The sequence below is a fragment of the Rattus norvegicus genome, chromosome 13 (assembly GCF_036323735.1).
Source record: "Rattus norvegicus strain BN/NHsdMcwi chromosome 13, GRCr8, whole genome shotgun sequence".
NCBI lineage: Eukaryota > Metazoa > Chordata > Mammalia > Rodentia > Muridae > Rattus > Rattus norvegicus.
The window spans coordinates 53,942,133-54,062,305 of record NC_086031.1 but is presented as its reverse complement, the minus strand read 5'-3'; the positions used below and the strand labels follow the sequence as shown (position 1 = coordinate 54,062,305).

Below are 120,173 nucleotides of genomic sequence, written 5' to 3'. Positions count from 1 at the left end.
TGGATATCTCTCATAAATATTTTGATAGAAAAAAGTAATATTTATTCAGCAAATACTGAGTTTTTACTTTCCTGTTTTAAATATAGATAACCTTTTTTCATATACATGTACACATGTGTAAATATATAATAAATGTACACATTGTATACACATGTATATACATATATAATAGGTATATTTTATATATGTTTATAAACATATATATACACATATGTGTGTATATAATATGACAGTCTGAGAATGAAGAAGCAATTCACCATATTTCCTGTTTGACTAAGGTAACCAGTCAATATTTAAAAAACCTGTGTTACTGAATGTGATTAATATTCTGCTAGGTATTTAAGATATATTTAAAACAACACTGTTTTCAGTGTTCCTTGTTGTATTAATCAGGTTTTTCTATAGTAACAGAACATATGGAATGGATTTCATAAATATATGTATGATTTATTAGAATGACTTACAGGATGCATACCTGCTCAACTTACAATGACTTTAAAGAGCAGAAAGTTCATGAATTCAGTAGTTGCTCAGTTTGTAAGGCTGCATGACCCAGTTGGTTTTAGTGTACAGTGCAATCCCAAACCCCTTCCACTGGTGCTCTTACTAGGCTATTCATTGCTACCTATGAGGTTGGAGCCCAGGGTCAGTCCATGTATAGTCTTTGGGTAGTGGCTTAATCACTAGAAGCTCTGGTTGGTTGGCATTGTTGTTTATATGGGGTCTCGAGCCCCTTTAAGCTCTTCCAGTCCTTTCTCTGATTCCTTCAACAGGGGTCCCATTTTCAGTTCAGTGGTTTACTGCTGGCATTCACCTATGTATTTGCTGTATTCTGGCTGTGTCTCTCAGGAGAGATCTATATCTGGTTCCTGTCGGCCTGCACTTCTTTGCTCCATCCATCATATCTAGTTCGGTAGCTGTATATGTGTGGGCCACTTGTGGGGCAGGCTCTGAATGGGTGTTCCTTCTGCCTCTGTTCTAAACGTTGCCTCCCTATTCCCTGCCAACGGTATTCTTGTTCCCCTTTTAGAGAAGGAGCAAAGCATTCATATTTTGGTCATCCTTCTTGAGTTTCATGTGTTCTGTGCATCTAGGGTAATTCAAGCATTTGGGCTAATAGCCACTTATCAATGAGTGAGGTTATGTTTGTGTGCTTTTCTTCTCTTTGTTTTGTTGCCAAGACAATTAGTTCTTGCTTTTTGTAGGGTGTAGCTTGCCTCCTTATGTTGGGGTTTGCCATTTATTATCCTTTGTTGGGCTGGATTTTTAGAAACATATTGTGTAAATTTGGTTTTGTCATAGAATCTCTTGGTTTCTCTATCTATGTTAATTGAGAGTTTTGCAGGATACGATAACCTGGGCTGGCATTTGTGTTCCCTTAGGGTCTGTATGACATCTGTCCAGGATCTTCTGGCTTTTATAGTCTCTGGCGAAAAGTCTGGTGTGATTCTGATAGGTCTGCCTTTATATGTTACTTGACCTTTTTCCCTTTCTGCTTTTAATATTCTTTCTTTATTTTGCGCATTTGGTGTTCTGACTATTATATGACGGGAAGAGTTTCTTTTCTGGTCCAATCTATTTGGAGTTCTGTAGGCTTCTTGTATGTTTATGGACATCTCTTTCTTTAGGTTAGGGAAGTTTTCTTCCTTGATTTTGTTGAAGATATTTACTGGTCCTTTGAGCTGGGAGTCTTCACTCTCTATACCTATTATCCTTAGGTTTGATCTTCTCATTGAGTCCTGGATTTCCTGTATGTTTTGGACGAGTAGCTTTTTCTGTTTTACAGTATCTTTGACAGGTGTGTTGATGATATCTATGGAATCTTCTGCTCCTGAATTACTCTCTTCTATCTCTTTTGTTCTGTTGGTAATGCTTGTATCTATGGCTCCTTGTCTCTTCCTTTGGTTTTCTATATCCAGGGTTGCTTCCCTTTGTGCTTGCTTTATTGATTCTATTTCCCTTTTTAATTCTTTCACCTCTTTGATTGTGTGCTCCTGGAATTCTTTCAGGGATTTTTGTGATTCCTCTCTATAGACTTCTATTTGTTTATGTATGTTTTCCTCCATTTCTCTAAGGGAGTTCTTTATGTCTTTCTTGAAGTCCTTCATTATCATGATCAAATGTGATTTTGAATCTAGATCTTGCTTTTCTGGTGTGTTTGGATATTCAGTGTTTGCTTTGGTGGGAGAATTGTGCTCAGATGATGCCATGTAGTCTTGGTTTCTATTGCTTGGGTTCCTGTGCTTGCCTCTTGCCTTCAGGTTGTCTCTGGTGTTACCCTGTTCTGCTATTTCTGACAGTTGTTAGATTGTCCTATAGGCCTGGGTTTCATGAGTGCTGTAGACCTGTTTTCCTGTTTTCTTTCAGCCAGTTATGGGAACAGAGTGTTCTGCTTTCGGCCATGTAGTCTTTCCTATCTACTGGTCTTCAGCTGTTCCTGTGGGCGTGTGTCCTGAGTCCATTAGGCAGGTCACTTGGAGCAGAAAAGTTGGTCTTACCTTTGGTCCCATGGCTGAAGTGGATCCTGGGCAGCTATTTTTGAGCTCTCTGTGAGGGCGGCAACCAGGAGGGCCTGCACCGCCTTTTCCTGGTGTCCCTGTGCACCAGTGTCCCGGATGGCATTAGGTGCTTTCCTCTGGAGTCATAAATGTGGGTAGAGTATAGTCTCTTCTCGCTTCCCAGGAGTGTCTGCCCTTCTGAAGGTTTAGTTTTCCCTCCCACGGGATTTGGGTGCAGAGAACTGTTGACCAGGTCCCTTCTGCTCCATGCGGTGTCTGGACCACAGGGGACCTGCTGCTAGAGTGCCCCTATCTTCCAGTTCCCAGAGGCCCTATACAACTTCCACTTGGGTCAGGGATGTGGGCAGGGGTGGGCAGTATTGGTGGTCTCTCCCACTCTGTACTCTCAGGAGTGCCCACCTGTCTGGGCAGTCAGCTCTCTAAAGTTCTATTCTTTAATTCACCTGTAGGGGCCTGTGGCAGACTCCAAAGACCATTCCTATCTGCCATTGTCACTTCAAATACCATCTACTCTTCTGGATCATATGGTGCAAGTAGTAGATCACTCTTCATATCAGCCTAGAACTTTGAAAGAGATTTCTCCTCTTTTAGGTTGACCCAAAGTTAGCAGTCTCTTGGTATATACACCAGCGTAGAACACCTAAGTGGGGAATGTGATTCCTCTGGAATAAAAATAGTCCCACTAAACATTTTATTTTTGGTGGTGAGAGACATCATATACAATAAAAAAAATCCACACTCTATAATTTTCCTACTGTGATGAATAGTACTATTAAGTATCTAATATTCAGAATATCTGATATGAATTTGTTGTTTGATCACCAAAGGCAGCACAACATATGCTTCCCCTTAAGGAAGACCTAAGTCTGATCAAAACATAAGATTCGGTGTCTTATCAATGTTTACCTTCCCTTTTCATGCTGCGCCATGGTAGAATTTTGGTAAAGAAATGTGTTCTTCACTTGTAATGGATCTAACTTCATTAGGGAGGAAAGAACCACCTAGTTCAACCACCCAGAAAACCCCATCATGTTTACTATCTTGAAGGTGATGTGGAAACATCAAATAAATGTTAGGTATAATCCACCCCGAACCTCTGCGTGCCAATGCCCAGTCCATAACTGCCTGAATTCCTGGAGACCTACTGCTGTTCAGGACAAACAGAGGCTTGTAACCATCAGGAAACACCAGCTCTACCTGAATCCTAGAAGCCTGTCCCTATGCAGGACACCCAGCAGCTTTAAGTCACAAGGACCTACCATCTCTGCCTACATCCATGGAAATGTGCTACCATCAAGAACACCCAGTTCTCAAAACAATCATCCACCATGATCAAGTAGGCTTCATCCCAGGCATGCAGGGATGGTTTAATATACGGAAAACCATCAACGTGATCCATTATATAAACAAACTGAAAGAACAAAACCACATGATCATTTCACTAGATGCTGAGAAAGCATTTGACAAAATTCAACACCCCTTCATGATAAAAGTCCTGGAAAGAATAGGAATTCAAGGCCCATACCTAAACATAGTAAAAGCCATATATAGCAAACCAGTTGCTAACATAAAACTAAATCGAGAGAAACTTGAAGCAATCCCACTAAAATCAGGGACTAGACAAGGCTGCCCACTCTCTCCCTACTTATTCAATATAGTTCTTGAAGTTCTAGCCAGAGCAATCAGACAACAAAAGGAGATCAAGGGGATACAGATCGGAAAAGAAGAAGTCAAAATATCACTATTTGCAGATGATATGATAGTATATTTAAGTGATCCCAAAAGTTCCACCAGAGAACTACTAAAACTGATAAACAACTGCAGCAAATTGGCTGGGTATAAAATTAACTCAAATAAATCAGTAGCCTTCCTCTACACAAAAGAGAAACAGGCCAAGAAAGAAATTAGGGAAACGACACCCTTCGTAATAGACCCAAATAATATAAAGTACCTCTGTGTGACTTTAACTAAGCAAGTAAAAGATTCGTACAATAAGAACTTCAAGACTCTGAAGAAAGAAATTGAAGAAGTCCTCAGAAGATGGAAAGATCTCCCATGCTCATGGATTGGCAGGATTAATATAGTAAAAATGGCCATTTTACCAAAAGCGATCTACAGATTCAATGCAATCCCCATCAAAATACCAATCCAATTCTTCAAAGGGTTAGAAAGAACAATTTGCAAATTCATCTGGAATAACAAAAAACCCAGGATAGCTAAAACTATCCTCAAAATAAAAGGACTTCAGGGGGAATCACTATCCCTGAACTCAAGCAGTATTACAGAGCAATAGTGATAAAAACTGCATGGTATTGGTACAGAGACAGACAGATAGACCAATGGAACAGAATTGAAGACCCAGAAATGAACCCACACACCTATGGTCACTTGATTTTTGACAAAGGAGCCAAAACCATCCAATGGAAAAAAGATAGCATTTTCAGCAAATGGTGCTGGTTCAACCGGAGGTCAACATGTAGAAGAATGCAGATCGATCCATGCTTATCACCCTGTACAAAGCTTAAGTCCAAGTGGATCAAGGACCTCCACATCAAACCAGATACACTCAAACTAATAGAAGAAAAACTAGGGAAGCATCTGGAACACATGGTCACTGGAAAAAATTTCCTGAACAAAACACCAATGGCTTATGCTCTAAGATCAAGAATCGACAAATGGGATCTCATAAAACTGCAAAGCTTCTGTAAGGCAAAGGACACTGTGGTTAGGACAAAACAGCAACCAACAGATTGGGAAAAGATCTTTACCAATCCTACAACAGATAGAGGCCTTATATCCAAAATATAAAAAAAACTCAAGAAGTTAGACCGCAGGGAGACAAATAACCCTATTAAAAATGGGGTTCAGAGCTAAACAAAGAATTCACAACTGAGGAGTGCCAAATGGTTGAGAAACACCTAAAGAAATGTTCAACATCTTTAGTCATAAGGGAAATGCAAATCAAAACAACCCTGAGATTTCACCTCACACCAGTGAGAATGGCTAAGATCAAAAACTCAGGTGACAGCAAATGCTGGCGAGGATGCGGAGAAAGAGGAACACTCCTCCATTGTTGTTGGGATTGCAGACTGGTACAACCGTTCTGGAAATCAGTCTGGAGGTTCCTCAGAAAATTGGACATTGAACTGCCTGAGGATCCAGCTATACCTCTCTTGGGCATATACCCAAAAGATGCCCCAACATATAAAAAAGACACGTGCTCCACTATGTTCATAGCAGCCTTATTTATAATAGCCAGAAGCTGGAAAGAACCCAGATGCCCTTCAACAGAGGAATGGATACAGAAAATGTTGTACATCTACACAATGGAATATTACTCAGCTATTAAAAACAACGACTTTATGAAATTCGCAGGCAAATGGTTGGAACTGGAAAATATCATCCTGAGTGAGGTAACCCAATCACAGAAAAACACACATGGTATGCACTCATTGATAAGTGACTATTAGCCCAAATGCTTGAATTACCCTAGATGCCTAGAACAAATGAAACTCAAGACGGATGATCAAAATGTGAATGTTTCACTCCTTCTTTAAAAGGGGAACAAGAATACCCTTGGCAGGGAATGGAGAGGCAAAGATTAAAACAGACACAGAAGGAACACCCATTCAAAGCCTGCCCCACATGTGGCCCATACATATACAGCCATCCAATTAGACAAGATGGATGAAGCAAAGAAGTGCAGGCCGACAGGAGCCGGATGTAGATCTCTCCTGAGAGACACAGCCAGAATACAGCAAACACAGAGGTGAATGCCAGCAGCAAACCACTGAATTGAGAATAGGACCCCCGTTGAAGGAATCAGAGAAAGGACTGAAAGAGCTGAAGGGGCTTGAGACCCTATACACACAACAATGCCAAGCAACCAGAGCTTCCAGGGACTAAGCCACTACCTAAAGACTATACATGGACTGACCCTGGACTCTGACCTCATAGGTAGCAATGAATATCCTAGTAAGAGCACCAGTGGAAGGGGAAGCCCTGGGTCCTGCTAAGACTGAACCCCCAGTGAACTAGATTCTTGGGGGGAGGGCTGCAAGGGGGGGAGGATGGGGAGCGGAACACCCATAAAGAAGGGGAGGGGAGAGGGGGATGTTTGCCCGGAAACCGGGAAAGGGAATAAGACTCGAAATGTATATAAGAAATACTCCAGTTAGTAAAAAAAAAAAAAAGAACACCCAGTTCTAACTGTAATTCCAGTTGCCTGCTGATTTAGGGATTAGAAGCTCTACCTATAAACCCAGAGCCCTGATGTCATCAGGGATTACCAGTCATGCCAAAACTAGGGACGACCTGATGATGAAAGGCAAGTGTAAGAATACAATCAACAACATCCCAGACAACATAGCATCAACAGAACCCAGGAATCCAATAACAGCAAACCCTTAATATCCTACCATACCTGAGTCACAAGAAAATGACCTTAAATCTAATCTTATGATGACAATATAGGTCCTAAAGGAAGAAATGAACAGTCCTTTAAAGAAATGAAGGAAATACAAGTAAACATGGGAAAAAAATGAACAAAACTGTTCAAGACCTGAAAAGGGAAATTGAAGCAATAAAGAAAAGATAAACACAGGTAATCCTGGAGATGGAAAAACCTAGAAAATAGACCAGGAATGACATACAGAAGCATCACCATCAGAATACAACAGATAAAAGTAAGAATGTCAAGCATGGAAAAAATGATACAAGGAGATGATACATTAGTCAGAGAAAATGACCAGCTAAAACAATTCTAAGATTTAGATAATATTTTTTTTACAGAAGGTTTATTTCTTGTATGAAGCAGAATGCTAGATGCTGTTTTCACATTCAATTTGTTGTTAGCCTCTGTTTTTATTAATTAGATATTTTAGGTATTTACATTACAAATATTTCCCCTTTCCTAATATCCCCTGCTCCTTCCCCCCTCCCCTTGCTTCTATGAAGATTCTCCCACTCCCTCCCACCCACCTCAACACCCCACCATTCCCCTACACTGGGGAAGCCTTCACAAGATCAAGGGCTTCTCCTATTGATGCCAGACAATGATGTTACATATGCAGCTGGATCCATGATTTCTATGGGTACACTTTTGTCGGTGGTTTAATCTTCGAGATTCCTGGATGAATGGTTGGTTGAAACTGTTATTTTTTCCTGTGGGGTTGTAAACCCATTCAGCTCTTTCAGTCCTTTCTCTAGCTCTTCCATTCGTATCCCTATGCTCATTCCAATAGTTAGCTGCAAGCATTCCTATCTGTATCAGTAAGGCTCTGGCAGAGCCTCACAGGAGACATCCATACTAGGCTCCTGTCAACAAGCATTTCTTGGCATCAGCAATAGTAACTAGGTTTCGTAGCACCACACGGGATGGAACCCCAGGTGGAGTAGTCTATGAATGACCTTTCCTTCAGTTCCTACTCCACCATTTGTTCCTGTATTTCTTCCCTTTCATAATTTGTTCCCCCTTCTAAGAAGGACTGAAGCATCCACACACTGGTCATCTTTCTTCTTGAGCTTCATGTGGTTTGTGAATTGAATCTTGGGTATTCTGAGCATTTGGGTTAATATGCACTTATCAGTGAAAGCATACAGTGTGTATTTTTGTTGTTGTTGTTGTTGTTGTTGTTGTTGTTGTTGTTGTGTTACCAAACTCAGGATAATATTTTCTAGTTCTATCCATTTGCCTATGAATTTCATGAAGCCATTGTTTTTAATATCCATTGTATAAATGTACCACATTTTGTATCCATTCCTCTGTTGAAGGACATCTGGGTTCTTTCCAGTTACTGGCTATTATAAACAAGGCTGCTATGAACATAGTGGAGCACGTGTCCTTGTTATATGTTGGAGAATCATTTGGGTATATGCCCAGGACTGGAATAGCTGGGTCCTCAGGTAATACTATTTTCAATTTTCTGAGGAACCTCCAGACTGATTTTCACAGTGGTTTTACCAGCTTGCAATGCCACCTACAATGGAGGAGTGTTTCTTTCTTCACATCCTTGTCAGCATCTGTTGTCATTTGCATTTTAGATCTTAGCAATTCTGACTGTTATGAGGTGGAATCTCAGCATTGTTTTGATTTGCATTTTCCTGATAACTAAGGATGTTGAACATTACTTTATATACTTCTTAGCCATTCAATATTCCTCAGCTGAGAATGTTTTGTTTAACTCTGTATCACATTTCTTTTTTTCCCCATCTTTATTAAATTGGGGATTTCTTATTTACATTTCAAATATTCCTTTCCCCGGTTTCCAGGCCAACACCCCCCTAACTCCTCCCCTTCCCCTTCCATATGGGCATTGCCCTCCCTATCCTCTCCCCATTACTGCCCTCCCTGCAACAATCCCGTTCAATGGGGGTTCAGTGTTGTCAGCACCAAGGGCTTCCCATCCACTGTTGCCCTTATTAGACTATTCATTGCTACTTATGCAGTCGGAGCCCAGGGTCATTCCATGGCTAATGGCTTAGTTCCTGGAAGCTCTGGTTATTGGCATTGTTGTTCATGTGGGGTCCCAAGTTCCTTCAAGCTCTTTCAGTCCTTTCTCTGATTCCTTCAACGGGACTCCCATTCTCAGTTCAGTGGTTTGCTGCTGGCATTCACCTATGTATTTGCTGTATTATAGCAGTCTCTCAGGAGTGATCTACATTCGGTTCCTGTCAGCCTGCACTACTTTGCTTCATCCATCTTATCTAGTTTGGTGGCTGTATATGTATGGGCCACATGTGGGACAGACTCTGAATGGGTGTTCCTTCTGCCTCTGTTCTAAACTTTGGCTGGCTATTCCCTCCCAAGAGTATTCTTGTTCCCCTTTTAAAGAAGGAGTGAAGCATCCTCATTTTGATCATCCTTCTTGAGTTTCATATGGTCTGTGCATCTAGGGTAATTCAAACATTTGGGCTACTATCCACTTATCAATGAGTGCATACCATGTGTGATTTTCTATGATTGGGTTACCTCACTCAGGATGATATTTTCCAGTTCCATCCATTTGCCAATAAATTTCATAAAGTCGTTGTTTTTGATAGCTGAGTAGTATTCCATTGTGTAGATGTACCACATTTTTTTTTGTATCCATTCCTCTGTTGAAGGGCATCTGGTTCTTTCCAGCTTCTGGCTATTATAAATAAGGCTGCTATGAACATAGTGGAGCATGTGTCTTTGTCATATGTTGGGGTATCTTTTGGGTATATGCTCCATAGAGATGTATAGCTGGGTCCTCAGGTAATGCAATGTCCAATTTTCTGAGGAACCTCCAGACTGATTTCCAGAATTGCACCACATTTCTTTTTTTTTTTTTCTTTTCTTTTTTTCGGAGCTGGGGATCGAACCCAGGGCCTTGCGCTTGCTAGGCAAGTGCTCTACCACTGAGCCAAATCCCCAACCCCTTTGCACCACATTTCTTAATAGGGTTATTTGATTCTTTGGAATCTAATTTCTTGAGGTCTTTGAATATATTGGCTATTAACCCTCTTTCAGATGTAGGATTTGTAAAGATTTTTTTCCCAATCTGTTGGTTGCCATTTAGTCCTAATGACAGTGTTCTTTGACTTTCAGAAGCTTTGCGTTTTATGAGGTCCCTTTTGTGAATTCTTGATCTTAGAGCATAAATCATTGGTGTTTTGTTCAAGAAATTTTCCATTGTGCCTATTTGTTTGAGGCTTTCCCCCACTTTCTGCTCTATTAATTTGCTGTATCTGGTTTTATGTGGAGGTTTTATATTCACTTAGTTCTTGAGCTTTGTACAAGGAGAAAGGATCGATTTGAGTTCTTCTCTGTGCTGTCCAACAGTTGAACTAGCACGGCTTGCTGAAAATATTACCTTTTTTTCCATTGGGTGGTTTTACCTCTTTTGTCAAAGATCAAGTGACAATAAAGTTCATTTCTGGGTTTTTACTTCTATTTCATTGATCTATCTGTCTGTCTCTGTACCAATACCATGCAGTTTTTATCACTATTGCTCTGTAATACAGCTTGAGGCCAGGGATGGTGATTCCCAGAGAAGTTCTTTTTTTGTTGAGATTTTTTTTCCTTATCCTGAGATTTTTGTTATTCCAAATGAATTTGCAAATTGATCTCTCTAATTCTATGAAGAATTAAGTAGAAATTGTAATGCAGATTGCATTGAATCTGCAGATTAGTTTGGGCAAAATGGAAATTTTTACTATATTAATCCTGCCAATAGATGTGCATGGAAGATGGTTTCATTTACTGAGATCTTCTTAAATTTCTCTCTTCAGAGACTTGAAGTTCTTTTCATATATCTTTCACTTGTTTGGCTAGAGTTACACCAAATGTGAATAGTGTCATTTCTCAGCCTGGTTATCCTTTGAGTAGAGGAAGGCTACTGATTTGTTTGACTTATTTTATATTCATCCAACTTGCTGAAGTTGTTTATCAGGTTTAGGATTACTCTGTTGATATTTTTGTGGTCATGTAATTATACTATTCAATCATTTGCAAATAGTGACATTTAGACTTCTTCCATTCCAATTTGTATTCCTTTGACCTCTTTTTTTTTATTTAATTGCTCTAGCTAGGACTTCCTGGACTATATTGAACAGGTAGGGAGAGAGTGGGCAGCCTTGTCTAGTCTCTGATTTTAGTTTGTTCGTTTGGGAAATTTATAATTACTGTTTCTATTTCTTTTGGGGTTATGGGAGTGTTTAGATGGTTTTTCTAGTCCTGATTAAACTTTGGGACCTAGTATCGGTGTAGAAAAGTATACATTTCTTCCAGATTTTCCAGTTTTGTTAGTTATAGGCTTTTGTAGTAGGATATGATAATGCTTTGATTTTCCACATTTTCTGTTATGTCTCACTTTTCATTGCTGATTTTGTTAACTTGCATACCCTCTCTGTGCTCTCTGTATAGTCTGGTTAAGGGTTTATCTATCTCATTGATATTCTTAAAGAATCAGCTACCGGTTTTGTTGATTCTTTGTATAGTTCTTTTTGTTTCTACTTAGTTGATTTCATCTCTGAGTTTGATTAATTCCTGATTATATTCCTTTTGTGTGTATTTCCTTCTTTTTCTTCTTGAGCTTTCATTTGTGTTGCCAAGCTGTTAGTGTATGCTCTTTTCACTTTGTTTTATGGAGGCCCTCAGAAGTATGTATTTTCCTCTTTGCACTGCTTTTATTGTATATCATAAATTTGGGTGTGTTGTGCCTTCATTTTCTTTAAATTCTAAAGTATTTATTTTCTTTCTTTCCTTCTTTCTTGACCACGTTATCATTGATAAGAACATTATTCAGCTTCCATGTGTATGGGAGCTTTCTGTTGTTTTTGTTGTTATTGAATACCAGCCTTAATCCATCATAATCTGTGAAGATTCATGGGATTATTTCCATCTTCTTGCATCTTTTGATGCCAGTTTTTGACCCATTACATGGTCAATTTTTGAGAAGTTACCATGAGGTGCTGAGAAGTCATATTCTTTTGTTTTAGGATGAAATGTTCTGTAAATATCTGTTAAATCCATTTGGTTCATAATTTCTGTTAGTTTCCCTGTGTCTCTGTTTAGTTTCTGTTTCCATGATCTTTCCATTGAAGAGAGTGGGTGTTGAAGTCTCCTAATATTACTGTGTGAGGTGCAGTGTATGCTTTGAACATTACTAAAGTTTCTTGTATGAATGTGGGTGCCCTTGCATTAGGAGCATAGATATTCAGAATTGAGAGTTCATCTCAGTAGTATTTTCTTTGATGAGTATGAAGTGTTCTTCCTTATTTTTTGATAACTTTTGGCTAAAAGTCTACTTTATTTGATATTAGAATGGCTACTCCAGCTTGTTTCTTTGAACCATTAGCTTGGAAAATTTTTTAACTATTTTTTCCCCTGAGGTAGTGTCTGTTTTTTGTCAGAAACATGTTTACTGCATGCAGCAAAATGCTGCATCATATATATATATATAGCCTGTTAGTTTATGTCATTTTGTGGGGAACCTAGTCCATTGATGTTAAGAGATATTAAGGAAGAGTAATTGCTGTTTCCTGTTATTTTTTGTTGTTGGAATTGGAATTATGGTTGTGTGGTTATCTTATTTTGGTATTGTTGAATGAAATTACTTTCTTGCTTTTTGTATGGTGTAGTTTCCTTCTTTATATTGGAGTTTTCTATGTATTATCCTTTGCAAGGCTGGATTTGTGGGAAGATATGGTACAAATTTTGTTTTCTTGTGGAATATTTTGGTTTCTTCATCTATGGTAATGGAGAGTTTTGCTGGATATAGTAACCTGCAATGGCATTTGTGTTCACTTAGGGTCTATATGACATCTGTCCAGGATCTTCTAGCTTTATAGTCTCCGTTGAAAAGTTTGGTGTAATTCTGATAGGCCTGCTTTTATATGCTACTTGACCTTTTTTCTTATTTCTTTTAATATTCTTTCTTTGTTTTTGTGCATTTGCTGTTTTGGCTATTATGTGACAGGAGGAATTTCTTTTCTGGTCCAATCTATTTGAGTTCTTTGGGGGTCTGGTGTGTTCATTGGCAACTCTTTCTTTAGGTTAGGAAAGTTTTCTTCTATAATTTTGTTGAAGATATTTACTGACCCTTTAATTTGTGAATTTTTGCTCTCTTCTAGACCTATCATTCTTTGACTTGGTCTTTTCATTGTGTCCAGGATTTCCTGGATGCTTTGGGCTAGAGACTTTTTGCATTTTATATTTTATTTGAAGGTTGTGTTAATGTTTTCAATGGCATCTTCTTCCCCTGAGATTCTCTCTTGTATCTCTTGTATTCTGTTGGTGATGCTGTGACACCCGATCTCTTTCCTAGGATTGCTATCTCCAGGGTTGTCTCCCTTTGTGCTTTCTTTATTGTTTCTATTTCTATTTTAGATTCTAGATGATTTCATTCAATTCCTTCACCTGTTTGGTTGTGTTTTCCTGTAACTCTTTAAGGTATTTTTATGTATCCTATTTAAAGGCTTTTACTTGTTTATCTGTCTTTTTGTGTATTTCTTTAACAGAATTATTTATGTCCTTCTCAAAGTCCCCTATCATCATTGTAAGATTTGATTTTAAATCCAAATCCTGCTTTGCTTGTGTGTTGAGGTATCCAGTATTTCATGTGGTGGGAGAACTGGGTCCCGATGATGCCACGTTTCTTGGTTTCTGTTGCTTAGGTTCTTATGCTTGCCTCTTTCCATCTTGTTATCTGATGTTATTTCATCTTCCTATCTCTAACTGGAGCTTGCCCCTTCTCTGTGTTTGTGAATTTGTGATCTTTGGAGTGAGAGCACTCCTGGGAGACTAGCTCTCTCCAGGCTGGCTTTGTGATCAGAAGGCTGTAGGACTGCCTTAGATCTTCATGCATATGGAGACCAGAAGGCTCCTGTTTCAGGAGGCTCAGCAGTTCCTGTGCCCTGTGTACTCCTGGTGGATCCCTCTTTGGACAGTTAGTGGAGCAAAAGTGGTGTATTACCTGTTGCCTTAGGAATGAGAGTCCTCCTGGGAGACCAGCTCTTTCAGGGCAGATTTTGGGTCTGGAGGGCTATGGCCTTTGATCTGGGTGCAGATGTAGACTGGAAGAAGCTGCCTCCCTTTTACTGGGTAACTGAGGCTTTTGGTATTGAGCAAGAGTAATAACTAGTTATTGTTATTTCCTGCTATTTTCATGTTGGTGGTGTTAGTGTTTGTATACCTGTGTATGTGTTGTATGTGTGTTTGTATTTGTGTTTGTGTGTGTGTGTGTGTGTGTGTGTGTGCGCGCGCGTGTGTGTGTGTGTGTGTATGCTTTGATTATTTTTGCTGAAATGGAATTTTAACATCCTCTGTTTTCTTTGATGCAATTATCCTTCTTGGCTTGGAATTTTCCTTCTAGTATTGTCCTCAGTGCTGGAAATATTAGGAGATATTGTTGGAATTTGAATTTGTATTGAAATAACTGGTTTTCAACATCTATGGTTATGGAGAGTTTGCGGGATACAGTAGTCTATGATGGCACTTGTGGTTTCTTTTTAGAAGATTGCAAGATATCTGTACAAGCTCTTCTAGCTCTTAGAGTCTCTGTTGAGAAATCCTGTGTAATTCTGGAAGTTCTGCCTTTATATGTTGCCTGCCCCCTTTTCACTTGTAGATCTTAAAAGTCTTTCTTTCTTCTGTAGATTTTGTGCTTTGATTTTTATATCTTCAGGAAATTTTCTTTTCTGGTCCAGTCTAATTGATGTTCAATAAGCTTGTTGTATGTTTATAAGCATCTCTTTCTTCGGGTTTTGAAAGTTTTGTCCTAAGATTTTGATGAAGATATTTTCTAGGCCTTAGATCTGGGATGCTTCACCTTCTTCTATTCCTATTATTCTTAGGTTAGGTCTTTTGTTGATATCTCTGGGCTGGAAAACAGTTTTCCAAGTAAACAGACCCAAGAAGCAAGCTGCAGTATCCATTCTATTTTCTAATAAAATAAACTTTCAACCAAAATTAATCAGAAATGATAGAGTTTCTCAGAAAACTGGGAATAGTTCTACCTCAAGAACAAGCTATACCACTCCTGGGCATATACTCAAAAAATGCTCCAACATCACACAAAGACACTTGCTCAACTACATTCATAGCAGTTTTATTAATAATAGCCAGAAACAAGAAACAGCCTAAATGTCCCTAACTGAAGAATGGATAAAGAATAAGTGGCACACCTACACAATGGAACACTATTGAGGTATGAAAAACAACGACATCATAAATTGTGCTATTTGTGATCATTTTGTTCCCAAAATCATCTAGGAATTTGCACATACAGATGCTGTGGGTCTCTTCACACAAATAAATAAATAAATGACCAGAGACCAATGACTGATCAGAGAGAGAGAGGAAGGTCTTTATACTTCCTGGCAAAGGCACTAACAGGAGGAGGTTTTAGAATCTCCATGACAGGAAAGTAGAAAGATTACGCTTGAGAGATGGGTAAGCGAGAAAGCACAACCATGTGAAGGAACCTGGAGAGCGTAGCTAGAGAGGGATGCCCAAGTGGGTCCAGGTGACCAAGTTAGAATATAGATTTTAGTAGGTAATAATTCAGAAATATTGGAGGAGAGAGAGTGGTAGCAGCAGGGAGATTTGGAAGTGTCCAAGGTTTGAGTTGCTTAGGGCATATTAAAAATAAGCCAGCATATATGTGTCTTTCATTCATGAATCCAGGTATAGAGGAGGTATATGAACCTGCTGGCAACATAGATCAGATCAATAAATTGCCAGAACAGATTGCACTCAACGTGTTAGGCTTGTACTCACTTTTGATAAGAGTTGAAGGCCATAAATGAAAAACACACACCATGACATGAGAATAGGAGGAAGTGGGGACAATGAGGTTCCTCCCAAATCTGTGCAGGTTCTGAACTAGAACAAAGCCTCACAGCAGATAGAATGGATTTACCCCTAGCCCTTATGAAAGGCCTCTGGCTGCCTCAGAGAATTTGAACTTGGAGATACTGGGAACCAATGCTTTGCAACAAACCCCCCCAACCCCCAAGCTGCTCAGAAGAGAGACAGAAGCAAAGAGTAGAGGCTGGCTCCCTCCAACAAGCAGCTAATCAAAGGATAGAGATGAATGAAATTTGATTTGTTTTTAAGGATAGAAGGAGTATAATGGTAATTGTTTTTAATGGCAGTGTTTTTAAATATAAATGGAATGAAGAAATCCAGGCCTTTGATCTCAAATCTAGGAAACAGAATGGAGACACGGAGATAGAATAGAATGAGTGAGAATAATGCTTCAAAAGAAATTTGAAAAGGTCTATGCCAGGATAGCTCTCAATTTCTTCCAATGTGGTCTACACGGGAATTCTCAAATTGCTCAACCCAGTATAACAAAGTTAGAGCCTAGAAATAGGCTAATCCAGAAAGGAGAAGGGAATGTAATTGAAGTTAAATACATGGGAAAAGATAAGAAGTTAAATAAGAAAGGATATTATTCTTCGTAGCAGGGAATATTTAAGTAAACATAGATGAATAAGTAAATTCAGACTTTTGATCTTAAATTGCAAGTCAAGAGTAGGACATAGGGAGAATAACCTTATCTCAGACAGTAGAAACTAAGGCCTTGATCTAGTATAAGAATAAGGCAAAAGATAGTTTAAAACCACTGTCTCCATAGATAATGATATTTGTTTACATTGCCTTAATTGATTTGAATTGTTTTAATTACCAAAATGTATATAGTTATTAGTTTGGTGGTTATGATGAAGTTTTGCTCCTGGTTGAGAAGGTGAAAGACAACTAACATTTTATGCCATATGAGGTATGGCAGCATGAATTTTAAGGATTACATAGCCAACAAAATTTATTATTATTTTCAACTGAAGTTTTGGCTGAAGACATTTTTATATTTAAGGCAGTTCTGATCAGTTCCAACATGGAGAAATCAGCAATTAAAGTTACCTGTCCTGTTTGTTGCTCTTGAATTTTTCTACAATTCAATAAAATGTGGATACAACACACCTAAATTTATCATACACAATGAAAGTATCACTAAGAGGAGCGTTCATAGCACTAAAGGCCTTCAAAATTAGAGAATTCTCATACTAACACATGAAAAGTATACGTGAAAATGCTAGAAGAAAAAAGAAGAAAATGGATTTAGCGAGATTAAATGGCAGAGAAATAAACTCAGGGCTGAAATCAATCAACTAGAAACAAAGAGAATGACCTAAAGAATCAGCAAAACCAACAGCTGATTCTTTTAGAAACATGACCAAGATAGACAAACCCATAGTCCCGTGGGAAAGGATGTGCCTCAGTCCTGCACCAGGGTGGGGTTAAACAAGAAGCAATTCCACTGGCACAAAACAAGATGCTTATATCCTAGAAAAATATCCTAATCTGAATAAACAAGGCCATATGCTTCTTCCAGAAGTCAACAGCCCTATTGTAGCAGGCCCCAAGAGCAGCAATTTAGCTGAAACATAAAACAAGGCCTTTAAACTGGCAATTATGAATATGTTGAAGTTTCTTTTAAAAGATATGAATAAGTGACTAAATTAAGACAGCAAAAATAACACACAGTTAAGGAAAAATGCTAAAATAAATCTACATATGAAAGTAGAATTTAACAGAGAGATAGATTTAAACAAAGCAACAAACTGAAATAAAACTTAAAATGAAAATGAACAGGAAAAAGGGAAAATTTCAGGTCTCATAGACAAGGTAGAAGAAATGGAAAGCCCAGTCAAAGGAAATATTAATTCTAAAAAAAATTAAAAAGAAATAAAAATCAAGGCACAATATATACAGTATCCAAAATTTTCTGTATGACTAGTTATCAAAAGAAGATAATATTCTTTACAAAACACAAAAGAAAATGTCTCCTAATATAAAGAAAGAGATGCTTAACTAGCACAATAGTCTTACAGGAAAAAAATATAGTTCCAGGAAAAGAAATTCCTCATGATGTCTAATAACCAAACCACAAAATGTGCAGATTACAGAGAGAATATTAAAATTGAAAGGTAAAAAGATTCACTCACACATAGAGGCAGAGATATTAAAATAACTCCTGACTTCTTAATAATGAGCATGAGAGACAGAGGCCTTAGAAAGATATTGTGAAAACTCTGAAACCTAGCACCTTACTCAAACACTAGGTCCAAATGCATCAAGACCTAAGCCTAAAACCTGAAACATTTTCATGTCTAGACAAAACGATAGGAAATGTCCTACATGATAGAGGTGTGTGAAAGGACTTTCTGAACACGACTCCATTTGTACAATATTTAAATTCAACACTTGACATGAGGGACTTGTAAAGCCGAAAAAGCTTTGCGAAGCCCAAGAAACAATCAACAGGATGAAGAGAAAGCCTACACATAGAGGGAGATTAATATCCAAAACAAAAATAACTCAAAAAACAAAGAATAAACAAAACAAAAATAAATGTCCCATTCAAAAACAGGTCCGAGATCTGCACAGAGCACGCACAGAATAAAAAAAAATGAAAGTATTTATGTCAAGTTTGATTGTATCTTGTTATGATGTGTTTGGTTGATATTTCTGGGATACCAAGGAAAATGGAAGACCAGGGGATCTGGGGAGATGGGAGGTGGAAGGTGAACTGGATGGAGTGGAGGGAGAGAAGGGTGTTGTTGGGATGGATTGAATGAAAGAAGAGTAATAAAAGGCAAAGAGATAAAAGAAGAAAAATGGCTAATAAAGTTCTCAAAAAAGGATCTTGAACCCTAGTTAGAAAAATGTGCATCAAAACAACATTGAGATTTCATGTGATTCTGTCAGCATTGCAAAGAGCAACAGCCAGCACCAATGCTAAAACAGCAGGAAAACTCTGAGAACAAATGCTGGACGAGGGGAGACAAGGGGACCTCATGTGACTTTTGCAATATTGCAAATTGATGCAGCCACAAAGGAAGTCAAAAAGACAGAGAATCCTCACTATGCCTAAAATAAATCTACCTCATGATGTAGCAATACCATGCCTTGACATATGCCAAAAAGTTGACACCTTAACCCATATATACTTGCTCATGTCTCTTCCTTGATGCTCTGTTGATAACAAAGAGTGAATGCAAACAACCTCAAGGTCCTTCAAATAATGATCATGAAAATGCTTGACATATACACTTTGGAATACCACTCAGCTGTAAAGAAAGGTAAAAACATAAACTTTTAAGGTAAATGACTGAACCAGAAAAGATCATACGAAGTGTCGTAACTCAGACCCATAAAGACAAACTTCACATGATCTCTCTTATTGGAGACTCCCAGCTCCAAATCTTCCCAGGTGAGCCTATATACTGAAGGCACTGCAGAAACCAGAAAGGGAACTATAGATAATAGCCCGAGTAGTAGGGTGGGTGAGCAACAGAAGGATGGATAGCAGAATACAAATAATTCAACAGGAGAAATAGGGAAGAGGAGAGGGGAACATACTCAGGGAAGTGGAAGGAGAAAAATACGAGAAGAATGATATTGAAAGAGCGGTAAATAGGCATGGGAATGTCATAAGGAATCATATTATTAACTCCTCACCCAAAATAGTGTGTTGAGTGTGTGTGTGTGTGTGTGTGTGTGTGTGTGTGTGTGTGTACATACAATTCTACATATGAGTGCACATATCTAAAACCAAAACCATCTAACAAACACAATACTAGATAAGAGAAGCACTCTTTTGAGTTGGTGGTCACGGTTGTCTAATAGAACTCAAGATATCGAGGACTGTTTCTATGGCACTTTGTTGTCCCCAAGAGAAAGATAAGTCTAAACGGTGTATTCCACATCACATAGCCCAGATGACCCTAAACTGTAAAATTCCTACCTGAGGACAAGCATTCATTGTACCAGATGTGGCCATGTAAGTTTACAAAGAAGAAAAGCAACCAACTCTTCTAACCCACTATCATGCCAATTAGAAGGCCAAAGAAATGTATTCTCTCATCTTCCTTTCTGAATCACAATTGGACTAAGACACTGGCACGAAAAATTGAATAATAATATATTGTTTAATAAATGTAAATAATTAACTTAGAGTATTATTGTGAAATCACTGATTATTGTTTGTTTTGTCCTTCTCATTTGAACTTTGATGTTTACCGAACTGGATGCTAGTCATACACTGAAATTCAATGTCATGCACAGCACTGTTAATGATCAGTTTCCCAGAAGCTCCACCACACCTGGAGTCTTAGTCTTTAGAAGATGAGGTTCTATAGCATATGGCTCTTAGCAAATATTCTCCTAATCACATCACTTTCTACTGCTAAAGGGGAAGGTAAGTGAAAACAGGTTTGAATCATGAATTTTCTAGCCAAATATATTTAACTCCTGTATGTATATGAGAATTTTAAAATTTATTTTAAGTCTGATAAAGCATGATTAGTAGAAAATAAACTATAGAGTATTTTAAGTAAAAACAGAACACATATTAACAGTAAAAACAATCTATTTACAGAAATAGTTTCTGATAAGCAATAACAGAGAAAAACTGAATAAAATGTGGTTTTCTCAGTTCTCTAATCTGAAGAGTGTGAATAGCCTCTAAAATATAACTTAGAGAGGAAAACAAAATTCATTTTGAAAATGTCTAAATAATACATGTAACAGGAAGAATTTTCAAAATGAAATTGCACCTGAATAAACAGACAAAGTACGCAACAGACTAAATATCTCTGGGTCTGTGTGGGATTGATTTCATCTTCGCACATTGGGTATGTTTTAACTTCATAGTCATTAAACATAGTAACTTTTCCTATTTCAATCAAGTTATATTACATCAAATCGAACTATCTTTAATAAGACAACGAAGACTACTGTTTTTTTGTAAACAAGTCAACAAAATGCTAACAATATGCTCTTTTCTGATCTCTCCAATGTATGTAGTAAGTAGGAGATTATGTTACCATCGTATTAACTTTATTTCTGAAGAGGATTTAACAGCCCTCCTCAGTATTTCATAAAGGCACTATCATGCTTTAAAGAAGGAGTAGGATTTTGGAATTTAGGCACCGTGCCTAATTCTGGTTTCATGAAGTTTTTATTTTGCTCTTCGTTGCTTGCTGATGTTTCCATATTAATGAGGGGTTATTTATGTAACTCTTCAGTCTTCATATTACATTTGTTTTTAAGATCCACACTTTGTCATTCTTGTATCATTATTTCAGAGATTTAAGTTCATTTTCTTGTACTATAACATTTTTCTTTCAATTGCAGTTACAGAAAAAGTCATCCAATGAGAGAAAAGTCCTTCCTGACAAAGGACAGAAAATTTTTGCTTTGTTTTTTACTTTTATACTTTTAAAATTATAAAACAATTACATTGCTTTTCTCTTTTCCACTAAAACGTCCTGTTCTCTGAGTCAGGGTCTCTATTTTTTCTAATTTTTATTGCATGTATATATCTATATCAATAGACATATATGTCTTTTCTTAAACACAGTCTACTTTGTCCTTTCAACATGCTTTGTCTGATATTCAATTTGTGTGTCTAATATTCTGTTTGGAGAAAATAGTCACACTTTTCCTTTTGAATGAGTGAGTTTGCAAATTATACAGCAAAAAAAGCAAAAGAACAAGTAATAAAGAAGAAGTAGGTAAACAGATGACTGACAGACAGACAGAAAGACAGACAGAACATTATTTCAGGCACTAAGATGTACAACATCGATCCTCTATGTTAGTTAACTTATGGCATCTATCTGGCCTTCCCCCCTAAAAGTCCTCTTCAATGATACTTCTAAGTAATAGAACAGAAACAACATTAGACATCACATGATCAAATCAAGTTCTCTCAACTTCTAGCAGAAAGTGACTAGAAAAGTTGATACAAGAAACTAGTTTCCAGTTGTGTTTCTCACCTCCAGCTCCCCATAAATTTGTTATGGCTAATATTTCAGTTCTTTTTTCTGTTATTCCCGGGAAGCCAGATGGCAAACTCTGGTTAACTGCCTGAACGTGCTTCCTCAGTTTCTGGGGATATCTGCTAGCAAAGTTGAAGAGGTTACCTTTCTGTAATTTTTGGTTTTTAAGTGGAAGCCTCATGCAATGGGACATAGTGCTGCCCTTTTGAACTCCAGCTGGCTGCCATAAAATAGCTTATGTCACTTATTTCTTCGGGTTATTATCAGCAGCTAGGTTGATGTTTTGTCGTCTTCCTACTATTTATCTATTTTCTATTTATCTATTTATTCATCCATCCATCTATCCATCCATCTATCCATCCATCATCCATCCATCTATCTATCTATCTATCTATCTATCTATCTACCTATCTATTTATCTATCTATCTGATTTTTTTCTCTTTTATGGTGTATATTCCTTTCTCATGCAATATATCCTGACTACAAGTTCCATGGGGCTGCAGAGATGGCTCAGCGGTTAAGAACTCTGACTATGCTCTTCCAGAGGTCCTGAGTTCAATTCCCAGAAACCATATGGTAGTTCATAACCATCTGCAATGGGATCTGATACCCTCTTCTGGTGTGTCTGAAGACAGTGACAGTGTACTCATATACATTAAATTAAAAATATTAAAAAAACAAGTTTCCTCTACCTCCATACCTCCTATTTTCTCCCTTGCTCCACTGACCACCAGATCCACTCTCTTTCTGTAAAACAAAACAAAACAAAACCAAAAAAAACAGAGTAGGTTTCTAAGACATAACCAAATAAAAACACTAAGTGAAATACACACACACACACACACACACACACACACACACACACACACACACACACACAGGACCATCTAGAGTCTATGATTGATGCTTTGTTCTCCATGAGCTCATATAAGATTTACTCAGTTGCTTTGGAAGATCTTGTTCTTCTGGAGTCCTGCATTCTCTTTGCCTCTTTATAATCCTTCTTCCTCTCACAGGGTCTTTCCTGAGTTCTGAGGAAAGGGATTTTATGGATAGACCCTATTTAGAGCCCAGTGTCCCAAGGTATCTCTTTCCACCCCATTCTTACCTGCCTCCCTCCACATCCCCATGCATGTGTTTCTCTCTCTCTCTCTCTCTCTCTCTCTCTCTCTCTCTCTCTCTCTCTCTCTCTGTTTCTGTGTGTGTGTGTGTGTGTGTGTGTGTGTGTGTGTGTGTGTGTGTGTGTGTGAATATCTAGTGCTAGGTAAGTCTAATTGTTCATACCTGATATAGGAACAAACCTCTCTGCTCATGCCTGAATAAGTTATTGATTGACCGATATAGTAGAATAGCATTAGGAATAATTTCTTCTTCTTTTTTTAAGCCAAGTAGTATTTGGATATATCCTCTTTAGACTTTAATCTCTGTTTTAGACTTTAATCTCTGTTTCTTGGTCATGCAAGCAATAATGGGTATGGGTTTCATCTCCCGGAGTGGGCCTTAAGTCAAATCAGGCATTGATTTGTTACCTTAACAAGCCCAGTGCCACCTTTGGTAGCATTGGTTTCTCTTTTGGTAGATTGCAGTGTACTTTTCTCTACTGAGGTCGCTAGAACATAGGGAAGAAAGGTTTTATGCATGCACCAGCTTATCCTCTCAATGTTTAATGAGTTGCGTAGATGTTTACTTCACAAATGGGAACTTACCAGTTTGTGGAGAGTAAGTTAATGTTTTGGCAACAGCCTGGATTTTTAAGTGATTTTTGTAAGACCGATTTGTCCAACAACTTAATTGGATGTACACCAATCCCAGTACTGGAAGCTTTATTGGTTTAAAAGAGATGGCTGGTTGAGAGTCCCTCTTATTCATTATTTGGAGACTTCATTAAGAACAACTTCATATATTTTAGGAAGATTACAGTGCAATAAAATTTTCATGCAGCCCCTTAAATGCTCCTCAATCCTAGTTGTCTCTCCTTGAATTCTACCCCCTCAAATCATGTTCTTGTAGCTCTGTCCCAATATTCAACTATAGAATCTATTTTACTTCCCTTTCCCAAGGAGATTCATGTATCCCCCCTCCCCAGTCCTTTCCTCTATTCCTTGTTCCTATGGGTCTATGAATTATAGCTTGATAATTTACTTAACGACTATTGCCCTCATATGAGTGAATATATTCCACGTTTAACTTTTAGGATGTGAGAAAAATTATATTAGAACTTAGATGGTGATTACATTGAATCTGTATATTGCTTTTGGTAGGATGCCAATACTACCAGCCAATGAGCATGTGAATTCTTTCAGTCTTCTGATACCTTGTTCAATTTCTTTCTTGAAAGACATTTTTTTATTAAAAATTATATTTTATTGTATATGTCTTTCACTTGCTTTAATAGAGTTACCCTAAGATAGTTTTCATTGTTTAACGCTATTGTGAATGGTATTGTTTCCTTGACTTCTTTCTCAGTTTGTGTAACATTTGTATATGTGAAACCTGCTGCTTTTGTGAGCTAAATTTATATCCAGATACTTTACTCAGAGTACTTATCAGAAGTTCCCCAGTGCAATTTTAGGGTCATTTATGTATGCTATTACACAATCTAAGACAATAAATAATTTGTCTTCTTCCTTTCCAGTGTGCATCCCCTTGATTTCTTGTACTTGCCTTATCAATCTAGGTAAAAGTTCCAATACTATATTGAATAGGTAGAGAAACGATGCACTTCCTTTTCTTGTCTAGATTTTAATGCAATTTCTGTTCCATTTATCTTGATGCTGATTATGAGTTTCCTGTAACTGCCTTATCACACTGATTTAAGCTGCCTTTGTCCTTAATTGCTCCAGAATCTTATTATGAAAGGGTGTTAAAATTTTATCATGACATGGTGTTGGAATTTTGTCAAAGATCTCTTTTGCACCTAATGAGATGATGATATGGTTTCTTTCTTTTAGTTTGCTTTTATAATTATTATAGTTATGTTCATATGTTGAACTTGGATGTCTCTCTAGGATGAAACCTACTTGACGGCTTCATGGTAGATAATATTTTGGATGTATTCTTGAATTCAGCATTTTTTAAATCTATGTCCATAAGGGGAATTGGTCAGCATTTACCTTTCTTTGTTTATTCTTTATGTGGTTTTGGTATCACAATAACTGTTGTCTCATCAAATGAATTGAGCAATGTTCATTCGGTGTTTATATTCTGGAATAGAATGTAGAGTATTGTTCTTTAATTGTTCATTTAATTGTTGCATTAATTGTTCTTTGAAAGAATGGTAGAATTTTGCTCTAAAACCATCTGGCTCTGAGATTTTTTTAAATGTTTGCTTGTATTTCCTTATGTGTTATGGGTCTATTTAAATTGCTTATCTAACCTGATTTAACAAGGGGAAGTGGTACCTATTAAAACTTTTATCCATTTCTTTCACATATTCAATTTTAATGGAGTATAGGTTTTCAAAGTATGACTTCCTGAATCTTTGGATTTCATCAATGACAATATTTTGGCCCTTTCATTACTGATTCTATTAATTTGGATATCCTCTCTCTACCCTTTAGATGAAGTGATATGGTTTGTCAATTTTATTAATGTTTTAGAGAACCAACTCTTTGTTTCATTGATTCTTTGTATTGTTTACTTTATTTATTTCATCTCCGAGTAGATGGTCAGAAAAACATGAATCATGAGCTTGTTTACTTCTTGACATTATTTCCTTTTGATGTGATTTCTTCTTTTTAACCTCAACTTTTTAGGTGTGTTGTTAAGTTTCTAGTATGATATCCCTCCATGTGATTTTTGTAAAATTTGACACTTTATACTACAAACTAGTCTCTTAGAACCAGTTTCATTGTGTCCTATTAGTTTGAATATGTTGTGACTTAATTTTCATTTTATTCTAGAAAACTTTTAAATGCTTTCTTAATTTCTGTGTTGACCCTTTTTGCATATAGGAGAGACTTGTTCTGTTTCCATGAGCTTGTAAGATTTCTGTGGTTTCTATCAGCTTGAATAAGTGGTGCTCTCACAGGATGCAGGATCTTATTTCAATTTTGTTTTATCTCTTAAGACTTGTTTTGTGACCAACTATATGATCAATTTCATATAAAGTTCTATGAGGTGCTGAGAAGGAGATATATTCTTTTCTGTTCAAATAAAATGTTCTGTAGATAACTGTTAAGTTCATTTAAGTAATAGCATTCATTAGTTCTGTTATTTCTGTTAGCTTTTGTCTGGATGACCTATACTTTGGTGAGGAGTACTGAAGTCTCCCACTATAAATGTTCGAGACTTTATTTAAGTTTAGTTCTGTTCCTTTACAAACCAGGGTGCCCTTGTATTTATGGTATAGATGTGAAGAATTAAAAAATCATCTTGGTGGATCTTTCCTTTGATAAGTACAAAGTGTCCTTCCCTGTCTCTTTTTTTCTTCCATCTTCATTAAATTGGGTATTTCTTATTTACATTTCAAATGTTATTCCCTTTCCCGGTCTCCAGGCAAACATCCCCCAACCCCTCTGCTTCCCCTCCTATATGGGTGTTCCCCTCCCAAACCTCCCCCCATTACCGCCCTCCCCTGTTCACTGGGGCCCAGGACCAAGGGCTTCCCCTTCCACTGGTGCTCTTACTAGGCTATTCATTGCTACCTATGCAGTTGGAGCCCAGGGTAAGTCCATGTATAGTCTTTGGGTAGTGACTTGTTCCCTGAAAGCTCTGGTTGGTTGGCATTGTTGTTCATATGGGCTCTAAAGACCATTCAAGCTCTTTCAGTCCTTTCTCTGATCCTTCAACAGGGTCCCATTCTCAGTTCAGTCGTTTGCTGCTGGCATTCGCCTATGTATTTGCCATATTCTGACTGTGTCACTCAGGAGAGATCTACATTCAATTCCTGTCAGTCTGCACTTCTTTGCTTCATCCATCTTATCTAGTTTGGTGGCTGTATATGTATGGGCCACATGTGGGACAGGCTCTGAATGGGTGTTCCTTCTGCCTCTGTTCTAAACTTTGACTCCCTATTCCCCCCCAAGGGTACTCTTGTTCCCCCATTAAAGAAGGTGTGAAGAATTCCCATTTTGGTCATCCTTCTTGAATTTCATGTGTTCTGTGCATCTAGGGTAATTCGAGCGTTTGGGCTAATATCCACTTATCAATGAGTGCATGCCATGTATGTTTTTCTGTGATTGGATTATCTCAATCAGGTGGATATTTTCAAATTCCATCCATTTGCCTATGAATTTCATAAAGTCATTGTTTTTGGTAGCTGAGTAATATTCCATTGTGTAGATGTACCACATTTTCTGTATCCATTCCTCTGTTGAAGGGCATCTGGGTTCTCTCCAGCTTCTGGCTATTATAAATAAGGCTGCTATGAACGTAGTGGAGCATGTGTCTTTTTATTTGTTGGAGCATCTTTTGGGTATTTGCCCAAGAGAGGTATACCTGGGTCCTCAGGTAGTTCAATGTCCAATTTTCTGAAGAACCTCTAGACTTATTTCCAGAATGGTGTACCAGTCTGCACCAACAATGGAGGAGTATTCCTCTTTCTCTACATCCTCACCAGCATTTGCTGTCACCTGAGTTTTGGATCTTAGCCATTCTGACTGGTGTGAGGTGGAATCTCGGGGTTGTTTTAGTGTGCATTTCCATTTGTTGAACATTTCTTTAGGTGCTTCTCAGTCATTCAGCATTCCTCAGCTGTGAATTCTTTGTTTAGCTCTGAACCCCATTTTTTAGTAGGGTTATTTGACTCCCTGCAGTCTGACTTTGTGAGTTCTTTATATATTTTGGATATAAGCCCTCTATCAGTTGTAGGATTGGTAAAGATATTTTCCCCATCTATTGGTTGCATTTTGTCGTAACAACAGTGTCTTTGCCTTACAGAAGCTTTGTAGTTTTTTTTTTTTTTTTTTTTTATTAACTGGAGTATTTCTTATATACATTTCAAGTGTTATTCCCTTTCCCGGTTTCCGGGCAAACATCCCCCTCCCCCTCCCCTTCCTTATGGGTGTTCCCCTCCCAACCCTACCCCCATTGCCGCCCTCCCCCCATAGTCTAGTTCACTGGGGGTTCAGTCTTAGCAGGAACCAGGGCTTCCCCTTCCACTGGTGCTCTTACTAGGATATTCATTGCTACCTATGGGGTCAGAGTCCAGGGTCAGTCCATGTATAGTATTTAGGTAGTGGCTTAGTCCCTGGAAGCTCTGGTTGCTTGACATTGTTGTACTTTTGGGGTCTCGAGCCCCTTCAAGCTCTTCCAGTTCTTTCTCTGATTCCTTCAACGGGGGACCTATTCTCAGTTCAGTGGTTTGCTGCTGGCATTCGCCTCTGTATTTGCTGTATTCTGGCTCTGTCTCTCAGGAGCGATCTACATCCGGCTCCTGTCGGTCTGCACTTCTTTGCTTCATCCATCTTGTCTAATTGGGTGGCTGTAATGTATGGGCCACATGTGGGGCAGGCTCCGAATGGGTGTTCCTTCAGTCTCTGTTTTAATCTTTGCCTCTCCCTTCCCTGCCAAGGGTATTCTTTTTCCTCATTTAAAGAAGGAGTGAAGCATTCACATTTTGATCATCCGTCTTGAGTTTCGTTTGTTCTAGGGATCTAGGGTAATTCAAGCATTTGGGCTAAAAGCCACTTATCAATGAGTGCATACCATGTATGTCTTTCTGTGATTGGGTTAGCTCACTCAGGATGATATTTTCCAGTTCCAACCATTTGCCTACGAATTTCATAAACTCGTTGTTTTTGATAGCTGAGTAATATTCCATTGTGTAGATGTACCACATTTTCTGTATCCATTCCTCTGTTGAAGGGCATCTGGGTTCTTTCCATTTTCTGGCTATTATAAATAAGGCTGCGATGAACATAGTGGAGCACGTGTCTCTTTTATATGTTGAGGCATCTTTTGGGTATATTCCCAAGAGAGGTATAGCTGGATCCTCAGGCAGTTCAATGTCCAATTTTCTGAGGAACCTCCAGACTGATTTCCAGAATGGTTTTACCAGTCTGCAATCCCACCAACAATGGAGGAGTGTTCCTCTTTCTCCACATCCTCGCCAGCATCTGCTGTCACCTGAGTTTTTGATCTTAGCCATTCTCACTGGTGTGAGGTGAAATCTCAGGGTTGTTTTGATTTGCATTTCCCTTATGACTAAAGATGTTGAACATTTCTTTATGTGTTTCTCAGCCATTCGGCATTCCTCAGCTGTGAATTCTTTGTTTAGCTCTGAACCCCATTTTTTAATAGGGTTATGTGTTTCCCTGCGGTCTAACTTCTTGAGTTCTTTGTATATTTTGGATATAAGGCCTCTATCTGTTGTAGGATTGGTAAAGATCTTTTCCCAATCTGTTGGTTGCCGTTTTGTCCTAACCACAGTGTCCTTTGCCTTACAGAAGCTTTGCAGTTTTATGAGATCCTATTTTTCAATTCTTGATCTTAGAGCATAAGCCATTGGTGTTTTGTTCAGGAAATTTTCTCCAGTGCCCATGTGTTTGAGATTCTTCCCTCTTTTTCTTCTATTAGTTTGAGAGTATCTGGTTTAATGTGGAGGTCCTCGATCCACTTGGACTTAAGCTTTGTACAGGGTGATAAGGATGGATCGATCTGCATTCTTCTACATGCTGACCTCCAGTTGAACCAGCACCATTTGCTGAAAATGCTATCTTTTATCCATTGGATGGTTTTCGCTCCTTTGTCAAAAATCAAGTGCCCATAGGTGTGTGGGTTCATTTCTTGGTCTTCAATTCTATTCCACTGGTCTATCTGCCTGTCTCTCTATGAATACCACATAGTTGTTATCACTATTGCTCTGTATCTGCTTGAGGGAAGAGACAGTGGTTCCCCCAGAAGTCCTTTTATTGTTGAGGATAGTTTCACCTATCCTGGGTGTTTTGTTATTCCAGATGAATTTGCAAATTGTTCTGTCTAACTCTCTTAAGAAGTAGATTGGAATTTTAATGGGGATTGCATTGAATCAGTAGATTGCTTTTGGTGAAATGGCCATTTTTACTATATTAATCCTGCCAATCCATGAGCATGGGACATCTTTCCATCTTCTGAGATCTTCAATTTCTTTCTTCAGAGGCTTGAAGTTCTTATCATACAGATATTTCACTTGCTTTGTTAAAGTCACACCGAGGTATTTTATATTATTTGGGACTATTATCAAGGGTGTTGTTTCCCTAGTTTCTTTCCTGGCTTGTTTCTCTTTTGTGTAGAGGAAGGCTACTGATTTATTTCAGTTAATTTTATAGCCAGCTACTTTGCTGAAGGTGTTTGTCAGGCTTAGTAGTTCTCTGGTGGAACCAAAGAACTTAAATATACCATCATATCATCTGCAAATAGTGATATCTTGACTTCTTCTTTTCCAATCTGCATCTCTTTGATCTCTATTTGTTTTCTGATTGCTCTGGCTGGGAATTCAAGAACTATATTGAATAAGTAGGGAGAGAGTGGGCAGTCTTGTCTAGTCCCTGTTTTTAGTGGTATTGCTTCAAGTTTCTCTCCATTTAGTTTAATGTTAGCTACTCGTTAGCTGTATATGGCTTTTACTATGTTTATGTATGGGTCTTGAATTCCTGTTTTTCCAGGACTTTTATCATGAAGGGGTGAAGTGCTTTCCCAGCATCTAATGAAATGATCACGTGGTTTTTATCTTTCAGTTTGTTTATATAGTGGATTATGTTGATGGTTTTCCATATATTAAACCATCCCTGCATGCCTGGGATGAAGCCTACTTGATCATGATGGATGATTGTTTTGATGTGCTCTTGGATTCAGTTTGCAAGAATTTTATTGAGTATTTTTGCATCGATATTCATAAGGGAAATTGGTCTGAAGATCTCTTTGTTGGGTCTTTGTGTGGTTTATAAGAGTAATTGTGGCTTCATAGAAGGAATTCGGTAGCCCTCACTCTGTTTCAATTTTCTAGAATATTTTGGATAGTATTGTTGTGAGGTCTTCTATGAAGGTCTGATAGAATTCTGAACTGAACCCATCTGGACATGGGCTCCTTTTGATTGGGAAAACTTTAATGACTACTTCTATTTCTTTTGAAGTTATAGGTTTTTTTTAAATTGTATATCTGTTCCTGACTTAATTCTGATATCTGATATTTGTCTAGGAAATTGTCCATTTCCTCCAGATTTTCAAGTTTTGTTGAGTATATGCTTTTGTAGTAGGATCTGATGGTTTTTTTGAATTTCCTCTGAGTCTGTTGTTATGTCTCCCTTTTGATTTCTGATTTTGTTAATTTGGACACACTCTCTGACTCCTCTCGTTAGTTTCACTAACGGTTTATCTATCTTGTTGATTCTCTCAAAGAACCAGCTTTTGGTTCTGTTGATTCTTTGTATAGTCTTTCCATTTTGCTTGGTTGATTTCAGCTCTGAGCTTGGTTATTTCCTGCCTTCTACTCCTCCTGGGTGTATATGCTTCTTTTTGTTATAGAGCTTTTAGGCGTTGTCAAGCTGCTGATATATGCTCTCTCCTGTTTCTTTCTGCAGGCACTCAGAGCTATGAGTTTCCTCTTAGCACTGCTTTCTTTGTGTCCACTAAGTGTGGATATGTTGTACCTTCATTTTCATTAAATTCTAAGAAGTCTGTTATTTCTTCTTTATTTCTTCCTTGACCAGGTTATCACTGAGTAGAGCATTTTTCAACTTCCATGTGTATGTGGGCATTCTTTCCTTATTGTTATTGAAGACCAGCTTTTGCCCATGGTGGTCTAATATGTCTCATGGGATTATTTCTATCTTTCTGTATCTGTTGAGGCCATTTGTATTATTGGTTATATGGTCAATTTTGGAGAAAGTACTATGAGGTTGTGAGAAGAAGGTATATCCTTTTGTTTTGGGATAGAATGTTCTATAAATATCTGTTAAATCCATTTGGCTCATGACTTCTGTTAGTCTGTCTATGTTTCTGTTTAATTTCTGTTTCCATGATCTCACCATTGGTGAGAGTGGGGTGCTGAAATCTACTACTATTATTGTGTGAGTTTCAATGTGTGCTGTGAGCTTTAGTAAGATTTCTTTTATGTATGTAATTGCCTTTGTATTTGGAACATAGATATGTAGGATTGAGAATTGATTTTGTTAGATTTTTCCTTTCATGAGTATGAAGTGTCATTCCTTATCTTTTTTGTGATGACTTCTGGTTGAACATCGATTTTTTTCAACATTAGAATTGCTACTCCAGCTTGCTTCTTCAGATCATTTGCTTGAAAAATGGTTTCCCAGTCATTTTCTCTGAGGTAGTGTCTGTCTTTGTCTCTGAGGTGTGTTTCCTATGGGCAGCAAAATGCTGGGTCCTCATTACATATCCAGTTGGTTAATCTGTGTCTTTTTATTGGGGAATTGAGTCTATTGATGTGGAGAGATATTAAGGAATAGTGACTGTTTCTTCCTGTTATCATCGTATTTGGAGATGAGATTATTTTTGTGTGCTTGTCTTCTCTTTGCTTTGTTGCAAAACAATTAGTTTCTTCCTTTTTCTAGGGTGTAGCTTGCCTCCTTGTGTTGGGATTTACCATTTATTTTCCTTTGTAGGGCTGGATTTGTAAAAGGATATTGTGTAAATTTCTTTTTGTCATGGAATATCTTGGTTTCTCCATCTATGTTAAATGAGAGTTTTGCTGGATACAGTAACCTAGGCTGGCATTTGTGTTCTCTTAAGGTCTGTATGACATCTGTCCAGGATTTTCTGGCTTTAAAAGTCTCTGGTAAGTTGTCTGGTATAATTCTGATAGGTCTGCCCTTATATGTTACTTGACCTTTTTGTCCTACTGCTTTTAATATTCTTTCTTTGTTTTCTGCATTTGATGTTTTGACTATTATGTGATGGGAGGAGTTCCTTTTCTGGTCCAATCTATTTGGAGTTCTTTAGACTTCTTGTATGCTGATGGGAATCTCTTTTGTTAGGTTTTGTTAGGGAAGTTTCCTTCTATGATGTTGGTGAGGATATTTACTGGTCCTTTGAGTTGGGAGTCTTCACTCTCTTCTATACTTATTATCTTTAGGTTTGATCTTCTCAATGTGTCCTGGATTTCCTGTATGTTTTGGGCTAGCAGCTTTTTCTGTTTTATATTATCTTTGACAGTTGTGTCGATAATTTCTATGGAATCTTCTGCTCCTGAGAATCTCTCTTCTATCTCTTGTATTCTTTTGGTGATGCTTGCGTCTCTGACTACTGATCTCTTTCCTAGGCTTTTTAGCTCCATGTTTGTCTCCCTTTGTGCTTTATTTATTGTTTCTATTTTCATTTTTAACTGCTGAATGGTTTTGTTCATTTCCTTTTCCTGTCTGGTTGTTTTTCCCAGTAGTTCTTTAAGGGGTTTTTGTGTTTCCCCTTTAAGGGCTTCTGGTTGTTTACTTGTGTTGTCCTGTATTTCCTTAAGGGATTTCTTTATGACCATCTTAAAGTCCTCCATCATCATAATAAAATGTGATTTTGAATCTAGATCTTGCTTTTCTGGTGTGTTTGGATACTCAGTGTTTTCTTTGGTGGGCGAATTGGGCTCTGATGATGCTATGTAGTCTTGGTTTCTGTTGCTTGGATTCCTGCACTTGCCTCTTGCCATCAGTTTCTTTCTGGTGTTACCTTGTTCTGCTATTTCTGACAGTGGTTGGATGGTCCTATGTGTGTCAGGAGTGCTGTAGACCTGTTTTCCTGTTTTCTTTCAGCCAGTTTTGGGAACATAGTGTTCTGCTCTCAGGCATCTTGTCATTCCTGTTCACTGGCTTTCAGCTGTCTCTGTGGGGGAGAACCAGAAGGGCCTGCCCCTCCTTCTCCTGGGTCCCTGTGAGCAGGGGGCCCAGATGGTGCTAGGCATTTTGCTGTAGAGTCAGAAATGTGGGCAGAGAGTAGTCTTCTCTGGTTTCGCAGGCGTGTCTGCCCCTCTGAAGGTCTAGCTCTGCTTCCCATGGGATTTGGTTGCAAGGAGCTGTTTGACTGGGTCTCTTCAATTCTGGGTGCAGTCTTGACTGCAGGGCTCCAGCAGCTTGACTACCCCCATCTTTCTGTACCCAGAGGCACTATATAGTTTCCTCTTGGGCCAGAGTTGTGGGCAAAGATGGGTAGAAGTGGCAGTCTTTCCTGCCCTGCAGTCTCAGGATTGCCCACACTTCTGGGCGATCAGCTCTGTCTCCCACAGGGTTTGGGAGCAGGGAGCTATGGACCTGGACCAGCGGGTTTCCTCTCTTTTTCTGCCATGTGTATTTTTGACTTCTTTTTAAAAAACTGGGTTGTTGCTTACGGTTTTCATTTCTAACTCAGTGTTACATGTCTATTCTTATGATGATGCCATGTTATTCTTCACTATACTTAGTTCATTGACAACTTCAAAATAATATGCAAAGAATTACATATAAAATATTATATACATAGTTACTTATTATACATAATATACTTTTATGTTCTTTCTCCTAACCTTCTCTCATAGCCCTCTTATTCTATCAATAGCACCTCACCTTTTCCAAGATTTATAAATTAGAATTTTGATGTGTGATGTATTTACTTTAACCCAGACCATGTATATAACATTTGGATTAATATTGTTGAACCTGCTTTCCTTACTAGGAAGTGAGTATATACCTCATTTTCTTAAATATATCAGTATGAAGTAGCTTAGAGGAGAGGGCCATGATTCCTTGAAACCTTACTCCATTCTAGCCTGCATGCTGATGGTCCATTCTTGTGAAGAATCAATGCAGCATTTGTAACTGTTCAGAGTTTGTGTTTATAATGACTATGTCAACCCAGAAGGTATTTCATAGCCATGACCACTACATTTTTAGCTTTTAGAGTCTTGTGCCCCTTCACCCTTATGCTCATTAAACATTAGAGAAGATAGTGTAAATGTCTCATCTACATTTAAGCACACCTTCTCCTTCCTGCTAGTTCTCTGTATAATATGAAATGTAGTAAATATTATTTTGGGTTTTTCTAACCATACTTAGACCATATAGTTCCCAAATAAAAGACAAAAGCTATTATACATAGAGTAGTCTTTTCTCTTCTACTCTATTTTGTCTACTTTCTTGTCAATAAATCCAGGATATCACTTCCCATGATACACTTAAACCCTGCTCATACTCCAACAGGCCAGCCCTCATAGCCAGGCACCTAAGATTCACCCACACTAGAGTGTCTTCTTCCTTCACATCTCTCTTCCTTGTTTCTATGCTTGAGCCCCTGAATTTTTGCTCTGCCTACTCTCTTTTGCCCAGCCCAGGCTGTAAGTATCTTTATTGGGGGGTGGGGGTAAGGTTTACACAATAAAACATGGTATTTGTGAAGATCCACTCCTCTTGGAGTAACCAGATACTGGAATAAGGAGTTTAGCACCAGAATACAAGCAAAACCAGAGCATTGGCCTCCAAATAAACATCTACTTTCATCACACTTTACTGGCAAAGAGATGCTTTTCTGACAAATGTGGAGACTGTTAATGGTCTATAAATATATACATATATTTAGAATATTGTACAATCTTATGTTAAATCTTCTTAATAGAAGAATTAAACTCATCTTTCTCAACCTAATGACAGCTAGCCATGGGCTTATGAGTAAGTTTGCAATTATAGTTGTTGAATTTGTGTAGCACAGTGAAGGTCAATCCCAGCGATGTTTGAGTACCTACAACATTGTCCTGCCCAAATATATCTGGACTGTCCCAACATCTTAAAACATCTGAATTTGAGTCATTTTACAGTGGAATTTCTGGTATTTTTTATGGATAGGATGAAGGCAATTAATCTCTCTGCAATTTAATTAACTTTTTCTACTCAACATGTATATTGCTCTGTTCTCAGGCATATTCAATTGCTCATTTCTTTTATCAAATGTTTTACTACTTGGGGAAAAGATAGTATGAGTTCAAAACTAGAACAATTCAAGGGATGATGATTATGAATCATTAAGACAGATTCTTCAAATTGATTTTTTTATGCCATGTTGAATCTATAGTAGGATGAAATGTAGCAGTGATAACTGTAAGTCTCAGTGACAGGTCAAAAAAGAAGTACAAGTACTTATTTAAAGAGTTGTAAATATATTAATCAGACTTGTGAGTAGCCTGAGTCAACACTAAAGTGGAAAAACCATCCGTGTTGATACGGACGTTAGCAGCCTATGGAAAGTATAAAATGTTACATGAGGCTGCCTTCAGTGATGAGCCCCAATGCTCATCCTTCACTTTCGGGAATGTGAGATTTATTTCAAGGAATCACCTATAAAGTTAAAAAAGACAGATTCACCTGTGCCGACATGAAAATGAGGAATTTGGGAATAATAATAATATTATTATAATATTTCAAGTACTTATTATTTACAAGGAGAAATATGGAATAGAAAAAATAATTTAATATTACTTATAAAGTCATTAATACAATGAACAATATAGCATTTCAGTATAAAGGTACAAGAATAAATTACTATGATGTAATCATTAAATTTCAGTGCAAATTCAAATTTAATTAAATAGTTACCATATTGGATATTAACAAATATCCTTGATCCACTTATCTGGTGAGCTTTCAGGTATAAGTTTTTTTTTTTATGGGGAAAGATATTCTTACATTCTTCAGTTCTCTGAATTCTATTTATTTCCTTGTCGTGGACTCTGTGTTTTTTCATGCAGTTATTTTAATTAATAGGAAGTAATTTATTGATTAAGTTGTTTATCTCTAATATTAGTGTTTTTCTGTTTGTTTTATTTGTTTGCTGCAAGTTAAAAAATGTAATTTTTCACAAATCAAAAATGGACATCTATATAAAGGAGATATATATAGATTCTACTTGGCAATCTCTACAGAAAAAGAGTTCCGCTATTACTGCAACAGTGGATTTGTGACTCCTTCAGGGTCACATTCAGACTACCTGCGTTGCACAATACAAGGCTGGGAACCTGCAGTCCCATGCCTCAGTAAGTCAATGTCTATAATACATCATGTTTAAAAATAACAACTTCATGAAATTCCTAATTCTTACAGACAAAAAGAGAAGAGTAGATACATAATTACAATTACATTTCTCATGAAAAAAGAGAACTAACAGAGTGTGTGAGCAAAGAAACCAATGTACCTTTAAAACAGCTTACATGAAATGAACATCAATAGTAGGGAATATGAGAATGCCTTCACCACTTGCATATTCTATTTATGAAGACTAAAGATAAATGCTAATCTTTTGACAATCAGTATTAGTTTTATTTAGAATGTCATGTATGCTATTAAGTGGTTATAAAGGTAAATTTAAGTTAGTTTATTTTAAATTAAATGAGGTTTTAATTATTTTTATTTTTATGACTTTTGTGTATGTGTGATCCTTAGAGGAATGTGTTTTGCATTATGTGGAAAATGGTTATTCTTTATTCTTGGAAAGAAAATTTGTACAAGATCAGTCTGTCAAAGTCAACTGTTATAAAGGCTTCAACCTTCCAAATGGTCAGGATACAATTACATGTACAGAGAGTGGCTGGACACCTCAACCCATATGCATCCCTTCTGGTAAGTAACCTGCCCTGAGATCAAAAGATGCTTTTGACTCTCCATCCTGTCTATATTAACTGTGGCAAATGTTTCATTCTTTAAAGTGTGTATAAGTTAGGATTCCTAACAAGCATATAGCATCCATAGCAAACACATCAATAGAAATTAGGCCACAATACAAGGAAACATTGAGTAAAGTTTACTTCAATTCATACTATTATATATTTAGAAATTACTTTGTCATTTGACTCAAAACAGTTAAAAATTAACGTATGATAATAGCTATGTTCTTGTATTCAAGTAGTAATATGATATTTTAAAGCACATATAATTTTCTCAGAATCCTTTATGATGGACTGGGAAGGAATTCTGGGACATTGTGCACCGACTAGTTTTCCTCCAAAATATGTACCCATATACACTTGTGTCAGTGTTTATTTCCTTATTCTATAATCTTGATTTCTGCATGATGTCATATTTTTTCAAAGTAAGTATCTATAAATATTATAACACAGTACAATCACTGCACATTCATTTCATTATGATTTGGGTTTTAAGAAAAACAGTGCTAGGTGAACTTTAAGTTAGTCATAATTCATAATTCATACATTTATAATCAAGGAGCTAGAACATTAAGAATTCTAAAAACAAATTTCTGAGATATACACATAATAAATATGTTCTTTGTTTATATTTAAGATTGCCAACTCTTTTTGAATAATCTTGGTTAGATTTTATTAACTTCTTGAATTTTCTAAACAATTTTAAAATAACAAATCATATAATAATATTGAGTCTTCTTATATAGGAACATGATATATATTTTAAAATGCTTTATTTTATATGATTAATAAAAACTAACTGTTTAAAATTTGTACTGTTATTATATGATTGTTATTCTTTATTTAATTTTTATTTCTGTTCTTAATTTTACATATTTTTCTATGGTCTTTGTTAATTGGAATGATCACTGTGAACATACTGTGGTATCTTCTTTCATATTTCTGTGGATTTTTACTTTTCTACGACCTATCCAGGTAGATTGCTTTGGATTTCTTTCTTGAAGTAAATCAACAAGACATTAAACAACTGACATCTTTATGCTCACTTTCTAAGGATTCACCTTTGAAAAATGATTTTTCTTTAGGAATCAGCTTATTTAGTGTTCAGGTCAATGCCGTTAACAAATGGGTGTGCTTATAAGATTAAACTCCATCAAACTAGAACAAGTTTACTCCTTTAGGAAATTCTCTTGTTCCCTTCCTCTTCAGTATCTGATCAACTCCCCAGGGTTATATAATAACTTTTCTTTTGTTATTGCAATGTTGCGCTTCTACTACATGCTATCACTATATTTATGCATCATGTTTTCAAACTGAATTCTGTTACTTTTCATTACAATTCCTGTGTCATTCTACCATGTCATGACTTGTATCATAACTGATCTCTGTGATGGAAAGATTTACATTTATATGGATATAAAATAGATAAGGTATCAATGCCATTTATGAACATTCTGAGTATTTTAAATTTTGGCAATTGCTTGACCTATTTATGAAAGTTTGAAAATAAATCATTGTATTTGAATTTGTAAAATAATCTTAGATCAATATTTAAAACTGAAATTGAGGAGAACTATGGCTGTGAGAATCTGGCATGCAGAATTTCAGGATGTTTGGGACATTTTGCATCCATGGCAGCAATGAGCACACTTCCAGTGGACTCGTTTCTCCTTAAACTTCTAAATATGCCAGCTAAGGAGCATACATATTATTCTAGTTTAAGTTTATTTACCTAGTGGACTAATAACAACAATTACTTCCAAAATCCCTTTCTGATTGGATGTTTTATTATATAATTTATATTATAATCATTTACTTATCTAAGATACAATTCCTTATGACATTTTTGAATATTTTCTTTAATAGCCTGGCTCATGGTATATATATTTTAACTTTAAGTGCTTTCACTTAAATTTGACAGATTAAAAATAATTCTAATTTTCTGAGATTATCCTTCTTGGTAATTTCACATTTCCCCATCCAGAACTACTCTCAGGTATATGCCTTTCCTTCTACCTAACTTTGTGTTATTTTTCATTCCTTTGTTGCTTTCTCCCCTAAAACCAACCGATGAATGATATATTTGTACTCTTGTATGTGTGGTATTAAAATTGACAGTGAGTCTCTTTACCATGAAAAAATATTCTCCCCTCACCAAGAGCTGTTAATTGCCAATAGCCCCTCAGATAAAATGGGATTCGGTTCCCACCATCCCTCAATGTGATGGAGTTGGACTGCCTTGTGCAGGCACTGGGCATACTCCCACTACCCTTCTGAGTTCATACAGGCATCTTCTTTACTGGGTCTGGAAAATACTGCTTCCTCATAGTCATCAACCTGGATGTTATATGGTTTCTACAAATTTTTCTTCTGTGTTTCTTGAAATGACAGGAGAAAACTGTGATAAAGATATTCCATGTAGCACTGGATATATCAGTCATTTATTCTGTAAGCTGATCACTTGTAGATATCTGTTTCATATGAATTCTTCTTTGAATAGAAGATTCTCTGCTGAGAGTTGAGTAGCTTGTTATATTTTTAAAAATGAATCCCTCATATATGAGTACATCATGTTGTCATTCTCCTCCCACCTACTTCATTCTTTTCCTCTTTTCTTATCTTCTGGACCTCTACTTCTATAAGTATAATTGCACACACACACACACACACACACACACCTGTACAACCTACTAAGTCCACTCAGTTCTGCTTGAATCTACTTGTGTCTAGGCATGATCACTTGGGATAGGATAACTTAGCAGAGAAAGACTTGTTAGAGATGATTGATTTCCCTCTCCCAGCAAGTATTGATTATCTATTACTCTTCAGCTAGGGGCAATGATTGGGGGAATTTACTTCTGTGATTTGACATGCCAATTGGTATTGTGCTGAATTTATTTAGACAATCAAAATTCTGTGATGTCATGGGTTAAGTTATTTCCATGTTTTATATATATATATATATATATATATATATATGTGTGTGTGTGTGTGTGTGTGTGTGTGTGTGTCTGTATATATGTGTATATATATATATGTGTGTGTGTGTGTGTGTGTGTGTGTGTGTAAGACACTATCTCACAGCAGACAAGCTGGTTCTCTGGCTCTCATAATCTTTTTACTTCCTTCTTCCACAAAGATCCCTAAGCCTTTGGTGTAGAGATTGACTTGAAGAATTGACTGGTATTGTTTATTCTAGACCTAGTATGTCTCTCAATTTTTGACCTGTTGTAGATTTCTGTATTAATCTTCATTTGCTACAAAACCAGAAGCTTCTTTGGTGAGGAGAGGGGACAGCACATAACTGCATATGCAAGAATACTTATTTACAATATCTTTAAAAATTGTATTGGTTTATCAAAGTAGCAGTAATAGGTTTGCCTTTAGGGGAGTTGGCTAGGTTTCTAGGATCAGGCACAAATTCCAAACTATTGTTTGTGACTTAGGTCTAATTATTAAGCTATTGGTTACCACAGTTATATACCTTCCCCGATTATACCCTTAGCAATGTCTTGGTATGCAGGTCATGGTTGTTGGCAGGCTTTAAATCCATGGAGGGATTTACTTGTTTTTTTTGTTTTTGGCAGACATGATTTGTTAGATCAACAGAAGATGTATGTTAGTTTTCTGCAACTGTGATTCTATATTCACACATGAAAACTCTGGGAAAGTATCTTTTTCACTATCACGGGATTATAAGTCCTCAGTGGTAGCATCTCACATGTCAGGGAAGAAAGCTGAAGAACACTGTTCTTTTTACAGCTCATCAACCACTTCATGTCTAATCAGAAAAAAAGTTCTTCAGAGATTTGCTCATTTCATCTTCATTATTTGTTTGATTTTTTATTGAATTTTGAGACTAGTTAATTGTAAATAAGTTCTAGGGATTACTTAACAAACCAGGTACTCCTAAAATGGTTGGTGAAAATTAAAACTAGTTGGTGTTAGAGGAATCTAAGCAAGACTGAGTCTGAGACAAGTTGAGTTCAAGCAATCTGACATTTTATACATGTAAACAATTTAAAACAATTCAATAGTGGTTGTCATGATATAATGAGGAACTGCAAGCTCTGTGATTCCCTGAACTTAGTATATTATGTCTGTTGGCTTTTTGTGGGCTAGTGTTCTTCAACGGGATTTCCTTACACATATAGTTCTATTTTCAGTCTTCCAATAAAAACATCTCCATTTGACCTTTCTCTTTTTTTACTAGATCTTTGCTACTATCACACAGCTTACTCACATCTATCTCCTTCTCCAGCTTGTTCTATATTACCCTGTCCCTACCTACCAGCATGTTGTTCATAAAAACAATACATTGCAAAACAAAACAAATAACAACAACAAAACCTCCAGGTTGTGTGCTGAGCTCCTGGACAATGGTCATCCCTTTCTCTGTGTCTCCTTCTCCCTGTGATCTCTTATGTAAAATCTTCTCAAGCTCAAGCCAGTCAAATTCCAGCATAGATGGGGAGAAAAGCTCAATCTATCATCTCTAGTTGATACTATTTTTGTAAAGAGAAGCAAATTTTCATTCTTACACCATTCAACATATCAAAATTTCCTCACTTATTTGTCATTTTGTGTCCCCAAAAATGTCATCGCTAAGACAAAAGTAGATGTTTATCTAGAAGTTTATATTTTACACTTAGGATTTGATTCTTTTGGTGCCCATTTTATATGAGTGTGACAAATAAAGTTAAGCTAATTATTTTACATTTAAATGTCTACATATTGATTTTCTTTTTGATAAAAGACTATATTCCACTATGTAACTGCCATTAATTCTTGCCAAATCAGTTCTGGTGTTATATATTTATGGCAGTTGACTTTCTGTTCTACTCCACTGCTCTGTGTGTTTGTACATTTAATACATTACAGGCTTCTTTAGTGGGTACTACATTATATAAGGCTTAAAGTTTTTTAGTATATTAGGCCTTCAATTCCCCCTTTGAATCAATTACATTTAAAAATTTTAAATAATAAAAATAGTGTAGGTTATGGAAATATATAGAGAAATGTGAAATTTTTTTATCAACACATTGTAAATGTTTACATTAGGTTTAAAATATCTAGATCATAAAGCATTTTGAAAAGTGTCCTACTGCTTGGGATTCTTGAATTTTTAGAATGAGCATTTTCATGTATAATAAATGTTTGGCTGGAATCAATTCAGAGACTCGCACTATAGTATAATTGAAATTTTCTATTGTTAAATATGATATAACTATGAATTTAAGTAGATCTCTGGATTCCTTTAGCACTTTATGTTCTAGGTAGAAAAAAAGATAGTGTTGGAACCTGTTCATGCATAGATGTGGAATTATTTTTCTATCAAAGCAATGGTATTGATAGCATCTATCTTTTTTCTTAGTGAGTAGTATGGTCTATGCCTTTTACTGAATCTACTAATTTTTAACTTTTATAATTAACCAACATGAGTGTTGTTGTCAGCTAACTTTACAAGTTAAAAATTAGGGACTGGAGAGAGGGCTCAGTGGTTAAGAGCATGGACTGCTCTTCCAGAGGTCCTTTGTTCAAATCCCAGCAACCACATGGTGGCTCACAACCATCTATAATGAAATCTGATGTCTTCTTCTGGTGTGTCTGAGGAATATGTATATATATATATATATATATATATATTAAAGTTAAAAATTACAAATATGAATAACAAAATTAGGGGATCCTTTTACCAGCAGACATCTCATAGTTTACTTTGTGATAGTAAACTTGAAAATGGATCTGCACATTGCTCTGGCCATCACAGTAGAAATAGACGCTGTGACCACAACACCAAATGTGGTTTGCTGTAGGATGCATGTGGCCATCTTGGGATATCTGATGAAGAGCAAGGAGCAGAAGAAGCAGAATGTGAAAAAGATGAACAGGATGTAGCTTAGTGTAAGGTGATTAACTTTCACAATGGTATGTCTTTCTACCTCCCCAAACCTCCAAGAACAAGAGCTCTGAGGACAGAGAAGCATAGGAATATGAAGCCAAGAACCATGCCAAACATATTTCCATAAGTAAGAAATGAGATGTCTTTACAGGCAGTGTATATGCTCTGTGTTTATATACTGATCGTTCAGACAAATCTGTTGAATAAAATTAGCAACAAACCCTTGGAAAACTTTACTATTTATTATGTTGTCAGTAACTCTCTTAATTAGAAGATACCTCAATCAGTATTTTACCATTCAGTAAAATAAAATTAACTGACATGAGTCTGTATAGTATCCCATAATTATGTTTTTTTCTAATAGGTTAAAAAGTATAAGGATATTGTTCCCATTACTGCTGACATTGTAAATTTATACCATCTATACTTTTCTCTTTTTTGTTCTTTTTATTGGATATTTTTTAATGTATAATTCAAATGTTATCTCAGAACCCAGTTTTCCATTCCCATTCCCCTCCCTCTTCTTCTATGAGGGTGTTCCCTCTCCCCAACCACCCACCACCTTCTGCTTCTTCTCCTGACATTCCCTTACCCTGGGGGTCCAGCTTTGGCAGAACCAAGGGCTTCTCCTCCCATTGTTGCTCAACAAGGCCCTCCTCCGCTACATATGCAGCAGAAACAATGGGTTTATCCATAAAGTCTTTGGGTAATAGTTTAGTTCCTGGGAGCTCTGGTTGGTTGTTATTGTTCTTGTGGGGTTGCAAGCCCCTTCAGCTTTTTTGATTCTTTCTCTAGTTCCTCCAACATGGAGCCCATTCTCAGTTCAAGGGCTTGCTGCTAGCATTTGCCTCTGTTTTTATCATGCTCTGGCTAAGCCTATCAGTAGACAGCTATAAAAGGCACCTGTCAGCATGCACTTTGTGGCATGAGCAATATTGTCTGGGTTTGGTGGCTGTATGTATATGGGCTGGATTCCCAGGTGGGGCAGTCTCAGGATGGCCATTCTTTCAGTTTCTGCTCCAAAGTTTGTCTCCATATCTCCTCCTAGAATGACTGAACCATCTGCCCTTTGTCCTTCTTCTTGAGCTTCATGTGGTCTGAGGATTGTGTCTTGGGTAATCTGAGCTTTTGGCCTAATATCCACTTATCAGTGACTGCATACCATGTGTGTTTTTGTGATAGGGTTACCTCACTCAGGATGATATTTTCTAGTTATATCGCCTATGAATGTCATGAAGTCATTGTTTTTAATAGATGAGTAGTACTCCATTGAATAGATGTACCACATTACCTGTATCCATTCCTCTGTTGAAGGACATCTGGCTTCATTCCAGTTTCTGGCCATTATAAATAAGGCTGCTATGAAAACAGTGGAGAATGTGTCGTTGTTATATGTTGAAGCATCTTTGGGGTATATGCCCAGAAGTGGTATAGCTTGGTCCTCAGGTAGTGCAATGTCCAAATATCTGAGGATCCTTTATATTGATATGGAGAGTGGTTGTATAAGTTTGCAATCCCATAAGCAATAGAGGAGTGTTCCTCTTTCACCACATCCTTGCTATCATCTGTTTTCACCTGAGGGTTTTGTTTGTTTGTTTGCTTTTTATTTTTTTGGCTTGCTCAGCCTGCATTTTTTTATTAGATATATTTCTTTACTTAAATTTCAAATCTTATTCCCTTACCCTGTTTCTTCTCCATAAGCTCCCCATCCTTCCCCCCCCCCATGTGGGTATTCCCCCATCCATCCCCTTTACTTCTCCCCATATCTTCCTGCACTGGGGGTCCAACCTTAGCAGGAACAAGGGCTTCCCCTTCCACTGGTGTCCCAACAAGGCTATTCTCTGCTACATACGAAGTTGGAGCCCTGGGTCAATCCATGTATAGTATTTCAGTATTGGTTTAGTCCCTGGAAGCTCTGGTTTGTTGTCATTGTTGTTCTTATGGGGTTGTAAGTTCCTTCAACTCTTTCAATCCTTTCTCTAATTCCCCCTATGGGGTCCTGTTCTCAGTTCAGTGGTTTGCTGCTAGCATTGACCTCTGTATTGAACATGGTCTAGATGTGTCTCTCAGGACAAATCTATATCTGGTCCCTTTCAGCTCCATCTCTACTTTTCATCTTCCAAGTCTGTTTAATTCATTTAGAAAGATTTTAGAGTATAGTTTAAAGTTCAAATTATATATAAATGTGTTTGTCCGTTGTGAACATAATTCCTTTTATATCTCTGATTCATTATTTCAGTTTAGAATATGACCACCACCACAAATACTCACTTTGTTTTAATTTCTGCTTTTATTTAATATATAACTGAATCGCATGTAACTGATATGGATCCATGCTGCAGTCAGTTCCCTTCATATTCTTGGTTGTCATTCCATGGATTTATGTGTGTGGTTGTGGTTTAACTGTTGATACTTGACTACAATGGGCTTTGAGCATTAGCAAATGAGTTTCTTGGATATTGTTTTTCTTCAAGGGGCAAGGTATTGCCATAAATGCATTTTCTTATGCCTCCAGGGCAATCCTTTGAGAAAAGCAGCAGGACAGTGACGGAACTCTTGCAGCCAGTGCCTGAGACTAGAAACCTGTGGGATTGGAAGTATGAAATTTATGTGCTCATTGTGTGAAATTTTACTAGAGTAGTTTAAGATATTTTTCCTTCCAATTAGTGTTTTGGAATATGGATAAAATTCTGAGGTCTTTCAAAAGTATAAGGGTGATCAAAGGAATTCTTTACTCTTCCAGTTTGAATATCTCACATGGTTGGTGGGCTTAGAATCTTTGACCTTACTATTTAAGGTAGTGTTACTTTTCTCTTCTTCTGTATCACAGAGGGTTAAACTGGGCTAAGACCTGTCTCTACAACTAGGTAAAGATGCTGGAGGACAACTATGGATATCTACAAGGTTCTACTCCATTTTTTTTTTCTTCTCTATTTCTCTCCATTCTGTAGGCTGCTGCGATGTCCCATTGGTGGTATCTAGTAAGCTTAGTGTTTTATATTCTCTGTAAAGTTTACCCTTGGGTGATTCAAATGCTGGTTTCTTGTCCATCATATTTTGTTTCAATAGGATACAGTCTGTAATGCTTATACCAAAAATTTCCTATCTTAAGTTTGTGTCAACAATTCTTACCATTTATTCTTTGCCTTGTAAATAATTGCTAATCACCCAATGGCTGGGCGAACAGAGAATATGATGAGATATATGCCAGCAAAATAAAGGAAGAGCGGGGAGGGGAGAGGCAGATCAGTGACAGGATGGAGTTATTTGATCCAAAAAGAAGGGGTCTGAAGAGCCAAATAAGTAACAATATGCAAATATCAAGGGAAGGGGCTGGGAGATAGGCAGATTAGCTTAGGAGGTAAAGGTAGATTATTTAACTGCTCAGCTATTGTACAGTTTTGAATAGATCTTATTTCTTCTATGTGATTACTAGGGAATAACATAAGGCAAAGAAATACAGTGGCTAGATTAATCTACTGTTACATTTATTTTAAGGTTACTGTTTTTACAGTCTCCTTTGCCTTACTGAAGATATTCAATTTCATGAGATCCTATTTACTAATTGTTGATTTTGGTGTCTGACCTGTTGGTTTCCTGTTCAGGAAGTTGTCTCCTGTGTCAGTGAGCTTAAGGCTGTTCTTCACTTTCTTTTCTATCATATTTGGTGTATCTGTGTTTGTGTCAAGGTCTTTAATCCACTAGTACTTGAATTTTGTGCAGATTGATAGATATCAATTCATCTGTACTCTTCTATATGTACACACCCATTTAGACCATTTGTTGAAAATATTTTTTTCCACATATATAAGTTCGGCTTCTTTTCCAAAAATTAAGGGTCTTTAAGAGTGTGATTTTACTTCTTGGTCTTTGATACGATTTCATTGAGAAACCTGTCTGATTTCACATCAATAGTATGCAGGTTTGATTACTATTGCTCTTTGGATACCTTGAAATCAGGGACGGTGATAGGTCCAGAAGTTCTTGTATTGTACATGGTTGTTTTAGCAATCCAGGGTTGTTAATTTTCCATATGAAGTTGAGTATTGTTCCTTCAAGGTCTGTAAAGTATTGTTTTGGAATTTTGATAGGAATTGAATTCAATCTGTTGATTGCTTTTGGTATTATGGTCATTTTTACAGTTAATACTGACTATCCATGAGCCCAGGAGATCTTCTCATTTTCTGATATCTTCCTCAGTCTCTTTCTTCAATATCTTGAAGTTCTTGTCATATAGATCTTTCACTTGCTTGGTTTGAGTTATACCAAGATATTTTACATTATTTGTGGTTATCGTGAAGGGAATTGTTTCCCATTTATTTCTCAGCCCATTTATTGTTTATATAAAGGAGGGTGACTGATTCATTGCTGTTAATTTTTTTATGGCACCACTTTGTTGAAGATGTTTACCAACTACAGGAGTTCTCAGGCAGTATTTTTGGAGTCACTTATATATTCTTTGTTTTGATGGGATATTTTAATTTATTCCTAACAATTTGTATTTTGATTATAGTCACCCCCAAACTGCACTCTCCCACTTTCTTTTTTTTTCTTTTCTTTTTTTTTAATTTTTTATTATAGATTTCTTTACTTACATTTCAAAGCTTATTCCCCTTCCTGGTTTCTTGTCCATAAGCCCCCATTCCCTCTCCTCCCCCTCCCCCATATGGGTATTTCCCCTATACATCCTCCTTATTGTCCTCCCCCACCTGCACTGGTGGTCTTTGGCAGGACCACTGGCAGGACCAAGGACTTTCCTTTCCACTGGTGCCTGAACAATGCTATTCTCTGCTACACATGCAGTTGGAGCCCTGGGTCAGTCCATGTATAGTCTTTTGGTAGTGGTTTAGTCACATATATATATATTCTATCACATTATCTGCAAATAGTGCTACTTTGACTTCTTACTTTCCAATTTGTATCCCCGTTATCTCTTTAGATTTTCTTGTTGCTCTAGGTAAAATTCTAAGTACTATATGAATAGGTACAAGGAGAATGGTAATTCCTGGTCTCTTACCTAAATTTGCCACCAAAAGTATTCCCAGATTTTGTGCTTTTCTTCCTCCTTCTATTTCCATTTTCAGGTATTGAACAATTTTATTGATTTCCTTTCTCTGAGTATAATTTCCTGTATATCTTTATGGGATTTATTCATTTTCTCTTTGAAGGCCTCTATCATTTTCGTAAGATTGGATTGGAGGCCATTTTCTTGAGCTTCTGCTGTGTTAGGATATCCAGGGCTTGCTGAAATAGTATTGCTGGCCTCTAGTTGTGCCCTGTTGCCTTGGCTCTGGTTGACTGTGTGCTTAAACTGAACTTTATCCATCTGGTGGTCCATGATAACCATCCATCAGTACAGGCAGAACCCTAGGTCTTAAAATGGAATTCATGGGAAAGGGTACCGCTCACTGATGCTGGGCATGGCTCAGGGGGACTTGGCAGACAGGAGATTTGGTGGTAAGTGTTCTGTTATTTTTTGTTCTGAACTTCTTGAAGTTTTAGAACCCATTGTTTTTTAGGCATGCAGTCACTATGGCATTCCAAATTCTTGGTACTGGTATCTGTACTACCTATGTGAATAGATTTTCCAAGATCATCCCCCAACCTCAGGAACCCTAATTGAGTAAATATGTTTGATACCTATTAGAAAGACATTTTATTCTCACATTTTAAAAAGACACAAAATTCCATACTTTGAAATTTTCTGACATTCAATATGATTATGGATCTACCTGGCCAAAAAAATTGTAATATAATATGTATGAGTAATTTCAGTCATTCTTTGTTAATCCTTAAACCTATGAGTTATTTTTCTTGACCCAGTAATATGAATATTTTTGATAATTTCAGGTCTTTTTGTACAAATGACTAATGCATTTTTAAAATATATTTTTAAATTCTGAATTTTTAAACTGCTGTACATGTACTTACATTTTTCTTACATGTTTCCCTATTTAGAGACATGCTCAAAGTCAGATATAGAAATTGATAATGGATTTTTTTCTGAATCTGATTTAACATATGCTGTAAATAGAAAAACACGATATGTGTGTAAACAGGGATATACAACAGCAAATGGAGAAAGATCGGGATCAATCACTTGCCTACAAACTGGATGGTCTGCTCAACCTTCTTGCATTAGTGAGTATTTCATTATATTGTTGCCATTATACTGATACCATATAAGATTTCAGCTTTATTATCCTTTGTTGTGGGTAGTATAGCTTCATTTGAAAGATGAGTATTAGATTTCAAGTAAAAATATACAGAACTATTAGATTTTCCTTGTGGAGGCATTCCAGTATGTAGACTAACAGTTCATTTCCCTTTCCAAAGCCTTAGAAATATCACACCATTTTATGTCTCATGAAAGATTCTTTGACTAGCTGCCTTTTTAAAAGATCTTCCTCTTTGAATACCAAAGTCTTTGTTTTAATATGTAAAGATTCTTATGAGGATATAAACCCATTTTTTAAATTCTAAATATGTGATAACCTTATGTGTTTGACACTGTGAATAGAGATTCATCACAGAACATGTCCCTCATAGAAATTCTTCCCAAGTATCTTGGTTTTAGAAAAAAAAGACATGCTTCCAGTACCAGCAAATTTTAGTGTTTCAAAAGTTTTCCTTGTTTTAAGACCAGGGATTATTAAAAACTTTGTTTTTTATTCAGTTTATTTTAAATTTTTATTAGATATATTTCTTTACTTACATTTCAAATGTTATTCCCCTTCCCAGTTTCCTGTCCATAAGCTGGGGGCTAATGAAAGCTTTCTAAGAATAATGATTAGTTCATCTTGTCTCATTGAATTAAGAATTATTCAACAACATACCTTAAATGACAAGGCAATTTAAGATATTCTCTACCTTATTAATTTGAAAGTTTTTATATTTTGCTTTTATAGGATCTAGTTAAAGAAACAGAAATTAAAATGATTTCTTTATACTAATTATTTATATTAAATTGTAATTAACAAGGTACCTGTACTGAATTTAGCTAGTCAACATTTCTATATTTTATAAGTTTTATTAACTACTAAATATGAGATGGTAATGTACAAAATTCTGTTACACTTTCCAAAAAATTCAGAATCTGCATTTTTATTTGTATATTGTGCTTAAATATAAGAAAAATTGATCTGTGAAACTTGTCTAAGGGCTTTTAATATAGTATTTAACTTGCTACCATATATTATTGTATATAGACTTTTGTTTCCATAGAAATCTCTCAGATTGTACATTGATACATTAGAAATAAAATTTTCAATTTTATTTTGCATTAGAGTCTTGTGATGTGCCTGTGTTTGAGAATGCTAAATCTAAAAATGATAGCACATGGTTTAAACTCAATGACAAATTAGATTATGAATGTCACATTGGATATGAAAATAAATATAAGCATACCAAAGGCTCCATAATGTGTACTACTGATGGATGGTCTGATAAACCCTCATGTTATGGTGAGTACTGGCTTGTCTAATTTTATTTTACAAAACAAAAAAAGTACTCATATGTTACTTAAAAATGAATTTTCTAGGATCTGCCCTCTGATTTAATATAAACTTGGAGAAAGACCAGTCATGATAGTATTTGGTTTTATTATTTTTATTACATTCATTTATCCTGTATGTGCACATGCATGCATGTGTGTGTTTATAGATGTGTGAACACTAGAAAGAGAGAGGGAGAGAGAGAGAGAGAGAGAGAGAGAGAGAGAGAGAGAGAGAGAGAGAGAGGGAACCTGACTGCTATTAGGTGTTGGCTAAAGAGAAGGTTTACGGTACATATTAGGGGAAAATCAGTTATAAGTGTCTGGGAGAATCCAAACTGAAACAGGCCATGGGAGTGGAAGCAAATGAGGGATATAAGAGAGAGGGAGCTAAAGGAGTACCTGGGAACCCAGAGACCCAGAGCACCAGATACTCGACAGCCAAATGACTGACTTACATACAAGAGAACAGCTGGAGCAAGGGCAGTGAAACTGGATATGCAGGGTTAAATTGAGGCTGTGTTATGAGAAGTGCAGAGAGGAGCCTAAACTTTGTAAACATATTGGTGATAGTGAGAGAGACAGGTCAGTGTCTGCTTTGATATGTTAAATGGCCACCTTGGTTGACCGTTCATCTTCTTTAAGAAATAATACTACATTGTAAATGTAGATGTAAGAGAACGTGTTATAGGCATCAGGGAAGGAAGTCAAGACTCCAGGGTTGCTGGTACACTCTCACTGACTAAGCCACTTCACTGGCCAGAGAATGTTTTTAAAATTATACATTCATCAGGTGTAAATGTCATAAGCTTGTGATTCCAACATTTAGGGCTCTGAAACAAGTGGTTATAAGATTAAGGACATTTTGGGTTATAAAGTAAGTCTTGGTTTCTAAAATCAAACAAACAAGCAAGAATAGATTAAATTAGTGACTTCTTTGTAAGGCCTATTTATATCACATATCTCTGATTCGAGTATAATTGGGTTTTATCATTAATGCAAACTCTTAATGATTTAGACTAGATTCCAATTAGCAAAATATTATTTAAGTATGAAGCAAAGTCATGAAACATGAACAGCATGAGGGGAGACAATACAGTAAAAATGGCAATGCAAAAAACTAAATGAATTGCGGCAGAGACTTAGGAACTTGATTTGTAGGATCAAGGCTACACTCAAATATAATTCATTAAGGGTGTATGTACCTGGCAAGTGGTAGATACTTATAATTTTGGCACGTAGTAGGCATAGTATGAAGGTTTTAAATTCCAGACTAGTCTGAGCTACATAGGAAGACTAATCATAAGCAAACAATGGAAACAAGTGATCTTCAATCTAAAAAGAAAAATCAAAATAAATGAATAGTTACCATTAATTTCTCTCTGATTATAAGCAGCTTAAAATGATGAAATCAGGGTTTCTATAGTACAATGTGATGCTAAAATAGAATGCAAAGGGAGAGCTATTGATTCAGCTGGACACTATGTGGTTAATCCATGTCTTAAACTTAATGTCAGTCCTAGCATTACAAATACAAAATGATCAAAACAGAAAGTATTTACATACAATCCTGTTGGGTGACATCTTTTCCAGAGGAGATGATACACAAATGTTTACACATCCCAGCTAGAGAGCCAATAGTTCCTGTCCTAAGGTTCCTCCCTTAGGATGTCTAAGCACAACTGCATACCAGGCAGGAAGGATGAAATGCAGTCAGGAATCAGTGGGGTCTACAGGATCCCAATCCAACTGGGAGTGAGGAGATGGGAGTAGAAGTCTTTCTCTGAGGATTTTAATGAATTGACTTTCTTAGATGATCTTACCTTGTGCACATGCCTTTATTTCAGGTGGGTTTGTATACATAGACGTTATTCAGTGTGGATAAGGGTGGTTTATGAATCAAGGAGAGTAGAAAGGAATTCTCAGTGCCTAGATCTTAAAGTTCTGCAGATGCCTCATTTGTATGGGGAGGCATTCCAGGAATCCCAGGTACTTGCTGGGTGGGTTCTTATCAGGAAAGATGACGTTGAATTTGTAGGTCGGTCAGGACTATTCAAGTTTCCACAGGCAGAGTCGTTTGTAGGTTGGCCTCCTCAGAAAAACTCAGAGAAAGGGAAGCTGTGTTGGAAAATGGAGTCATCTACTTTGCACCAACGTCAAAGGAGTTATCCAGAATTTGTAGCCTGAGACTTAAAGTAGCAACATCTCTTCACAGGAGGCCATGAAGACCAAACTACAGATACCACCAAAGTCTAACTTTGTGATGCATGACTTTTTTTTTTATTAACTTGAGTATGATGCATGACTTTTACTGGGTTACTTATAGACATATGGCTGAGGGATTACTTGTAGTGCAGAAATCACTCAAAGACAGCTGTTTTACCAAAGTCCACTTAGCATAGTTGACAGTTTTAAAAAGCTGGAATCCTGGAGCACTGTGTACAACTGGAAATCTATGTTGGGGAGTGTATTTTTTAAGAAACCCCTTCCAGAAAGCTGGGAAAGTTCTTGACTCTTCCAAGTAGCTTGTATGGTCTCAGTCTTTTATTTTTGCATCTAGTGTGGTCTGAATGTTTTCTTTGCAGTTTTGCTTATCTAAGAGTGACTCTCAGCAACCTAGCTAACTTGTTTATTGTAGGAAGGAAGAGTCTACTGAATCTGGTCAATTTCAGGTACTCCCTAAATCCTTTTTGATTTGTTTGCCTTCCTGCTTAAGTTGTTCCCTAGAAGGATGGAATAATTCAATCTCAAAGAAACTGTTACCCAACAAATTTGCAGATTTTTCAATGTCTCCAGGTCTGACAGGCAAGAATGAACAAGAGGAGAGGAAGTGGAGTGAGTTCTCACAGTTTAAACTGATGTGATACATTATATTCTGTAACAAATTTAGTGAAGACTAACCACAATGTGACCACACAGATAGGAATCTGTCAGCACAATATAAGTCCCTAAAAATTGAATGAAAGATGGCAGATTGGTGGTCAAGTGTTCTAGACTCAACCATGAAATAAAAGAACTAGACAAGATTTGTCACTATCCAGGCTTACTTAAAATGATCTGGGAGTTTTTCCATTGCGATGAGATGTGATCAAACATCTAACTCCTGTTCTTTGTATACTTTGAATATTAACCCTCTGTTTGATGCAGTAGTGGTAAAGATCTTTTCCAAATCTGTTTGTTGCCTTTAGTCCTCATGACAGTGTTTTTTGCCTTACAGAATCTTTGCTGTTTTATGAGTCCCATTTGTTGATTCTCTTTTTGAACATTTTTGTTTGTTTAGCTTTTGGTAACTCCCAAAATTGCCAAAAAAATGAAGAGAATTTTATTGTAATGATGAATTTTATATTAATTTATTACATGTAAGTACCCTGTAGCTGTCTTCAGACACATCAAAAGAGGGCATCAGATCTCATTATAGATGTTTGTGAGCCACCATGTGGTTGCTGGGATTTGAACTCAGGACCTGTGGAAGAGTTGTCAGGGCTCTTAACCACTGAGCCATCTCTCTAGTGCAATTATTTTGAATCAGAATAATTGGCAGTTAGTTATCAATAAGAATTGGAAGTACAAAAGTAGGTTAATGTAAATGCCTTTTGCATCCTTTTTATTTTTAACTTAAAATAGATTAATTATATTTTCCCAACTTTAGATGAATGAGAACTAAATTATGTGATCTACTTTCTCAACTATATAAAACTAAAATACATTTTATATGTTATTTGGATACATGATGGCACTAATTTCAAGTATGAAAAAACAATTTTGTATTGTGAATTTAGGGGCCTTATTACTTTAATAGTTCTCTATAGCAAATCAGATTCACTAAAAATAAGTTGATTTTAACAATTAATTACATACTGAATACATTGCACCACCTAATATTTCTCAGAGAGCTTTATACTGATTTAGAGACTATGCTAAACTTCATATGAAGCATTTTTCATAAGGAAGATTGCTGCTTATGTCCATAAATGTAAGTGCACATGAGAGAGATAAGCCTACTTATCAGTGACTAATTGTATATTCTAATTATCTTGCCTTTCAAGAAATTGAATGCAGCATTCCCATATTAGACCCACGCTTAGTTGTTTATCCCAGGAAAATAAAATATACAGTTGGAGATTTGTTGAAATTCTCTTGCCGACCAGGACACAGAGTTGGACCAGATTCAGTGCAATGCTATGACTTTGGATGGTCCCCTAGTTTTCCGACATGTAAAGGTCAGTATCTGTTTTACACTGTTTTGAATGAAATTCAGAAGTTTATTTTCCTTCTTAATATCCCTCAGTTTTGCAGTATGTCTATAATCTGAAGCAAATTCAAAGATACATACAAGGGCTCGATATTGTGAGGCTAATATACAGTCACTTACTTACAAGGTTAACACCAGGCTAAGTTACTTCTTAAAATGTGTTATCAATGTGTTTACACATGCAGACATAATGTCTTAGCCAGAAGACACTTCTTTCATTTTGTCTCCATTACCATTAATGCTGGCATTTTTGAAGTGTAAATATAACATTACATTGCATAAAGTCCAAAGAGTATTTAAGGAGATTTTAATGAATTCAATAGCAGATCAAAACAGATTGATTAAACACTTTCTACAGTGGTGAAACTTTTTTACAAAGTAATAATTATATGTTAAAATATTGTTGGTGAAAGTAAAAATCCCTATAATTGACACAACTCAGTTGCTGAATGATTTACATGTATCTTCAAGTCTCAAGTTTACCAAACATTGTTCTACCTTAAATATGATTGAAATGTTATTTTTTAATTTATTTTTATTGGATATTTTTTGTATTTACATTTCAAATGTTATCTCCTTTTTTCCCTCTCCAATCACCCTTTCCTCCTCCCCTTGTTCTATGAGGATGCTCCCACCCTCTCTTTGGCATTCCTCTACACTGGAGAAATGAGCCTTCACAGGACCAAGAGCTTCTTATATGGACCAGAAAATGCCATCCTCTGCTAGATATGTGGGTGGAGCCATGGATCCCTCCATGTGTACTCTTTGGTTAGTGGTTTAGTCCCCAGGAGCTCTGGAGACCTGGTTGGTTGATAGTGTTTTTCTTCCTATGGGGTTGCAAACCCCTTTAGCACCTTCAGTCCTTTCTCTAACTCCTTTTTTGGGGTCTCTGTGCTCAGTCCAATGGTTAGCTGCAAGCATTCTCATCTGTATCAGAAAGGCTCTGACAGAACTTCTCAGGAGGCATATCCATACAGGTTCCTGTCATCAAGCACTTCTAGCCATCAGCCATAGTGACCGGGTTTGGTGGTTGCCTATGGGATGGATCCCCCAGGTAGTATATTACAACTGTGAAATGTGAGGTTAGGGTAAATACTTTTTTATTTATAAAGTGTTATTAAAAGCGATATTGTGAATATTTTTAATATCTCCATTTACTAGAGTTTTGGACTGTAAGATGGATTTATAGTTACATGATATTCCTGTAATAGGTCAAGTAAGATCATGTGGTCAATATCCTGAACTACTCAATGGGGAAATAAAGGGAACAAAGAAAGCTGAATACAGCCATGGTGACGTGGTGGAGTATGATTGCAAACCTAGATTTCTACTGAAGGGACCCAATAAAATCCAGTGTGTTGACGGGAAGTGGACAACCTTGCCGACATGCGTTGGTAATTAAAATTATTAATACTTAAAAATTGTTTTGCATCCCAAGAGAGGCTTTAATTATAAGTAACTTATGTGAAATACCTACAGAGGAGAAAAGAACATGTGGAGACATTCCTGCACTTGAGCATGGCTCTGTCAAGTTTTCTGTCCCTCCCTACCACCACGGAGATTCAGTGGAGTTTACTTGTGCAGAAACCTTCACAATGATTGGACAGAGATCAGTTTCTTGCATTAGTGGGAGGTGGGCCCAGCTTCCTCGATGTGTTGGTAAGTCTGTGTGCCTCAAATTAACACTTCCTAAAGTCTAATATTTTTAGTGCAGAACTATTTCCTACTACATATCATTGTAGTTAGTAATCTTCATTGAGACATTTTATCTTACTATAAATCTAAACTAACTGCTTATATTTTGATGCAAGTCTATAGATAAAAAGACATTAATAATAAAATCTGTAAATGTTTATTATTTATTCTGTCAAATTTAGTTTTTAACTATAAATTTTCATGTGACTGAAATGTGAAATGTGAACACTAATAGTAACACTAATACTGAAGAATATATAACTATGTTACAAAATACCATTGCTGTTATTATATGACATTCTCCTTCCAGGTCTTGAATAGCTATTAAATAAAGTCTGCAAATCTCCCATTTCCCACTCCCATAACAAACTTTGCTCTTTCAGAGCTGTTATGATGCTTCTGTCTGTTCTACATGCTGAAAACTGAAGTCAAATGTGTTGCTATTTGGACCATAGTCCCTGTCATCAGCTGTAGAATTCGACATTCGGCTATACCAAAAAGTCTGTAATTAGATGGGAATCTATGGATGAGTTCACTCTGCAATGAGTAACTGTTGTTGTAAAAATATAAAAAATAAAAAAGTAAGGTTATCTTTTACCACTCTTAGGTCCAGCACCTCACTGCCCCAAGATATCTGCTAGATATCTTGGCTGAAACACATCCTAACTCTGTGGTGGCCCAGACCAGCAACCACAGACTTTCTTACACTTAAATCGCTACACATGAAAGACCACACAACACAATAACCTTTGACCCAATTGATAAGATATAATTGCTCACCTAACATACAAAGCCCAGTACCATCCATCCCTTAAAAACATTAATAACAACCTGTAAATATACAGAGCGGAATCTTAATGTCAGCCTCCATTGTCCTGCCACGGCTTCTCTCTTTCTCTCTCCTCTCTCCTCCTTTCCGTTCCAGTCTCCTCCTCTTCCTTAAAACTTCTCTCCCACTCATCCTTCCTTCTCCTCCAATGACAGGCCTCCTTCTATCTCGTACCTGCCCCTCACCTGTATTTTACAAATTCAATGGGGAGAAGGTTCATTCAGGTGAAGTCACCTGATTCCTGAGTGGTGACTAGGCAACTGTCCTTGGGGCAGTGGAATTAGCCTCAAAATACAGATAACTCCAGGGCAAACCACAACAAGTAACATGTTTTTTTTGTTGTTTGTTTGTTTGTTTGTTTGTTTTATTGAATCTTTACTGAGTAGCTGAAAGCACTATGGGCCTTATACTCACTTTTCTCTGAAACTAAAGGGTTTTTTTAAGTGCAATCCTGGTTGCTCCTTAAGCATAGTCCCTGGTGTCCAGTGTTACTGATCATTGCAGTTTTAGGTATTGGATAATGTTAGGGAAACATGGGGCTCCTTTGGAAAGAGCACTTATACCTGTGTTGTTTAGTGATATGCTCTCCATACCCAGAAGTCCAACCAACTCTGAAACTCTTTGTCATGTAAACCAGTACTTCTACTCATTATTCCTTATAATTTTTGCTAAGCAAACACATTCTGTCCAAGTACTGCTTTCAATCCTTTAAAACCTCATGACTGTCTCAAAACTGCTTAACCATTTTTTATGGGACAGAATCTGACACATACTGGGCATGAAAATTAATTCTACATTTGACTTCCAGTGTTCAGCTTTATCCTTTTGTCAGAATTCAGAGCTTTGGTCTAAGGTTAATAGGTGTGTGATGACATTCATGTGAGTCTCTCCAGCTACCTCACGATGTGCTACAGAGGTAATCATAACATACAAAAATTGTTAACCTGCTACAATGTTATTATTCTTCATATCTGTAGCTTTCTCTCTTTTTTTTAACAAATATGAGATTCTTTTATAAACAAATCAATCACAGAGTCACTATTCTCCCTTGACTATATTTCTTCCACCACAGAACAACAGCCTTGTCTTCCTGAAAACCAATCTTAAAGAAGGGACTATTTCTCAGGTATCTTGAGAGATTAAATTGCATCAGTCAATATTTTAAATACCATTTTATAAAGCACTTACAATACTTTGGCTAATTACTTACTTTTATTTGCTCTATCCAGAATCACCTCACTCTATATATCTAGGATCCATATTGAATTTTTCTCTAGTTCAAAATAAACCCACTCTTCACTGAGTAATTAAAACATACAATATATTAAAAGGGCTTTATATAGCACTCACTTAACTAATAAGATATGCACATTCTTTTTCACTTTAAATTTTTACAGTCTAGTCGCTACCCACTCCCCATCCCAAGATATTTTGTATTATTTGTGATTGTTGTGAAGGGTGCTGTTTCCCTATTTTCTTTCTCAGCCCATTTATCATTTCTATAAAGGAAGGCTACTAATTGGATTGAGTTAATTTTATATCCAACCACGTTGCTGAAGTTGTTTACCAGGTGTAGAAGTTCTTTGGTAGAATTTTCAGTGTCACTTAAGTATGCTATCATATCATCTGCAAATAGTGATACCTTGACTTATACTTTGTCAATTTATATCTCTTGATCTCCTTTTGTTGTCTTATTGCTCTAGCTAGAACTTTACATACATATAGAGTAGTGCGTGGGTGAGAGTGGGCGTCTTTGTCTTGTTCCTGATTTTAGTGGGACTGCTTAAAGTAGCTCTCCATTCAATTTGATACTGGCCATTGGTTTGTCATATGCTGCTTTTATTATGTTTATTTATGGGCCATGAATTTCTGATCTATCCACTACTTTTAACATGGAGGGGTGTTGTATTTTGTCAAAGGGCTTTTCAGCATCTAATGAGATGATCATGTGAGTTTTTTCTTTGATTTTTTTCTTATATAGTGAATTATGTTCATAGATTTTTGTATATCTAACCAAACTGTGATGAAGCCTACTTGATAATACTGAATGATGGCTTTGATGTGTTCTTTGATTCAATTTCCTAGAATTTTATTGAGCATTTTTGCATCAATATTCATAAGCAAAAGTGGTCTGAAGTTCTCTTTCTTTGTTGGGTCTTTGGTAGGTATCAGAGTAATTGTGGCTTCATAGAATGAATTACGTTTTGTTCCTTCTGTTTCTACTTGATGTAATAGTTTGAGAAGTGTTGATATTAACTCTTATTTGAAGGTATAGTAGAATTCTGCACTAAAGTCATCTTGCCCTGTGCTGTTTGGGTTAGGAGGTTTTTAATGATGTCTTCTGTTTCCTTAGGTGATATGGGCCTATTTAGATAGTTTACCTGCTCATGATTTAACTTTGGCGCATGCTACCTGTCTAGAACAATCTTCCATTTCATCTAGATTTTCACTGTGTAAAGTATAGGCTTTTGTAACAGAATCTGAGGATTTTTTCAATTTCTTCTGTTTCTGTTGCTATTTCTCCCCTTTCATTTCTGATTTTGTTAATTTGGATTCTTCTGTTCCCTCTAGTTAGTTTGGTCAGAGGTTTGTCTATCTTGTTGATATTCTCAAAGAACCAGCTTTTGGTTTTGTTGATTGTTTTTATTGTGCTCTTTGTTTCTGTTTGGTTGATTTCAGCTATAGTGTGACTATTTCCTTTTTTCTACTCCTCTAGAGGTGTTTGCTTTTTTTTCCCCTAGGGCTTTCAGGTGTGCTGTTAAGTTGCTAGTGTAGAATCCCTCCAATTTCTTTACGAGGGCACTTAGTGCTCTGAATTTTTTTCTTAGCATGGTTTTCATTGTGTTCCATAAGTTTGGGTATTCTGCATCATTGAAGTGTGTTTCTTGTACTCAGCACAATGTGGATCCTTCCTGAGTATCTAGTCTGTTAATGAAGGTCTTTTTATTGGGGAAGTGTGTTCGTTGATATTGAGAGATATTAAAGACAGAAGATTGTTAGTTCCTGTTAAGTTGTGGCATTATGTGTATATGATTCTCTTTTTTTGTTTTTGCTGTGAGGTGATTAATTTCTTGTTTTTTGGGGGGGGTTGTTGTTGTTGGTGGTGGTAGTATAGTTATTCTCCTTGTGTTAGAGTTTTTCTTTTAGAATCATCTGTAGAATGGATTGGTAGATATGGTTTTAATTTGAAATTGTCATCGAATATTTGTTTTCTCCTTCTATTATGATTGAGAGTTTCATACGGTATAGTACCCTGGGCTGGCATTTGTGTTCTTTTAGGGTCTGTATGACCTCTGACCAGGCTCTTCTCTATTTAGGGTCTCTGTTGAGGAGTCTGGTGCAATTCTGATAGGTCTACCATTGCATGTTACTTGGCCATTTTCCCTTGCAGCTTTTAATATTCTTTCTTCATTCTGTGTATTCAGTGTTTTGATTATTATGTGATGAGAGGATTTTCTTTTGTGGTCCCATTTGTTTGGTGCTATATAGGCTTCTTGTACCTTTATGATGTTTTCTTCTATGATTTTGTTGAAGATACTTTCTGGTCCTTTGAGCTGGGAATCTTCATTCTTTTCTATTCCTACTATTCTTAGCTTTTGTCTTTTCACTGTGTCCTGGATTCTGTGGATGTTTTGGGTTAGGAGATTTTTCTGATTTGAGTTTTCTTTTACCATTGTGTCAATGTCTTCTAAAGTATCTTCTATGTCTGAGATTCTTTCTTCTATCTTTTGTATTCTATTGGTGATATTTACATCTGTAATTCCTGACCTCTTTCCTAGGTTTTCCATTTCCAGGGTTGCCTCCATTTGTCTTTCTTTTCTTCTTTTTTTGAAAGGAAAAATGCTTTGTCCCTTTTTTATTATTATTACTTTTATTTTTTTAAAGTCCGGCTGTTGCCTCCCTCCAGGTCCCCCCTCCCACAGTTCCTCATGTGAAACCTCCTTCCCCTGTCTCTAAAATGATGTCCCCTCCCCACCAGTCCTCTACACTCCCTAGGGCCTCAAGACTCTTGAGGGTTACACATGTTTTCACACTCTGAGGCCCGACCCTATAGTCCTCTGCTATATATGTGTCAGGGTCCTCAGTCCAGCTTGGGTATGCTTCCTGGTAGGTGTCTCAGTGTCTGAAATATCGCAGTGGTTCAGATTAGTTGAGACTGCTGATCTTTTTATGGGGTTGCCCTCCTCTTCAACTTCTTCCAGCCTTTCCCTAACTCAACCATGGGGATCCATGATTTCAGTCTAATGGTTGGGTGTAAGTATCTGCGTACTTCTCATCAACTGCTTGTTGGGCCTCTCAGAGGACTGCCATGTTAGACTATCTATAAGCACACCATAGCATCAGCAATAATGTCAGGACTTGAAGACTTCCCTTATGATGGATTCTAAGTTGGGCTGGTCACTGGGCCTCTTTTCCCTCAGTCTTTCTGTCCATGAAATTCTTTTACACTGTAAAAATTCTGGGTCAGAATTTTTGACTGTGGGATGGCAACCACATTCCTCTACTTGATGCCCTGTCTTTCTACTGGAGGTGGATGCTAAAAGTTCCCTCTCTCTACTGTTGAGCACTTTATTTAAAGTCCCTCCCTTTGAGTCCTGTATATCTTTCACCTCCCAAGTTTCTGGCACTTTCTAGAAGATCCCCCTAACTCCTACCCCCAGAGGTTGAATATTTCCATTCGTTCTGTGTTTTCTTTATTGTTCCTACTTCCATATTTAGGTCTTGGACTGCTTTGTTCAATTTCTTCATATGTTTGATTGTCTTTTCATGTATTTCTTTCGGGGATTATTTGTTTCCTCTTTAAGTGCTTCTAACTGTTTACCTGTGTTTTCAAGTGTTTCTTTCAGTGAGTTATTTATAGCCTCCTTAACGAATTCTATTATCTTCATGAAATAGGATTTTAGGTCAGCGTTCTGGTTTTCAGGTGTGTTGTTGTATTCAGGGCTTGCTGTGGTGGGAGAACTGTGTTCTGATGGTGCCAAAGGTTTCTGTTGCTTATGGTTTTGTGCTTAGCTCTTGTCATCTGCTTATCTCTGGTGTTCACTGGCCTGACTGTCTCTGTCTGGAGTCTGCCTCCTGTGTCCCTGGCTCTAGCAGATCTCCTGGGAGCCCTTCAGACTGCAGGGTCTTCACAGGATCAGATAAGATGGTGATCTGTCCCAGCAAAAAGGAAAGTGGAGTTTGAGCAGAGGGGATGTGTTCCTAGTCTGCCCGGCTCTTTGGGGTTCCCAGCTGCAGCACTTATTTGGGAGTGTTCCAATCTGTAGCGCTGGGTGCAGCAGATCTCCTGCGAGGTTTATAGACTGTGGGATTATCAGAGGGCAGACAATCTGATGATCTACCCCAGTGCAATGTGCAGGGATGAAGGGAAGCAAGCAAGTTTTATTATTGTGTAATAATATATTTTTAGATGATCTGGCATATATTACAGCTTCTTATAGACTCTTATGGTGGGAATATAAAGAAAATAGATGGTGACTCTGGGCATTTTTTATATCAGTTCTCTATGTCCTAAAATATTTTGAAACATTTCTTTTCTATACTATTATATATACATATATAAGTATATAAATACATATATACATATTAGATGTTTTCTCTCATATCGTGTACATCAAAAAGGGAATTTAAACTAGAAACTTCTAATATCCTATTTATATTTGTTTGATTTTAATATTTCCAATTATAAAGTAAAGTTAATACAATGGGAGGGCAACAAACATAAACGTTTTCACATCTTTCACGTATGGGACAAAAGCTGGTAAAGTCATAATCATTACCTATGACAATGATTTCCAATGTACTTCTTGCCAAGTACCTAAATCCTTGCATGTCACAAACTCTCTAAGATGTAAAAGACTGTATAGAACACCTAGTTGTTACATCATAAGCTACTTCTGCATGGTGCCTCTCAGTATTTTGGTTGGCAAGGATTATTTTATTATTTATTCTTTATTGGATATTTTTTATTTACATTTCAAATGTTATTCCCTTTTCCAGTTTCCCGGCCATAAGATCCTTATCCCCACCCCAACCCACCTCCCCCCATTAACATTCCCCTGCACTGGGGGGTGCAGCTTTGGTAAGGACAAGGGCTTCTCCTCCCATTGGTGCCCAACAAGGCTATCCTCTGCTACATATGCAGCTGTAGCCATGGCTCTGTCCATGTGTAAGTCTTTGGTTAGTTGCTTAATGCCTGGGAGCTCTGGCTGGTTGGTATTGTTGTTCTTATGGGGGAGTTGCAGGCCCCTTCAGCTCCATCATTCCTTTCACTAATTCCTCCAACAGGGACCCATTCTCAGTTAAATGGCGTGCTACTAGCATTTGCCTCTCTATTTGTCATGCTCTGGATGAGCCTCTCAGGAGACAGCTATATCAGACTCCTGTCATCATGTATTTTTTGTTATTGTTTTTTGGATATTTTTTATTTACATTTCAAATGTTATTCCCTGTCCAGGTTTCTGGGATATAAGCACCCTATCCCATCCTCCTCCCCTTCTTCTATAAGGGTGTTCCCCCTCCCTAACCACCCCAGACTCCTGCCTCCCCCCACTGACATTCCCCCACACTGGAGGGTCCAGCCTTGGTAGGAACAAGGGCTTCTCCTTCCACTAGTACCCAACAAGGCCATCCTCTGCTACATATGCATCTGGAGGAATGGGTCTGCACATGTGTAGTCTTTGGGCAGTAGTTTAGTCCGCGGGAGTTCTGGTTAGTTGGTATTGTTGTTCTTATGGTGTTGCAAGCGCCTTCAATCCTTCCTCTAGTTCCTCGAACAGGGACCTCATTTGCAGTTCAGTAGTTTGCTGCTAAGCATTTGCCCCTGTATTTGACATGGTCTCACTGTGCCTCTCAGGAGACAGCTATATCAGGCTCCTGTCAGCTTGCACTTCTTACCTTCATTAATATTATCTAGTTTTGATGTTTGTATATATATATGGGCTGTATACCCATGTGGGGCAGGCTCGGAATGGTCATTCTTTCACTCTCTACTCAAAACTTTATCTATATCCCCTCCTATGAATATTTTTGTTCCCCCTTTTAAGAGGAAGTGAAGCATCCACACTTTGTTCATCCTTCTACTTGAGCTTCATGTGGTCTGTGGATTGTATCTTGGGTAATCTGAGCATTGGGGTTAAAATCCATTTATTCGTGAATGCAAACCATATGTGTTTTTCTGTGATTGGGTTACCTCACTCAGGATGATATTTTCTAGTTCCATCCATTTGCCTCTGAATTTCATGAAGACATTGTTTTTAATAGCTGAGTAGTACTCCATTGTGTAAATGTACCACATTTTCTGAATTCAATCCTCTGTTGAAGGGCATCTGGGTTCTTTCCAGCTTCTGGCTATTTTAAATTAGGCTGTTATGAACATAGTGGCGCCTGTGACTTTGTTGTGTGTTGGAGCGTCTTTTGAGTATATACCCAGGAGAGTTATAATTGGGTTCTCAGGAAGTGCAATGTCCAATATTCTGAGGAACCTCCAGACTGATTTCCAAAGTGGTTGTACAAGCTTGCAATCCCACCAACAATGATGGAGTGTTCTTCTTTCTCTATATCCTCAACAGAATCTGCTCTCATCAAAGTTTTTGATCTTAGCCCTTCTGAGTGGTGTGAGGTGGAATCTCAGGGTTGTTTTGATTTTCATTTCCCTGATGACTAAGGATGTTGAACATTTCTTTAGGTGCTTCTCAGCCATTTGATATTCCTCAGCTGTGAATTCTTTGTTTAGCTCTGTATGATTATTTGGCTCTCTGGAATCTAACTTCGTGAGTCCTTTGTATAGTTTGGATATTAGCCTCTATCAGATGTAGGATTGGTAAAGATCTTTTCTCAATCAGTTGGTTACCATTTTGTCCTAATGACAGTGTCCTTTGCCTTACAGAAGTTTTGCAGCTTTATGAGATCCCACTAGTCAATTCTTGATCTTAGAGCCTCAGCCATTGGTGCTCTGTTCAGGAAATTTTCTTCAGTGCCCATGTGTTCAAGACTATTCCCCACTTTTTCTTCTATTAGTTTGAGTGTGTCTGGTTTGATGTGGAGGGCCTTGGACTTTGACTTTGTATAAGGTGGTAAGAATGGTCAACTTGCATTCTTCTACATGCTGACCTCCAGTTGAACAAGCACCATTTATTGAAAATGCTATCTTTTCACCAACTGGATGGTTTTAGCTCCTTTTTCAAAGATTAAGTGACCATAGGTGTGTAGGTACATTTCTGAATTCTATTCCACTGATCTACCTGCCTTTCTCTGTACCAATACCATACAGTTTTTATGACTATTTGCTCTGTAATACTGCTTGAGGTCAAGGAAGGTGATTCCTCCAGAAATTCTTTTATTGTTGAGGTTAGTTTTTGCTATCCTGGGTTTTTTGTCATTCTAAATGAATTTGCAAATTACTCTTTTTAACTCTATGAAGAATTGAGTTGGAATTTTGATGGGGATTGTGTTGACTCTGTAGATTGCTTTTGGCAAAATGGCAATTTTTACTATAGTAATCCTGCCAATCCATGAGTATAGGAGGTCTTTCCATCTTATGAGATCTTCTTCAATTTCTTTCTTCAGGAACTTGAAGTTCTTCTCATAAAGATCTTTCACTTGATTGCTTAGAGTCAAACCAAGGTATTTTATATTATTTGTGACTATTGTGAAGGGTGTCATTTCCCTAATTTCTATCTAAGCCTGTTTATCCTTTGAGTAGAAGAAGGACGTTGATTTGTTTGAGTTAATTTTATACCCAACCACTTTACTGAATTTGTTTATCAGGCTTAGTAGTTCTCAGTGGATATTTTTGGGGTCACCTAAGTATACTATCATGTCTTCTGCAAATAGTGATATTTTGACTTCTTTCTTTCCAATATTTATCCTTTGACCTCATTTTATTGTCTTATTGCCCTGGCTATGACTTTGAGTATTATGTTGAATAAGTAGGGAGAAAATGGGCAGCCTTGTCTGACTTTAGTGGGGTTGCTTCAAGTTTCTCTCCATTTAGTTTAATGTTGGCTACTGGCTTGTTGCATATTGCTTTTACTATATTTAGATATGGGCCTTGAATTTTTTATTTTTCCAGAACTTTTATCATGAAGGGGTCTTGAATTTTGTCAAATGCTTTCTCAGCATCTAATGAAATGATCATGTGTTTTTTCCTTTGAGTTTGTCTATATAGTGGATTAAGTTGAAGAATTTCCTTATGTTGAACCATCGCTGCATCCCTGGGATGAAGCCTACTTCATCATGATGGATGATCATTTTGATGTGTTCTTGTATCTGTTTGTGAGAATTTTATTGAGCATTTTTGTGTCAATATTCATAAGGGAAATTGGTCTGAAGTTCTCTTTCTTCATTGGGTCTTTGTGCCAATGAGGTATAAGCATAACTGTCGCTTCATAGAAGGGATGGGGTGGTGCTCCTTCTGTTTCTACTTTGTGGAATATTTTGGACTGTATTAGTATGAGGTCTTCTCTGAAGGTGTGATAGAATTCTGCACTAAACCCATCTGTTCCTGTACTTTTTTTGTTTGTTTTTTGGTTGGGAGACTTTTAATAATGTTGTTATTGAAGACCAGCCTTAGTCTGTGGTGATCTGATAGGATGCATTGGATTATTTCAATCTTCTTGTATCTATTGAGGACTGATTTTTGACTGATTACATGGTCAATTTTGGATAAGGTACCATGAGGTGCTGAGAAGATGGCATATATTTTTTGTTTTAGGATGACATGTTCTATAAATATCTGTTAACTTCCAGCTTTTGGTTGGAAGTCGATTTTATGTGATATTAGAATTACTCCTCCAGCTTGTTTCTTTGAACCATTTTCTTGGAAAGTTTTTTTCCAGCCAATTCTGAGGTAGTGTTTGTCTTTGTCACTGAGGTGTGTTTTCTGTATGCAGCAAAATGCTGATTCCTCTTTACGTGTTCAGTTTGTTAATCTATGTCTTTTCATTGGGGAATTGAGTCCATTAATGTTAAGAGATATTAAGGAATAGTGATTGTTGTTTTCTGTTATTTTCATTGTTAAAAATGGAATTATGTTTGTGTGTCCCTCTTCTTTTGGTTTCATTGCAACGAGATTACTTTCCTGCTTTTACTAGGGTGTAGTTTTCCTTCTTGTGTTGGAGTTTTCCATCTCTTATCATTTGTAGGGCTGGATTTTTAGAAAGATATTGTGTAACTTTGGTTTTGCATTGGAATATCTTGGTTTCTTCATCTATGTTAATGGAGAATTTTGCTGGATATAGTAGCCTGGGTTGACATTTTTGTTCTATTAGGGTCTGTACGATATCTCCCCAGGATATTCTGGCGTTCATAGTCTCTGGTGAGAAGTCTTGTGCAATTCTGATGGGTCTGCTTTTACATGTTGCTTGCCCTTTTTCCTTTACTGCTTTTGATATTCTTTCTTTGTTTTGTACATTTGGTGTTTTGACTACTATGTGGCAGGAGGAACTTTTTCTTGTCCAGTCTACTTGGAGTTCTGTAGAATATTTTTATGTTTATAGGCTTGTATAATTTTGTTGAAGATATTACTGGTCCTTTAAGTTGGGAGTCTTTGCTCTCTTTTATATCTATAATCCTTAGGTTTGATCTTCTCATTGTGTCTTGGATTTCCTGAATGTTTTGAACTAGGAGCTTTTTGCATTTTACATTATCTTTGATGGTTGCCTCAATGTTTTCTATCATATCTTCTGCCCCTGAGATTCTCTCTTCTACCTGTATTCTGTGGTGATGGTTGCATCTATGACTCCTGGTCCCTTTCCTAGGTATTCTATCTCTAGGGTTGTCTCCTTCTCTGCTTTATTTATTGTTTTGATTTCCATTTTTAAATCATGGATGGTTTTGTTCAATTCCTTTACATGTTTGTTTGTGTAGTCCTGTAATTATTTAAGCGATTTTTGTGTTTCCTCTTTTAGGACTTTTACTTGTTTACTTGTGTTTTCCTGTATTTCTTTAAGGGAGTTATTTATGTCCTCATCGTTATCATGAGATGTGATTTTAAATTAAAATCTTGCTTCTCTGGTGTGTTTGGATACCCAGTATTTGCTTTGGTGGGAGAACTCAGCTCTGATGATTCCAAATAGTTTTGATATCTGTTGGTTAGGCTCTTGCTCTTGCCTCTCACCATCAGATTGTCTCTGGCATTAGCCTGTCTTGCTGTTTCTGACAGTGATTTAACCCTCATTTAGGCCTCTGTGTCAGTACTCCTGTAGATCTGTTTTCCTGTTTTCTTTCAGCTGTTTCTGGAAACAGAGTGTTCAGCTCTCAGGTTTGTAGGAGCTCCTGGTGACTGTCTTTCAGCTTTCAGTGCAAGCAGGAATTGGAAGGGTCCTGCCCCTGACTACTCCTATGTCCTTGTGCACAAGGGAAATAGATGGCACTAGGCGATTCCCTCTTGGGTAAGAAATGTGGGCAGAGGGTAGTCTCCTCTGATTTCTCAGGAGTGTTTGCATTTCTGAGGGTCCAACTCTCTCCCCTACAGGATTGGTGTGCAGGGAGTTATTTGAACAGTTCAGTTCAGTTCTGGGCATAGACAGGAACTGTAGGTACCAGGAAGTGTCTTGTCCCAAAGGACTTCTGCCTTATGCTTTCTGAGCCCACCAGGCAGTTTTCTTGTAGCAGAACAGTTGGTCTTACCTCTGTTTTCAGTTTCCCTGTACTTTGACTATGTAACTATTTTTTTTTTATGTTTGACAAACTTTATTTGGGGTATGAGTTCGTTTTGTTTACAGTTACTCTTCATCTCAAGAGGGATTTGGTTGGTTTTATACCCACTGGATACATCTCCTTTTTCTTCCTATTCCCCTCCCAGTTTTCATCAGAACACCATCACTGCTATTGTATGCCTAGATTTAAAGCTCCAGGCCCCAGTGTGAATGCAATTTCTTCATGGAACTTATCCTGGGCTCTCATAAGGAATCACTTCCAACCACCTCCTCTCTCTCTCTCTCTCTCTCTCTCTCTCTCTCTCTCTCTCTCTCTCTCTCTCTCACACACACACACACACACACACACACACACACACACATATATATATATATATATATATATATATATATATATATATATATTCCACATTATATCAGGTCTCACTTTTGTTTATGCAGTAACTAATTCCCTACTAAAATATGTCTTCCTTGGAAAAACAATATCTAGAAACTATCTAGAACATGCATAGCAGGGTCTTAGTAAAGATGTTGAACTTTAATATTTTTTCTTTTTCTTTTATTATGTATATTTCTTTACTTACATTTCAAATTTTAATTCCCTTTCCCGGTTTCTGTCCATAAGCCCCCATCCCCTCTTCCTCCACAATATGGGTGTTCCCACCCATCCACCCCTTTTACCCCCTCTGACATTCCCTTGTACTGTGGGTCCAACATTGGCTGGACCTAGGGCTTCCCCTTCCACTGGTGCCCCAAAAAGTCTATTCTCTGAAACATATGCAGTTGGAGCTCTGGGTCAATTCATGTATAGTCTTTAGGTAGTGATTTAGTCCCTGGGAGCTCTGGTTGGTTGGCATTGTTGTTCTTACGGGGTTGCAAGCTCCTGCAGCTCTTCAATCCTTCCTCTAATTCCCCCCAAGGGGGTCCTGTAGCTATTTTTAATGTAGCAGCTAGCTCACTCTGGTAACTGTTTTTATTTTCCTTGCAAATATTTGTACATAGCAACAGTACAACTTGAGAAGTGTAAAGCACCGAGACTGGCTGTAATAGGGGCAAATAAACTCGAGAAGGATGGATTGAATCATAACTCTAGCATCAGTTACAAATGTAGAGGAAGTCAGAAGTATGGATATTCAATCTGCATTAATGGAAGATGGGATCCTGAACCAACCTGTACAAGTAAGACCTCATTTACTCTGCCTTGTTGTGAATATTCTGGTCTTTTCTCATCCACAATTGTAAGATCTTTGAGTTCTTTTTTTTTTTTTTTTTGGTTCTTTTTTTCGGAGCTGGAGACTGAACCCAGGGCCTTGTGCTTCCTAGGCAAGCGCTCTACCATTGAGCTAAATCCCCAACCCCCGATCTTTGAGTTCTTAAAGCAAATTAATTTTTTGAGAATTTCACATGTGAATTCTGTATTTATATGTTTTTCCACCACTCCTTTTTCTATTCATATATTCCATTCATATATATATGTATATATATACATATATATGTGTGTGTGTGTGTGTGTGTGTGTGTGTGTGTGCGTGTGTGTGTGTGTAATGTAAAACACTTAAGCAAATTTGATCAACATGAATTCATCTCTGTGTCTTAATCGTCTCTTAGTCTTAGGGTCCCATTGCTTCTAATTTTTTATCACAAAAATAAATGTGCCGTGCCGTTCCCATGCCTATACTTAATCATGATGTATTTCTGTATGAAACACATGTGCATACTGTCAATCTCTTAATCTACTAATTCTTATAAGGAGTCAACTCTTTGTCCAGAAAACTTACTAATACCATATCTCTTATTCCAGGTAAATACCAATGAGTTTTTTCCCACTATTTTTGCTCCCTTATCTCTATAACTGCCATTTTGGAGACCCTACCTAACTTGATATTTTAACTATTTCTTAAAGGCTAAAATTCACAGAAAAATATTTCATGCCATTCCGAAATCAACCTATTACATATATGTTCATGAAATTCACATGTTCTATAGTTACTGCTGTTCTTATGTCTAATATCCTTTTATTTATAGTATAAAGTAATGGGATTCTTGTTCTACTTTCTTGTGTGGCTAGCTAGTTGTACAAAGAATATGGAAAAATGCACTTACTACCAGCATTAATTTCCTTCTGTGCAGTCTGTACTACTTATGCAGAATTAGAAAAACTTAAAATATTAATGACCACTAATCAAGCATAGTTTCATATTATTTATCTCTACAATCATTCTGAAATGCATTGATTTTGAAGTGGTTTTGATAAACTTGTCAGAAGGGCCTTAATACCAGCACTATATTATCCTGAATGGGAACCATCAGTTTCCCATCTCTAACAAGTTCATGTTAAATAGAATGGCCAGGGTCGTTGAAATTTTTGAATAACCTACTAAAAAAAAATTGTGAACATACTCCAAACTCTTATTGATCAAATTGTTTATCACTGTGATGATTAATTTTTACTGTTTACTGACAGAATCTACAATTCCCTAGGATAATTGTCTCTGAGCATGACTGAGAAGACATTTCTAATTTGGGTTAAAAGAGGGGTGTAGATCCACTGTAAGTGTAGGTAACAACATTTCATGAGCAAAGATCCTGGGATAAATAAAAAGAAAAAGGTGACCTGAATATTAGAACTAATTTTTCTGGGTTTCCTGACTGTGAATACAATATATCTCACATTTATGCTGGTATTGCTGCCCTGCACACAATGCACTCTAACCCTTCCTTCCTTCCTTCCTTCCTTCCTTCCTTCCTTCCTTCCTTCCTTCCCTCCTTCACTTCCTTCCTTCCTTCCTTCCCGCTTCCTTCCTTCCTTCCTTCCTTCTAACTTTCTTCCTTCCTTCCTTCTTCCTTTCAAGGTGCTATTTTCAGGTATTTTGTCACAGCAATGAGAAAAATCATTAGTATATTAAGTAAAAACAGGTACCACTTTTCTAAATCAACTGTCTCATGAAAAATTTTAATGTTATCCAATATATTAGATCATAAATATCCATGGACAACTCTAGGGAAATATTTATGTTAACCTTAATTTTAATATATTTAAGTGTATATAATTCAGTTAAAATATTATAAATACTAGTAATAATTTAAAAAGTTTTATAAACTAGTGTAAAATGTCATTTAAAATGAATGAGAAAAATTCAAAACAGGACAAAAATTACTATATTAAATTGCTATACAAGTGAAATATATAAATTATATAAAATATATACTACAATTACAGCATGGCCACAATTAATTTGCTACTTAATAAAAAATATTATTTCAATAATTTAAGATTATGTCTTTAGTAAAGAACTCTGATTTGTTTGTTTGTTTTCTAGGAAAAGAGAAAGCATTCTGCCCTCCTCCCCCACAGATTCCAAATGCCCAAGTGATTGATACCACAGTGAAATACTTGGATGGAGAGAAAGTATCTGTTCTTTGCCAAGATGGTTACCTAACTCAGGGCCCAGAAGAAATGGTGTGTAAACATGGAAGGTGGCAGTCGTTACCACGCTGCACGGGTCAGTAGATAGGATTTACTTTGCACCATTAGAACTTAGGTGAAGGGTGGGTAGTTGGGAAGGGGGAACACCCTCACAGAAAAAGGGGGATGGGGAATGGGATAAGAGGTTTATGAATAGGAAACTGGAAAAGAGAGTAACATTTGAAATGTAAGTAAATTTTATTTTAGAAAGAGGTCAGGAAAGAGAAAAAAAAGGAAAACAAGAACATAATATAAACACTGGGGAGATGTAATTCAAATGGTTTGTTTTTCTTTTCTTTTTTAATTGGATTTTTTAATTTACATTCCAAATATTATTTCCTTTACTGATTTTCTGTCCATAAGGCCCCTAGCCTATTCTCCATTCCCCTTCTTCTATGAGGGTCCCCCCCCCCAGTTACCCCCCTCCTTCCTGCCTCTTCACGCTGACATTCCCCTACACTGGAGAATCGAGCCTTGGCAGGACCCAGGGATTCTCCTCCCATTGGTGCCCAACAAGGCCATCCTCTGCTACCTATGCAGCTGAAGCGATGGGTCTGTCCATGTGTAGTCTTTGGATAGTGGTTTAGTCATTGGGCGCTCTGGTGGTTTGGTATTATTGTTCTTAGGATGTTGCAAGGCTCTTCAGTTCCTTCAATCCTTTCTCTAACTCCTCAAACAGAGATCCATTCTCAGTTCAATGGTTTGCTGCTAGCATTCGCCTCTGTATTTGTCATGCTGTGGCTGAGCTTCTCAGGAGACAGCTATATCAGGCTCCTGTCAGCATGCACTTCTTGTCTTCATCAATATTGTCTAGGTTTGGTGGCTGAACATGTATGGGCTGGATCTCTAGGTGTGGCAGGCTCTGAACAGCCATTCCTTCAGTCTATGCTCCAAAGGTTGTCTCTAATAATATTCAATATGAATATTTTTATTCCACCCATTTTCTAATGTAAACATTTTCTTTCTGTTTGACCATTTCTGTTCTTCACGTAGCAAAAATTACATGTTCCCAGCCCCCTAAAATAGACCACGGATCTATTAAGTTACCCAGATTGTCAGATGCAGGAAGAGATGCAATTGACTCCAGCAGTCATGAACACGGAACCACATTCAGCTATGTCTGTGATGATGGCTTCAGAATATCTAAGGAAAATGGGGTAACCTGCCACATGGGAAAATGGAGCTCTCCGCCTCGATGTGTTGGTGAGAATGACTTAAAAATTCAATTCTGATTTTAAACAAGTTATTACCAATCATCTACTTTTGCTCAAACCAAAGAAAGAATGATTTACATTGGCAGATATACTCATTCATATATATTAATCATACATTTCTACTTGCATACTTCAATCTATGCTGCTTTAATTAATTATATTGTTCATATTGAAATTTACCTGGAGCCTGCCCAGCCTGGAATGTATTAAGGCTGAACATGGAGATGGACACTAGAGATGGATTTAAAGATTGATGGTCTCTGGATGTAGTTTTGAAGACTAATGGTTTCAGAGTTAGCTTTAAAGATTGATGGTCTCTGGCATTACAGCTTATTAAAATCTGTATTCTATCTTTGTTGCCTTAGATGCAGGGGAGGGGTATGGGGTGTTAAGGCCACTCTTCTCCTCCTCTTACATGTTGGCTTTTTCTCTCTCCTGTCTTTTCTGGTTTGGTCTTTACTACTTTCTAGGCATGATAATTCTATCCTTCCTGGTCTTTCCTCAGTTCTTCCCTGGGGATCCTAAAGTCCCACCTCTGTCTTCCTGCCAACATTATTTCCCAATCAAAACCAAGAGGGAACAGGGTCCTCCATTCTCTTATGTGCAGATCCCCATGTATTTTGGGGGACATAATTAACTTAAGTAGTATTAGATCAAATATACTGAATGCTTGTTGATAACATCTAAAAGAATCTAAAAAACTTTCCTGCTTATTCTGAGAATTAAAAGTGTTGGCTTAGGTGACTAATATTTGTAGCCCAACAGTGGGGGACAAAATAAAGGATTAATTGGTAGGGATTTTTTTTCTCTCTTGCCCAGAAGTCTTGAACCCTTGTCAGGGTGGTTTAAGGTTTGGAGCAATACATTTTTATTGAACCAGGAAAAGAGAGTCACAGTTGCAAAAAACAAAAAATCTTTTACACAAGCAAATATGCACAAACTGACATATATTTATATACAAATTCATGCATGCCTACTCATATATCTTCAGGCCAAACAATTGGGCTCAGATAAGCACATATAATCCCATACTACAAACACACAACCATACATACATATGCATATGAAACCAAAGAACAAGTGCCAGCACAGAAAGAAACTCACTCGTTCTGGATGAAGAATGAGTTTCAATATTTGTTGCATAGAGAAAGAAAAGCTTCTCCCCTTTTGTTGCTAAGTGAATTAAATCCAAATCTGTAAGAAAAAAAAGCTTTGTCCTCTATAGTAAGACCAAGCATGCGTTTCTGTTAAGAAAAGACCTGTTTTGATCCATGGCAAGGAGAAGCCTGTTTGCTCTTTTTGCTCTTTCTGCAGCTTCTTTGTCCTTCTTTTCCTCTGCATTCAGTGCATTTCTTTCTTAGTTTCTAAATTCCCTTTGAATTTCCAAGTTATTACACTCTGCTTTTCTTCTTCCTCCTCTTCCTAATCTTACTCTCTCTTTTGCTTCCTAATCTTGAGCTCTCCTACTGCACTGATGTAATAATGCCATACAATATAATCATTCCAAGTTTTTGTACCTTTTTCCAGGGAAATAGATAACATGTTTATTCCTAGCATCATTTTATTTTTTCTATATGTTCACTAAAATGTGAAACATCAATTCCATTCATTATTTGAAAAAGAAGTTTACAACAGAGAATGTTTACATATGTATCCATTAAGACTAAACATCCTGAGAGACACAGCCAGAATAGAGCAAATACATAGGCGAATGCCAGCAGCAAACCACTGATCTGAGAATGGGACCCCCGTGGAAGGAATCCGTGAAAGGACTGAAAGAGCTTGAAGGGGCTTGAGACCCCATATGAACAACAATGCCAACCAACCAGAGCTTCCAGGACTAAGCCACTACCCAAAGACTATACATGGACTGACCCTGGACTCTGACCTCATAGGTAGCAATGAATAGCCTAGTAAGATCACCAGTGAAAGGGGAAGCCCTTGGACCTGCCAAGACTGAACCCCCAGTAAATGGAATTGTTGGGGGGAGGGTGATAATGGGGAGAGGATGAGGAGGGGAACACCCATATAGAAGGGGAGGGGGAGGGGATGGGGGATGTTGGCCCGGAAACTGGAAAGGGGAATAGCAATAGAAATGTAAATAAGAAATACTCGAGTTAATAAAGATGGAAATAAATAAATAAATAAATAAATAAATAAATAAATAAAAGACTAGACATTCATTTTCAATTCCTAACTCTACAGTTTCAGGAAGAGTTAAAGACTATAACTAAGCTATCATATAAGATTTGTATAGATAAACCAGTCAATATTTTATCTTCTGTATTTTCACCTAAAATAAATCACTACTTTGCATTTTATGACCATTCATTAATTGTTTTACAACCCCTTGGAATGTGTTCCAAATTGTAAATACCATTTTTCCATCTCAGAAGCAATAAACTCATAATGCTTGAAGACTGGCAGAGTTCTCATTGCAATTTTATTATCCTAGAGAACTTAATAATATGTGGTTAGAGTAACAGTAATTATGTAGTGTATTGAAACCAAAGAAACTTGGACACCCTGCACTAACATCTGTTTTTCCAGCAATTTTGAAGACTAGAACTGGAAAGATTGAGACCCCCACATGCTTGCTTTTATTTAGTAAGTGTTTTCATTAAGAAGGAAGGAAGCACTTACAATGTAATTCTCATTATTTAGGAATAAATTTTCTTCAAGCAATCATTTCTGTAGCCTCATATCCATCACCGAAGTCTTGGTTAGCACTGTACTTTTATTGGTTCTGCTTAAGTCTGTATTTTGACTTGATTTCTCAACTACTCAAATGTTGTCTCCTTAGAATCAACAGGGAAATGTGGGCCTCCTCCAACTATTGAAAATGGAGACATCACCTCCTTGTCATTACCAGTATATGCACCGTTATCATCAGTTGAATATCAATGCCAATCCTTCTATAAAATGCAGGGCAGCAAGAAAATAACCTGCAAAAATGGAGAGTGGGAAGAGCCACCAAAATGTTTACGTAAGTAACCTTTTTTGTGCAAAATGTCACTTCCAAGATTGGATTATTTGAAATAGAGCATTTGGATGATTGTTTGACTTACAAATTTAAGCATTATGGAAATAAGATTTTTAGATAGAAAATAGTAGAAAAAATACATCAGTGGTTCTCAAACTTGCTAGGCTAAAACATTAATGTTTTGGTGACTATCAGCCATGAATTTATTTTTGTTACTATCTTATATCTGTAATTTTGCTACTTTCATGAATTGGGACCTGAATACCTGTGCTTTCTGTTGTTGCGTCTCCTGTGAAAGGGTCATTCAATCCCCAAAAGGTCACAACTCACTGGTTGAAAACTGCTGTTATATGTTTCATTCTTTATTATTGAGTGTTTGCATTTGCATAGGTATTCATTAAACTGTCTTAGTTTGCTATCTGTGAGGAGACATCATGACCATTATCATCTTTTATAAGAAGTATTTAATTGAAACTTATTAACAGTTCCATAGCTTTAATTCATTACCATCATGGAGGGAGCACTGTGTCATGCAGGCCAACATTGTGAAGTAGTAGATGACAATTCTACATCCAGACCTGCAGGCAGCAGAGAGAGCCACTAAGCCTATACTGGGCTTTGGAAACTTCAGACCCTATTCCTCAAAACCACATATTCTCCAATGAGGCCATACCTACTCCAACAAGGCCACCCTATTCCTTATGTAGGAGCTTTACTCCCTGCTGATTAAGCAATCAAATTTATGAGTCTTTCTGAACATTCTTTTCCAAACCACCACGCCTGTATGTACCTTACTGTTGCGCCCACCTCGACCGGCAAGGAAGACGCAACACCGTTGGATCCTTCTCAATCAGCCTTTATTGCAGGAACACCTCATTGATAGTACGGGGACCCCAAGAAACAAAGGCATTTGCCTTATATACAAGACAGGCTGTGGCTGTAAATTTGTCCTCTAGGGATTGGTGGAGCATGAAATAACCTATTTAGCATGAATATCACCCTGGCCTTGTAGGTGCTGGGGGTCTGCCAACACATGCGCTGTAGGTGTTTACCACAAACGACCACCGGATGTCGGCGCCATCTTTAGCCGCTCCCTACACCTTACACTAATCAGATCTAGCTTCACAGATACACCCATGCACTTTCACATACACTACCTAATTCTACTAACCACTGCCTCTCATTCAAGTTTTACTTTTACTCACTGTGTGAGAAAGAATACAAAAAATAATTTGTGTTCCTGTGTTGGATCATTTCACTTAATGTCCACTACTATGATTTTCTCACTATATATATATATATCACATTCTCCTTGTACATTCATCATTTGTTTGATGGGAATCTAGATAATTCTTTCATCTTAAAACTACTGTGACATAGAAAGGTACAATAAAGTTATGCATGTAGGTAGAGTAGGTTGATTCCAAATTCTTTAAGTAAATTCCAAAAGAGTGAAACAGAGATGATATCTGGTGGTTCTATTTTCAGGATTTTATGAAATCTTCATGTTCTCCATGGTAACTGAATACACTTATAACTCATCAACAACTTATGAGTTTCTTTTACTCTACGTACACATGAACATTTGATATTCTCTAACACTCCGGTCTATAATGCCATTCTAACTGGGTGATAAGGTATCTCATTGAAGTTTTGATTGACAGACAGTGCCATCAGGGCTAATATTATTAAGCATTTTTTTCCTCGATGGCATGTGTTTTGTTTGTTATGAGGAATATCTGTTTATTTTATCCAGTTTTGGTTGACTTACTTTTATTTTAAAAGTATTTTTAATTCCATATGTGTTCTTGACATAGGAAACCCGTATATATTTTATATAAATCCCTGACAATAAAAAAAAACAAACCTGACAACCATCTTCTCTAAAGTTCTCAACTATACACAAGTACCTCATTGTGATTAACTTCATTGGTCAAGATGTGCTTTCTCACTCATGGTTTGGCATTCCATCTAAACATTCAAACCATCTTTGTTCAATCCAAGTCAAGTATTTCCTTGTTTGTTTGTTTTATTTTTTTCCTTCTAATTTTGGTGTTTTCTTCTTTTGTTCTTACTTCTATGTCTTTCATACACTTTGAGTTGACTTTTACCCATTTTGAGAGGCTGGAATGAAATTTTAATCATCTTTTCATGGATATCAATCTCTGTTGTATCATTTATTGAAGATACTATCATCTCTCCACCATATGTTTTGGAAACTCTAATAAGATCAGTTAACTATAGACACTTAGCATTTTGCTGCATACAAGAAACACAACTCGGTGAAAAAGACAGACACTACCTCAGCGTAAATGGCTATAAAACAATTTTCCAACCAAATGGCCTGAAGAAAAAGCTGGAGGAGTCATACTAATATCAAATAAAATCAACTTTCAAACAAAAGTTATCAAAAAAGATAAGGAAGGACACTTCATAATCATCAAAGGAAAAGTCCGCCAAGATGAACTCTCAATCCTAAATATTTATCCTCCAAATGCAATGGTACCTATATTCATAAAAGAAACCTTAATAAAGCTCAAAGCACACAATGCACCTCACACAATAATAATAAGAGATTTCAACACCACATTCTCATCACTGGATAAATCGTGGAAACAGAAACTAAACAGAGACCTAGAAATTAACAGAAGTTATGAACCAAATGGATTTAACAGATATCAATAGAACATTCCATCCTAAAACAAAGGAATATAACTTCTTAATATCTCATGGTACCTTATCCAAAACTGACCATAGAATCAGTTGCAAATCAGGCCTCAATGGAACAAGAAGATTGAAATTACCCCATGCATCCTATTAGATCACCAGGGAATAAGGTTGGTCTTTAATAACAACAAAGACAAAAGAAAGTATACATCCACATGAAAGTTAAACAATACTCAACTCAATGATAACTTGGTCAAGGAAGAAGTAAGAAAGAAATTAAAAACTTCTTAGAATTTAATGGAAATTAAGGCACAATGTACCCAAACATATGGGACAAAATGAAAGCATTGCTAAGAGAAATACTCATAGCTATTAGTGCCTGCAGAAAGAAACTAGAAAGAGCATACACTAGCAGTTTGACAGCACACCTCAAAGCTGTAGAACAATAAGAAGTAAATACACCCAAGAGGAGTAGATTGCAGGAAATAATCAAACTCAGTGCTGAAGTCAACCATGTAGGAACAAAAAGAACTATACAAAGAATCAACACAACCAAGAGCTCGTTCTTTGAGAAAATCAACAAGATAGATAAACTCTTAACCAGACTAACCAGAGGGCACAGAGGGAGTGTCCAATCTAACAAAATCAGAAATGAAAAGGCAAACATAGCAGAATCTGGGGAAATTAAAAATATCATCAGATCCTTCTACAAAAGCCTATATTCAACACATGTGAAATAATCTGGATGTAATGTACAATTTTCTAGACAGAAACCAGGTACCAAAGTTAAATCATGACCCCATAAACCATCTAACCAGTCCCAAAACTCCTAAAGAAATAGAAGCAGTTATTAAAAGTCTCCGAACCAAAAAAAAAAAAAAAATCCCAGGACCAGATGGGTTTAGTGCAGAATTCTATCAGACCTTCATAGAAGATCTATTATCAATGTTCTCCAAACAATTCTACAGACAAGAAACAGAAGGAACCCACCGAATTCCTTCTATAAAGTCACAATTACACTTATACCTAAACCACACTAAGACCCCAAAAAGAAAGAGAACTTCAGTTCTCTTTTAAAATACTCAATTTTATTGAGTATTTTTCTGTCAATATCTATTTTCCCTCATGGATATTGACAGAAGAATACCCAATAAAATTCTTACAAACTGAATCCAAGAACACACCAGAAGGATCATCCATCATGATCAATAGGCTTCATCCCAGGGATGCAGGAATGGTTCAATATATGAAAAATCATCATCATAAACAAATATAAAAACAAATTCAAAGGAAAAAACACAACACGCAATCATCTCATTAGATGCTGAGAGACCATTTAACAAAATTCAGCACCCCTTCATGTTAAAAATCTTGGAAAGATCAAGGATTCAAGATGCATAACCTAAACATAGTAAAAGCAACATACAGCAAACCAGTAGTCAACATCAAACTAAATGGAGAGAAACTAGAAGAAAAAAATGAATGAGATCTCAGAAGATGGAAAGATCTCCCATGCTCATGGATTGACAGTAGTAATATTGTAAAAATGGCCATTTTTCCAAAAGCAATGCAATCCCCATCAAAATTCCAACTCATAGAGTTAGAAAAAACAATTTGCAAATACTTTTGGGATAACAAAAGACCCAGGATAGCAAAAACTATTCACAACAATAAAAGAATTGCTGGGAGAATCTCCTCCCCTGATCTCAAGCAGTACTACAGAGCAATAGTGGAAAAAACTGTATGGTATTGGTACAGTGACAGGCAGATAGAGCAGTGGAATAGAATTGACGACCCAGAAATGAAACCAGAAACCTATGGTCACTTGATCTTTGACAAAGGAGCTAAAACCATCTATTGTAAAAAAGATAACCTTTTCAACAATCGGTGCTGGTTCAACTGGATCACATCATGTAGAAGAATGCAAATTGATCCATTCTTAGTGCCTTATGCAAAACTCAAGTCCAAGTGGATCAAAGAGCTCCCCATAAAAGTGGGTACATTCAAACTAATAGAAGAAAAAATGGTGAAGACCCTCAAACACATGGGTACTGAGGAAATTTTCCTGAAGAAAACACCAATATCTTATGCTCTAAGATCAAGAATCGACAAATGAGACCTCACAAAATTGCAAAGCTTTGGTAAGGCAAAGGACACTGTCATTAGGACAAAACGGCAAACAATAGATTGAGAAAAGATCTTTATCTTTCCTACATCAGATAGAGGGCTAATACACAATACATACAAAGGACTGAAATGGTTAGACCCCAGAGAATCAAATAACCCCATAAAAATGTGGTACAGACCTAGACAAAAAAATTGTTACCTGAGGAATATTGAATGGCTAAGAAGTACCTAAAGAAATGTCCAATATCCTTAGTTATCAGGGGAATGCAAATCAAAAGAACTCTGAGATTCCCTTTCATACCTTTCAGAATGGCTAAGATTAAAAAAAAAGGAACACTCCTCCATTATTGGTTGGATTGCAAACTGGTACAACAACTCTGGAAATCAGTTTTTATGTTCCTCAGAAAATTGGACATAGTGCTACCTGAGTATCCAGGTCTACCACTCCTGGGTACATACCGAAAATATGCTCCAACACATAACAAGGACATATTCTCCACTGTGTTCATAGCAACCTAATTTGTAATAGCCAGAAGCTGGGAAGAATCTAGATATCCTTCAACAGAAGAAAAGATACAGAAAATGTGGTCCATCTACACAATGGAGTTCCATTCTGCTACTAAAAAAATGTCTTCACAAAACTCATAAGCAATAGATGGAACTAGAAAATATTACCCTGACTGAGGTAACCCAGTCACAGAAAAACACACTTGTTATGCATTCACTTCTAAGCAGATATTAAGTCAAAACCTTGGATTACTCAAGATAAAATCCACAGACTACATGAAACTTAAGAAGAAAGACAACTAAAGTGTGGATGCTTCAGTCCTTCTTAAAAGGGGGAACAAAAGTATTCATAAGAGGAGATATGGAGACACAATTTGGAGCAGAAACTGAAGACTGGCCAACCTGGGGATCCAGCACACACACACACACACACACACACACACACACACACACACACACACACACACACATAGCCACCAAACCCAGACAATATTGATGATGCCAAGACATGCATGCTGACAGGAGCCTGATATCGTGTCTCCTGAGAGGCTCAACTAGAGCATGACTAATACAGAGGCTAATGATAGCAGCAAACTATTGAACTGAGAACATGGTCCCCATTGGAAGAGTTAGAGAAAGGGTTAAAGACGCTGAAAGGGTTGCAACTCCATAAGAACAACAATACCAACCAGCCACAGCTCGCAGGAACTAATCCATTACCCAAAGACTACACATGTACAGACCCATGGGTCCAGGTGTATATGTAGCAGAGGATGGCCTTGTTGGGCACCAATCGGAGGAGAAGTCCTTGGTCCTGCCAGTGCTCGATCCCCAGTGTAAGTGAATGTCAGGCCAGGGAGGTGGGAAGGTGAGGTGGTTGGGTGGTAGAACACCCTCATAGATGAAGGGGGAGGGAGCTTTGAATAGGGTGTTTATGGACAAGAACTCTGGAAAGGGGATAACATTTTAAATGTAATTAAGACAATATACAAGGGGTTGGGGATTTAGCTCAGTGGTAGAGCTCTTGCCTAGCAAGCGCAAGGCCCTGGGTTTGGTCCCCAGCTCCGAAAAAAAAAAAGAAAAGACAATATACAATAATAAAATGGATAAAAAGAAAGAACTTTTTATAGACAATAAAAAGAAAAAAGTTTCTCAAAAAATAAATAAATATAAAATGTTATTTCTATCTTAGTGAGGTTTCATATAGTCTGTTACTTGATGAAAAAACATGGACATTTTAATATAAATTTTAATTCTTCCCAGTTATTAATATACAAGAATTCTTCATTTTTGTCTTTTCAAATTCCTTCAGTGGTAATCTCATTGCCATGGTTGATGTCTTTAATTTGTGTTGTTAAAGTCATTAGTATTTTATTTCTTTTGAAGTTACTGTTAATGAGATTTCTTCTTCTGTTAATTATCAAAAAACAGAACTGCACTAAAGAAAAGAGATTTTTGTATACTGGTCATTCATATTGGCAATCTGTTTTGTTTTCACTTCTTATACTTTAGTGACACTTAAGGATTTACCACGTATAAAAATATGACTGATTTGGCATAAATATGACTGATTCAATAATTGTCATACTTTATGTTTTCATTGCTATAAATCAAATTCTGATATTGCAGTAAAAAGATAGGATTGCTGATTACACAGTCAATATTTTCTGTCATTTTACATCCAAAATGAATACGGTGCTAGGTATATCATATGTTATATCTTATACATTATGGCACTTGATTATTCTTCTCTACTATCTTTTTTATACCAAAAATATTTTATTCTGACTATACATAGTTCTATCAGATATGCTTACTATATCTATCAAAACGATCATTTTGCTTAACATTTATTCCATTGATGTAATGCAATATATCATTCAAATATATGGATTGAACTCTCCTTACCTTTCTGGGAGGTAACGAAGTTGATTTTGTTGGATCATATTTAAGAACTCCATGAAAACATTTTTAATAATTTAAATAAACTTTATTATAAGAAGCTTGCAAATAAGTTGTCTATTCCATTCATTTGTTGATTGGTGGACTTGGTTATTTGGATTTGAAGTTTCTAGATCTCTGTAAATTCTAGGTATCAACCCCTTGTCTGGAGTGTAGATGGCAAGGATTTCTTCCATCTATAGACTGGGTTTGCTCTGCTGAATGTTTCCTCTGCTGTATAGAAACCGTATTTTCTAGTAGTTGCATCTAATGGTACTTGGTCTTAGTTTCTGTACTGTTGGTGTTATATCCAAACACTTCTTGCCTACCATGTGTCTTGAAGTGGGTTCCTTATATTTTCTTCTGACATTTTCAATGTTAAAGGCATGTTAAGTTTTCAGATCCATGCTCAATGGAATTTTGAACAAGGTGAAAGTATCTAATTTTATCCTTCTGTGGGTAGAAATTTAGGTTTTTTTTCAGTACCACATGTAACTGACCTCTTTTCCAGTGCTTGTTTTTGCCTTATTTCTCAAAAATTGGTAAGCATAGTGGTTCTCTACTCATGTCCATTAATTTACCTGGGTATAGTTTTGCCAACACTAGGCTGCTTTTATTACTATAGCTATGAATTATAAATTGAGTTCTGATAGTGTGGTCATTCCAGCAGGGTTCTTACTTGGTTTTCTTTCTTTCTCTCTCTCTCTCTCTCTCTCTCTCTCTCTCTCTCTCTCTCTCTCTCTCTCTCTCTCTCTCTCTCTCTCTCTCTCTCTCTCTCTCTTTCTTCTTTTTACTGTGTATCCCAGTCTTTATTTAAGAACTTAAGAACTTCGGACGGGTTCCTGATCAACAGCGTCACTGAACTTCATCTCCCCTCTTCCCCCTCAACCACCCCTGTTTGTGCTTTCAATTCCTCCCCAGTAAAAGAATCTAGCCCCAAAGCTCCAGGTTCTCTTTGTCTACCTCCCTTCCTTGCCTTGGCTCACCTCATCCCCAGGGAGGGCTGGTGCCTCAGTTTGAATGCATGGGAGAGCCCAGAGCAGTGACAGGAACAGAGGGAAAGGCCTCGCCCTCAGGAAAAGAGACCGAGTAGAGTGTGGTGAAATGGGGGCTCCCATAGCCTGGGGCACCAAAGTGGGGGCCTGGGGGAAGAGGAAAGGACACAGCCCTGCCTGGGAAAGGTTTCCCCGCGGCCTCATATTCTTCTGGTTGTGAATATTCAATGCTTGATCTTTTCCCCTTCTGGCGCCGGTTACAGAACCACACTCGAACCACATCCCTCTCCAGCCCAAGCAGCTTGGCAATGGTAGTGATCTGCTGCAGGGAGGGCTTCCGGCACTGCAGAAACTTGTTCTCCAGATTTCCACCTCACAAGGTTCTCAATGCTAGTCTGCTTTCTCTTCCGGGCCTGCACCAGGGTCTCCGATCTGCATCTCTCCTGAAGGTTCTCTTTGTTGTTCGCTTCCTCCACCCACTTCTCCAGCAGGGGCCGCAGCTTACACATGTTCTTAAGGCTGAGCTGCAGGGCCTAGAAGCGGCAGATGGTTGTCTGGCTGAACACCTTTCCGAAGAGAATGCCCAGGGTGAGCCCCACGTCGGCCTGGGTGTACTCCAACGTGATCCTCTTCTGTCGCAGCAGCTTGGCAAACTGCTCTAGCTCCTTCTGCAGGGCTTTCATGTCCTGGGACTCCTCGGGACTTGGTTCCACCTTCTCCAACTTCAGAGCACTGGGGCGGGCAGTACAGGGCCCAGAGGTGGCTCCCTCCGAGTTGCTCTCCACTCGTGCTCCTGCCTGGCCCTCGGGCTGCAAAATCTCCACGCCAACTTGGGGGACTAGGCCCAGTCCAACCTGAGGTCCACAGTATGCCATCCCTCCACAGAACTCGTATGCCGGGGGACATGGGGAGATCCCCAACACCTCTGAGCCTGGTCCGATTCCAGGCCCACTTGGGGTCCACCCAGCCCGGCTCCAGCCCTGCTGACCCATCACACCCACCAGGTTGGGGTGAGAAGGTGAAGTCTGAAGCCAGGTGTCAAGCCATGGGGAAGGTGGGCTCCTGGAGCTGGGGGCCTAGTGGAAGGACGACTCACCTAGGGACTAGGGTTCTTACTTCTTAACATTGCTTGCTGCTCCTTAGGTTTTTCTTGTGCTTGTTTATACTTCCTAGTATTATTTTTATAAACCTATGTAGTAAAATACAACAATATTTTGATACGTTTTTTGTCAAAGCTGTAAATGAATTTTCACAGTATTTTAATTTTCAGAACATTAATTTTGAAAAGTTGAAATTGATATTTATTGAAATTTTATGTACCTGCATTAGCTTCTCTAGATTTAATTTATATACCTTCTTTTCTAATAGGAGTTATATATTCTTGATGTTGGAAGTTGGTAGCTATGTTTTATTTTTGAATGTTGCTCCCTTTAGAGCATAGATAGTTAGGCTGCTTTGTGAGAAATGCATTCATTCTGTATTCCTTTTGTTTTTTTTTATATTTTGGCCTTTGGTTGACTGGTTATCCCCTATCTGTCTCATATATATTGTATTATATACATTTGTCCCTTAAGTTTATGAATGTTAATACAAATAACATGCAAATTTAAAAAAATAACATATCAAACTTAAGCAAACTCAAAGTCAGGACTTCTACATGGACTTCTAAACAGGTAGAATTGCCATTGGGAACAATCAAGACTTTTCTGCTATTGATATTTTCAAACCTATTTTTATTTAATTTGTACAACTGTTAATTTCTAATTTTTATAATTAAATCTGTTTCAAACTGTATATTCCCTACAAGTTTTATTTATTCACATTATACATTGTCTTCCTTACTTCCTTTAATTATTTTTCTGTGTTCTCTTGGAAATCACTGAGATTTCAGAATGATTCTTTTAAACCCTTCATTTAACATTTTATCTACGTCAGTATATTGAGAGTTTGTTGCTGAAAATGTATTGGATCTAGGGTAGAGTCTTGTTGCCTTCCAATTTTTAAATATTTCTTGTGCCTTTTTGAACATGTGGTGGATCAGTTTTTCTAAACTATATTTATGGAAATTTTTTAGAGGGAAGCTCTTTTCCCGAGATGTATCTTAGGCTGCAATTGAGGTGTTATTTCCAGGTAGCACTACTGGCTTTTTTGTCTGTAATTAACACCTTCGGGCACAATGTAAACCACTGTTTCTGTGAATCCTGCTGAGACTGAGGCAGAGACAGCACAGAGTGCAAGGTACTCACACTGTTAAGACTGAGTGTTGTAGCTCAAAAGTGGTATTGCAGATTTTCTCAGAAACAGTTAATGGCAGCTTGGGTTACTGTTCCCGGAACCATCAGTAGAGAGAGGTCAGTAACCCTTTTCCTGTAACCAGACAGTGGCAGAAGACCAGATGCTGCAATGGGAGATGTGGTTATGGGACTCTGTAGCACTTAGTCCTGGCCTTTACTGTAGTGCATGCTTAGTTCTGCTGTAGGCCAGGGTGGCAATAGTGAAAAAATTTATAGGGATAGCATGAGCAAAGATGGTCTACCCTCTTGTTTTTCCACCAATGTAAGTTCAAAGGCCAGGTTAGTGGTTTGTGAAGCTGCTTTTAACCAGGCTTGCTACATGTCCAGAATGACAATTTGATAGATTGGTGTGAAAACTATCAAAGAAAATTCATGAAACTATTCATTCTTAGTAGCTAATAGTTTAAGAGTGAATATTATGAAAGTAATTATTGTTTAGGCTTTTGATGGCAGTATTTTTAAAAATACTTATAACACTGAACATTAGATCTCAATATTATACATATGCCAAGGTTCAAATTCTGTACCTTGGCTCAGTATCTAAATCAATGTGAACCATGGATAACCTGAAATATAATTTTTTATTTAAGGATGTTAGTAATTTTTGATAGAAATTTTTGTTAATTACTAATCTTTGTTAGTAATTTTTGATAGAAAATTTTCATTATTATATTAAACATATTATTTGGATGCCATTTGCTACTCAAAATTTACTAACTTTATGTGTCTATTTATATATGATTTTAAAATTGTTTCAGAAATAATGCTTGAAAGCTAATTTTTCTGTAGGGTTATATATCACTTAATGAGCACTTGTGGAAATTTTTCTTTCAGATGCATGTGTATTAACAGAAGAAATTATGAGAAGACAGAACATAATTCCCAAGAGGACAAAGAATAAAAAGATTTATATCCAGTCAGGGGATTATGTTGAATTTGTGTGTCTAACTGCATATCAAAAGGCACAAGGATCACCTGAGTTTCGTACACAGTGCATTGATGGTCACATCAATTATCCCACCTGCTCAAAATAAGTTACAACTCTTAGTAGACTTCATAAATGATCATTTGTTTTGAAAGGTGTGTAAACTATTGCTAACACAGTTTCAAATTACATTTGGAATATTAACATATTTCTTCCATAAGTGCAAAGTTCTGTTGACGAATGGTGATTAATTTGGACATGAGAGACAGCTGCCACAAATGCAAAAGCAGAGCATTGGAAACTCCTGATCCAAAAGGGATTTGTCTAGCCTCAAATCAATGACAGAATTAGATGCAACTGCTTTAGTGTCTGTTTCTATCCAGCACTTTCTTAAGTTGCTCCAATCATGATGCTACCTTTGTATCTCAATCTCTGATTCACAGTGAATGGAAGATGTATTGTCTCAGTCTTCAAATTAGTATTAGTTCACAAACATGTAACAACTGAATTGACAGATTTAACACTATAAATGAATACACGTAAGTGTTACATAATTCTTTTGTAGTGATAATAAATCTAAAAAGTATTTGTACATAAATTTCTAAAATAATGATATGGCCCATGGAAACTTTCAGATGGTTATAGAATTAAATTAAAATACAACTGGGTATACGATTCCATCTCTGTCATATTTTGGACATTCAAAGTTATAAGTATTCTGTATAACTTATTTTTTCAATAGTTAAAAGAATATATTCTTTTTTTTTTACTTTTTCTTCTTTTTTTATTGAATTGAGTATTTGTTATTTACATTTCAAATGTTATTCCCTTTCCCAATTTCCTATCCCATCAGCCCCATAATCCCTCCCCCTCCCCTTCTATATGGGTGTCCCCATCACCATCCAACCCCCATTACAGTCCCCCCAAGAATCCCCTTCCACTAGTGCCCCAACAAGGCTATTCACTGCTACCTTTGCGGTTCAAGTCCAGGGTGAGTCCATGTAGTCTTTGGGTAGTGGTTTAGTCCCTGGAAGCACTGGTTGGTTGGCATTGTTGTTCTTATGGGGTCACAACCACCTTCAAGTCTTTCAGTCCTTTCTGTAATTCCTCCAACAGGTGTCCTGTCCTTAGTTCAGTGGTGTGCTGCTGTCATTCACCTCTGTATTTGACATGTTCTGGCTGTGTCTCTCAGGAGAGATCTATATCCAGTTCCTGTCAGCATGCACTTCTTAGCTTCATCCATTTTATCTAGTTTTGGTGGCTGTATATGTATGGGCTACATGTAGGGTAGGTTCTGAAGGGCCATTCCTTCAATCTCCACTCTAAACTTTGCCTCCCTATCTCCTATTATGGATATTTTTGTTCCCCTTTTAAAGAAGAAGTGAAGCATTCACATTTTAGTCATCTTTCTTGAGTTTCATGTGGTCTGTGCATCTTGGATAATTGAAGCATTTGGGCTTATTTCCACTTATCAACTATGTGTGTTATTCCATGACTGGGTTACCTCACTCAGGATGATATTTTCTAGTTCCATCCATTTGCCTATGAATTTCAGGAAGTCATGGTTTTTGATAGCTGAGTAGTACTCCATTGTGTAGATGTACCACATTTTCTGTATCCATTCCTCTGTTGAACGGCATCTGGGATCTTTCCAGCTTCTGGCTATTATAAATAAGGCTGCTATAAACATAGTGGAGCAGGTGTATTTGCTGTATGTTGGAGCATCTTTTGGGTACATGCCCAAGAGAGGTATAGCTGGGTCCTCAGGTAGTGCAATGTCCAATTTTCTGAGGAACCTCCAGACTGATTTCCAGAGTGGTTGTACCAGTCTGCAATCCCACCAACAATGGAGGAGTGTCGCTCTTTCTCCACATCCTCCCCAAAACCTGTTGTCACCTGAGTTTTTGATCTTAGCCATTCTGACTGTTGTGAGGTTGAGTCTCAGGATTGTTTTGATTTTCATTTCCCTGATGACTGAGGATGTTGAACATTTCCTTTGGTGCTTCTCAACCATTTGATATTCCTCAGTTGTGGATATTTTGTTTAGCTTTGTACCCCAATTTTATAGGGTTATTTGACTCTCTGGAGTCTAACTTAATGAGGTCTTTGTATATTTTGTATATTAGTCCTTATCAGTTATAGGATTAGTAAAGATCTTTTCCCAATCTATTAGTTGTTATTTTGTCCTCATGGCAGTGTCCTTTGTCTTTCAGAAGCTTTGCAGCTTTATGATATCTCATTTGTCAATTCTTGATCTTAGAGCATAAGCCATTTATGTTCTGTTTAGGAAATTTTCCCCAGTGCACATGTGTTCAAGATTCTTGCCCACTTTTTCTTCTATTAGTTTGAGTGTATCTGGTTTGATATGGAGGTCCTTGATCCACTTGGATTAAGCATATGCAGGGCAAAAAGAATGGATCAATTTGCATTCTTCTACATGTTGACCTTCAGTTGAACCAGCACCATTTGTTGAAAATGCTATCTTTTTTCCATTAGACGGGTTTGGCTTCTTTATCAAAAATCAAGTGCCCATAGGTGTGTGGGTTCATTTCTGGGTCTTCAATTCTGTTGCATTGGTCTATCTGTCTGTCTCTGTACCAATACCAGGCAGTTTTTTTTAACTATAGCTCTGTAATACTACTTGAGGTCAGGGATTGTGATCCCCAGAAATCCTTTTATTGTTGAGGATAGTTTTAGCTATCCTTGGTTTCTGTTATTTCAGATGAATTTGCAAATTGCTCTTTCTAACACTTTGAAGAATTGAGTTGGAATTTTGATGGGCATTGCATTGAATTTGTAAATTGCTTTTGGTAAAAGCCCATTTTTACTATATTAATCCTGACAATCCATGAGCATAGGAGATCTTTCCATCTTCTGAGATCTTCTTCAATTTCTTTCTTCAGAGACTTGAAGTTCTGGTCATACAGGTATTTCACTTGCTTGGTTAAAGTCACACCAAGGTATTTTATATTATTTGGAACTGTTATGAAGGGTGTTGTTTCCCTAATTTCTTTCTCAGCCTGTTTATCTTTTCTGTAGAGGAAGGCTACTGATTTGTTTGAGTTAATTTTATAACCAGCCACTTTGCTGAAGGTGTTTGTCAGGCTTAGTAGTTCTCTGGTGGAACTTTTGGACTCACTTAAGTATACTATCATATCATATGCAAATAGTGATATTTTGACTTCTTCCTTTCCAATGTGTATCCCTTTGACCTCCTTTTGTTGTCTGATTGTTCTGGCTAGGACTTTGAGAACTATATTGAATAAGTAGAGAAACAGTGGGCAGCCTTGTCTAGTCCCTGATTTTAGTGGGATTGCTTCAAGTTTCTCTCCATTTAGTTTAATGTTAGCTACTGGTTTGCTGTATATGACTTTTACTATGTTTAGATATTCCTGTTCTTTCCAGGACTTTTATCATGAAGGGGTGTTGAATTTTGTCAAATGCTTCCTTAGCATTTAATGAAATGATCATGTGGTTCTTAGCTTTGAGTTTGTTTACATAGTGGATTAAGTTGATGTTTTTCCATATATTGAACCATCCCTGCATACCTGGGGTGAAATCTACTTCATCATCATGGATGATCATTTTGATGTGTTCTTGGATTCGGTTTGCAAGAATTTTATTCAGAATTTTTGCGTCAATATTCATAAATGAATTTGGTCTGAAATTCTTTCTTTGTTGGGTCTTTGTGTGATTTAGGTATAAGAGTAATTGTGGCTTCTTAGAAGGAATTTGATAGAGCTCCATCTGTTTCAATTTTGTGGCATAATTTGGACAGTATTAGTATGAGGTCTTCTATGAAGGTCTGATATAATTCTGCACTAAACCCATCTCGTCCTGGGCTTTTTCTTTTGGGAGAGTTTTAATGACTGCTTCTATTTCTATAGGAGTTATGGGGTTGTTTAAATTGTTTATTGGTTCATGATTTAACTTTGATACCTGGCATTTGTCTAGAAAATTGTCCATTTTCTCCAGAATTTTGAGTTTTGTTGAATGTAGGGTTTTGTAGTAGGATCTGATGATTTTTTGAATTTTCTCTGATTCTGTAGTTATGACTCCCTTTTCATTTCTGATTTTGTTAATATGTACACACTCTCTGTGTCCTCTTGTTATTCTGGTTCAGGGTTTATCTCTCTTGTTTATTTTCTCAAAGAATCAGCTTTTGGTTCTGTTGATTCTTTGTATAGTCTTTTTTGTTTCTACTTGCTTCATTTCAGCTCTGAGTTTGATTTTTTCCTGCCTTCTACTCCTCCTGGGTGTATTTGCTTCTTTTTGTTCTAGAGCTTTTAGGTGTACTGTCAAGCTGCTGACATATGCTCTCTCCTGTTTCTTTCTGCAGGCACTCAGATTTGTGAGTTTTCCTCTTAGCACAGCTTTCATCGTGTCCCATAAGTTTGGGTATGTTGTACCTTCATTTTCACTAATTTATAAGAAGTCTTTAGTTTCTTTCTTTATTTCTTCCTTGACCAGGTTATCATTGAGTAGAGCATTGTTCAACTTCCATGTATATATGTGTGTTCTTTCCTTATTGTTATTGAAGACCAGCCTTAGCCCATGGTGGTCTGATAGGATGCATGGGATTATTTCTATTTTTCTGTATCTGTTGAGGCTTGTTTTGTGAGCGATTTTATTGTCAATTTTGGAGAAAGTACCATTAGGTTGTAAGAAGAAGTTATATCCTTTTGTTTTAGGATAGAACGTTCTATAAATATCTATTAAGTCCATTTGGTTCATAACTTCCTTTAGTCTGTCTATGTCTCTTTTTAATTTCTATTTCCATGATCTGTCCATTGATGAGAGTGGGTTGCTGAAATCTTCTACTATTATTGTGTGAGGTGCAGTGTGTGCTTTGAGCTTTAGTAAGGTTTCTTTAATGTATGTAGTGCCCTTGTATTTGGAACATAAATATTTAGGATTGATAGTTCATCTTGGTGGATTTTTCCTTTGATGAATATGAAGTGTCCTTCCTTATCTTTTTTGATGACTTTCAGTTGAAAGTCAATTTTATTAGATATTAGAATGGCTACTCCAGCTTGTTTCTTTGGACAATTTGGTTTGAAAGTTGTTTTCCAGCCATTTACTCTGAGGTAGTGTCTGTCTTTGTCTCTGAAGTGTGTTTCTTGCATGGAACAAAGCGCTGGGTCCTCTTTACATACCCAGTATGTTAGTCTCTGTCTTTTTATTGGGGATTTGAGTCTGTTGATTTTGAGAGATATTGAGGAATAGTGATTTTCACTTCCTTTTATTGTTAGAGGTGGAATTATGTTTGTTTGTTTGTCTATCTTCTTTTTGTTTTATTGCAAGGAGATTAGATTCTTGCTTTTTGTACAGCATAGTTTCTCTCCTTGCTTTGGAGTCTTCCATTTATTATCCTTTGTAGTGCTAGATTTGTAGAAAGATATTGTGTAAATTTGGTTTTGTCATGGAATATCTTGGTCTCTCCATCTATGTTAATTGACAGTTTTGCTGGATGAATTGGCCTGGTCTAGCATTTATGTTCTCTTAAGGTCTGTATGACATCTATCCTGGATCTTCTGGCTTTGATAATCTCTGGTGAGAAGTCTGGTGTAATTGTTTTAGGTCTGCCTTTATATGTTATTTGACATTTTTCCCTTACTACTCCTAATATTCTTTCTCTGTTTTGTGTATTTGGTGTTTTGACAATTATGTGACAGGAGGAATTTCTTTTCTGGTCCAATCTATCTGCTGTTCTGTAGGCTTATGTATGTTTATGGGCATCTCTTTCTTTAGGTTAGGGATGTTTTCTTTTATGATTTTATTGAAGATATTTACTGGCCTTTTAAGTTGCGAGTCTTCACTCTCTTCTATACCTATTCTCCTTAGGTTTGATTTTCTCATTGTGTCCTGAATTTCCTGTATGTTTTTGGGCTAGGAGTTTTTTCTGTTTTACATTATCTTTGACAGTTGTGCCGATGTTTTCTGCTCCGGAGATTCTCTCTTCTATCTCTCATATTCTGTTTGTGATGCTCGCATCTATGATTACTGCTATCTTCCTTAGGTTTTCTGTCTCCAGGGTTGTCTCCCTTTGTGCTTTCTTTATTGTTTCTATTTCCATTTTTTAACTCCTGGGTGATTTTGTTCATTTCTTTCTCCTGTTTGGTTGTTTTTTCCAGTAGTTCTTTAGGGGATTTTTGTGTTTCCTCTTTAAGGGCTTCTAGTTGTTTACCTGTGTTGTCCTGTATTTCCTTAAGGAATAAGTTATTTATGACATTCTTAAAGTCCTCCATCATCATGATGAAATGTGATTTTAAATCTAGATCTTGCTTTTCTGGTGTGTTTGGATATCCCATGCTTGCTTTTGTGGGAGAACTGGGCTCTGATGATGCCAAGTAGTATTGGTTTCCTTTGCTTGGGTTCCTGTGCTTGCCTCCCACCATCAGGTTGTCTCTAGTCTTAGTTTGTCTTGTTGTTTCTGATTGTGTATTGACCCTCTTGTAGACTTGTGTGTCAGCACTCCTGGAGACCTGTTTTCCTGTTTTCTTTCAGCCAGTTATGGGAACAGAGTCTTCTCTCAGGCTTGTGTTCGTTCCTGGCAGCTGGCTTTCAGCTCTCTGTGAGGGCAGCAATTGAAAGGGTCCTGCCCTTACTTCTAGGTCCCTGTGTGTAGGGTGCATAGATGGCACAAGGTGTTTTCCTCTGGAGTCAGGAATGTAGGCAGAGAGTTGTCTCCTCTGTTTTCACTGGAGTGTCTGCAACTGATGGTCTAGCTCTCCCCTCCAGGGGGGTGGGGTGTGTTGTGGTTTGCCCTGGAGTTATCTGTATTTTGGTGCTAATTCCACCGCCCCAAGGACAATCACATACTCAGGACTCAGGAGACTTCACCAGAACCTTATCTCCATTGAATTTGTAATCCCACACAGGTGAGGGGCAGATACAGGATAGAAGGAGTCCTGTCTCTGGATGAGAAGGAAGGATGGGTGGGAGAGAAGTTTGAGGGAAGAGGAGGAGACTGGAACCTGGAGAAGAGACAATAGGGAGAGGGTGAGAAGCCATGGCAGGTGATGTTAATATTCTGCTCTTTGTCTTTGCAGGTTGTTATTAATGTTCTTAAGGGATGGATAGTACTGGGCTTTGTATGTTTAGGTGGGCAATTATATCTTATCAATTGGGTCAAAGATTATTGTGTTGTGTGTTCTTTTATGTGACGGTTTGAGTGTAGGAAAGTGTGTGGCAGCAGGAGACACTGGGACGCGCGGAGTTGAGATGTGTTTCCGCCAAGATATCTAGCAGATATCTTGGGGGCACTGAGGTACTGGATCTAAGTGGGGATAAAAGACAACCATACTTTTTTTATTTTTTTTATTTTTTTCGGAGCTGGGAACCGAACCCAGGGCCTTGCGCTTCCTAGGTAAGTGCTCTACCACTGAGCTAAATCCCCAGCCCCCTTTTTTTATTTTTTATATTTTGCAACAATAGGGGTTGGGTGACATTTGTGTGCAGGGAGCTGTTTGACCCGTTCAGTTCAGATCTGGGCACAGATCTGGACTTGGGGCTCCTGCAGCTGACTGTTCCTATGTTCCTCTCTCCAGAGGCAATATGCACTTTCCTCTCGGGCCAGGGATGTGGGCAAAGGTGGGCAGAAGTGGCATTGTGTCCTACCCTGTAGTCTCAGGATTGTCCCCATGTCTGAGTTTTCAGCTCTCTCTCCCACAGGATTTGGGAGCAGGGAGCTGTCTCTGTACAACTTATAAATAAGCAATGAACATATACATACTTTTTGCCCCTAAAATGAAAATGCAACAGATGTAATAAAATTAATAAAAACGAAATTTACCTTTAGAGAAAATAGTATAGAAATTTGCTACTAGACAACAATTCAAAAGTTCCATTTTGCCAACTATGCTTAATAGAACATTGGGTATTTACAGTGATTTAAACAGATAATATTTTCAGTGTACCCAGTCTAATCAGGATGTAACTCCAGTGTGAGTTGAGAAATATCTCTTTTTATCTTTATTTTTTAATACTTCTACCATTTTTATAATAAATTTTAACAATAAACATATTGTTTTAGGGAAAGATATCTAAAGACATTAAATTTTCCAATATATGAAATCTTTATTATAAAACTGCAGGTATAAATGACAGTCAAAATTGAGTAGATATCTTGAAACTTTTTATCACATGATATTAGAGAGTTGAAAGATAAATTATCCAAACTTTAGTGAAATGCTTTACTCTTAACAGTAAAAGTTTTTTACAAAAGTAGTTTTGTTTAGCAGTTGTGAAGTTAATTGTCTAAAAGCACTATTGTAATAAATTACCATAAGCTGTATGTCCTAGCTGAAAAGACACTCATCTCATGAAGTTCTATAGGTTGTCATGTCTAAGATGATGGCATAAGATTTGGTGTCAGACCAGGGTTTGCCTTCCCTTTTATATGTTTTACTTTCTGTATGCACCTTGGCAAGGAAAAACTCCGAGATTTATTTGTAATAAAATTAACTCCATTAGTGAGAAAAGAACTTCCTCAATCAATAATAGTCTGGCAAACCCCATCATATCACAAAGGTGATATAGAAGCAACATACAAATGTTAAGGAGAATGTCTATTAAGACTATAACAAAGAAATGAAAAAAATACTATTCATGGATTGGTAAGCAAAGATAGCACTAAGGTTACTACCATCAGAAAAATAGGCCTTAAAAACTAAAAAGAGGAAACTACAAATCAATTTGGAATTATGAGGTCAATTCATAAAATATACTTAACAAGTAGATGTATGTGTAACTAACTTATAAAAATATATTTATTGTTATATGCCCAAATGTAAATCTAAAGGAAGAAATCCATTTATGTACCTCAACTATTAGAGGCTTGCACAGCCCTATTTAAATTTGTATTAATCAGACAGACACTGTACAATAATAGTAGAATATGTTAGTCATATTGTCTTGTACTTCAAAATAATATTATTTCACAAAAATGTAAAATTAATCTGACACATTTTACACTATTGCCGAATATAAAACTTGAGCCTGTCAGATATGTGCAGAGCATGCTAACTAAAAATAGCAGGGCGCACGTCATTTTCAGAGGCATAAAAAATATTCTCCAAGATAGTTCCTATGACACACAATGAAACCCATCTTTAAAAAATAATTGAGTTTTTATTTTAGCCTCCTCATGACCCCATATCCATGCCATGTAAACATCAGCATCTGCATCCTTAGCCATTATAGCCAAATGCATTCACTATGGGAAGATTTTCACAATCCTGGAAGCCCAGAGACTGGCTGTGTGATGAGCGACATCTGACTCCCTGGTACACTAACATGAAGCACTCTGATCTCTCTCCTCTTGTCATCTGATATCCTATGCTGTTTGAGAACCTTTCTGCCCTACTTGTCTCATGCATTACTGTTTCTCTCACACCTCCAGTCTTAACTTCAAAGGAACCCAAGTGTTTAAGCCTTGTATTTCCTTCATTGTAAAAAAAGACATATATTTTATCCTGGTCATGGTTTTCTCAACTATCTTGTCCCATATGCTTCACATACACTAAAGCCATGAAGGGTTTTCTCATTCTTTTTTAGAAAACAAACAAATGGGCAGAAGAATAAAAATCAATCAAACAAACAAATAAAAACACTGCGAGAAGCATACAAAGAAATCAAACAATAAAAATACAACATTGCCGACAATATAAAGACAAAACACCAATAAGACAAAAGAAATACTCATGGAAATATGAAACAAAAAGTCTACAAATATACCATTGACTTTGTCTATGTTTGCTCTCTCCTGCTGGGCACAGGACCTAAGTTAAGTGTGGTTCATATGCCCAATGCAACTCTGCTTAAGAAAATCTATTGCTTTCATTCTTCAAACAATGTCCATAGCATTTTGATTATTAGTACATGGCCCAAACCACTTTCCTCCTTAAACATTGAAGTTACTTCCTTAAGGACAATTTGCTACACCTAGAGATAATTGCCTTGTCCAGTTAAAATTAGAGACCATCCTCTTGTATTAGATGGGAACTAAACCAGAGATTGTTCAACAGGAAAATGTGCTGAGTATGAGGGATATTGGAACATGCAGTTCTAAACGGGATGTCTGCATCAAAGCCTCCACTGAGGTCTCTGCGAGCTATGCAGAAGCAGAAGTAGAAAGAGTCTAAGAACCAGAGGGGAAAATACCCAACATTATACTGTATGGGAAAAATACTAATGGTTTTTCTGATATTGAAAATAAGATAAAGTTGTCCACTGTTACCACTCTTGAACAATATAGTACTTGAAATATTTCACACAACAATAAGACAAAATATAAATTAAAGCGAAGCTTACAGCAAATTAACTGAAATTGCATGTATTATGATGTTATCCACAAAAGGCCCTGATGACTTATTCAAAAGATTGTAATATTTGATAAATAATTGTAATTTCAGAGTACGGAATCAACACCCAAATATCCAATACTTTAACAGGGGAAGAATGATTTCCTGAGATATATACAGAAAGCAATTTCATTTACCACAGAAATCAAAATTACCTGAGAAGTGGTACAATATAGAATGACTTAGTAAAGTATCTGCCACACAGGTAGCAGGATCCTCAGGTTCTCTATCAAAAGTGGGGTGTGACAGTATGGTTAACTAATCCTAGAACAGGAGAAGCAATACAAGCTGACTTCTATAGCTCATCACACACACACACACACACACACACACACACACACACACACACACACACGCCTAGAGATTAAACAGTCCCTAACCCTTTATGTTTGATGAACTAGATTTTAAAAAAATAATGCTTACATGGAAACACAAATAGCCCAAAATCCTAAGAAATTAGAGCAAAGATGAAGGTCTCACAAACCTGATTACATGTGAAATCAGTTTCAAAGCATGAAACTGGTACAGAAATAGATGTCAAGCCCAGTAGAACAAATGGGGTATGCCACTCAATGAAACTATAACCAGCTGATTTTTCATGAAACAGATAAGAGCATCATTTAAAGGAAAAACAAAATATACAATAAATGGTGCTGGGACAACTTGATATCTATGCAGAATTTCCAAGCTACCTCTCATCCTATGGAAAATATCATCAAATGCCTTTTCACAGGACTGAAGCTTTATTACTGCTGAAAATAAATGCAGATTTATCAAAGAAATAATTGTAACCCATGGCTTTCTAGTAGGATTCTAATGGATAAGGAAATAATGTTGATAATCAATATTAACACTGTATTAAATTGAGTGGTTTTCTTTTCATTACAGAGGAGGAAACAATCAGCAAAGACCACAGCCAACCTATAGAACAGGAGAAATTTTTTTTCATAGGATGGGGGTATAATGTATAGAATATACAATGGGTTTAAAAATTTAGCAACACCATTTCAATGCCCTCTTCTGGTGTATTTGAAGACAGCTGCAGTGTACTCATATAAATAAGAATAAATAAATCTTTCATTGAGGTTGGAGTAGGTGGGTAGGAATAGGAGCATCCTCATAGAAGCAGGGGGAGGGGTGAGTGTACGGGGGAGGAGGGAAAGGGGAATATTTGAAATGTTAAATACATAAAATATACAAGAAAAATACAATTAAAAAAGAAGAAAAATTTAGCAACAAAAGAACAAAATTTCACCACAAAATGGGGTAATGACTTGAGTTTGTATCTTTGAAACATACTCTTCTACACTGAAGACTCCTACTTCTAAATCTTCACACATGAGTCCATATCCTGGAGTAACTACAGAAAGCAGGGAAGTAAAGACTGACCATTGCCACAGTAATAGGGTGAGTGAGTAGTTGAAAGGGGAAAAGCAGAATACAAATGATCTGACAGAGGAAAGGGGAAAAATAAGATGGCCCTAATTAGGGAGAAGTGAAAGAAATAGGTACAGGAGGGACAAAGTATAATAACAGTAAGGATATATGGGAAAATCATAACAAATCATGCTATTAACTCTCCACATTCAGAATGAACTATCATTTGAGTAATTCTATGTACACAAATATCATACAAATAGAAATTATTTGTATGGATATTATTATGTAAATATAATATTGAATAAAATTTTCTCTTCTAGGTTGATAATGTCCCCTCCAAACACCAACGATCACCTAATAAATACAGTAATACTAGACAAGAGAAATACTCTTGTAAGTTGTTGGTCAGGGTTGTCTTATAGAACCTAAGAGACTACTTACTTGCATTGCATTGGTGGAAGATAAACACATATTGCAGAAGGCACAATGTACTTCATCACAGGACCTGATGCACCCTGAGCTGGAACTGTTCTGAAAGTCTCCTACCTAAGGACCAGCATTCATCATACCAGCAGTTGTCATATAAGGATTCAAAGAAGAAAATCAACCAACAGCCCAAACCAACTAGCATACCTATAAGCAAGGCAAAAGGAAGTGCTATCTTTTATCTTCTTTTCTGAATAGTTCAGTTTGATTGTCTAGGATACTCACACCAAAAATAAAAAATAAATAAATAAATAAATAAATAAATAAATAAATAAATAAATAAATAAATGCTAGTATATTGCTAAATAAATGGTTAATGTGAGTGTTGAATGTTAATGTAAAATGCCCATTGGATGTTGTTTATTTGTTTAGCCCCTCCCTTGTGACCTTTGATATTTACCAAACTGGCTGCCAGTTATACACTGAAACTCAATGTTGTGCACTGTTAATGACCAAGTTCCCAGAAGGAGCACCACGGCTGGAGTGTCCACGGCTTCAGAAGATGGGGTTCTGTCGCCTGTTGTTCTTAGTCAATGTCCTCCTAACCTCATGGTTCTCTTCTGCCAAAGGGGAAGGTAAGCAGAAAGAGATGGGAAACATCCACATTCTCTTTTGTATATTAGCATATTTTAATTTATTTTATTTTAATACCAACCAACCAGAGTTCCCAGATATTAAACCACTACCTAAAGAGTACTCATGGACAGACCCATGGCTCCAGCTGCGTATGTAGCAGAGGATGGCCTTGTTGTGCACCAATGAGAGGAGAAGTCCTTGTTTCTGAAAAAGCTGTGCCCCCCAGTGTAGGGAAATGTCAGAGTGGGGAAGCAGGAAGGCGTGGGTGGTAGAGGATGTGGAACATTCTTACAGAAAAAGGGGGAGCCGGATGGGATATGGACAGGAAACCAGAAAAGGGAATAACATTTGAAATGTAAATAAAAAATATCCAAGTAATAAATGAAAAGTAAGCAATAAAATATATTAAGTGAAAAATAAGAAACACTTTTAAGTGTAAAAACCAGTGTACTTATGGAAATAGTTTCTGGTAGGCAATTAAAAGGAGAAACTGAATAAAGGGATTTCTTTCCTGTTTTCTAAACTTCCAATGCAATTTAGACAAATCAAACAGTAATATTTTAAAATGCATAGATAGTGAGTGTAACAAGATTTATTTTCAAAGATAATGGCGCTATAAATAAACAGAGCCGCTGACAAAGTCAAGCTCCATAGGGACCCTAAAGTCTCCTGAATCTGTGTGAAGTTGATTTCCTTTTCACAGATTAGACACCTTTTAACTCTGTCGTCATCAAAATGTGTGAGTCTTTACTTTTCAACCAAATTCACCTTTTTATCAACTGGAAATGTCTTACGTAAGATTACATGAGGAAACCGGGAAAGGGAATAGCAATCGAAATGTAAACAAGAAATACTCAAGTTAATAAAGATAGAAAAAAACATAAAAAATAGATTACATGAGGAACACTGTTATTTTCGATATCATTTCTATGCAATCTCAAATGACACTTTAAACAAGGGGTGGGGTTCTGGAATTTAGTCACTGTACTTGGGTCTAGTTTCAGAAAGACTTTATTTTGCGATATATATTTTGGCTAATCTTCACATAAAATTAACGGTTATTTAAAGAGTGATTCATTTTTCACTTAAGAGAAAAAATTAAGAACAAGATAATCACTTTTGTTTTGAAATGCATCCTAACAAATTTTACAATATTATTTCAGAGATTAAAACTTATTTTATTTGGTTACCACATCTCACTGTGAGAAGTAATAGTTACAGAATGAGAGAAGAAATTCATCCTGCCAAATAACAGAAAATATTTATTTGATTTTTTTAACTTAAAATATTTTGAGCTTGTAGTATATTAAAATGTACCCTTCCCTTTTGTCTCTACAAAGCATTATATGAGTGTGTGTGTGTGTGTGTGTGGGTGTGTGTGTGTGTTCCTAAATACAGTTAACTATGTCACACAATTTTATTTATAAATACTGAGAGTTTGGTATTCTGTGCAGTCTGAAAAATGACCTACAAAAGCCAAACTTGTAATTTTGACTTAATTTACTAAAATGAAGCAAGCCACAGTTAAAGAATAAGTAGCAGCTAAGAAATTCATGAATAGATGAGAGACGAGGAGACCGGGAGGCATGTAGGCAGATAGACACAGAGACATAGAGAGAGAGAGAGAGAGAGAGAGAGAGAGAGAGAGAGAGAGAGAGAGAGAGAGAGAGAGAGCACAAAACATTATTTTTCACAAAATGACATCCAGCATTAATCCTCTAGGGCTGCTAATTTATAGCAGGCATTGTGACTTCACCTCTGAGAGTTTTTAGATGACACATTTAAGTAATAGAACAGATAGCAACAGATATCACTTGATGAAATTTGTTCTCACAGCAGCCAACAGAAACTGACAGAAAAGGTTGAAATAGTAAGCTGAAGTGTCCAGTTACTTTTCCTTCAAAGATAACTTAGTCATAGCTGATTTCTCAGTTGTTTTCTCTGCTCTTCCTGGGAATCTGGATGGGGTTCTCCAGTTGGCTACCTTAGACACACTTTCTCGGTTTCTGCAGGATATTTGATGATGCTCCATTTGTGTTACTTTTGCTTTTTACTTGTAATTCTCACCCAATGGGACATGTCTTTGACTTTTGGAACTCTACATGGTTGTCACTAAAAAACAAAGTTTCCCTCACCTATTTCTTCAGGGTATTCTGGACACACAACATGTGTGTGTGTGTGTGTGTGTGTGTGTGTGTGTGTCTGTTTGTCTGTCAGTCTGTCTGTCTGCTGTCTGTATCTGTCTGTGTCTGTGTGTCATAAAGATATTTGTGAGTTCGCCTCAGAATCTGTAGGAAAATAATCATTTTCAATTTTGTAGTGGGTAGTTGAGAAAAGGAAGCCTGAAAAGGGTGCTAAACATTTCTGGTCAGTGGCATCACTAACTCAATAAAAGGTGATTTTTGTAAAATATTTTGAAGGAAGTTGGAATTTGGTTGGTGGATAGGAGCAATATTATTCAGAAAACACAACATTTTGCAAATAAATGTATCCTCAATAATTATAAATTATTATTTAACTTTTTCATTTTTTCCAAGGGATCCATTGTGATTTTCCAAAAATAAGACATGGAATAGTGTATGATGAAAAGAAATATGAGCCATTTTCACCAGTTCCTGGTGGGAAGATTTTATACTACTCCTGTGAATATAATTTTGCGTCTCCTTCAAGTTCCTTCTGGAATCCCATAATTTGCACAGAAGCAGGATGGTCACCAGTTCCAAAGTGTCTAAGTGAGTAAACACCCATCCTTAGATGAACACTGAGTCCATGAAAACAAGAATATGTAGGAAGGGAAAGTGGGATCTGGAAAATCCCAGAATTAGGCTGGAGAAGGGGCAGATAAAGTCTTTCTTTTATGAGCTATTTTTGTCCTCAGAAAAAATCCAATGAAGAACATATTGTCAACAGGTTGTCTACAAAAGAAAAGTATGAATTGAAAACTGATGAAGAGTGTTTGTACTAACAGCTCTTGTCAGGATGTACTTAAAACCAATATGGCCACTCTTTTATGGAAAAATAAACACTTAATTATACTCTGTATTTGAATTATTTTTCTCATGATATCTAGCAAGACATTTTACTAGTCTACTTTCCAAAACTTACTTCACCCTTAGACTTGTTATCTATAATACATAGATCCTTAAGTGAATGTAGGCAAACCCCATGATTAAGGGTATATTTTTAAAAAAATGAAGGGAAACGATATAGGTCAGTGAAGAAGCAGATTAATAAAGTCATTATTTGTTGAAGAAAGAATCAGAAAAACAGTGTATCATAACTATTCTATATAAAGAATCTATCAGTGAAAATATGTTATTCAAAGAATATTTCAAAGCACCATTAATAGGGAGATGGATTGATAGATGAGATGCTTGACCTATAAACGGGAATACCAGAATTGAGACATAGAGAATCCACATGTAACGCACAGTGGCCATCTACAATCTCAGCCCTTGGGATGTGCAGGTATGACATCCCTGGCAGAACCTCTCTATCTGGACCAGCTGGGATTGAATAGCTTCAGGAGATTCATTTGTATAGTTTCTTTTACTTGTGTCATTCTTTTAACAATATTCTAAAGTGCAACCTACCTTTCAATTAACATCCCTCACATTGGAAATTGAAATTTTTTTCTCTCTCTTAGGGATCTGCTTCTTTCCTTCTGTGGAAAACGGTCATTCTACATCTTCAGGTCAAACACACAAAGAAGGTGATATTGTACAAATTGTTTGCAATCAAGGCTACAGCCTTCAGAATAATCAGAGCACCATCACCTGTGGTGAAGAGGGCTGGTCCATTCCGCCAAAATGCATTTCCCCCAGTAAGTACACAAACGTTGTTCTTTTAGATCCTTCCATGATCCACGATACTTAAAATCAAGTTTACTGTTATGGATTAAATAAAGGTCTTTTACTGACTTTTACCATCAAGAATTTTGATTTGGGTTACAGTATGCCTTAATTCCCACCATTTCCTGTTTCTACAACCATGATTAGAGGAATACAAGAAATAATTAAACAGTAAAGAAGTAAACTGAATTATAAATATGAACTATAATTTGCATATTTTGATTCCAAAGGAAGTTGAGAAAAGGCCAATGAAATTGTTATTTCTTCAATTGATCACTATATTGGCAAGGGTTGTCTGGAATTAGCAGTAGCATTGTAACTCAGACATGAATGCTACTTTCTTATCACTGGTCAAACATATTATTTTCTATTAAAGTTTCTATATGGACTTTCAATGGTAATGAAAACTATTTTGAAGATAACGTATACTTAAGATAGGGTCTTTGATGCAGCACAGGCTGAACTAAAACTCCCAATGTCACACAACTTGTCCTTGAACTCAATGAAAATCATTTTCTTCTGAACCTCCAGAATGCCGGAATATCATTTGTAGCAGTAAATATTTTAAGTATCTCTTCCTAATAATAAAGTCTTCAAATAGTGTTGAGTGCAATTTTTTAATTTCATTTATCAAGGAAAGTATAATACTGTCAGACTTGTGCTGGATCCCACTTTGGGTCTGTCACCAGACCTCCTTTCCCTCAGGGTCTTCTCCACTTTTGTCCCTGCAGTTTTTCAGACAGGAACAATTCTGGGTCAGAGTTTTTTGACTGTTGGATGGTAAGCCCATCCCTCCACTTGATGCCCTGTCTTTCTAATGGAGGAAGACTCTGCAAGTTCCCTCTCCGCAATGTAGGGCATTTTCTCTAAGATCCTGCTCTTTGGGACCTGGGACTCTTCCATAACCCAGGTCTCTCGTACTTTTTATAGGGTTTCTCCCATCTCTTACCTCCCAAGGTTGCCTATTTCCATTCTTTTCTGCTAGCCCACAGGGCTTCAGTCCTGTTTCCCATGCTGCCAATACTTATCAAGGTCCCCTATTCTCCTTTCCCATCCAATCCAGGTACATCCTTCTCTTTTCCCACCCTCTCCCCTGATTGCTTTCATCTCCATGACAAATGGGATTGGGGCATCCTAATTGGGAGCGTTGGCTTGTTAACCTTCTTGAGGTGTGGGCATTGTATCCTGGGTATTCTGTACTTTTTTGCCCTAATATTCATGTATTAGTGAATATATACCATGTATGTCTTTTTGGGTCTGAGTTACTTCACTCAGGATGATATTTTGTAGTTCTATTTGCCTGCAAAACTTCTTATACTTAATAGTTGAGTAGTATTCCACTGTGTAAATGAACTATATTTTCTCTATCCATTATTCTGTTGTGGGACCGATGGATTATTTCCAAATTCTGGTTATCACACATAAGGATGCTATGAATATTTTGGAATGCATGCCACCTGTGGCATGGTAGGTAATCTTTTGGATATATGCCCAGAGTAAAATAAATGGGTCTTCTGGATTATCTATTTTAAATTTTCTGAGGAACCTCCAGATTGATCTCCAGAGTGGTTGTACCTGTTTTCTATCCCACCAGCAATGAAGGGGTGTTCCTCTTTTCCCACATCCTCACAAACATGTGCTGTCTCACAAGGTTTTGATTTTAGCCATTCTGATTAGTGAAAGGTGGAATTTCAGGGTCTCTTTGATTTGAGTTACCCTGAGCTAAGGAATTTGAACATTTCTTTTGGTGCTTCTGGGCCATTTGAGATTCCTTCCTTGTTATTTTTTTTTGTTGAGTTCTATATCCCATTTTTTGATTCGTTTTTGGTTTCCTGGTGGTTAGCTTCTTGAATTCTTTATGTATTTTGGGTATTAGCCCTCTATTGTATGTGGGGTTAGTGAAGATTTTTTTCCCAATCTGTAGGTTGCTGATATTGCCTATTGATTATCTCCTTTGCCATATAGAATCTTTCAGTTTGATAAAGTCCCATTTATCAATTCTTTATCTTAGAGCCTGGGCCATGGGAGATCTGCTTAGGAAATTTGAATCCAATGACTATGAGTACAAAGTTCTTTCCCAATTTTTCTTCTATAGATTCAGTGTGTCTAGTTTTATGTTTAGGTCCTTGATCCACTTGGACTTGAGCTTTGTGCAATGTGACAAATATAGAGCCTTTTTTTATTTTTTGATGCATAGACTGCCAGTTAGACCAGAGCCATTTATCGAAGATTCTTTCTTTTTTCTATTGTATACTTTTGGCTTCTTTGTCAAAAATCAAGTGTTCATGGTCAGTTTTATTTCTGGGTCTTAATTTCTATTCCATTGATCAACGTGTCTGTCTCTGTACCAATCAATACTGTATAATTTTTATCACTATTCGGTTATAGTACAGCTTGAAGCCAGGGATGAAGATTCCCTCAGAAGTTCTTTTATTACTAAGAATTATTTTTGCCCCCTCTTGGCTGTTTGATTTTATATATGAAATTGAGAATTTTTCTTACTCTATCAGGTGGATTTTCTCAAAGAACCTGCTTTTGGTTTTGATGATACTTTGTATAGTTCTCTTTGTTTTTATTTGGCTGATTTTATCCTGGAGTTTAACTATTTCCTGCTCTCTAATCCTCTTGGGTATTTCAGGTTCATTCTGTTCTAGAACAGTCTAGTGTGCTGTTAAATTGCTAGTATAGAATGTCTATAACAGTTTTTTTAATCAGAACAGTTAGTTCTATGAATTTTCCCCTTTGCACTGCTTTCATTGTGTCCCATATGTTTGGGTATGCTGTATAATTATTTTCATTGATTTCAGGAATTTTAATTTCTTTCTTTCTTTCTTCCCTGACCAAGTTATCATTGTATAAACAGTTATTCAGTTCCTATGTGTATATGGGTTTTCTCATGTTTTGGTGTTATTGGAGACCACCCTTAGGCTGTAGTGGTCTGCTAGGATGCATGGGATTATTTCAATTGTTTTATATCAGATGAGGCTTGTTTTATGACTGATTATAGGATCAATTTGGGAGAAAATAACATGAGGTGCTGAGAAGACAGGATATGCTTTGATTCTAGAGTGAAGTGTTCTTAGATATCTGTTAAATTCATTTGATTCATAACCTCTATTAGTTTCACTGTGTCTCTGTTTAGTTTCTGTTTCAATGATCTGTCCATTGATGAGATTGAGATGTTGGGTTTGTGTGGTTTTCATTGTGTTTTTTGATCTTTAGTAAAGTTTAGTTCATGAATGTGGGCGCTAATGCATTTATTTTGGGTATAGATGTTCATAATTGCCACTTTTTCTTGGTGGACTTTTCCTTTCATGAATATGAAGTATCCTTCCCAAACTCTCATGATAACGTTTGCATTGAAAATCTATTTTATTGGATACTATAATGGCAATCCCTGCCTTTTTCTTGTGACTATTTGCTTGGAATACCTATTCTTTCCCTGCTTTTCAGTCTGAGATAGTTTCTGTCTTTGTTATTGAGGTATATTTCTTCTGTGCAACAAAGTGCTGGATCCTGTTTGTTTATCTAGTCTGTTACCTTATGTCTTTTGATTGGGGAATTGAGTCCATTGGTATTGAGAGATATTAAATCAGGTGATTTTTAGTTCCTGTCATGTTTGTTGTTGTAGGTGGCATTATGTGCACGTGATTCTCTCCTATTTGCTTTGTTGTGAGTTGTTCAATAACTTGCTTTTTCTTTGGTATAGATACCCTTCTTATGTTGGAGTTTTCCTTCTAGAATCCTCTTTAGGGCTCATTGGTAGATAAATGTTGTTTGAATGTGTTTTTGTCCTGGAATATTTTGGTTTCTCTGCCTATGTTGATTGGTAATTTTGCTCAGTATAGTATCCTGGGCTGGCATTTGCTTTCTCTTCGGGTCTGAATGATTTCTGTCCAGGCTCTTCTGGCATTTGGTGTCTTTTTTGAGAAGTCTGCTGTAATTCTTATCTATCTGCATTTGTATGTTACTTGACTTTTGTCCCATACAGTTTTTAATATTCTTTCTGTGCATTTAGTGTTTTGATTATTATGTGATGACAGTACTTTTCCCTCCTCCAATCTATTTGGTGTTCTATATACTTCTTGTCTATTTGTGACCGTCTCTTTCTTTATGTTGGGGGAAGATTTCTTCTATGACTTTTTTGAAAAAGTTTTCAGGTCCTTTGCTCTGGGAACCTTGGCACTTCTCTATTTCTATTAGTCTTAGGTTTCATATTTTCATTGTTCCTGGATTTCCTGGATGTTTTTGGTTAGGAGTTTTCTTATGTTTTGAATTTTCTTTGACAGTTGTGTCAATATCTTGTTAGGTATCTACACTTGAAATTCTCTATGCTATTTTTTTGTATTCTTTTGGTGATGCTTTCATCTGTAATTCCTGACCTCTTTCCTAGGTTTTCCAATTCAAGGATGGCCACTTTTTGTTTTCTTTTAGGGTCTACTTCCACTTTTAAGTCTTGGACCACTTTCTTCAATTCCTTCACCTCTTTGATTGTTTTTTCCTATATTTCTTTAAGGGATTTATTTGTTTCCTCTATAATAGCTTCTACCTGTTTACCTATGGTTTCATGTTTGTCTTTCCATGAATTATATCCTCCTTAAAGGAATCTAACATCTTTATGAGATAGGATTTTAGATCAGCTTCCTGATTTTTCATTGTGTTCACGCAATCAGGGCTTACAGTGTTGTGCGAACTGGATTCTGATGATGCCGAAGTATATTGGCTTCTGTTTCTTATGGTCTTGGGCTTGCCTCTAGCAAACTGCATATCTTTGGTGTCAGCTGTTCTGGCTGTCTCTGTCTTGATCCTATCTCTTGTGTCCCTGGGTGGTTGCAGTTGTCTGAGTAGGCTTGTGTCCCTGCTGGTAGCTGACCTCTTGTGAAGCCTTCAGAGTATGAGGTCTTCATAGGGGCATGCAGCAAATGACCTGTTGCCCTGGCTACAGCAACTCTGAAAGGTCTTCAGACTGTGGAGTCTTCATAGGAGAAGACAACCCGCTCATCTGTTGCCCTGCCTGCAGTAGGTCTCTGCAGAAGCCATCAGACTGTGAGGTCTGTTGCCTGGTGTGCAGCAGAACTCCCGAGAAGCCTTCAAACTTGTCAATTATCCTGCGTGCAGCAAACCTCATGGGAGGCCTTCAGACTGTGGTGTCTTCAGAGAAGCAGACAAGCATTGCAGAAGTTGCAGGCTGGAAAGCATTCTCTTTTGGGAGGATCCCTTACTTATTGCCCTGTGTGCAGTAGGACTCCTGAGAGGCATTCAGGCTGCTATGTCTTCAGAAGAGTAACCAAGCTGGTTGGACCTTATTTCTGTTTTTTCTTCGTGTTTTGGAGGAGGCATTCTCAATAATTTAATGGTTGCATGCACTTTTCAATGCTTTTGAATACACAATTTGAGTGTGCTATCTCTAATAGTTGCCTAAACCCCTGTTACTGAAGTCACCCTAAGTGTTTGTGTATCATCATTGATTAATCCTGACATTTTATCTTCCAATGAGTAAGTAGAAACTGAACTTACCTTCAAAATTCAATTATTTTTCACATTTTCTATGTTTTTGTAAAGATTCCTTCAGAGTTTTCTGTTACATATATTAAATGCCATTCTTTTTTGTTTTTATTTTTTCAGAGTCCTTGTTTCATATAATTACTCTACTTCTTAGTATTGTTCTTTGAATAAATCTCTTTTTTTGCTTTTCGTCATTACTCATCAAGTTTTTCTTTCTTTTTATTATTTTATTTATTTAGTGCCAAATGTTGGCTCCCTCTCCAGTCCCCCATTCCTAAGCTCTTCATTGTACCCCTTTCCTTTGCTTTGGAGAGGGTGATCCCTGACCTATTCACTCTACCTACACCTCACCCCTACCAGCATAACTCTTCCCTGGTGCATCAAGTTTCTACAGGATTTGGCTGTTCCTCTCCTACTGAGGTCAGAGAAGGCAGCTCTCTGCAATGTATGTACCAGGGGCCATGGATCTGTCCATGTATTCTCTTTTGTTGGGAGCTTAGTCTCTGGGAACTTAATTCTGGTTATATGATATTGTTGTTCTTCCTGTGGGATCACAATCCCCTTCACCTCCATCAATCCTTTGTTTAACCCAACCATAGAAATCCCAGAACTCATTTTACTGGTTGGCTGTAAGTATCTTCATATGTTTCAGTCTGCTGCTGGTAGAGACTCTCAGGGGACAGCCATGCTAGGCTTCTCTCTGCAAGTACAACATGGCATCAGTAATAGTGTCAAAGTTTGGTGCCCGTGCATGGAATGGATTCCAAGTTGAGAGGGTCACTGGCTGGGCTTTCCTTCAGGCTCTCCTCAATTTTTATCCCTGTGCTTCCTATACACAGGAAAAATTCTTGGTCAAACATTTGAAAGGGGACTGGGAGACCCCACCCCTCACCTAGGGCCATGTCTACTTACTGGTGGTCTCTTTGGATTCCATCTCTTTACTGTTGGACATTCTGACTAAGCTTATCTCCATTGGATCCTAAGAGCCTCCTCTCATATCGTTGCTTTCTAAGACATTCTAGGGTTTCTCAAGTCCCCCAGCCATTCATAGTAAATACTTCTATTCATTCCTAAGGCCCTCTAGGATTCTGTCCTGTCTCCCACCATATCAGATCCCGACCTTCTTCTTCTCCCTCCGAATCCCCTCTGCCATTCATGTCCTCCCTCCCTCTGCCTCCTATGATTACTTTTAACACTATTTTTATATGCTAGTTTTCACTTGAAACACAAATTGATTTTATGAAAACAAAGATTATCTACTCTATACCCTTTATTTTATAGTTAAAATTTTCCTACCCTTAATTTTAATTTTTACTTATGTAATGAATTCTAATGGTTATTCTTTAGGAAGAACTCTTTGCTGGAGATTAATCCCCTTTATCTTCTTTGATCTGATAATGTCTCATTAATGTCTTTATTCAAAAGGCAAACACAACAGATGTAGAAATTAAGGCTGACACTCATTTTCTTCTCCTTGCTATGGTCTGCATGGTGAGAGGATAGGAGTCACTTTCTTTGGGTCCAGTGTGGTCGATGATGACTTCCTACTGATTTTTCTTCAACATGTTTTCTTTAAACAATTTCAGTAGATGGATCTCCAGGAGCTACATGGGACTTGTCCTATTTGACTTTACTCAGCTCTTGAATATGTACAGTCATGTATTATGGAGAATTGTTTTCATTTTCCCTCACACTAAACCATTAATTTTGCTTAAATCTAACTAACATGTTAGTTTTATCTAAAAAATGATTGAGTTTGTCTCAGATGCATGATGTTCCTCTTGAGATCTTTCAGAACAGAATCAATACTTTCGAATTCAGACTTTTCCTGTATCCTCACAAGAGCAATCAATAGTCTGAAGAAAAGCATGGACAATATTATGCTGGTAGATGAGTTCTGAAATTCTTTGCTAGAATTTCCAATGTCTCATCTCTTCATATAATGTTTACTAAAAATATTATATCCAAGCATTTCAGATATATCTAGCTAAAGTAAAACATAGATGTGCATGTTTATGTTGACACTGTCAGATACCCAGAAAGCCTCATTAGCCTTCTGTAATATTAAAAGTTTTCAAGTCTTGTTTACAAATGTATTTATATGAAATGGTAAAGAGTGGGAGTATATATGTTTACATACTATCAAGTTTCTTTAAAAAATGCCTATCTGTATTGGCATCTGTGTGCTTAGAAGCTGTTAAGATATTTACTAGTACTTGAGGGTTTTCTGAAACATGTTTGCTGTAATTAAGTGCTTAATGTGAAAAGGAAAGAAGAACTTGTAACTCTCAGTTTATATTACTAATCTTTCTTCAAATAATCATTTATTTAACCAGAAATCACTAAAGTGTTAATGCTTCATTCTTTTTGACTCTGCATAAGCCTGTACTTTGACTTGATCGCTTGACTACTCAAATGTTGTCTTCTTAGATTCAGCAGGGAAATGTGGGCCTCCTCCATCTATTGACAATGGAGACATCACCTCCTTGTCATTACCAGAATATGCACCATTATCATCAGTTGAATATCAGTGCCAGAACTACTTTTTACTTAAGGGAAATAAGATAATAACATGCAGAAATGGAAAGTGGTCTGACCCACCAACCTGCTTACGTAAGTATCTTATTCTCATAGATTATAAGAGATTCTGTTTTATATTATGGATACTTTTCTGTTGATAATAGAACATTCACAAAAGACAAGTGCTGTTTTGTCTGTGCTTCAGTGCCAAACATCAGCATGTGATAAAACAAGATTATTAGATTCTTAAAAAAAAAACTGTCAAATAAAATTGTGCATATTGTTCTTTATAATTAAGGTTTTACCAACATGTATAAATGTCTACACAAGAGGATGCCAGGATAATATTTTATACCTCTTCTCTTAGTCAGTGTTCTATTGTTATAAAGAGGCACTATGACCATGGCAACCCAAAAAAATCATTTGGTGGGGATTGTTTACAGTTTCATAGATTTAATCTATTATCATCATGTTTGGGAGCACAGGGGCACAGAATTAAACTTGATGGTGGAGAAGTAGCTGAGTATTCCATATCTGGCTCTGCAGGGAGCAGAAAGAAATAGACATACATCTAACAAGTCTATACAAACTCCAACAAGGACATAAGACATAATTCACAAGTATCACCATTCTCCAGTGAATAATCAATATGTGTGTCTATGGAGTCCAGTTTTATACAAATCAGCAAATCTCTATACATCTTGCAATTATTAAATCCACACATAGATAAGACAGCTAACACCTATTAATCACTGTCATGCATTCTAGAGAAATTATAGTCTTTCTTTTCTCTTTCTGAGAAAGAAGACAAAGTATTTGTCTTTCTGTGTTTGGTTTATTTCACTTAATTTCCTCCAATTCCATTTTCTAACTAAAATATTAAAAATATATCTTCAGTGTCTGAACAATATTTTACATTTAAACATACCATGTTGTCTTTATAAATTCACTAGTTAGTATTAGTTCAGACAGTTTTTCATCTTATCTGCTTTCATGTAGCAGTTTAGAATAAATATATGTATCTGCAGATTGAGTAATTTGATTTTATTTCCTTTGTGTACATACGAGAAGAAACATATAAGAACAATAAATTTTTAAGAAATCTCAATTGTTATCTATAGTAATTTCAGAAAGTTATAGTCCCATGAATGGTTTGTGAGTTTTTCACAACACACTCATGAGCACTTTTTTTTTTAAAGGGCTCCTTTCTCGGGTGCTATTTAACTAAGTGAGAAGATATCTTATTATGGCTTTGCCAATGAAATGACAGCTAATGATACTTAGGTGTTTTTTTAAGAAGTATCTATTCATTTATCCAGTTTTAATTGGCTTATTTTTCTTTTAAAATGCTTTTTTAACCACAGACTAATGATGGTTCAGCTAAAGGTTATCAACGAACTGAAATCTTTTAAATTATTTAAGTATAATTTGAGACAGATATAGTGCAAAGCCTTTTCACATTCAATTTACTAAAAATGGTATTGCAACTTCTAGCAGAAAACAGGGCCCAAGGCAATCAAATCAAAACCAAACCAAACCAAATAAATGTATTTTCAAATCTTTTTTTTCTTGACATAGGACACCCCTATAAAAGATATGTAAATACCTGGAAACAAAGAATAGACAACCATATACTTCAATTAAACTTGCTGCCAATTTCTTTGTTGTATTGACTATGCTCTGTGATATGCACCAGTACTACAATGGGATCAAATCCATAGGTCAAAGTTTGCTTTTCGCCTTGTGATTTGGAGTCCCAGCCAAACACGCAGTGTTCAAAACCGTGAAATGTTTCCCTGTTGTGCTTCCTTATACTTTCAGTAGTTTGTTCTTACATCAATGTCTTAGACCAACTTTCAGTTGACTTTGCCCAGAATGACAGATGACAAATTTTAATTATCTCCATGTGGATATCAATTATTATTACATCATTTATGAATATGGTATCTGTTCTCTAACATAAGTTTGGGAAAGTTTATTAAGATCAGCTACCTGTAGATGCATAGATCAATTTTCAAATCACTTTTCTCATTCATTGGAGTCTTCAGAGTGTTCTGGTTACTGTGGGGCTCCGTGTACATTTTGAAACAAAGTATGATAGCTCCAGATTTTTCCTTTCTGCTCTAATTATAGTTGTCTATTCATTCTATTGAATTTCCACACAGATTTTAGATTTTTATCCCAAAAATATGAAAAGTGATATTGGTATTTCAGTGTGGGCTCATAGGGTCTGCTAGTTACCGTAGGAGATATGGACATGTCGATACCAATATTAATTCTTACAACCCATTAATATACAACTTCCTCTACTTTTACCTTTTCAAATGCTTTTATCAGTTAACTAATATTTTTGATTGAAGTTTCACTTGTTTATAAATTCACAGCTGAATTAATTTTTGAAGTTACTGATGACATTGCATTTATAGTTAATTCTCAGAAAAAATGGAATTTGTCTATAGAAAGGGTGTGATTTCTATAGGTTTATGTATTAATTAATGAACTTTGGCAATTTATCTTTCAGATGCATGTGTAATACCAGAAGATATTCTGGAAAAACATAACATAGTTCTGAGATGGAGAGAAAATGGAAGGATTTATTCCCAATCAGGGGAGAATATTGAATTCATGTGTAAACCTGGATATAGAAAATTAAGAGGATCACCTCCATTTCGTTCAAAATGCATTGATGGTCACATCAATTATCCCACTTGTCTGTAAAATCACAATAGATTTATTAGTAAACCTTATGGATGAACCTTTGTTTAGAAATACACATGCTTATTACTAATTCAATTTCAATTTACATTTGAAATATTGTTTAGCTCATTTCTTCTAATAAGCATATAAACTTTTTTGTTATATGGTGATTAATCTTAGCGACTGTTGCCACAATGCAAGAAGACTGAATTCAAAGCTTCTAATCCAAAATATGATATGTCTAAGGACAAACTATGTCCAAGCAAAAAAAAATAAATGTAAGTTCTTTCTGTTCAGAACTTTTCAGATTTTCATGGATACCTTTTAATGTAACGCTCTGATTCACAGTTGGTAGAAGACACACTGACTCAGGTTTCAAATTATTATTATGTCTGAAACACATAACAACCAAACTATCATATATAATGTCACAAATGCATATAACTAGGTACTGTATGCTACTTTTGTATCAATAAGAATCTAAGAAAGTTCTTGCATATGAACTTATAATATTTTGTACATTGAAATGATAAAATATTCATACAATTATACAAAGGGATTAAATTTTTCCTATGTGTATGATTCTATTACTATAATAATATTTACATTTAAACTATAAATTTTGGAATCACTTATAAACAGGCAATGAGCATTGTCTTAGACAGGGTTTTGCTGTTTGGAAGAAACAAATTAACCAATCCAACTATTATGAATAATACTGGCTTACAAGTAGACCATTATCATTATGGTTGAAAATATGGGAATTTTTAGGCACACATGATGCTGGTAAAGAAGCTGGGAATCCTACATCTTGATCCATTAACAGCAGAAGACCACGTGCCACACTGAGCATAGCTTGAGCCTAGAAACCTTCAAAATCAGCCTCCACAGTGACATACTTCATCCATCAAAACCACACCTACTTTAACAAAGCTATATGTCCTAATAGTGTCATTTCCTATGGATAAGCATTCAAACACTTGAGTATGGGGCCATAGGTATTGAAACTACCACATACACATGAACACTGTGTACCCAAATTAATAAAAAACGAAAATAATAATGAATATATTTTAACTTATTAAAACTATAGTTATCTTTGAAGTTAGTATTGTGACGGGTTCTTATTCATTATCTTTAAGGAGTTTCTTATAGTGTATGGACATCTCTTATAAATATTTTGATAAAGAAAGTGATATTTATTCAGCAAATATTGAGTTTTTAACTTTTCTGTTATATATATCCTTTTGTTCATATGCATATACACATGTATAAATATATATCATATATACATGTATATATAATAGGTATATTATATGTTTATATGCACACACACATATATATATATTTGCACATGTTTGTGTTTATATAATATGACAGTCTGATAATGAGAAGAAGTAATCCACCATAGTTCCTGTTTGACTTAGGAAACCAGTTGTCATTTAAAAAACGTCTGTTACTGAATGTGATTAATAATCTGTTAGGTATTTAAATTAGATTTAATCCAGACCCGTTTTCAGTGTACCTTGGTGTTTTAATCAAATTTTTCTAGAGTAACAGAACATATGGAATGAATCATACACACACACACACACACACACACACACACACACACACACATATGATTTATTAATATGACTTACTTGATGCATGCTGGGTATTTAAGAATGACTGTAAAGGAACAGAAAGTCCAAGAGTTCAACATTTGTTCAATTTGAAAGGCTGCATGAACTAGTTGGTTTTTGTGTACTCTGCAATCCCAAAGACATAATCTCTAGTTTTAGGGAATGAATTGGACGTGTTAGCAATGCGAGGACAAGAAGAGAAAGAGCAAAAGAGCAAAAGCCATTTCTTCTATGTCCTATGTAGTCTTCCAGAAGAAGTCGTGCCCCGGATCAAATGTGTGTCTTCCCTCTCAAATTCTGGACTAAAGCCATTTGTCCTCCTGCTTCAAGTTCCAGATCAAAAGTGTTTAATTTCCTAACTCAAAGATTCAGACTAGAAAAGAGGATTTGCCTACTTCAAATCAAGTAGAAAAATCTCTCATAGGTATGCACTCTATCTCTGGATTGTACTTTGTTCAAGAGGTAATTGACTTGACAATCAAGATCAGCCATCACAAACTTGACAATTATCAACTTGAAACACAAATATATCTCCTCATTTCATGATTAATTTCCAAATTAAATCAATATCCAGTTTATAGTCACGCTTAAATATATTGACTGTTCTATATACAATTATAACTTCATTATAAATCTAGCATAGAATAGAGCATTTATTGTGATTATCAGAAACTTTAAGAAAACCATTGATATTCCCTTTTTTGATGTTAGAGCACATGATCATGAAATACAGCAAATAGAAAGAAAACAGGAATATGTGTACAAATGCATTCTCAACAAAATAAAACCAAAGCACTCATTTCACCTATAATACTTGTTTCTCAAATTGGTTACACTGTCTTAGCTGATGGCCTTGTTAAGGTGATATTGCTGTGAAGAGATGGCCATGGCCATAGTAACTCTTACAAAGGAAAGCCTTTAATTTGGTCTGGTTTCCTGTTTCAGAGGTTTTGCCATTATCATCATGATGTGAAGCATGGCAGCTTGAAGGTAGCAATGTTGCAGGAGGTGAGATATTTTTTACATCTTGATCTTCCAGCAGCAGAAGGAAACTGCGTCGCACTAGTCTTAGCTTGAGCATAGTCCTCAAAACCTGTCCCAACAGTGATACACTTCTTCCACTAAGACTATATCTAGTCAAAAAGGCCATATCTTCTAATAGTACCACTCCTAATGTGCCAGCAATTTTATCAGGTGCTATATGTGGGTCATTCTTATTTAATTATCACATGTGGTATTTATAACTATATTCCTTTAGTATCCATTTTGTATTTCCTCCACCATCTGCAGGCACCTCAGCAGGTCTTGGCTCTCTTCCTGGATGAATGACTCACTTTCACTCCTGGAACGTCTGTTATCTTTGTCATGTTGCCTAGATTAGGCTATGGCAATTCCTGTTGACTTTCATCACAGGACAATGTAGCACCAAGAGAATACCAAAAGTATTCTATGCATGCAAGACTTAATCTTTCTTACCTCCATTGTGGAGTTGGAATCCAATTTTATCATCATAATTTGGATCAATCAACCCCCTTAATACTGTTATTCCTCTCAGGCTGTTTGTTAAAGAATATTTGAAACTCAAAGTGGCCATATGGAAGTGTGGAATTCTAGGTCAATAGAATGTTTGTTGTAGAGATGCAGGATCATTCTCTAATCTGAAAACAAAACTTCCAGTGTAGCAGAACTTAAGGTCTCAGGAGCAGGAAGTAATTTTTTCTGAGTTTATTACTAGGGATGATTGTGGGTTTCTGTTTTGCAACCCATGATTCTTGACCCATGCATCCTGGCTATAAGAGTCATCATACTATATATGAGCTGAATATTCAAAATATATTCTGCCCTTTGGAGAACTCTGCAACAGCTCTCCTAGCTGTTGTCATGTAATTTTACACTATAGCTCTGTCTTCAAAAGGAATTTTAATCTCTCCATTAGGTCAGTTGCTGCATAAAAATGGGGAACATAAGTCCAGTGCATTCAATGACTATGGGCCTTCACCAGATGCAATACTGTGTAGAATATCATGATGGTGAAAAAGGCATTTTTAAGTCCACAGATGGTCATTTGCCAGAGGGATTATTGGCAGGAGAGACAAATTTATAACCAAAATATGTATATGCTCCAGGAGGACAAAAAGGTGTGCTTTCTACAGAAGAAGATATACAATATCAGTCAACCTGTCATCAGGTTCCTGGCTAGTCTCTACCAGGAATGGTGCCATATCAGGAGCTCAGTACTGGTCTATGTTGTAGGCAGAGTTGACACTCAGAATAAAGGTGTAGCCAGTGCAGGCTTGGAGAGTGGAAGTCAATGTTGCCAAGCCCATTTATATACCTCATTTTATCACTACTTTGTTCATGGGCACATTGGACAATGACAGAGATGTCTGTGAAAAGAAGCTGACTACCACCGAATGCAGCATTAAGACTACTTGATTGTTGAACTCTTCCTCAGCATCAGTCATGTATTGATGAACATTTCCATGGGACACAAGTTTCTTCACAACTTCTGACAATGTGGACACATCTATCCACACAGAGCTTCCTACTCAGACATCATTAGCACTAATATTTCAATCATGATCTTCCTCAAGCCCCATCCAAGCAAAAAATTAGCTATAGCCCATGATTCAGTGAACAACTGCACATCCAGCTATTTCTCTCTTTAAACAAATTATGTATCCATGTGTACTCTCTGAAGTTTTGCCATCTGTGAAGATTTCTGCTAAAACATGACTTTCAGCATTCCTAGAAGAGTTTGTAACACTGCAGCTATCCACTTCTGTGGTTGCCTGTATAATAATCAGAATCAATAGTAAACCAGGCCCTAGTCTTCTCC

The 120,173-nt window shown here is 36.9% G+C and overlaps 2 protein-coding genes and 2 pseudogenes across 2 annotated transcripts; 2 read left to right on the top strand and 2 right to left on the bottom strand.

Annotated features, from left to right (window-relative positions):
* Nucleotides 1–20,126: 20,126 nt before the first annotated feature.
* Cfhr4 (complement factor H-related 4) lies at nt 20,127–89,005 on the top strand. The gene is made up of 12 exons (NM_001134792.1): nt 20,127–20,248; nt 37,161–37,337; nt 49,242–49,424; nt 50,570–50,746; nt 54,822–54,995; nt 56,239–56,421; nt 56,507–56,686; nt 70,214–70,390; nt 72,532–72,714; nt 73,671–73,880; nt 76,695–76,877; nt 88,240–89,005. Exons 1-12 carry the CDS (start codon nt 20,176–20,178, stop codon nt 88,437–88,439), a joined length of 2,100 nt encoding a protein of 699 aa, NP_001128264.1. The 5' UTR covers nt 20,127–20,175; the 3' UTR covers nt 88,440–89,005.
* Nucleotides 43,132–43,476, bottom strand: Vom2r-ps111 (vomeronasal 2 receptor, pseudogene 111; annotated as a pseudogene).
* On the bottom strand, nt 85,068–86,158 carry LOC108352543 (POU domain, class 5, transcription factor 1 pseudogene; annotated as a pseudogene).
* Nucleotides 89,006–101,023: 12,018 nt separating the features above from the next.
* Nucleotides 101,024–116,008, top strand: Cfhr1 (complement factor H-related 1). The gene is made up of 5 exons (NM_001044227.2): nt 101,024–101,135; nt 103,674–103,868; nt 104,783–104,959; nt 112,923–113,105; nt 115,534–116,008. The coding sequence occupies exons 1-5, from the start codon at nt 101,063–101,065 to the stop codon at nt 115,728–115,730; spliced, it is 825 nt and encodes a 274-aa protein (NP_001037692.1). The 5' UTR covers nt 101,024–101,062; the 3' UTR covers nt 115,731–116,008.
* The last annotated feature ends 4,165 nt before the right edge of the window (nt 116,009–120,173 follow it).

What these genes read in the sequence shown, in the direction of transcription:
- Cfhr4 (NM_001134792.1), top strand. Translation starts at nt 20,176, where the DNA reads ATGAGGTTCTATAGCATATGGCTCTTAGCAAATATTCTCCTAATCACA. An exon ending in TCCTGAACCAACCTGTACAA is followed by an intron (nt 70,391 to 72,531) that starts GTAAGACCTCAT and finishes TTTGTTTTCTAG; the next exon opens with GAAAAGAGAAAGCATTCTGC. An exon ending in GTCGTTACCACGCTGCACGG is followed by an intron (nt 72,715 to 73,670) that starts GTCAGTAGATAG and finishes TTCTTCACGTAG; the next exon opens with CAAAAATTACATGTTCCCAG.
- Cfhr1 (NM_001044227.2), top strand. Translation starts at nt 101,063, where the DNA reads ATGGGGTTCTGTCGCCTGTTGTTCTTAGTCAATGTCCTCCTAACCTCA. An exon ending in ACCAGTTCCAAAGTGTCTAA is followed by an intron (nt 103,869 to 104,782) that starts GTGAGTAAACAC and finishes TCTCTCTCTTAG; the next exon opens with GGATCTGCTTCTTTCCTTCT. An exon ending in GCCAAAATGCATTTCCCCCA is followed by an intron (nt 104,960 to 112,922) that starts GTAAGTACACAA and finishes TTGTCTTCTTAG; the next exon opens with ATTCAGCAGGGAAATGTGGG.